Genomic DNA, 106,113 nt, shown 5'->3' with positions numbered 1-106,113 from the left:
CCCCCAACCCCCAAATCCCCTCCTCCCCCCCGAGCCCGGCTGCCTCAGCCCGCAGCCCTTGGCTCCAGTCCGGGCTATTTTCTGCTTGATTGGGTTTTTCTCTGTGTTCCTAATTTTCCCGACCCCCTCTGGATTGCTTTTCTGCCTTTTGTTATAATCCTAAATTCCCATTATTTGCCATTTAATTACTGTGCAGCTTCCTGCCCGTTTTGGCAGAGCCCGGCTGGGCTGATCCCGATCTTATCTCTTATCTCCCTTTTGGAGGGATTCAAGCACCGGGATGGGGGATGAGGAGTCCAAGGGAGCCTCGTGCCGGGGCAGGGGCATGAGCGGTGACAGGGACCTGCTCGGAATGTCCTCAGCCCCCCCACGGCAGCCTGAGCCCCTCGGGGGGACATTTTTGGCAGAGGGGAGGGGAGGAGAAGGAGAAGGAGAAGGAGAAGGAGAAGGAGAAGGAGAAGGAGAAGGAGAAGGAGAAGGAGAAGGAGAAGGAGGAAAAGAGAGAGGGAAGAGAATTTGGGAAGTTTTCTTGAGCCAAATCAAACACATGCAAGGCTGGTCCCAAGTGTGTTGTGCAGCAGGGCAGGGCTCAGGTTGGGCTCAGCTCTGGGCTGTGCCTGGCTCCAGCCTGTCCCTTGTCCCCTTTCAATCCCCCAGAACATCCCCTCAGCCCAAATCCTGAACCTCTTCAAAGCCAGGGTCCCGGAGTTAGGGCTGCAGGTCGGGTGGGGACAGCCCCAGGGCAGGAGCACTCCTGGAGGAGGAGCAGGAGGATCCATGGCAGAGGGAGCTGAGTGGCAGGGCGGGATCTGGCCAGGAAAGCAGAGCCTGGGCACAGGGAAATGCCAGTGTCCAGGTGGGGTGGGGACAAAGGCAGCTGTGGCTGTGCTGTCACCAGGTGACCTTCCCTATGTGGGAATGATGCCCCAGCTGGAGGTGCCACCTCTGCTGACCTTGGAGTGTTTGGTGGGGACACATGAAACATAAAACATCCACTGGGAAAACCCAGGAGGGACCAGAGGAGACCCAGGAGGGATCAGAGGATTCTCCAGCCCCAATGGGGACAGATCCTGCTGTCCCCTGGAAGACCCACCCAGTGCCAAGGGTACCCTGAGGGTGCCCAGCAGAGGATTTGCTGCCTTTGGAAGCTCTGGAGCCCCTCTCTCACAGCAGCTCTGGGATTTCTTCTGGAAACCCTCAAACCCCCTCTCCACCCCCAGCCTAGGGCTGGGATCTCAGCCCTGTCCCTGCTCAGGCCCAGGGTGAGCCCCAGGAGCTTTGGACCAGGAGTTTTTTTGTCGGGACCAAGGCCCTGGAATGGGGTCAGTCCCTGGGGACCAGGAGGGACAGGGACCAGGAGGTACAGGGACCCTCTGCCACCCCGGGGCCGTGTGGGTGCTGCTGCAGCTCCTGGGATGGGATCGGTGGGATCCAGCCCCTCTGTGCGGGCATCAGCCAGCTTTGGGAACACAACAGAGCAGAGGCAGGCGGGGCACGGGGCGCGTCAGACCGGGAGCACCGGGAGGGGAGGAACCGAGCCCTGAGCTGCCCTGGGGGTGACAGCACATCCCTCCTGCCACTTCCCTTCCCGGGACACCAAGCGGAGCCAGGGAGATTCCCAAAGTGAGGAAACCCCGGCAGGATCAGCAGCCTCGCCCAAGCCTCGGGGGAGATGAGGAAACGCTGCAGCTGAGGCAACACATCCCCCCGAGCTGCTGCATCCCAGGGCTCCCAAAACCAGTCCCTGACCAGTTTGTCACTGCACACGGGACAAACCCTGGCTGTGGGATGGCAGAGTGGAGCTGCTGTCCCCTGGGCTGTCCACCATCACTCTGCCACATTCAGGACACACCTCTGGGGACGCTCTCTGTGTCTGGAGATGTGAATGGGTTTAAGCTCCTCGTTTTGAATGATAACTACAAAAAAACCCCTTTCCCTTCCCAGGAGGTCTCACGCTGCCAGTGCTTTGATCTTCATCGTCCCCAGGCTGTCACCAGCCATCGACAGCTCCTCCGAATTCCCCTTCCCAGACTTGCCTCCTTCCATAGAAGAAAAGCCCAGGAAGAGGCACCTGGCACGGCGCGGGGAGCCCAGCTGGCACATCCCTGGTGGGATGGGCACAATCGGTGACCCCAGCCCTCCCTAAATGAGGGTTTGTCACCTGCAGGAAGAGTCCTGTCAGTGACTTCCTTTGCTTTGGAAATGGCTGAGTCACCCCGAACTGGCGGCGGGATCAATGGCAAGGGCCGGGGCAGCCTCTGGGGACATTCCCGGGGCCTCGGCGGGGACACAATCGCAGCCCTGTGCCCGAGGCAAATCCTCCTGTCCTCACCTGACCTGTCCTGTCCTGTCCCCTCCGCCTGTCACCACTGCCACTGCCACTGCCACATGAATGTGTAATATATGTTATAAAACGCCAAAATCGCACCCCCAAAGCCAGGGCCGGGCAGAACTGGGGTCAGTTTGCAGCAGGGTGGGGTGTCACACCTCCAGAGCCCATCCAGATCTTCCTGGGCAATGGGGAAGATCGGGAGGGGCTCGGGGTGTCCCAGGAAGGAGAGGCAGGATGGGGCAGGGGACAGGGCTGGCATGGGGACAGCAGCACTGCCAGTCTCCCTGGGGCAGCAGAGTCACCCTGAGACAGGCAGAGTCACAGTGGGCCAGCAGGGTCACCATGGGGCCAGCAGAAACACCCTGGGCCAACAGAGTTACTCTGAGGCAGGTAGAGTCACCCTGGGGTCAGCAGAGCCACCTTGGGGTCAGCAGAGTCACCCTGGGGCAGGGCTGGAGGCAGCGCCCCTGTCCCTGGCAAGGGATGTGACCCTCGCACCCCGCACCTCATTCCCGCAGCCTTTCTCCAGCCGTTCTCCAGAGGTTCTCCAGCGGTTTTCCAGCCCGGCGGCCCCCGAGGAGCCGGGAAGGGCTCGGTGTCCCCCTGGGCACCCCCGGGACCGGCTGGGGGTCCCGAGGAGCCGGAGGTGCTGGGGGCAGTGCCAGCCCGGGGTCCCTCCCGAGCCGCTCCATCCAAGCCCAGCGGAGGGAGGAGCCTCCGGCCGCGATCCCCGAGCGGTGACATCCAGGCTGGCGGAGAGACGGAGCCCAGCGGCGACACGGACAGCCACAGCGGGGGACACGGGCAGGGACACCCGGGCGGGACCGGGACCCGCTGCAGGGAAGGGTCCTGAGGGACACGGGGCAGGGCTGGGAAGGGCAGAGGGGAGAGGGCAGGGAGGTGCGGGCACCCCCGGAGCCCCGGGTCGTGAAGGAGGAGCTGGGCTGTCCCCAGATTCTCGGGGACAGCACCGGGACCCCACTGGCTGCAGCCATGAAGGGTCCCCGGCAGCCGCCCCGGCCCCGCTCGCTGCTGCTCCTGCTGCTGCTCCCCACGCTTCAGGTGAGTGACCCTGGGGACAGGGTGGGGGGCACCGGCCGTCCCCCCATGCCAGCCACCCCAGGGGCTGGGAGCAGTGAAGGGTCCTCCTGCCCAGGGTGGGGCTGCCCATCCCACCCATCCCATCCCATCCCATCCCATCCCACCCCATCCCATCCTATCCCACCCCACCCCATCCCATCCCATCCCATCCCATCCCATCCCATCCCATCCCATCCCATCCCATCCCATCCATCCATCCCATCCCCAGCTCTCATGCTCCAGACCTGGGGGATGCCCTGCGAGCCCCCCTTGGGGACTTTCCCACATCTCCTGGGGACAGTGTGGTGACAATGGTGCTGCTGGGACCCTGCAGGACCGGGCAGTGCTCAGGGACCCCCAGGGCAGAGATCCCAGGGATGATCCCTTGGGAGTGGATCCTCCACCCCACATCACCCAGAGTCCTACACCCCTGGAGGAGCCTGAGCTCCCTGTGGAGCACCCCCAGGCACAAGGGTTGGGTGTCTGGGGGTGCAGGGGACAGGAACAGCCGTGGGCGATCCCCAGGACAGGGCCATGGGCATGGCTGGCACCAAATCCCTGCGGGAATGGGGGGACTGGGGTGGTTGTGCTGCCAGAGTGAGAAAAACACCCCTGGGCTGGTCAGGCTGCTCTGGGGAAAGGGGAGGGGAGGGAAAGGGAAAGGGAAAGGGAAAGGGAAAGGGAAAGGGAAAGGGAAAGGGAAAGGGAAAGGGAAAGGGAAAGGGAAAGGGAAAGGGAAAGGGAAAGGGAAAGGGAAAGGGAAAGGGAAAGGGAAAGGGAAAGGGAAAGGGAAAGGGAAAGGGAAAGGGAAAGGGAAAGGGAAAGGGAAAGGGAAAGGGAAAGGGAAAGGGAAAGGGAAAGGGAAAGGGAAAGGGAAAGGGAAAGGGAAAGGGAAAGGGAAAGGGAAAGGGAAAGGGAAAGGGAAAGGGAAAGGGAAAGGGAAAGGGAAAGGGAAGCTGGGCTGTGGGAGCACTGGAGGCTGGCAGGGTTTTGGAGACTGATGGCATCAGGGACCTTCCAGCAGGGAAACTGAGGCACAGCAGGAATTCCCTGACCTGCAGGGACCTCGGAAGGGAGCCCTGCACATTCCCTGTGCCTGCTCCAGCATCCTGGCCCTGCTGCCATAAATAACAAACCAAACCCAGCAGCTCTGCAGCTAAAGAGGGGTGAGAGAAACCGCCCTGCCCCATCCATGTCCCCCACCACTGGCAGGATGGAGGAGGAGAATTCCTGGGCCTTCCCAGTGCTGTGCCCAGAGCCATCCCCAAAACGCCTTTTCCAGCCAGACTGGAAATTCCCTTGAAATCTTGTGTTCAGCAGGAAAAGGAAACAAAATCTCCTGGGGGAGGTGAAGGGACGCTGAGGAGCAGCTCAGCCAGGGTAGGGCAGGGCAGGGCAGGGCTCAGCCAAGGGATGCTCACACGTCCCACACTTCCCTCTCTTGGGAAACTCAGGGATCCGCCCTCATCCCTCTGTTTCTGCAGCTCTGACATCTCTGGCCCCTCACCTCAAACCATCAGCAACCCAAACCCAGGTCTGGGCCCCAGACCCTGTCCCAGACAGCCCTGAACCTGCTGGGACGCTGGGGAATGGGCAGGGATGTGTGGGAATGGGCACAGAAACTTGGGAATGGGCAGGGATGTGTGGGAATGGGCACAGACACCTGGGAGTGGGCAGGGATGTGTGGGAATGGGCACAGACACCTGGGAGTGGGCAGGGATGTGTGGGAATGGGCACAGACACCTGGGAATGGGCATGGACACTTGGGAATGGGCATGGACACTTGGGAATGGGCACGGACACCTGGGAATGGGCATGGACACTTGGGAATGGGCATGGACGCTTGGGAATGGGCATGGACGCTTGGGAATGGGCACAGACACCTGGGAATGGGCATGGACACTTGGGAATGGGCAGGGATACCCGGAAATTGACAGGCAGAGTTCCTGGCATCCCCAGTTCAGCCTCAGTGTCCCAGTTCTCCAGCTGGGAGCCAAGGAGGCAAATCCCAAAGCAGGGATTCCCAGACAATCCAATCCCTGCAGCCACCACATCTCTCACATCTTTGCGATCTGGACATTCTCCCTGGTGCTCCATCAGCTCTGCTGGCAAAGCCAGAGCTGGGAATGTGGGGTTTGCTGTGCCCACATCCCACTGGGATAATGGGAAATGCCCATGGCAGGGGGACTGGGATGGGTCTGTGGTCCCTTCCAACCCAACTCCATGACTCCATTTCCACAAATCCACAATTCCATGATTCTCCTGCCTGCCCTTTCCTCTCTCCAAGGTGCAGGGGACTCATCCCGACTGCTCCATCGTCCTCCACTTCCAGGAGCTGGAGGTGGAATGTCTGCAGAGGATCCAGAGCGAGAGGCAGAGCCCGGGGCAGGCGGGGCAGGGTGAGCCTGGGATCAGCTCCCTGGGAGCAGGGAGGAATTCCTGAGGGGTCCCTGGAGGGTGATCATGGGAGGGGATTGCAGATCTGGGATTTCCAGGGAGATGGAGAGCAGCACCAAGGCAAAGGTCAAGGACAATCCCTGGAGAGACCCCAAAATGCTGTTGGGGTGTGATAGAAGGGATTGTGGCACACAAACAACAGCCACAACCCAGTCCTGGTGGATTTAGAGAATCCTAGAGTGGCTGGGATCAGGAGGGACCTCAAAGCCACCCCTGCCATGGCAGGGACACCTCCCACTGTCCCAGGCTGCTCCAAGCCCCAGTGTCCAGCCTGGCCTTGGGCACTGCCAGGGATCCAGGGGCAGCCCCAGCTGCTCTGGGCACCCTGTGCCAGGGCCTGCCCACCCTGCCAGGGAACAATTCCTGATTCCCAATCTCCCATCCAGCCCTGCCCTCTGGCAGTGGGAGCCATTCCCTGTGTCCTGTCCCTCCATCCCTTGTCCCCAGTCCCTCTCCAGCTCTCCTGGAGCCCCTCCAGGCCCTGCAAGGGGCTCTGAGCTCTCCCTGGAGCCTTCTCACCCCCACAGGGAGGGATTTGTGGAATATGGCAGTGCTGGATTGGTCCATGCCCCTGGCAGAGTCCCCTGGATCCCCCTGCACCAATGCCAGGGCTGTGGCCACCAGCACCAGAGTCACTCCATGGTGTCACCATCTCACATCTGCTCCCCTTCCTAACTCAGTAAATTGGACTGCCTGACATTTTTTGGGTAACTCAGTTTTCCTACATCTGAGGTTTTAAATGAATTAACTGGTTGAAAAACCAATTTTCAAGCGCTGCTTTTGGACATAATTTTTAAAATTCCATCTCAGTTTCCATCCAAAAGTGGAATGGCCCAAATCCCAGGCAAAAATTGTGACCTGGAGAATAAGGAATGCATAATTCCAGGGGTTCCACTTCATAGCAGTGGAAAAATTAAGCAATAAATGCATATGAAGGTGCATAATTGCTTAAGTAACTCTGCAGAGATGTCATTTATCCTTCAGCTTAGGAGGGAAAAGCCAAATTGATTGGAAAAGGTCCATTTTGCAACCCAAATTGTGCCAGCCAAGGGGAAGGAATCTCACTGCAGGAAAACATCTGAGAAGTGGGAATGTATAATTAAAATCTGGATTTAATCCTGGGACTGCCCCCATCCCCCTGAGCTGCATTCATCCCTTTCCCTGCTTGCACCAGCGTGGGGAGCCTGACTCCAGGACAGGCTCAGATCCCACGGACGGGGTGGGAGGGCCCTGGGATCTCCTTATTCCTAATTCCCAATATCCCATCCATCCCTGCCCTCTGACAGTGGGAGCCATTCCGTGGATCCTCTCCCTCCATCCCTGGAGCTTCTCCTCTCCAGGTGAGCACCCCCAGCTCTCCCAGCCTTTCCTCTTCCATTCCTTGCACCATTTCCGTGGCATCCTCTGGACTATGGTGGCTACAGATCCCAGAGGAGGCCCTGGAAAGGCTCCAAAGGCTCTGGGAGCAGCCTGGGACAGTGGGAGGTGTCCCTGCCATGGCAGGGGTGGCACTGGGTGGGTTTAAGGTCCCTTCCCATCATTCCAGGATTCCCTGCTCCCAAGACCCCAAGAAATGAGACTGCTCTCAGGGATGATCCCAGTTCTGTGCTTGCTTCCTGATCCTCCAGAGCAAAAACCAAGCCCCACTTTGGCACTGTAGATGCAAATCCCTCCCTGCCAGGACTGACACCCCCGGGCTGAAATCAGAGGAAATTCATCAGACCTGTCCAGTTCCACATTCCCTGGCTGGGAATGGACATGGCTCCATGAACAATGTGGATCTGCAGGGTTAATGATGGAGCTGTGCTGGGACAGGAGCTGGCCTGGAGTGGGATGGCCTTGTCCCATCCTGGGCTGCTGCATCACGAACTCCCCCAGCCCCGAGTCTGCCTGGCCATGCTCATTCCCAAAAAATTTGAGAGATTTAAACAGGAATTCAGTGCTGGGTAGGGAAGCAAAAGCCGTTTAAGCTGATGCCTCGCAGCAAGCCTTGCATGACTTCCTTCTGTCCTTGGGGGCACATCCCGAGCTGAGCCTCCAGGTGCAAAAACCCAGCCTAAATCCGGGTTATTTCAGGAGCCACGGGCAAACCCCAGCCCACCGCACACGCAGGGTGTTCCCACTGGAGGTCGGTGAGACGCAGCCCCAGGAGCTCCCAGTCCCGCCGAAAGGGGATCCCGAGGGGCCCCGGAGCGGAGCCAGGATGCTCCCGTCCCTGCGGGCACGGAACGGGGGACAGCAGCCAGGATGCTCCCGGTCCCTGCGGGCACGGAACCGCGGACAGCAGCCAGGATGCTCCCGGTCCCTGCGGGCACGGAACCCGGGACAGTGGCGGCGCGGGCCGGGGCTGCGGTGCCACCCGCGCGTCCCCTCCAGGTGTCACCGCAGGTGTCACCTGGTGTCCTGTCCCTCCCCAGGCTGCCCGACCGAGTGGGACGGGGTCAGCTGCTGGCCCGCCCTGCCCCTTGGCCAGTCCCGAGGTGTCGCCTGTCCCGAGATCCCGAGCGTCTTCAAGAAGTCCAAAGGTCTGAATCCAGCGGGGATCGCTCATCCCACGGCCCCACCTGTCCTGCCAGGGCCTCCTGAGCCACCCCAGCCCTTCCCTCGGACCCCACAGCTCCTGCCTCTCCCAGAATGTCCTCGGTGGAAACTGCGGTCCCAGCAGGGACAGGAAAAGCAGAGATTCAGGGAGTGCCACAACAGGACCCAAATCCTTTCATCCCTGTGTGGGTGGAGCCCTTGGGGACCTCATCCTCCCTCCTGGTGACACCAGGACAGTCCCCTCTCTGCCCTCCTTCCCCACACACCATCCCAGTGCTTCCAAGCTGGCTCTATCCCTGCTGGAGGGTGGGAAGGAGCGCTCCCACCAGAGCATTGCAGCATTTCCTCAGACAGGAGTAATTTGGGAAATGTTTGCTTTGGGGCAGGAACAGCTGAGGAGAGGCTCGGTGGAGCCCTCAGATGATGAATGAGCACTTTTACAGCCTTAATTCCCAATGCCCTTCCCCTGGAGGGATCTGTGCTTGTTTTCATACCCTATCCGATGTTTTCCTGGCAGCTCCAGGCACAGAGGGGGTGATGGGGTCCAGAGGGAGTGAGATGGGATCCAGAAGGAATGGGGTAGCAATGGGGTTTGGGAGGGAGGGATGGGGTCTGGGAGGGAAGGGCAGTGATAAGGTCCAGATGGAGCAGTGGGATCAGGAGGGGGTGGACAGCCCACGGGTACCACGCTGTTGTCCCTGTCTGTTCCAGGCTGGGCATTTTGGGGGTGCCATCAGAGGTGACACCCGTGGCTCCCCTGAGGTTCCTCCTTGTCCTGCAGGGCTGATCCAGAGGAACTGCACCGAGTGGGGCTGGAGCCCCCCCAGTCCCCCCTACCACAGCGCCTGCCAGCTGGAGACCCTGGGCAGCAGCAATGACACCGAGGCCAAGGCACGTGGGACCCCTGGGGCTGTGGGGAACTGCCCCCATGTCCTCATGGCCGCATGGCTCCATGGCCCCATTTCCTCGTGTCCCCATGTCCCCACACTGCCCTGTGTCCCCCTGTCCCCATGTCCCCATGTCCCCATATTCCTGTGTCCCCGTGTCCCCAAGTCCCCACACTGCCCACTGGCCAAAGAACCATGGAGATACTCCTGGGTTATCCCATCTCCCCTGGCTGTGCCTGCTTGCCCCACACCAGCACTTCCCAGTCCCTGTCCCCTCCCTCCACTGGTGCTGTCCCTTGCAGAGAGGCCATTTTGTCACCATGAAGGTGCTCTACACCTGTGGCTACTCCACGTCGCTGGCAGCGCTGCTCCTGGCCATCGGCATCTTCTGCTGCTTCAGGTAGGGTTGGGAGCTGCTCCAGCTCCACGGGCTGGAGGGACACGGGATAAATCCCAGCAGGAACGGCTGCCCCCAGCCTGGCCCCTCCTGGAGCAGCCAGAACCCATCCCAGCCAACAGGAAAACTGGGAAGGCAGGAGAGGAATGGCAGTGTTGTCCTTGCCTGGTGGCCCTCTCGAGTTCTGGTTTTGCAGAGGTCCCTGTGCTGCAGGTTTGGGCACTCCAGAAGTTTCTGGATGTTCCCTTGTCCTTGAGCAGCCCCAAGCACAGCACAACCCTGCTCTTCTGATTTTAGTGCAGGAAAGCTTCTCCAGGGCTTTGTGACCATCACCAGCAGTGATCCCTGGGAAGGGGACACCAAAGCACCTTCTCTGCCCCTGTTTGGGCCCAGCCCATCTCTCCCTCCTGCAGGAAGCTGCACTGCACCAGGAATTCCATCCACATCCACTTCTTCACCTCCTTCATCCTGCGGGGCACAGCCGTGTTCATCAAGGACCGTGTCCTCTTCTCGGACGAGTCCATTGACCACTGCACAATGTCCACGGTAAATCCCAAACCCCAGCCCTGGAGGGGGCAAGGAGAGCAACAGGGGCTCCTTGGGAGGGGGCTGGTGGGACCCACGGGGGATTTATCACTGCAGAGAGGAGACAGAGGCTCTGGGATGGAGGAAATTCTGTCCTGGGTGGCCCTGGGCAAGTTCAGCATTTCTGCATTTCCCTCCATGCAGGGAACAAGTTCTGTCCTCAAAACTGCCACTGGCCTCAGGCTGAGTGTCCCCAGTGGTGTCCCTGAGGGGGCTAAAGCTCAGCACAGCCCACCAGCACCAGGTACTGCTCTGAGGTTTTCAATCAAAACAGGGACCCCTGAGTGAAGACACAGCACTGAGAACACCACAGACACAACCACGGGGTTTTTAAAGATCCTACAAAACCAGCCTGTGGTCACCTGCCCGTGGGGCACAGGCAGAGCAGAACCTGGTGCAGGTGATGTGAGGGGCAGAGTCCCTGGGGCTGCACTGAAAGGCCATCACTGAAAGGCCATCACAGGTGTCCTCAAGAGGGTGGACATGGGGGTGACAGTCCCCTGTGCCCCCAGGGCAGGGTGTGCTGCACTCTGAGCCGCCCCTCCTCCCCTGGCAGGTGACCTGCAAGGCAGCCATCGCCTTCTTCCAGTACTCAGTGCTGGCCAACTTCTACTGGCTCCTGGTGGAGGGGCTGTACCTGCAGACGCTGCTGCTGCTCACCTTCACCTGCGACAGGAGCTACACCTGGGGCTACGTCCTCATCGGCTGGGGTGAGCCTGGGGACAGCCCGGACATCCCCAAGCAGGAACCACCTGGGAACGGCCTGATCTGACACCCACCTGGCCAGAGCTGCCCAGGGCTGCTCCCAGCATGTCCCCACCCCAACAGCTCCTGCATGGCCTTGGTGGGCACCCACCTGCTCCTGCCAGAGCCCAGAGCTGCTGGGGAAGAGTGGCCTGATCAGGACAGCTCCTCCCTTCTTCCCACACCCACCTGGGGCTGGGAACGCCCATCCCACGTGCCTGGGGGTGATGGAGGAGCGAGGGGGCAGGAGGGTGGCAGGAGGTGACACAGACACAGCACCACCAGTGGGCATCTTCTCCTGGAGAAGGTGGGAACGTTGTCACCTTCCTGCCACATCAGAACTGAGCTAGACACATGTTTCTGGGGACAAGGGACAGAGGGGTGCCACAGAGGCTTCCCAGAGCACTGATGGGACCATCCCTACCTGTGTCCTGTCCTTGCAGGTGTCCCCATGGTCACAGTCGGGGTGTGGGTGCTCACCAGGCTCCAGTATGACAACCACGGGTAAGAGCAGCTGTCCCTTGGCCTTGTCCAGGCCACCTCAGCCACGTGTCCCAGCCCAAGTGCTGGGAAATGGATCTTTGGCATGGGATGGATGCTCAGGAGGGGAGGACTGTGCCTGCCCCTAAATTTAACTCCCCGTAACTCCCTTTAACTTTATTTAAATGTTATTTCTGTTTTCTGGTGGGTCTTGTGGCAAGAGGGGTGCAAAGGGGTCAGGGTCTGGCCAAAGAAATGGCAGGGGGACAGCTGGGCCACACAGGTCCCAGTGGGTGCCAGAGCCACCTCTGCTGTCCTGTAGGTGCTGGGATGACTTCTCCAGTGTGTACTGGTGGGTGATCAAGGCTCCCATCCTCCTGGCCATATTTGTGAGTGTGTTCCCTGAGAGTCCCACCCCAGAGCCAGGGTCCCACACCGCCAGGGGACCCGGCCAGGGGTTGTGCAGAGCCTGAGACGTGGCCTCCCGGGACAGGTGAACTTCCTCATCTTCCTCAACGTCACCAGGATGTTGGCACAGAAGATCCGGTGCCCGGACCTCAGCAGAGCCCACAAGCAGCAGTACATGTAAGGGGACAGGGCTGTGCCCACCCCGGGCTCTGGGGTCCCAGGGCAGAGGGACCCTCCTTGGAGGAGCACAGAGGACAGTCCTGGAGCCTCCACGACCTGCCTTTCACACAGAACCTTCTTGGGGTTAAGACCAAGGTTTTGGGGAGGTCTCACGGGGCAGCAGGAGCACCCAGCCCCTGTCACTCTCCACAGGAGGCTGACCAAGTCCACGCTGCTGCTCATCCCCCTCTTCGGGGTGCACTACGTGGTGTTCGCGCTCTTCCCCGAGCACGTGGGCGTGGATGCCCGGCTCTACTTCGAGCTGGTGCTCGGCTCCTACCAGGTGAGATGGGGGGGAAAGGCCCCGTGGCCCCACCCAAATCACACCAGCAGCCCCTGAACGTGGGGGCCTCTTTTGGGAGAGGCCTGGGGGCAGGGCACAAGGGTTGGACCCGGAGAACCTGGCACTGATTTCCTCTGGGGTGGGTCAGAGGTGTGGGAGGTGGTAAAGGCAGGGAGAAGATGAGCACAGAGGGATCCAGCCCCTTCCTCTGGGTCAAAATTGCTCTGCCTGTCCTCTCCAGGGCTTCCTGGTGGCTCTGCTCTACTGTTTCCTCAATGGGGAGGTGAGTAGGTGTCCCCATCCCAACCCCGGGCACCACAGTGGGCATGGGGACACCCCAAGGGTGCCCCAGAGCCAGGGGTGGACAGGGACAGTTCCTCCTCCCCTTGCCCCCCAGTCCCCTCTGCTGGGTGCTGTCTGGTGTCCCTGGGTGCCAGCACTGCCTGTGGTGTTGGTGCAGGTCCAGGCTGAGATCAGGAGGAACTGGGGCACGTGGCAAAGGTCCATGGAGAGCAACGTCTTCAACCTGGCCACCCAGGACTTCACAGCGTGAGCAGGACAGCGCTCCTGGGGTGGAGCAGCTCCATGGCTGCGGCCCCAGAAAGACCCAACCCCCTTGATTTCGGGGGTTCTGGGTCTGTCACCCTCAGAGGGTGTTGGGAACAACCATGGGAGAGGCTCTGCCTGCTCGGTGCTGGTGATCTTGCACCCTGTGGTCGCACCTCACCCCCGGGGCTCTCACTGCTTCAGGGCAGAGTTTCAGGCAAAGGGAAGGGAAGTTCTCCACTTTCCTACCTGAAACTGGGCAGGAAACATAAAAATCCCTCTCCAAAGGACATCTGGTGGGTTTTTGTTTGCACTGAAGGAAAAGGAGCAGCACTGAAGGGATTCACTGATTGATGTTTTCTCCCTTCCTTCGTTTATAAAATCATTTCCCATCTGGGAAGATTCCTAAACACAGCCAAGAGCCCCCCTGGGGATGAAGGAAGGATACAGAGAGAGGCAAAATCCCACACCTCTACAAGAGACCCCCAATGGCCTCAGGACCCAGTTCCTCCCCAGTTCCCAAAACGCTTCCCTTTCTCCCATGTGGGCTGATTGAGCTGGAGATGTTCCCTTGCCAGGAGAGCTCTCCCAGTCCTTTGCTCTGAGGAATGGGACTCATCTGGCTTCCTTGGGGGTTCTTTTTCCAGGGATAGGAAGGGTTTTGACAATAAAATCTCATTCCAAGTCCAGCCTCACTTTTCAGAGGGTCGGTTTGCTCCACAAACCCAGAGAATTTGGGACTGGGGTCGCTGCAGGATGAAAACTCTGCCCATGATGGAATGCCTGGAAGTATCTCCAAGGCAATCTCTCTTTTTCCCTTGCCTGGTGAAGCTCACAGAGAGGATGTGGAGGAGGAAGGTGAGGAAAAGCTCAAGATGGGGGCACCATGATCTGTCCCAGAGGTCCTGGGGTGCCCTGTCCCCTCTGGGTGCCCCCATCACCCCCAGCCTGCTCCACCACCATGAACATCCTTCATCCTCCCAGACTGAGCTCCTGCCCTGGCAAATGGTGCCTCCAGGAGTGAGAGAGGCCCCAAATGCCCTTCTGCCAAACTTCCTGGCCTCTCCCTGGCTCCTGAGACCGGAGCCACCTGATCCCAGCACTGCTTCTCTCCCTGCCGGGGTTGTCATTTCTCTGTGGTGCCACATGTACTTCCCTAAATAAACCCCACTTGCTGGCCCCTGTCCAGGCTGCAGGATCTCCAGAGATCCCATCTGGGAGGGCACCGAGAGGGAAACAGTCTCAGAGCTGATCTGAGGAGAGATGGGAGATGTTCCATAAAAAACCCTCCAGAGCCAGCACATCCTGAATCATCAGGAACTCTCCAGAGGAGCTCAGGAGCTGTCAATAAAGCCCTGTGTGCAGCCAGGAAGGGAGCAGAGGTGAATGGAATCCCTCTCCATCATCAGTGAGGATGGGATGATTGGCAGGGATGAGACAGCAGCAGGACTGGGGATGCTCAGTGGGAAAACCTGTTTCCATAATACTTTGAAAAACTCTGGATTTGCACTTATTTCCAGCTGCAGATGGGGTTTGGGGGTGATAAATGACCCCAAATGACCCTCTGGGGATTGCTGGGCTTTGAACCCCATGAGACTTTGAAGCCCTTGCAGGACAGGAGCCCAGTGTGGCTCCAGGAGGGGACTGGGAATCACCCTCAGCCTGCAGGAAAGGTTTTCCAAAGCTCCCAGCATGGACCACCCCCTGCAGCTGCAAAAGATCATGGAAAAGGATCTTAAAGTGTTGAAAGATACCTTAAATCTCATGGGCAGGGACACCTCCCCCTGTCCCATGAAGCTCCCAGCCCCATCCAGCCTGGCCTTGGGCACTGCCAGGGATCCAGGGGCAGCCACAGCTGCTCTGGGCACCATGTGCCAGCGCCTCACCACCCTCACAGGGAGGAATTTCTTCTGAAGATCCTCACAATCTCGGAGATTTTTTCCACCCTAAAGGATGCTGAGGCTGTGTTCGGGAGGGCTGAGCCCGGGCAGGGCAGGGTCAGGTTTCCCGCATCCCCTCCCCAGCACAGCCGGAGTGCCGCAGCCTGGCGCCCTCCTGACCCAGCGTGTCCCCGGGATGCCGCGTGTCCCCGGGGTGCCGCGTGTCCCCGCAGGCCCGAGCGGTGCCTGGGCACGGGGGAGTTTTGCCCGGAGCCGGAGGGTGGCACTGCGGCCCCTCCGCAGCGGCGGCACGGCGGGGCTGGCAGCGCTGGAGCGCGGTGTCCCCACGGGGCACAGCGGGGCACCCGGGGTGACAGCGGCCACTGAGCCCGGCTCCGAGAGCCCCAGCGAGTGAGGCACGGGTCACACTGCTCTGGGCACTCGGGAAGAGCCGGGATAGCCGGGCAGCCCGGCCAGCCGCGGGTTAACCCGCGATGGGACGGGAACCGGGCCGGGCTGGGGCGCGGTGCCTGGAGCTGCCCTGCCCGCGTTCCCGATCCTCCGGAGCTGCCGGGACCCCCCGCCTGGGCACAGAGGGTGCCCTGGGCTCCCATCCGCTCCTTCATCCCGATCCGGGATGGTCCCGGCGCTGCAGCTCGGGGAATTCGCCCTCCCCGTGTCCCGGCACGCCGCGAGTCCCTCCTTCCCTGCCTGCACAGGGACCGGCAGAGCCCCGGGGACACGGTTGGGACACGGTGGGGACACGGTGGGGACAAGGTTGGGACACGGTGGGGACAAGGTTAGGACACGGCGGGGACAGCGCTGGCAGTGAGCAGAGCTGGAGAGGGACTGGGGACAAGGGATGGAGGGACAGGACACAGGGAATGGCTCCCACTGCCAGAGGACAGGGATGGATGGGAGATTGGGAATTAGGAATTGTTCCCTGGCAGGGTGGGCAGGCCCTGGCACGGGGTGCCCAGAGCAGCTGTGGCTGCCCCTGGATCCCTGGCAGTGCCCAAGGCCAGGCTGGACAGGGCCTGGAGCAGCCTGGGACAGGGGGAGGTGTCCCTGCCATGGCAGGGGTGGCACTGGATGGGCTTTAAGGTCCCTCTAAACCATTCCCTGGTTCTGAGATCCTGTGGTGGGTCCAGCACCACAAGCCAGGGCACCTCAAATACCCGAGGCTGGACCAAGCATGGCACTAATTCCACCCTGGAACCCAAGGACACGTTTTTCCCACCCTGATCAGTGTGGTCAGTACCTCTGGGTGCCCCAAGCTCCCATTCCCATTGGGATTTCCTTGGTTCTGCAGACAGAGCTGTGCCCCTGTGTCCTGCTGGGGACCCTCGGTGTCCCCATGTCCTGTAGGACAGGAGACACATCCCAGGGTTTCCAACCTCACTCCAGGCCTGCTCTTGGGCTGGGAAAAGCAAAAATGGACCTGTGTAGCTCAAGAAGTCTCCCTGTTGTGACAAGGCTGGCCTTGGAGCAGCTGCTGGGAGCCACCAAACATCCCCTGAATTCCCTGCTGTGACCAACAGAGCAGTGGAAAGTCCCCACAGGCACAGCAGGAGGGTGCCCCTGTCCCTGCTGTCCTCAGCAGCCAAACCCCAGGATGCACAGAGAATGCTCTATGCCCCTGGATCCTGGCTGTTTTTCTGCTGCTCAGCCCCCATTGGGCCCCTGTTGGATTCAGCCTTTTTCTGACTCAAAGATGGGGTAACTGAGAGGTGTTTTAAAAACTTTTATTCCATTTTCAGTCTCATGTGAAGGCTGAGACAATACAGATCAGAAGCTAACAGTGCACAGGCTGCCAGTGCCAGCCAGGCCTGTAGCCAGCCCTGGGAGCTGCTCTGGGCTCTTCCCTCCCTCCTTGCCTCAGTTTTATCCCCTCTGAGCCTGCTCAGGGCTCCAAGCCAGCCAGCAGAGCCCTGGTTTTCAATTGAGAGGTCCAAGAGATGCCTCCCAAAGCACACCTTTGGCCTCCCCTGCACAGAACTCATCCTGCACCAGCTCATTCTTCCCTGGAGAGCTGAAATGGCTCCTGCTCTGCCTTATTCCCATAGCCCACACTGGACAGGAAAATCGTGGAGTCAGAAGCAGAATCAGTCCAAGGATCTTCAGTTCCCAGCTCCCTGGTCAGAGCTGCAGGCCTGGCCATGGATGTGCTGGCTGTGGAGGATGCTGGAGGGCACAGGGGAGAGGGGCTGGGCAGGGAAGGGGATTCCCATGCCATTTCAGGCTGAGAAAGTCAGGGGATGCAGCTCCACTGAAGCCAGCCCAACACTGGGAAGATTCTCCAGGGTGTTTTGGGAATGGAAAAGCAGAAATTATTTACAGGAACAGTAGTTTTGGTGGGATGATGAACCCCTCTGACCATGCTGAGTGCTGGAGTGGCTGCTCCACCCCCAACACAGCCCTGAGCACACCAGAAGGGGTGACCCTGCAAGCTGGGTGCCCCTACACCCTCTCCTCCTGGCCCTGGAGGCACCTCGAGCACCCCCCGAACCCCAGAAGTGCCTGGGCTTGGCAGGAGAACCCAAAGGCCCCATCAGGAAGCACAAAAGGGGGACAACCCCATGGCAAACCCCTTTGTCTGTGTCACCCTGGTTGTCGCTCACGGGGTCCTCGTGGGCAGGACGCGTGGGGGACATCCCCATCGGATGCTCCTGGGATGTTCTGGTGCAAGAGGGTGCGAGGGGGGGACAAAACAGTGACAGACACCCCTCGTTTGCCGGCAAGGGGAGGAGCGGGGTCGCTCCTGGGTGCCGAACAATGGGAATGCCGCCCCCGAGGAGCCACAGGCTCGGGGCAGCGCTGGCAGCGGCGTTGGCACCCGGTGCCCCCCCCGCCCTCGCAGATGTCCCGCTGCTCTTCCCAGCGCCTGTCACTGCCGGGGAGGCGCTGGCCAGGGTCGCTCCCACCTCCCCTCCACGTCCCCGCGTCCCTTGGGGTGCCGGAGCCGGCCCAGAGCCGCCGGCACACCTGGGGCGCTGCGCCGTGCCCGGGCAGGGCTGCCCGCGGCCGGGGGCGATGGCACCGCGGGGGCTCCGGCCCCGCCAGCGCCGTGATTGGCGCGGCACGGAACGAATGCCACAGCTGAGCCGGGCCAGGCTACCTGAAGGAGCCCGCATGTCCTCAGGTTTCACTCATGACCATCTGACAGCAGCAGCAGCTGCGCTGCCAACTCGCCGAGCCAAAGCGTCCAGGAGTCGAAGGAGAGGGAAATTCTGGCCCTAAAAGGTCTCTCCTTGGGATTTCGCACTCTCCACCCAACAGTAAGTACTGGGGTCAGCCCTGGGCGGCTGCCAGGCCCCCGGGCAGGGCGGCAGGGTCGGGGATGTGCCCAGGTTTGTCGCTGTCGCTGTGCCTGCAGCGGTACCGGCAGTGTCCCGGGATTTGCGGTCCGAGCACCGGAGGTGGACGGGACCAGGATGGACCGTGGTGGCTCTGGGGGCTGTTTAGGGCTGGAGGCACCTGCTGCACCCCCCGGCATGGAAAACTGTCCAGGACAGGGGACAAAGTCCCCACAAAGGTGCAGGCAGGGCACGGGACAGGGTGGCAGCAGCCAGCGGGCCCTCAGTGGCCACAGGGCTGCGGCGGGCTGAGGGGACAGTCAGGGACGTGGCGGGCAATGGGCTCCCGAGCCACGTTCCCGTGTCACTAAAGGAGCCACGGGCAGGGCTCACAAGTCTCAGGCTCCTTTCTCCTGGCTTCTCCTCCTGGAGGTCTAAATATAAACCCCGGTCTGGGCAAGCCAAGGTTGCAGGAAAGGTCTGCGGGTGCTCCCAGTGTCTCCTTTCGGGAAGGGCCCTGTCCCTGCAGAGCCCCCCTGCTCCGTGGGGCGGCAGGGAGAGACCCCCGGGGCAGAGGTGGGACCCCTGTGCCAGGCGGGAACGTCAGGGATGGGGCAGCAGGGAAGGGGTGGCTGTTCCCACACTGGGGCTGTGGGCACACAGGCACAGCCCAGGGTGGGGTTCAGAGCTGGATCCCCCATGGCAATCAGGCAGTGCCAGGCTGGGGTTCAGCTCGAGGATTTTGGGTGCTGTGTCCCCCCTGTGCCAGCTCCCATCACTCGCTGCATGGGCAGGGCCCGCTGTGCTCCCCAAGAGCCCTTTTGGGGTTTATCCAGGGGCAGTCAGCCCCCATTCCCCCTTTCCCCCTATTCCCCCTATTCCCCCCGTTCCCCCCATTCCCCCATTTCCCCCATTCCCCCTATTCTCCCATTTCCCCCATTTCCCCATTCCCATTCCCCTATTCCCCCGTTCCCCCATCTCTGCAGAGGGGCGTTTGCCGAGCAGCACGAGCATTTCCTGCCCTGCCCTCAGGGCACTGACGGAGCTGTCAGGGATCAGCCCGCGGCAGGCGAGGGATGGAACTGCGGCTGCCAGCAAGGGATAACAATTCCACAAAACCCTGGGGACAGCAGGACATCCCAGTCAGTCCCATTATCCCGGGGACACCCTGGATGGGTTTATGCAGTGCTGGAGCTGCCTCCTCTGGTTCTTTCCAGGATTTATAATGGTTTGAAGGGGAAAGAGCATATTTACAGGAACTGGTTAACGAGCACAAAGTCCTGCCTCAACTGTGCTGTGCTAATATTTAAATAGCATTTTCTATTTTCTGATGTGTGCAGAAGGGTCCGGTTCAGGATTTTGCTTGGCTCTGTGGAGTCCCTTGGGCAGCTCCAGCTCCACTCAGGGAAATTTGCTGGATTTGGGATAGGAGAGGGAGCGGCAGAGCCATGAGGAGATGCCCAGCACCGTTTCTGTTTGCAGCAGGTCGGACTGACGAGGTTCTGTTTGCAGCAGGTTGGATTAATGAGGTGGTTTCTGTGCAGGGCAGAAAGGGGAGAAGGTGGTGGATGCTTTGGGAAGTTGGTAGGGAAAAGATCCCAGTTTAGCTCGGGAGAGAGCAGGGAGGGTGCTCAGTCTCTGTCCCTGTCCTGCTGCCTCCCTCCTGGGATCCATAAATCCCTGGAATATCTCATCTTTGGGTCCCCCTTCTCCATTTCCAGGTGGACCTGAATGAGATCTCTGGGGCTGTGGGGCTCGGCATCTGTGGCAGCTCCAGATGCCCCGTGCTGGTCCTGCTTGGCAGGGGTCTGCTCCAGGGAATTGGGATCCAGGGGCTGCAGTGGGAAAGGGGCATCTTCCAGCCGTGGGAAAATGCGGGCTCCCAATATTGCAAATCCCACGGGAGCAGCACGGCGGGGACCTGCTCCTGGTGCTGTGCTGGAAATCCCTGCGGGAGCTGCTGTGCCTGCTGGTATTCCCTAGGGCTAGGGGCATCCCTGCCCCCCGCGCCCCCGAGCCTGAGGGGCAGCAGGTCACTGCAGCCCCAGGCCACTCCCCCTTCCCCCTCGCTGTCCCCTCGCTGTCCCCTCTCTGTCCCTTTGCTGTCCCCTCGCTGCCTTCCCAGCACGGCTCAGATCTTTTCCAAGCCTGACACGGGAGCTGCTGGCAGGGAGGAGCCGCAGCTCCGGATGACACCCGAGTGCAGGGTGGGCAGTGGGCAAGCGCAGAGTCCCCACTTTAACCCTTCCCTGGCTGCTCAAGCCTCCAGCACTGCCAACTCCCCCCAAAATAACCCCGAGCCGCCACCCAGGCCGGTGTCCCCTTTCCAGCAATGCCCTGTCCCCCAGCAGGGACAGCAGGAGTGGGGATGGGGTGGCATCCCCGGCTCCAGGCAGGAACGGGTCAGTGCGTGGCTGCAGGATGGTGCAACCTCCTATTTCCATCTGCGGCCGGGGAGAGCATCCCAGGATTTCACAGCTCCCGGGCTGTGTGTGCCACCCCCACGCTGAGCACAGCAGGTACAGCCTCAGGGCACCGAGCCCCGGGAGCTGCAGGGCAGCAGCGATCCGGGAATTGCCGGGAATTCGTTCCCAAGTGGGTTTGGTGCTGCTGCAGGAGCGGAGGCGCCTTTGCAGGGCTGGATTTTTGGGGCTGATGTCCCTGGAGGAGCCGTGCCCCTGGGAGGTTCAGCACGGAGGATTGGGAGGTTCAGCACGGAAGATTTGGCTTTCCAAAGGAAGGCGGAGCCGGGTGGGTTCGGCTGGGTTTTTGCAAGGAGCTGGAGGAGGGAGCAGCACTGGTTTTGGCAGGTGCAGAGCACCCAGAGCAGTGCAGAGCTCACGGAAGGTGCTGCTGGAATTGGACGCAATTCCAAAGGAACTGTGCATCCATCCCGTTCCAGGGAAATCCCGAGCCCAGCACAGCTGCGGGGTGTCCCTGTGCCAGGGCAGCACCAGGCTGGAGCAGCTTGGCTGCTGCCAGGAAAAGGCTGGAGAGCGTTGGGAGGGCTCCTCTCTGCTTGAGACAGGCAAAAAGCAGGGGAGCTGCATCATTCCCATAGCAGGGAGTTCATCCTCTGTGGGCTGAAAATCATGAAATCATGGAATGGGTTGGGTTGGAAAGACCTTAAAGCTCATCCCATTCCATGGGCAGGGACCCCTGGGTGCTCCAGCCCCAGTGTCCAGCCTGGCCTTGGGCACTGCCAGGGATCCAGGGGCAGCCACAGCTGCTCTGGAAATTCCATCCCAGCCCCTGCCCACTCCGCCAGGGAACAATTCCCAATTCCCAAGATCCCATCCATCCCTGCCCTCTGGCAGTGGGAGCCATTCCCTGTGTCCTGTCCCTCCATCCCTTGTCCCCAGTCCCTGTCCAGCCCCCTGTGCTGCTGCCCTGGGTGACCTGTGGGTGACAAGCAGTGGCCTGGCTGGGGGACAGTGGTGGCACACGAGGAGCAGGAGCCACTGCAGCATCTCAGTGCCCTGCTCTGGCTGAGAAGAGGCACCCAGCAGTGCTTGTCTGGCTCTGGAATCGTTTCCCAAGGACCTTCCCTTTGGCCGGGCTCGGGCGCATTCCAGGCAGCCCTTGGTGACGGATGCACTTGGACACAGCCCCCATCCCTGCTGGCACGCTTGGCCTGGGCCACGCTGCGGGCAGAGCAACAAACCCCACCCCAAGCAGGGCAAAGAGCCGCGGTGGTGACAGGAACCAGCCCTGGGGATGTGTCACTCACGGGAGCCACCGGTGCCAGAGGTGTCACAGCCACACGGCCCCGCTGAGCGCTTAGAAACGTCTGCAATTCAAAACATAATGCTGGAAAATGAAAAATTACTTTTTTTTCTCACTCTAAGTCTTCTGAGCTCACCACTCCTTTAAAATAGAATGTGGAAAGGCTTGCGGACACTTAATTTTCTTCAAGGCATTGTTTTCTTGTGAAAATCTCCCACCCTCTGCCTTTAAAGCAGCCTTAAAGCCCAGCAAGTTTCCAGAACCACCGTGCTGCTGGAATTCCAGCAGCCCACAGCAGCATCCAAGAGCCTTTTGTGTGTGAAAGGAAATTCTGGAGATTTCCTGTATCTTTCCACATGGTCTTTGTAATGGAGTTACAGCACAGAATTAAAGGACCACAGTTTCTCCAGGGATGGAAGCATCAAACTCTTAAAGGGCACAGAAAGGAATGTAAATTTGTTTACAAAATGGTTGATTTTGTCTGGCACAACTGAGGGTGCTTATCCGAGTCCCTGAGAGAAACTCCCATAATCCTGAATATTCCACAGCCCTGCTGAGCTCCTGGGAAATCTGCAGGAGCTGAGGTGAATCTCCCCCACCTGCAGGGTTGCAGTTCTCACCTGTGCTACTTGTGGATTAAAAAAAAAAAAAAAAAAAAAAAATCACATCAGATTTTTTCAATCTTCCCATATTTTTCTTAAAACTTGTGGGAAATACAGCAGGAACTAAACAAAGAGCCCACAGGACGTTTTCAGGCTGTGGCACCGCTGGGACCAGGCCAGGAGGGTTTTCTGCAGCCACCAGACTTTCCAACACAGCTCCTGTCACCCTGCAGGCTCCTGCTGCCCTGGCTGGGTTTGGAGCAGATTTGTGTTTTCTTGCCAGCTTAATCCGTGGAATTTGGGGTTTTTTAAAACCTGAAAATTCCACAGCCCTGCTGAGCCCCTGGGAAATCTGCAGGAGCTTAGGTGAATCTCTGGTTTCCCCAGGTCTGGGTGCTACCACAGCTCCCGAGGGAGGCTCAGCCTGTGCCCTCCCTGCCCCGGGCACACGAGTCCCTTGTCACACACTAATCCCCGCTGCAGAGCCCCAGGCTGGCTGCTCCTGCTGAGTGAGGCTCATTTACACCTGCTGGGGCCATTCCGGCTGTGTGATCTCCTGGACTCTGTCCCTGTTGGTCCTCGTGAGATTTTTCCAGAGTGTCCCAAGAGGATGAACCTTGCAGGACAGCTTTGCAGGTGAACTCCTCTTAGAGCAGCTCCTTGAGCTGTGTTTGAATGGTCAGGGCATCCCAGAGCTGTTCCCGATGTCCACAGGGCTGGGATCTCCTCTAAAATATCTACTCTTATTTGCAAATATATTCTTTAAAACTTGTTTCTAGTTCTATTTCTCTTTAAACAATATCTGTCCTATTCCATGGCATTTGTAAGTCAACATTTTTTATCTCAAACTTTACATACAGATACATCTATGTGAACTTTCTATCCAACTTTGAGAATTCTCTACAAAATCATTTCCAACACTCCCAGGAGCAGCATCCTCCTGGCACACCCCAGCTGTGCCTGTCCTCACCCCCCCAGCCCCGTGTGCCTGGGGGAAGCTGCATCTCCCTGGCCTGGCTCCCTGGGAAACGCCAGGGCTGCAGGGGCCCCCCAGTGTGGCGTTCACATTCTCTGAAAAGGATTTTTCTCCTGGGAAGCTGAGAAGCCTCTGAGAAAAGGAAAACCGTTCTTATCTCATTTGCTTCTCCTGTGCTGTGCTCATGTGGAACGTGTTTGGAGATTGTTTACCCACAGGTGATTGTTTCATTGGTTTTGGTGTGAGTTATTTTGACTCTTTGGCCAGTCAGGGGCCAAGCTGTGTCAGGACTCTGGAAAGAGTCACGAGTTTTCATTATTACCTTTTTAGCATTCAGTAAGTATCTTTTCTGTGTTCTTTAGTATAGAATAGTATTCTTTAATATAATATAGTATCATAAAGTAATAAATTAGCCTCCTGAGAATACGGAGTCATGGAGATGCATCATTCCTGCCTTCATGGGGCATTTCCCAGCTAATACAATACCCCAGAGCACAGGAGGCTCCAGGTTTGGAGGTGATCCCCCCAAGAAATAAATGCCTTAGGGAGGAACTGGAGCCTGGGTCAGGCAGGTCGGGTGGATCCCAAGCCCCTGTGTCCCCCAGAGCCAAGAATGCCCTCCCCCTCTCTTCCCCAGCCCATGGAGGTTATTTTCTGGGCAGAATGAAGTGCCTGGATGGGGTGGCCATGCAGGACCTGCCCCCACTGTCCTGTTGCACAGATCCTCTTACACAGCATCCCCGGGAGCTCCCAAACCAGTCCTGGTACTTCGGTGCCCGATTCTTTTGTGTGCCCTCAGCAGCAAAAATATCAGAGGGAGCTGAATTCCTCTCCAAGTGCAGCCTGGGCACTCATGAGGTGGGAGCTGCTCCCAGTTCCCTGCTGGCAATTCCTGGTGCAGGAGCTGGGGGTTGAGATGCTCATTCAGAACATGTCACGGGCAGGGTCCCAAAGCTGCAGCTCGCCTGTTGCATGCCACAGCAGCAGGTCCCCAGCCAGGTGATAATTAGCATTGACTCCATGATTCACAGAAGGCTGATCAATCTCTTTATCATTACATCGTTATTAAGAAACCCATTGTTTGATAGGTAGTTATCATACACCTGGACCTAATTAGTGCTCCAATCCAAACACCATCACCACTGGCTAATTAAGAAACCATCCTGTGGTAAACAAATCTCCATAACACATTACACATGTTCACAATAATAGGTGCAGCAAGCTAAGATAAGAATTATTTATAATTCTTTTCTCTGATCTTCTCACAGCCTTTCCCTGGGAAAGTTCTCTGTTGCTGTCGGTGGCCAGAGAGCTGCTGCCCCAGTGTCACAGCAAAAAGGAGCCATTCACCTCAGCTGGGCGGCCAAAATTTAAGTAAATAAGTCAGTGCTCTGTAGAGACATTTTAAGTGATTCATTTCCCAGCAGGAAAGATGAGGGGCAGGGATTTTTCTTAATCAGGGACTCTTGGAGAGGACTCAGGTGCTGGAGAGCTGGGCCCAGCCCTGAGGGACCTGGTGGGTGATTTGTGCCAGACGTGTCACTGGGTCTGGACTGCCTTTACCTGTGGGAGCACAGAGTTTGGTCTGGGTTATTCACAGGAGCTGCTAAAAACGTGCCAGGATGTGCCAGGGTGTGCCAGGGGCTGCTCCTCCTGTTCCCATGGCCAGGGGCTGGTCCCAGGGTGGCACCCCTCACCCAGGCTGGTGGGACCCCACTGTGTGGCCCACCCTGTGCCCTCCTGTGGGCTGGGCTCACTGGGGACAGAGGGGTGCTGGGCTGAGCCCCCACAGAGCCTGGGCTTGGCTTTGTTCTGAAGCTGGGAGGCAACCAGAGATGCTGGTGGCTTCTCAACTGTGGTGTGTGGGACCTGGGCATGGGGTTAGCCCTGCTCCTCCTCCCTGGGGCCATCCCATCCTCTCTGGGTGGCCCCAAAGGGCTCAGAGCCTGCAAAAGATCCTGAAAAGCTACAAAGAATTCCCATGCCAGGGGCAACTCCCCCTTTGAGCCTCCCAGTGTAATCTCAGGCTGTGCTGCCCTGCCCCAGCATCTCCCAGCCCGCTCCTGGTGCTGCCCGGCGCTGCTGCATCGGCCGGGGAGCGGCTCGGCGGCCCCAGGGGCAGGAGAGGGAACAGGGGCAGGAGAGAGGGCACCGGGACAGGGGCAGGAGAGGGACACGGGCAGGGAGAGGGGACAGGGGCAGGGGCAGAGCTGGGGCTGCTCGCGGCAGCTCCCCGGGACAGGAATGAGCAGAGTCATGGGGCTGCAGAAACCTGAGCCCGGCGCTGATCGCTGGTGGCAGCTGGAGGCAGAGCCACCTCCGGCAGCGGGGACAGCGCTGGGGACCGCGGCAGCACCCGGGGAACACGGCCCGGGCAGCACCCCCTGCTCTGAGCGGGGACAGCAGCTCCGGCACAGCCCGGGCACAGGCTGCCCCTGACAGCCCTGCGAATCCCGATTCCCAGGGAAACTGAGGCTGCCCAGAGTGACGAGCTCCTCTGAGCCTTCAGAGCTGCCAGAGATGAGGTGGGAAGGTCAAGCTGCATCAAGGGAAATACAGGTTGGATATTAGGAAGAAGTTTTTTACAGAAAGGGTGATGAAGTTCTGGAATGGCTGCCCGGGGAGGTGCTGGAGTCACGATCCCTGGGTGTGTTTAACCAAGCCTGGATGTGGCACTGGGTGCCAGGGTTGAGCTGTTGAGGCTGGGTTGGACTCGATGATCTTGAAGGTGTCTTCCAGCCTGGTGACTCTGTGATTTCTGTGAAGGTCCCCCATGGGTCCTGCTGGAGCCTGGGTGCTGCTCCCCCTGATGACCCCGATGGATCCATTCCCAGCTGGAGGTGTTCTGTGATCCCCTGCACCAGCACATTCCCCCTGGGATTTAGGGTGATAAAACCAGCCACAGGCCCGTGCTTCTTGGCTTTTTTGAGCTCCCTGTTATCGAGGGGAAGGTTCCAGAGCTGCTCAAGTGGAGCAGGAACTGGGTGTAAATCCAGAGTAATTTCATGAGAAGCAGCACTGGTGGCACTTCTGTCACCTGCCCAGGCACTGTCCCCTCTCAGAGACACTTGGGACCCAAAATTCTCTTTTTGTTTGCTTTGATGAGGTGCCACCTCTGGGTTCCATCCCCCCAGCCATGGGGGCCCCATGGGGGACCAGTTGGGGCCACAAGCTGGGCTGGGGCTGGACTCTACTTTGCAGTGGTGTGACTCAGTTTGTGCCATTAAATAACCCCAATCAGCAAGGGCAGAGTTTTCCCTAAATCAGATGGAGTCAGAGAATCCTTCAGGTTGGAAAAGCTCTCAGAGATCACCAAGCCCAGCTGTTCCCCCAGCACTGCCAAGGCCACCACTGACCCCTGTCCCCAAGTGCCACATCCACAGGGCTTTTAAACCTCTCCAGGGATGGGGACTCCACTCCTGCCCTGGGCAGCCTGTTCCAAAGTCTGGCCAACTTCTCCATGAAGAAATTTTCCCAACACTCAATTTAAACCTGCCCTGGCACAGTTGTTCCCTCTCCTCCTGTCCCTGTTCCCTGGGAGCACAGCCTGACCCCCCGGCTGTCTCCTCCTGTCAGAAGTTGTGTAGAGCCAGAAGGTCCCTCCTGAGACTCCTTTTCTCCAGGCTGAGCCCCTTCCCAGCTCCATTTCCAGTCTCTTTTCCCATCAGGGCTGTAAACGTCCAGTTCTCCCTAATCCCAAAGGGCTGAGGGTTTCCAGCTCTCAGCACAGCAGGGCTCTGGGATTATTGAACCTGAAGGACTTTGGGGGCAGGTTCTTGGCAGCTTCACAGGAAGTTTGGGGTTGCAGTGGGATGCTTGGTTTGGGAGGGTGAGACACAGAGGCGCCGCTGTCCCAGTGTCCATGAGAAGCAGGGTCGAGTTTTACAGAATGTTGGGCTCATATCCCACACAATCTGGAGTTATGGGACATTGTCAAGGCACAAGAACCTCTGTGTTGTTGGGGGAGCCTCTACCAGTGTCTCTACCTCCCCCAGGGCATGTCAGCCTCTTCCCCCAAGCGCAGCCACCCCTCTCCTCCACACTTCCCTCTCTCCAACTCTTTTTATGCAGCAGAACATCTTTACCTCTCCTAACCCACCACCCTATTCCTTCTGTCATCCTGATCCCCATAACATCCAAAAGTGCCGTTACTGCTTTGCTTTCTGGCTCAAGAGAAGCCTTTGACCCTTCCTGGGAGCAGAGCCACCCAGCAGGGCAGGTTCCTCGTGCTTCCCATGGCTGGGAGCTGTGCCAGGGCCACAGCCCTGCAGGACCCAGCTCCTCTGGCTGAGGACCCTCCTGTCTGAGGCACCACAGGCCCCTTGCAGGAGCTGCAGGAGCAAAGCTGTTGATGCTCTGCCAAGGGGAGGCAGCTGGAGCAGGGTTGCTGCTTCCAAAGATGTTTGGATGTGTTGAAGCACCATGTTTGGGGTGTGAAATTCTGTCTGGCACTGCCAGGTGGTGACAGGGACACCAGGTGTCCCAGCCTCATGGTGCCTCCTGACTGGAGGTGGAAACACAGAATCAGAGAATTAATGAGGCTGGAAAAGACCTTTGAGATCTTCAAGTCCAATCCATGACGTGTCATCCAGACCATGGCACTCAGTGCCACATCCAGGCTTTCCTTAAGCACCTCCAGGGACAGTGGGACAGTGACTCCACCACCTCCCCGAGCAGCCCTTTCCAATGCCCTGTCTTTCTGGGAAAAAATTTCTCCTGATGTCCAGCATAAACTTCCCCTGGTGCAGCTTAAGGTTGTGTCTCCTTGACCTGTCACTGCTCCTGGGAGCAGAGCCCAACCCACTCCTGGCAGCACCCTCCTGTCAGGGACTTGTAGAGAACCAGAAGGTCCCCCCTAAGCTTTCTCCAGACTGAGGCTTCCCAGCTCCCAGTGGGAATGGGGGTCTGGAAGGAGCAGGAACACCCAGGGTGCTCCATGATCCACACATTATATCCTTCCCTGTGAGCTCAACATTTCTGCCATAAATGCACATAAAACCCCACTGAGATTTTCCACCAAACACCCCTGAGATGTCCCCAGGTGGTGTTCCTGAAACCCCACTGAGATCCTGCCACCAACTGTCCCCAGGATGTCCCCAGGTGGTGTTCCTAAAACCCCAGAGATCCTGCCACCAAACATCCCTGAGATGTCCCTAGGTGGTGTTCCTAAAACCCTGTTGAGATCCTCCACCAAACGCCCCTGGAGATGTCCCCAGTTGGTGTTCCTAAAACCCTGCTGAGATCCTCCACCAGCTGCCCCCGAGCTGTCCCAGGTGTTGCAGCCCCTTGTCCCCGCAGGCTGGGCGCAGCTGGCCCGGGAGCAGAATGAGAGGATGGCCGGCCTGCCGCACATCCCGGGCCCCGAGAACCTGCGCCCCTTCACCCCGGCCTCGCTGGCCGCCATCGAGCAGCGCATGGCCGAGGCCGAGGCGCTCCGGATAAAGCGGCAGCAGGTGGAGATGCCTGAGGAAGAGGAGGTCAAGCCCAGCAGTGACCTGGAAGCCGGCAAGAACTTGCCCCTCATCTATGGTGACCCACCCCTGGAGCTGATCGGGACCCCCCTGGAGGACCTGGACCCTTTCTACAAGGACAAGAAGGTGAGGGCCAGAGCTTTGCCCGTGGTAGGCTTGGCCTTAGGTGTAAGTCCCAAGCAAAGTCCCAAGCAGGGACCTCCTGTGCTTACCTGATCCCATCCTGGTGATCCACTATCGGTTTCTCCAGGTCTGGATTGAAGGCACTTGAGACAGTAATTCATGTTCAGACTTGGGTGACTATTATTTCTTATCAGTAAAACAGTCTCACTACTGTGAGTTCGGCAGCTTTTCATTAGCAAGGCACAAAATGGCTAACAATCTCTTGTTACAAGAGATTGTTAAGACTAAACTATCCAATTAAGAACTGACACCTAGATTATTTTCCCTTTTAACCCAATAACTGATCCCAAAGAGCCCACAATGTGGCCTTTTCTGCCCAATTACAAAATGTCACCCAAACCCATGAAGAAGAAGGAAGAAGAAGCATGAAGAAAAAACCCAGGAGGACACCCTGTACCCTTCATCTTGCTTCCATCCACAACATACTAAAAATCCCAAAACCTAAATTTCTCACCAAGTGATACACCTACACTACTCTCTATAATCTATTTCACACTTCTGTGGATTCTAGTCTATCTTGAAGTCTAGGAAACTTTCTCCATGGATGAGGGTCAAAGTCAGTGCTCCCCTGGGGGTCAGGGCACCCCAGAGCAGAGAAATATTTCCAGTGCCCTGGGTTTCCACAACCCACCACCCCAGACTGCTGTGGTTGCTCCTCTTCCTAAGCAGAGAGCATCTCCAAGCCTTTGGAGCTCCAAACATGCAGAGACATCTCCCCTCCAAGGGCAGCCCTTGGTCCATGGTGTTTTGGGGGGTGTAGAAGGACTAACCCCCCCTCTCCTCTTTTCTCCACAGACGTTCATAGTTCTCAACAAGGGCAAGTCCATCTTCCGCTTCTCAGCCACCCCTGCCCTCTACATGCTGGGGCCCTTCAACCCCATCCGCAGAGGAGCCATCAAAGTCCTCATCCATTCATATCCTTGGTCTCTGGGATGCTGCTCCATGGCCAGTTCAAACCCCGCTGTTCAGAGTCCAAACAGCCCCAGGAGAAGGACAAGTGAAGGGGTTGATGATGGGGTGGTGTGGAAACCTCCTGGGCCCCCAGCCCAGGCAGGACCTGCTGCCCAGAGCTTTACTCCAATGAGCAGTTCTTGATGGGCACCTTGGAGGCACTTCTGGTTGGAGAAGGGAGGAATCAGTTTGGATGGAGAAGGGAAGAAGCCCAAGTGGTGAAGCTTCCTAGGGAGAGGATGAAGGGCTTTGAGGTCTGGGGAGACTTGGACAGGAAGGGAAATGTTCATGGGTCAGGGGATCTGGTCCCACTGGGAAGGGGGTGAGCAGGGGAGCTCCAAGGAGGCTTTGGGAGAGGGAAGCAGAGGAACCAGGACAGAGAGGAAAAGGCAGGAAAGGAGCCCAAGAGCATGAGGGACATTGCCGTGTGGGTGGGAGTGATCCCAGAAGAGCTCTGGAGCAAGTGGGGGTTCTTGGCCATGAGGGAGGAGAAAAAGAGGGAGGTTTTGCAGTAGAGAGGGCTAAGCCTAAGAGTTAGAGCTTTCTAGAAAAAATGAAGGGTTTTGAGGTCTGGAGAGACAATGAAAGGAAGGGAAAGCTGTATCCAAAGGTGATGGAGAGGGAGGAGCACAGGGGACAGAAAGGGAGGCAGAGCCAGCACCACAGAGCTGGAAAGGGGAGCAGAAAGGAAGGAAAGGGGCTGGGACCATGCACAGAAGCAAAGAAGAAAAGAGGGAAGTGTGAGCACAGGACTGAGGCAGGAGAGCAGCAGGAGGAGCAGGGTAGGGTGAGGTACCAAGGTGGCAGCCAGGACAAGAGGAACGGGGACACTTGGCTTCCTGACTGTGGGGAGGGGGGATCCAGGCATCATCCAGAGCATTTTTCCTTGACCAGGTTTTAAATTATTCAGCATGTTCATCATGATCACCATTTTAACCAACTGCGTGTTTATGACGCTGAGCAACCCCCCGGCGTGGTCTAAGAATGTGGAGTGAGTCCTGAGACCTCCCCTGGCCACAGGGACAGCCCAGCTTGGCAATGTCCCTCAGGAGGGACAAGGCCAAGGCTCAGAGCGGGGCGTGGGGATCCAGGCACCCTTCAGCACAGGGCAGATGTCACTGGGAGGTGCTGGTGGCACTCAGAGGGGAAGTCTACACTCTCCATAGGGCATTGAAGAGTGAGAATGTTTCAGAACTGCCCAAAATCTGGTGGGGTCCCCATGTCTGGAGGGCCCTAAGGAGAAGGTTGGGCTGGGCTGGGTCAGCACTGTCAGTCTGGAGAGGCTGAGCTGATCCACCTGTCCAAGGACCATGGACAACCCAGGGGAGAGGAGAAATCCAGCATTTTCTGCTGTGGTTCCGCACCGTCAGGTCTCAGCAGGGTTTTACAGAGAGCGTGGGGGTGGTGGGGCATCAGCAGGGACAGAGGTGATGCAGAATGGTCACCAGAGGGATTGGTACCTTGAGATGTCCCAGCCCACCTTATGAGGTGAGGTGAAAACCTCTCCCAGTGCTGAAGCACCCCAAAAACCCATCAGCCCCCAGAATCAGCTCCTCAAGATATTCCCCCTGGGAGGAATGGGCAAACCTTGGACCTAGGCAAGTGTGTCCTGGGTGACCAGTCCCATTTCAGATACACCTTCACTGGGATCTACACCTTTGAGTCTCTCATCAAGATCCTCTCAAGAGGTTTCTGCATCGACGACTTCACATTCCTGCGTGACCCGTGGAACTGGCTGGACTTCATGGTCATCTCCATGGCGTGAGTCCGGTGGGATGGGGAGGAACGAGGAGTGTTCTGGGCAGAGCCCCTGCAGCTCTTCCCTCTCCTGTCCCACAGCTACATTACCGAGTTCGTGGACCTGGGGAACATCTCTGCTCTCAGGACTTTCCGTGTTCTCCGTGCCTTGAAAACCATCACGGTGATACCAGGTGGGACTTAGAGGAGGGGCCTCCCCTCCGTGCCTTCCCCTGAGCTCAGGTATTCCCACTATTCCCAGAAATTCCTGGTTCTTTGGGCAGCTCCAAGAGAAAACAGAGGAAATGAGGTATTCCATAAATTTTCCATGTAAATTTGGCTTTTGGGTCAGATCCTGCTGATTTTACATCTTGAAATCAGCTACACTCACCAGGTTGTTTGGCAGCCCCTGAAGAGGCAGATGTGATGTTTTTAAGGTTCCTTGGAGATGGATTGAGGGAGTTTGTGCTCCCAGTGGATTTATGGGTTTGATAAACCAAAGCTTTCCATTTTTGAAGCTATGGTCTCAGTTTTGTGCTCATTGTTGGCTGTCTGGTGCTGAGGCTGAGATATTTAACAGGTATTGGTTTAACATCACCCAAAACATCCAGACTTGTGTGAGGAGCACCTTATCAAATCCCTCTGATTGCTGATTTCCAAATATGATACCATTTAAACACTGTGCTTTCAACCCCTGGTGCAAGCACACAGAAAGCATGAGATTGAACTGAAAATGAAAATTCCTTGTGGTGAATAAATCCTTGTGGTGTCCCTGTAGGCTCCAGATCATGAGGGTTCACATTTGAATGTTTTTTTTCCTTCGTCAAACAGGCTAAAAATTGCATTGAGCAAAATGCAAACTACTGCTTCTTTCTGGAATTACATCCCCAAGGGTTCTGCAGAAATAGCAGTGGCAAAAATAAGCTGGTTTGGAACATCTGACCTTGGCCAGGCCCTTGGAGAACAGGATTTTACCTAAATAGTTTGGGGAACGATGACCTGGCAGGAGGACAGGGCTAAAGGTCATTTCCTTGGAAAATTTCTCCATGTGAGAAAGCTCTGGGCTCAGAGAAGCTCTAAAGATGAACATTGGGATGTCCCAGCATTGCCCATCATTCATGTAGACCTTGGCTGACAGAAACTCCACCCTCCATGGAAAAATCCCACTGAGGATCTGTGGATGAGCCTCCCTGGGGAGGGATTGGTGATGTCATGGGGAGAGATGAGTTAATCCAGGTGCAGGTGTCACTTTGTCACCTTCACTTGGGCACACCAGGGATTTCCCAGCTTGAAGGGATCAGGATGAGGCCACAGCCACAGAGGCTTTTCTGGAGCTGGGAGAGGTGCACAGCATCAAACAGCCGGGCCAGCTTCTCCATGTCCCACCCTGAAGTGCTTCACTCCAGTGGTTTGGTACAAAAAAAATACCAGATTTAGGGAAAAAAGAAAATGCAAAGGAATTTATGGCTGCCAGGCTGGGGTGGGCTTTTGTTTGGCTATCCCAAGGCTGGGATGGGGAAGTCACCAGCACCAGCCCAAGGGTGACAGCTGTGGGGGGCCCAGCCATGAGTGGGGACAGAGCTGGGGGCTCACTGGGGGCTCACTGGGGGTGACACACGTCCCCACCATAGCCAGCCCCTTTTGGGGACACCACAAATTAACCAAGAGCAGTCAGCTCAGTGGTGGCACCTCCCCCCAGGGCTGAAGACGATCGTGGGGGCTCTGATCCAGTCGGTGAAGAAGCTCTCGGACGTGATGATACTCACGGTTTTCTGCCTGAGCGTCTTTGCCCTCATCGGCCTCCAGCTCTTCATGGGCAACCTCCGGCAGAAGTGTGTGCGCTGGCCTCCCCCCAACAGCACCTTCCTGCAGGATCTGGGGCTGGACAACGACACCTCGGCCAACTCCACCTTCTACGACTTCATGGATGACTTCACCGGGAACTTCACGGGGAACTTCACCGGGAACTTCACCGGGAACGACACCTTCGACTTCGAGGCCTACATCAGCGATGAAGGTGAAGCTCCTGCAGCTCCTTCTCCTCTGACCTCTCACCCCAGTTCAATCCTCAGTTTCCTGCTCCTCCTGGCCACTCCAAGCTTTGCTCACAGGGACCTTCCTGCCAAGGCTGGTGGTGGCACAGGCTGTGCGTCCTCACTGAAGGCACAAATGGGATCAAATCCCCCTGGACAGGGACAATGAGGTCCACTTGGGCAAGATGAGCTCTTCCAGGATGGTTTCACAACAGGAAGGTTTGGATGGACCAGCGTCTCCATCTCCCACTTGCTGGTCAGAGCCAATGTGCCATCAGGGTGGTCACAGCAGGGGGACCAAACCCTTGAGGAGCAGGTGAAACTTTGGGTAGAAAACCAGAGGAAAAGATGCAGGAATGACATTTTGAAGCCACTTTTCACTATGTAGATCCTTCTCCAAGTAGCACAGTGCCCAATGAACCCTTTATGCAACACCACAAAAGCCAAAGGGAGAGAGGGAGGGAGAGGTGGGACCAGCACAGCTCCTCAGGAAGATCTACCTTTCTCCTTTCCTATCCCGTCTTTGAAAATTTTGCCTGAAGTGTGGTGGGTTTTTTGTTTGTTCTTCAGTTTTGAGTTTTTAAACTCCACAAGAATGTAAAAATCCAGCAAACCTGCCTGGTAGAGCTGCAGGGTGCCTCACAGGGATGCCCTACATGTCATTCAGGACATTCAGCAGAGCTCAGAAGACCAGGATGGGTCACAGCTGAGCTTCTTGTCCCAACAATCAGCTCCAGCATTCATTACAGGAAGGTTTTGGTAGGGGACAAGTTCCATCCATAGGATCTGATGAGCTCCAAGCAAAGAGGAGCTGCCCAAGGCCACAAGTGCAGCAGGGCAGCTGCTGGGGCCAGCCCAAAAACCTGGAATTGCACAAACAGGGTATTTCCCCCCTGAGCCCACACAGGATAAAGAGAAGCCCCATGGCAAGAAGGCAGGCAGGGCCAAGGAGGATCCAGGGAGCCCCAGAATCCTGGGAGGGCTGTGCTGGGTGATGTCCAGGACTGGCTCCAGCTGCCCTCTGCCACATCCACTGTGGGTGTCTGCAGCTGCTCCTCTGTGTCCCTGGGCAGGTCACTGTGGTGGCACTGCTTGGCAGCTCCTGTGGCTCTGCAGCCCTAAGGAAGAGCTCTAAGGACCCCTGGGGTCCCCACCAGCAATGGGAGCAGCAGGAGAAGCTGCAGCCATGGAGCAGGAGCATTTGCCCAGGTTTTCCTGGAACTCCTGCCATGCCCCATGCTTGGTGTTTCCTGCCAATGCCCTGATTTCCTGGGAAAACAGCCCAGCCCTGAGCCTTTGACCTCGTGTTAACCCATTCTCCAGGTGGCCTGGCCCTGGCCAGATCCAGAGGGATTTCCAGGCTTGGGAGGGACCTGGTTGGATTGATGAAACAATCCCAGGAGCTCCCTGAGACAGAGCCAAGACAAACAACAAAGCCAACAGAGAGTAGATAACCACGTGCCCCGACACTGGAAGTCAACAAATTTCATTGGGATTCAAGGAATTTCCCTGACAGCAAGTTGCACCCAAGAGTTTGAAAATCAGTGTTTGTGCTTATTTAGTTATTTATTCATTGATTTTTATTCCTTGCCCTTTCCCCACCTGCAAAGCCAATTACTACTTCCTGGAGGGAGCCCTGGATGCCCTGCTCTGCGGGAACAGCAGCGACGCTGGGTGAGTGACACCCCCTCCCTCTGCAGCCCTGGGAGGGCACAGGGAGCTGGCACAGCTCGAGGGACCCCTGGTGCTTGGGATGGGGCTGGGAATGGGGCTCTGCAGGGGAACAGTCCAGGAACCCCAGTGGATCAGCTTGGAGGCCACCCTGAGGGTATCAGCTGGATCATCCCAATGGTACCAGCTCGAGGGGACCAGTCTGGGCATCACAACTGTATCAGCTTCAGCTGGAATCAGCTCAGGCATCCCAAATTTATCAGCTTGAGGGGTCTCAGTCTGAGCCTCCTGCCTGTGTCAGCTTTGGGGGTCATCAGCTATCAGACAGGGCAGGTGCTGCCAGTCCAGGCATCCCACCTGTCCCATCCTGGAGGGGAGGGTCCTCCTGCTGCACCCCCTCCCTTAGGGATGGGTTTGGCTGCGGGGCCATGCCAGGGTCTCATCCCTGCTGTCCCCCTGGCAGGAAGTGCCCCGAGGGCTACGAGTGCATGAAGGCCGGCAGGAACCCGAACTATGGCTACACCAGCTACGACACCTTCAGCTGGGCCTTCCTGGCCCTCTTCCGCCTCATGACCCAGGACTTCTGGGAGAACCTCTTCCAGCTGGTAGGCACTGCCCCTCCACCCCTGAGCAAGGGTTCCTCCCGTCTCTGGGCTGCCCCTGAGGTGAAAAGTCACTGCCTGGAACCTTGTGGGTCCTTCTCCTGTGGTCTGTGGATCCAGCCAGCATCAGTGGAGGTGGGGATGGTCCATTTACTACTTCCCTAACATGGGAGAGCAGTGTATTTCCCAGGGTGCTGCCATGGGAAATCAGGGATTTATAAGATTGTCCAGAGCACCTCTGGCTCCAGCTGAGGGACAGGATAAGGAGGAGAAGCCAGGTCACTTGTCCCCCCCTTGAGTTTTCCTCTAGGGAGACACCACAAAGCCCCAGCTGACCCTGGCTCCAGAGGCTGGCCAGGTAAAAGGGATCCTACACCTGAGGCCAGATAAAAGGGATCCTACACCCTGTCCTCTAGGAAGGCTTGCCCAGATGATTAGAGTCAGAAAAGGACCATGCTGTCCTGAAGGTGAGCCCTGAGAAGGTGGGGGCTGAGCAAAGCGAGTCAGTAATGGAATATTGGTCCCACCTCCATCACTCCCAGCCCTCAGGAACCTCAGGAAACAGGGCTTCTCTCTGCCTCCCACCAGTCCCAGCCCAGTGCCAGGGCCTGCAGGAAGGTCCATTGTGCAATGACCAACCCTTGGAAAAGACAGGAGCAAAATATTTCCCTCCTACCACAATCAGGAGGGGCAGTACCTTCTCTTGGGAGTGTCACCAAAGTGACATCGTGACATCCCTGCCACCTCTTCCCACAGACACTGCGGGCAGCAGGGAAAACCTACATGATCTTCTTCGTGGTGGTCATCTTCCTGGGCTCCTTCTACCTCATCAACCTCATCCTGGCCGTGGTGGCCATGGCCTATGCTGAGCAGAACGACGCCACCATGCTGGAGGAGCAGCAGAAGGAGGAGGAATTCCAACAGCTCATGGAGCAGCTGAAGAAGCAGCAAGAGGAGCAGGAAAGGCTGGTGAGTTGGAAGAGTGGAGGCCAAAATGAGAGGTTTTGGGGACAGGGAGAGGAAATGGAGGCCAGCAGCAAGCATGGTGTAAAATCTAAATAAAAACTCCATTTGGTCCATAGGAAGTAGAGGAAAAAATGGAGCAACTATTTTGGGCATCACATCTGAATGAAAAAACTGAGATACTATCATGGGTGGGGACAAAAAAGGCTGAAAATATCAAATTTTCACATCCAAATCCCAACCCAGGGTGCACTCGGAAGCAGCAGAGAGGAGCAGCACAGGGATGTCTGAGAGGAGGAGGAGGTGAGGGACATAAAAGGCCTCAGAAGTTCCAGAGGATCTCCTGCAGCACATCAGGAAGGCTGGCAGGAGCCCAGCTCGGTGTCACCAGGGCACAAAGGAGCACTCAGGGAAGATGGGGCAGCACAGCTCAGTCTGGCAGCAAACCCTGGGCTTTGGGGACACAACCAAGGGCTCGAGACATCCTGAGCCTCACCAGGGAGGTCCTGGTGTCCTTATGGGATCCAAGGAAACTGGAATGGTGGAAGTGTCCATGCTTATTGCAGGAGGGTTGGAAACTAATGGTCTTTCTGGTCCTTTCCCACCCAAACCACCTGGGATCCAATGAACACCAGGTGGGAAGGGACCTCCAGCCCTGCTTGGCCAAAGCACAACCTGGACAAGAGATGTCCCATTGTGGTGCCAGGATGGCACCCCTTCACCCCTTCACCCCTTTGCTGTCCTTGGGAATGTTTTTCAGTACAATATTCCTATAAAAAAATGGCCAAAAGCCTCTGGTGCTGCTGCCCAGCCATTTTCCAGCTCTAACCGTCCTTTTGGTCCATGTCAGCAACACCCACAGGAGACATCCCTGAAAATCTCTGTGTCTGGGCAGGACACCACCTCCCTCATGTGTAGAGAGGCACAAACCAATGGTTGACTCTCTCCAGAGCCTCTTATCTCTCTTATCTGTCCAGAGCTACAGCATCCCCTGGCCTGTCCCTCTCTGGCTGCTGCTGTTTGCAGGAAGGGTCTGAGCCAGCCCTGCCTGAGGGTTGGGGATTCTGGGCTGGTGCTGAGCCCCTTCCCTGAGCAAATCCACCAAGGAAGTGCCCAAAGGCTTTGTCAAGGGATGTCTTCCATTAGAGTCACACAGAGAAAGGAAAAAGACAGAGGCAATTAAGCTGAGAGTGAGGGCAAAGCACCTCCAAGAAGTGGCGGCTTGGATCTATTTCATATCCCATGATTAAAGGTGGAAAATGTCCTGGATTTCAGCAATGTGCTGTGAGAACATAGAATTTTCCACTCCACTGTGTCATCCTCAGTGCTGCAAGAGGATGTAATAAACTTCAAATTTTAATATCACTGTTGAAAAGAAAAAAAAATAGACAAAAAAGACCTTTTTTTTTTTTTTTTTTTGGCATGCAATGGAAATGTGTTAATACAACATTTAGTGCAAGTGCCAAAATCCTGGAGGTCACATTTCACATTTCAGCAAGAGCCTTGAGGACTTTGCTTCTTTGCCATTTTGGATGAGAGCTCACTGCAAAGGGCAAAGTTTTCTGCTTGAAGAACCAAGGTTTGCTCAATTTTGTCCTTAGGAATTATTGTCCCTGACCAAATCTGAACAGACCTAACTCAGCTGTGGAGAGCTGAGTGCAGGGTGTGCAAGGGAAAGGGAAAACTGTAATTAGTGTAATTTTGTGTAAAACTGTAATTCTTTTTTATTTGTGATAACAGAAGTGGTTAGAGGTGGTATTTTAGTGGGAGGCCAGTAGTTTTGGTGGTTATAAAATGGTGTTTGCTGTATTGTGTATGTTTGGTATTGGGGGTTCTTATTTTGTTGTATGGTAACTTTTTGTAGGGAAAAGGAAAGGGAAAGGGAAAGAAGGAGAAGGAGGAAAAGGAAAAGGAAAAGGAAAAGGCTTGGAAATCCAGGACAGCTTGGGTTGGACATGGAAGCTCATCCAGTCCCCCCTGCCATGGGACACATCCCACTAGCCCAGGTTGCTCCAAGCCTCCTCCATCCACCATTCCAGGGAGGGAAGGAATTTTCCCAGCCCCTGGAGCCCTCAGCCACTGTGGATGTCCCCATGGCTGTGGGCACAGGGGTGACAGGGCCGGGGTTGTGCAGTTGCAGGAGCGCTCGTCCAGCAGCAATTCCCTGCCCAGCAGCGTGGCCGGGAAGGGGCACGACTCCGACGTGAACAGCGACCAGGACAAGGCCAAGGACTGCAACGGGCAGGTGGTGCCCAAGATCACCCTGCAGAGATCCGACACCGTGGTTGATGTAGGTGCCAGCTCTGCCCCTGCCATCCCTGAGGGTGCCCACCTCCCTGAGGGGCCAGGCTTGTGCCCACCTCGCTGTGGCTTGGGTCCTACAAGCCTTTTTGGGGTGCCCACCTTGCACTCAGAAGTCTCTTCAGACCATTCCCTGTTTTCTGCCTGCTCTGTCCTTCGGAGCATGGAATAACTCTGCGTTATCCCTCCCTCCTCTCCTCGCAGTTCAACCCCCATGAGCCGGAGAAGCCAGACCTCAACCACCTCACTGTGGGCAACCAGGATGGGCCAGGGCTGGAGAAGAGGGTGGGAAGTGCCATCAGTGTCATCTCCAACGCTGTGGAAGGTATGGCCCGCTGGGTGAGGGTCCTGGTCAGGGCTGGAGGGCCTGGGTTGGTGACAGTGGCTGTCCCAAATTCCTAGCCCCACACAAGGGATGGCTCCAGCCCTGGGGTCTCCATATGGGGTCAGTGATGCTCAAGCCAGACTTTTCATCCCTGCTCACTGGGATGATGCCTGGAGGCAATAATCCAATATCTCACACAAATTAATGGGAATGCAGCTGGTTAGAGGAGTTTCCAAAGCTAACTGGGAACTGCTGAGCAGCTTCCCAGGAGCTGCAGTGTCAGCTTCAGCAAAAAGCACCATGAACTCCACAGCTCATGTCCCCTGTCCCCCCAAGAACAGGCATGAAACCCCCTGGTCAGCCCAGAGCAGTGCCCTTGGGTGTCCTGGCAATCTCAGCGTGGCAGGGACACCTCAAATCCTGCCCAGGGGCCGTGAGCAGGATTGGATCCACAGTTCCCTAGCTGATCTGCCTTTCCATCCCTCTCCAGTTTGGAGGGCCAAGTCTGCATCATCTCTGTGCTGGGGCTCCTCCTTTAAGCCCCTGTATTTTTGGGGTGCACAATACAAAAAAAGACCTAAAAGATCTAAATCTTTTTCAAAATGTCCAAAGGAGGGCTAAGAAGATGATGAAGGATGTGGAGGAGCCACATGAGGAGTGGCTGAGGTCTTGGTTTGAACTTGGTTTGTTCAGCTGCAGAAGAGGAGCCTGAGGTCAGACCTCAAGGGGCAGCTCCAATCTCTGCTCCCTGTGACCAAGGACAGGACAAGAGAACGAGCTGTGCCAGGAGAATTTGGGATGGATACTGGGAAAAGTTCTTCTGCTGGGCACTGCCCAGGCTCCCCAGGGAATGGTCCCGGCCCCAAGGCTGCCAGAGCTCCAGGAAGGTTTGGACAGCACTGCCAGGGATGCCCAGGGTGGGATTGTTGGGGGGTGGATCAATGATCCCTGTGGGTGTCTTCCAGCTCAGGCTATTCCATGATATTAAAATCATAGATCATCCACAGCTGGCCCAGGACCTCAGGAGAAGTTCTCCTGAGGGTCAGCACTTGCCCACCCAGGTGAGGACAAGATAATCCCACACTTTTCCTTTCCCACCCTCAGAGCTGGAAGAAGCTCACCAGAAATGCCCACCCTGGTGGTACAAATTCGCCCACACATTCCTGGTCTGGAACTGCTGCCGCCCGTGGGTGAAGCTGAAGGAGTTTGTCAAGCTGGTGGTGATGGACCCCTTCGTGGACCTCGGCATCACCATCTGCATCGTGCTCAACACTCTCTTCATGGCCATGGAGCACTACCCCATGACGGAGGAGTTCGAGAACGTGCTGAGCGTGGGGAACCTGGTAGGGAGCTCCATCGCCCCCTTTCAAACCCCTCCCGGGGGTGCAGATCCCCCTGCTGCTGTGTGACACATCCCAGCTGCTGACAGAACACGGCAGGGCTCTGCCCACAGCCTCCCTGCGCAGGGCTGGGCTCCGGGGTGGCCCAGACCAAGGGCACTGATGGGATTGGGATCCACCATTCCCTGTTCCCCTCCTGTGCAGCCCTGCCCGGCTCGGTGCATCCTGAGCCACCCCCTGCATCACAGCCCTGGGTGACACCACAGTGTCCCCACAGAAATGTTGGGTACCACGGGGCAGAGCAGAGGGCGTTCCAGACTGTGGGAACAAACAGGTCCCGGCTGAGCAGGAAGCACCAATGCAGCATTAAAATTACCAGTAATCAGGGGTTTGTCCTGTGCAAATCTCGGCTGACCTGATTTTATAGGTGCATTTAGTGGCTGCTCCTGCTTGGAGCTTGTGGCAAAATCTCTGAGCGGGATGGATCAGCTGGGGGGAGCCGCCTGGCAGCGGTGGAAATGCACTGAGGAAAGGGAGCTCTCCCATCTCCTGGGCTGCCCCCGTGCCCTGCCCCGGCACCTGCGGGGCTCTGAAGCGCAGCCCTGGAGTGACAGACGCCGCTGCCCGGCGGGCGGGACCGGCTCTGGTTTCATTCAGGAAATACAAGGGGATTAATGGGCCGGGGCTCAAGGCACGGCCGGGCTCTGGCGGCTCCAGAGCTTCCTCCGAGCCGGGAGCGGATCCCCGGGGGATGATCTGCCGGGGAAGGGCCAGGTGGGGATGGCAGCAGGCGGGGGAGATCCCCCTGAGCCGGGGCTGCCCCACATCCCCTGCCCGTGCCCGGGTGGGAGCTGCCTGCCCCACCACAGGGTGCGCAGGGCAGGGCAGGGAGCAGCTGGGAGGAGCAGGACCGGGGATGTGTGGGGGCTGGCATGCTGGGGACAGTGGGGACAATCTCCTGCGATTCTGGAGCAGGAAAGGGGATGTGTGTGGCCATGCAAAGGGCATGTGGGGACAATCCCCTGGGATACTGGAGCAGGACAAAGGATGTTTGTGGGCTGCCATGCAAAGGACACGTGGGGACAATCCCCTGGGATGCAGTTGCAGGAGCAGGACAGAACATTTGTGTGTTGGCATGCGAGGGACATGTGGGGACACCCCCCAGGATGCAGGATCCTCCCTGCTGCTCCTCCCCGCTCCGTGAAGGACAGACCTGTCCCAACACCATCCCCAGTCAGGGCAGATCTGTCACCAGGCTCTCTGCATGTGCTGTGCTGTGGAATTGCAGCAGGGATGGCGACTGTCACCTGGCTGAGCCCTCTCTGCAGTGACACAGTGCTGCAGGTGCTGCTGTGGTCCCAGGAAAGGAGCAATGTGTAAAACCCAGCTCAGCTCTCCCAGGGCTCAGGGAGGGACAGGGATATCCTGGCAGCAGCCCAGTTCCCAGTGCTGGGCACCTGTGATTTCCCAGTCATTCCAAAGGTGTCTCCTTGCCAAGGAAATTTTATTTTTAATTTTCAGCTGCCAACACTCACCTTTGTGTCCCTCCAGAGGAATCAGTCACCAGTATTCCCAGCCTGGCTTTACCACCCCACTGGGCAGCACCTGGGAAGTTTGTTCCCAACTGGGACTGGCAGGGGTGAAATGCTTTGGGAATACCCCAAAAAAGAGGGATGCTGCCCACCCCACCCCACAGCTCAGCACTGGTGTATGAACAAGTGGTCAAGGGTGCTGCTTCCCACAGGTCTTCACAGGGATCTTCACGGCAGAGATGGTCCTGAAGCTCATTGCTCTGGATCCCTACGAGTATTTCCAGCAGGGCTGGAACATCTTTGACAGCTTCATCGTCACTCTGAGTCTGGTGGAGCTGGGCCTGGCCAACGTGCAGGGGCTCTCCGTGCTCCGCTCCTTCCGCCTGGTACGTGCCAGGGGACACCTGGGCGGTGACAGGGACAGGGATGGCTTGTCCAGCCTCCTTCATGGTGGGAGCTCAGCTTGGGAGGGCCCAACTTGGCCCCTGTTAAAGATTAGACTAAGTTAAATACTCAGAGAAGTTGGAGTGAGAGCAGTTGTGGGTTTAACCCCTCCTGCCTTGGTCAAACAGCCCCAGGAGGGTGCAATGGCAGTGGCACAGCCTTGCTGTGGCAATGACACCCCCAGCCACTCCCCTTCTCTCCTTGCCCCCCACAGCTGAGGGTTTTCAAGCTGGCCAAGTCCTGGCCCACTCTCAACATGCTCATCAAGATCATCGGCAACTCCGTGGGTGCCCTGGGCAACCTCACGCTGGTTCTGGCCATCATCGTCTTCATCTTCGCCGTGGTGGGGATGCAGCTCTTCGGCAAGAGCTACATCGAGTGCGTGTGCAAGATCTCTGTGGACTGCACCCTGCCCCGCTGGCACATGAATGACTTCTTCCACTCCTTCCTCATCGTCTTCCGCATCCTCTGCGGGGAGTGGATCGAGACCATGTGGGACTGCATGGAGGTGGCGGGCCAGACCATGTGCCTCATCGTCTTCATGATGGTCATGGTCATCGGCAACCTCGTGGTGAGGCTGGGGGCTGGGGGACACGGGGGTGCTGGGGTGGGGACGCCTCTGTCCAGCTCAGCTTTTCCACAGGGCTGTGCCCGTGGCAGGGTCTGGTTGGAGCTGCAGGGAGCACAGGGATTCTCCTCCCTCCCCAGGCCCTTTGGGTGGGCTGTGTCAGCTCTGTGTGAAACAGAGGGAGGAATGGTTCCTGAGGGAGCCCCAGCTGAAACCAGACCAGGAACTGGGGGGAAACCGAGGCACAGAAAACACAATTGGGCTTTAGGCAGAGGCCGGAGCCACTCTGGGATAAAACAGAGCTCAGCTTCAAGCTGCCCTGTGTCCTCCACTTGGCTTTTCCAGCTTTCCTGCCCCATTTCTCACTCTCCTGATTAGGGATGGAGGCAGAGCTCCATCCATCCATCTATCATCCATCCATCCATCCATCCATCCATCCATCATCCATCCCTCCCTCCGTCATCCACCCACCCATCCATCCCACCTTTTGCTCCAGGTGCTTTTGGGAGCAGCCCTCCCCACAAGATTCCTGCAGATCCCCAACCTTCCCAGCCCTCACCGTGCTCCAGGTGGCATCTGGTGATGGCCAACCTCCTTCCCTGAGTCTGTGGGACCCCCTACTCCCCTCACCCTCACCCTACACCCCACCCTCCCCACTCCCCCCAGCTGCCTGTGCTGCCTGAGCTGCAGGTTTGTGAGTTCCAGGCGAGCGTGAAATCCTTTCTAAACTTGGTAACCCCATCGCTGGCAGCTCTGGAGCTTGTTTTGCAGCCTGCGTGGGCCCTGCTCTCCCTTCTTGAGGAGCAGGGCAGGGGAGGGAAGCGCCGACTCGCTCCTATTACTTGCCGGGGTTGTGTAATCCCTTTGGAATTTGCTTTGAAAAACTATCTGCCCCCGGGAGCTGCTGACCCCTGTCCCCAGGGAGGCTCTGAAAGGAGCCCGGGGAGAAACCCTGAGCAGCCCCTGGCTCGGGTCAGCTTGGAGTGTCCCACTTTGAGGGCAGAAAGTTGGGATTTGGGTGCCTCTTGGCTTCCCTGGCTCATGCCAGGGATCTGGGGCTTTGAAGGGAGAGCCCCTGGCTGCAGACCCTGCCCAGGGCGGTGCTGGGCAGATGAGGGGAGCAGCCCGAGCCCCCCGCGCTGCCCATCTCCCAGCAGCCAGCAGAGGCTTGTGATGCCAGCTTCCCAGGGGATGGTAAGGCTGGGCCAGGCTGAAAATCATCCACAAGGGTCCCTGTAAGGAGCAGGTGCCTGTCCAGAGCCTTCTGCAGGGAGTGCAGGAGTTTGGACGGGAAATCCCAGATGGGGCTCCCTGCAGAGCCCTCCCAAAAGGGGCTCTGGGAGGTTTCCTCTTCTGGAGCTCATTTTTGGAGCAGCACAGTCCACCCACCTCTCCAGGGCAGAAGAAACAGGGGCAGCACAATTTCAGCTGGTGGGGTCAGTGACAGCCCTCCCCAAGGTGCAGGTGTCCCCATCCCAGAGGTGCCATTGTCCTCTCCCAGAGGTGCAGGTGTCCCCATCCCAGAGGTGCCATTGTCCTCTCCCAGAGGTGCAGGTGTCCCCATCCCAGAGGTGCAGGTGTCCCCATCCCAGAGGTGCCATTGTCCCCTCCCAAAGGTGCACCCCAGCCCTCGGGGCAGCTCTGCAGCTCCTGCACGGGCTCCATTTACAGCCCAGCAGAGAAACACGGAGCATAAACACGGCCAGAGCCCTCTGTGCCCTCCTCCTCTCTGCCAGGCTCTCCTGGCAGTGCCTCAGGTATTTCCGAGCCCTGGAGCCCTTCCCAGAGGCTCCCAAGGCTCCCCGTGCAGGGAGGTGTGTGTTTCTCACGCAGGAAGAAGGTGACCCGTCCTTTGCTCTTAATGACACTTTGAGCATTTCCTTTGGGGTTATTCAGGGAAAAGGGAGGAAGTCAGTCGGGTGACAAGGTAACGGAGTCCTGTCCAACAAAGCCAGCGGCGCCCATTAACTGTAACTGGTGCCTAACGGGGGCATTCGCCTGCTGGGCCCGCAGGGATTTATTTAAAGACGTGGTTTAAGGCACATGGCATGAGCCATGTGAAAACAGCAGTGTCCTTGGATAGCAGCTAATTCCCGTCTCAGATGCGCTGCTGGCACCGCGCAGCTCGGCACAAACACCGACAGCTGTGGGCTGGCTCGGTCCCTGCTGTGCCCCGCGGGGGAGCCCATCCCACCCCTCTGCTCCCGAGCTGCTCCCGGCTCCTGGCAGGCAGCAGCCCCAGCTGTGCCAGGAGAGGCTGTGGTGGGCTCCGGTCACGTTTTGGGATGGTGAAGTAGAAGGGGAAGCACACGAGCCCATGCCTGGAGTTACACAGAGCATTTACTGGCTCGTGCTGGGGTGAAACATGGCTTTGATGGAGCAGAGCAGTGTCCAGGACACAGGGATGAGGTCACAGCCAAGTCCAGGCTCCTCCATGGCCCCAGGGTGTGGGAGACCCTCAGGAGCTTGCTGGGAGTCTGGGCTACCAAAGCCAGGGAAGAGGAGAGGGAGAGCTGAGAGGACAAGCGGGAGGTTTCATTCTGGGGAGAAGGCACATAATCAGAGCACCATGGAGTCCCAGACTGGTTTGGGTTGGAAGGGACATTCAAGAGCACTCAGCCCCACCCTGTGACATGGGCAGGGTCACCTTCCACTATCCCAGGTTGCTCCAGGCCCCATTCAGCCTGGCTTTGGACACTGCCAGAGATCCAGGGGCAGCAACAAGAGCTGAGCTGCCTCCCTGGGGGTGGTGGGGAGAAGCACCAGAGCCTTGGGGAGTCCCCCATGGGATTTCTGGAGCTCCAAAAGACCAAAGGAAGGGACACACAGATCCACAGGAGAGCTTGAGAGGAGCTGAAACTGTGGCTGGCATCACTTGCAGAGGGATCTGCAGGACTGTGGGAGCCCAGGGTGAGATGGAAGGCATCAGAGCCGAGGGGGTTTGAGAAGGAGCATGTCCATGCCCTCCAGGAACTGGGACTGGCACCTCTGCAGGCCTCAGAGCTGGTGAGGGCAGGGCAGAGCCCATGGAGGGGTTCCTCCACAGCCACCGGTGATCCCTGCAGCTCCAGAGGGAAATCCTGGGGCTCAGGACCCGCTGGACCTCAGGGCTGGCATTTGCTTTGTCCCCCCAGGTGCTGAACCTGTTCCTGGCTCTGCTGCTGAGCTCCTTCAGCGCCGACAGCCTGGCGGCGTCGGACGACGACGGGGAGCTGAACAACCTGCAGATCGCCATCGGCCGCATCACGCGCGGCATCGCCCTCGCCAAGGCCACGCTGCTGGCGCTGCTGCGCCGCCTCTGGAAGGGCAAGAAGGTGGCACCGGAGGAAGAGCAGGACCCCAGCAAGAGAGACAACTCCGTGCTCAACCACGTGGACACGGCCCTGGAGCCCAAGTCAGGGTACCTGGATGGCATCACGGGCAAGGAGCACATCTTCATGGATGAGCTGGACCACATGAACTTCATCAACAACCCCAACCTGACGGTGCAGGTCCCCATCGCCTCTGAGGAGTCCGACCTCTACGAGGAGACCAGCACCCAGTCTGACACCGAGGACACCACCAAGGTCAGCAAGGAGGTGGAAGGGAAGGGTTTCACCCCAAAACTGGGACTGGCCTGTTCTTGCTGTGCTGCCCAAAGAGTGATGTTGGTTTGGGTCACTTTCATCTTTCCCACAGGGCATGGCACAGGCCAAACTTGACATTTTCCAAGCTGGCATTTCCCAGTGTAATCTGGAGTGGGAGGGGAGAGTCCCAGCAGGGCTTTGTCTGGTTTGGGTCAGACTGGGGGTTATTGCTGATGCCAGAGGGCAGCACAGGGGCAGTGCAAGGGTCAGAGTGCCCGTTTGGGGTTAAAGACATCCCAGAGGAACCCGATGCCAGGAAATCTGCTGATGGCACTATCATTGGATCCACTGCTAATGCCTCTGGAAGCATCATCCTGGCGGGGCCCAGACCAGATGGAGGAGCTTAGCAGGGGTGAACATGAAGCAAGGGGTGGGGGATCCAAAGCTGAGACAGCTGAGCCTGCTCTCCAGGGGACTGCTGGGGTCCACTGGGAGGGTGGCAGGGCAACAAGAAACTTGGGAAGACCCAAGTGGACACAAAAGGGTGATAGTGTGGTGAGAAATTACTGCTCAGCCCAAGGTCCTGGGGACACAGGGGGCAGCTGGAGGTGCTGATGGGGACAGGAGCAGGTGCATCAGCCTGGGAAGGGGCTTTGTCTGGACAATAGAACAGCTCTGAGCAGGGATTTGTCATGACTGGTTGGCAAACGTGTTCCAGGAGCTGAGGGAACTTTGGAAAGCTCCATGCCAAGCAGCCCTGCCAGGTCCAGGAGGCACCTGGATGGGACTGCACAGGGAGCCCAGGAAAGGCTGGAAAATGAAGCAGAGCTCCCAAAACTGCAGAGCCTCTCACCTCCCTCCCCCCTGCAGGCTCCTCACAGCTCAGCACGGTGACAGGGACCCAGCTTGGCACAACGTAAGGCAAGGAGAGGGGACAATCATGATTATTTAATGTTATCTGGGGCAACAGGGAGATTTTAGCATTTGGGGTGCAGAGGGGGACAGGAGGAAAGGTGGGGCTGGCCCCTGTCACTGCCAAACCCTGGGCTTTAGGAGAGCAGGCTTTAGGTGTTCAGCAGAGAGCACCCCCTGCAAACACTGCATGGGATAACTGAGCTCAGAAAAGGCAAAGGGCACCTCTCAACCAGTAAATACCAGTTCAGCTGTTGGGTTTGGTGCCTAAATCCAGTCAAAACTGACTCAGGTGGGAGCCAAGGGGGTGCATCAAAAACAGGGGCCCTGCCCAGGCAGGGAGAATGATGGGCTGCAATTCATCATGAAATCACAATTTGGGTTGGTGAGAGTCTCAAAGACCATGTAATTCCACCCCTGCCATGGCAGGGACACCTCCCACTGTCCCAGGCTGCTCCAAGCCCCAATGTCCAGCCTGGCCTTGGGCACTGCCAGGGATCCAGGGGCAGCCACAGCTGCTCTGGGCACCCTGTGCCAGGTCCTGCCCACCCTGCCAGGGAACAATTCCTAATTCCCAATCTCCCATCCAGCCCTGCCCTCTGGCAGTGCCCTGTCCCTCCATGCCTTGTCCCCAGTCCCTCTCCAGCTCTCCTGGAGCCCCTTTAGTGCCTGGAAAGGGCTCTGAGCTCCGCCAGACCCTCCCCTTCTCCAGCTGAGCACCCCCAGCTCTCGCAGCCCGTGTTCACAATGTGAAATGACAATTATTTAATCTAGCACTCAGGCGCTGGGGGCGGGAGCCCTGCGCTGCCCCGGGGCTGGTGCCGGTGCGCTCACAGCCGGGATCAGCTCCAGAGGGAGCCAGAGCTCCGCGCAGCGCCCGCTCCGCCACGGCCCCGACCGCCCGGTGAGTCCTCCCCACCCCCAGAGCAGCTCCTTTCCGAGGAAAAGCTCTTTTTCGGGGAAATGGCAGGGACAGGATCATCGCAGCTACAATTCTGAGTCTCGTGGTTGGTTTCTCTTCGCAATTCAGAGCAGGGAGGAGCTGCCAGCCTGGACGGGGCTTGGAGCCCCGGGACAGTGGAAGGTGTCCCTGCCATGGCACGGGGTGGAATTACATGGTCTTTGAGACTCTCACCAACCCAAATAATTTGTGATTTCATTATAAATTTCAGCCCATCATTCCCCCTGCCTGGGCAGAGCCCCTGTTTTTAATGCACCCCCTTGGCTCCCCCCTGAGTGGCTCTGCAGAATCCGTGCAGGGCTCAGGGCTGTTCCAGGGGCTTCTCCCATGGGGATCCCACCCTGCTGGGCAGGCAGATGTGTCCTGAGATGCTCCTGGCTCTGCTGCAGCACAGGGGTGTTGTCAGTGGGGCTGAGGGAGCTGGGAAGGGGCTCACCTGGAGAAAAGGAGGCTCGGGGGCCCTTGTGGCTCTGCACAACTCCTGACAGGAGGGGACAGCCGGGGGGTCGGGCTGTGCTCCAGGGAACAGGGACGGGAGGAGAGGGAACGGCCTCAGGCTGGGCCAGGGCAGGTTGGATTGGAAATTAGGGAAAATCCGTGCATGGAAAGGGCTGTCCAGCCCTGGCACATCTGCCCAGGGCAGGGGAGGAGTCCCCATCCCTGGAGGGGTTTAAAAGCCGTGTGTCACGATCTGTCCTCGAGGACAAGATTCATGATGGTCTGTTTTATTGATCTTAGGGTGCAAAAAATCAACACGACAAGGGGGTTTTGCAGTGATAATCAAAAACAAATGTACCTTTATTGAATGACCACAGGAAAATGTGTTAGGGAGAAAGGGAATGAAGAAAAGAGAAAGAATAAGGAAAAAGAGGGGAGGAAAAGAAAGGAGGTTTATAGCTACCAGACGTGAGATGATGAAGTCTTTCGAAGTCCAGTTGACAAAGCCTGTGTATTCACATCAGGGGAGATCTCAGAGATGCTGGTCAGCTCTAACCTCTATTATAGTATTTTTTGATTGGGTTAAGGGGATATGTTTCAAATCAAATGTAATAAAGAATAGTCTATTGAAAAAGGGTACAAAAATTCCAGCAGCAGTAGGCAAAAACCATTGTCTTCTTGGTCCAGTGGTCAGCAAACATCAGCTGGCCTCCACACACACACCTTCCCCCCCACCTGCGATAAGGGTTTCAGCCTCAGTCCTTGGGGAAGAAAGGAGGAGCTTTTCCATACAGTCTCATGTCTCAGTCCTTGAGAGAGAGGCTTTTCCCCTCTCAGTCTATCTGTCACGGTGGTTGATGTTGGTAAATGGAGGGTCTAATTCGTGGGGACCACCAAAAGGTGATTCCAGAGAGAAAGTCCAGCCAAGCTGGGAGGTGGGGAAAATTCCAGGACCAGTGCTGCAAAGCAATGCAGGCAAAGGAGGGCAGAGTGTCCCTTCTCATGTGCAGTGTTCCATGGGGTGAGCAAACACACCTGTGGCTTGGTGGAACAGTCTGACCCAGATTTCAGAACAGGATCTTTCTTTTCCCCGGTGGTCCCAATTTTTGTCTTTTCACAACAATCGGGAGGCAAAGAATGAGGGAAATTTCGGACAGACACACCCTGTGGATGTGGCACTTGGGGACATGGTCAGTGGTGGCCTTGGCAGTGCTGGACTCATGCACTCAGAAGGCTTTTCCAACCTGAACAATTCTGTGATTCTCAGGGCTGTGGATTTTGGGGTCATGGGGTGAGTCAGGGTGGGCAGCCCCAGGCAGGCTGGAGATGCTGTGCCAGGTGTGGGATGGGAATTGCCCTCCAAACCTGCTGGTTCCAGGTGTGGGAGGGCTCAGGAGCCCCCAGGGATGGGTTTTATCCCTGTCCCCACCCAGCAGAACCTGCCCTGAGCCCCACCCACAGATCTCCTGGGCTCCCTGAGCCACCCAAGGCCCTTTTGGACCTTCCCCCACCTCTCCAGGGCAGCTGCACTGGTTTGTCCCCACCCTGACCCTTTCTAAGGCTGTTCTGGAGGCAGATGGCTCCTGTGTGTCCTTCTCTGGGGTCACAGCTTGCCTGGCTCCGTGCTGAGCCTCCCTAATCCCCCTGGCCCTCCTGTCCCTCCCCCCAGACTGAGGGTGGTCCCAGTGGTCCTTGAGAGCCACCAGCTGAGAGCTGGTGCCAGCCCTGCTGCTGTGTCCTCTCCTGCCTGTCCCCAAAGGTCCCCAGAGCCACGTCTTCTCACAGAGATGTGGCTGTGGCCCCTGAAGCTGTGGGCAGTGACGGTGCCTCAGTTTACCCCAGGGCCTTTTCCCTGGTTTTTGGAGGATGGAGCAGCTCCTTTATGGATTACCAAAAGCAGGAGCAGCCTGAGGGGAGAATTATCTCCTTCCATGTAAGCCAACACCTTCCTGTGCTGGAAATACCCATCCTGGACCCTCTGGTTCCTGCTGCTCCCAGGCAGGATAGGCAGGACTGGGGATCTGCTCCTTAAGTGTTGCACGAGGGCTTCTCAGAAAGCCAAAAAAAAAACCAGAGGAAAAGAGTCCCAGGGACTTGCCAAGGTTGTCTCTTGTTATCAGCCCCTCTGGCCTTGCTGAGTGGTGTCTGGGAAGGCAGCCAAGCTGCGCTCTGGAGCAGGGTGGAGCTGGAGAGAGGCATTTGGGATGCAGGTTTGGAACTGGGGTGAACCTCGGGCTGAGGGCCCTGCAGCATGAGCTGAGCAGAGGGAGGAGAGAGGAGAAGCTGCTTGGGTTTCTGCACCAAGGGGGGTTGGCAGAGCAAGTCTTGGATGGGGACACACAGAGGGGGAAGAGGAGGAGGTGAGAAAATCAGCCTGAGGTGGTGGCACAGGTGGATGGGAGATGGAGCTGCTGTGCTGGGAGGAAGGCTGGGATCAGGGCACCTTCTGTTCCTCTGGACCTGGATGAGAAGCAAAGCTCAGGTCCCAGCAATCCTCCAAGGTTTGCATCCCTGGATGATTCAACAGCTTCTGGGCTGTGTGTCCACGGGAGGGGGACTCGGAGCATCCCCCAGACAAGGGGGTCCCACCACCCAGGAGTCCTGCCCGGGCTCTCTGGGGCACGAGGAGCATGGCTGGAGGCAGCCCAAGGCCAGGAGCCTGGCCTGAGTCGCTGTCCCTCTGCAGAACCCCCTGTGCAGCGACAACGCCTCGTCCGTGTGCAGCACGGTGGATTACAAACCCCCCGCGCCCGAGGAGGAGGAGGTGGCAGAGGAGGCTGAGGAGGGCAACGAGCCCGAGGAGTGTTTCACTGAAGGTGAAGGGCAGAGCAGGGCTGGGGACCCTAGGGACAGGGGAGATGGGTGTGGAGAGGGGAAAATGGGGCTGGAAGGGCCACTGCCAACCAGTTCTTGCAGCACAGACCCCCAGGCTCCCTGAGCTCGGCCCCAAATCCTCCTGTACCACCCCAGAGATGATCCCCATGGAGCTCCCCTCGTGCACCCACCTAAACCCAGCAGGATCCTGGTCCAGCTTCCACCAGGGAGGGTTTAAAATGCCAACAAAACCGGGAATAGTGGGAACACCCTGGCCAGGAGTGACCCTCCCCATGTCCCCAGGCTGTGTGAAGAGGTTCCCCTGCCTCTACGTGGACATCACCAGTGAGAAGGGGAAGATTTGGTGGAACCTCAGGAAAACCTGCTTCCGCATCGTGGAGCACGACTGGTTTGAGACCTTCATCGTCTTCATGATCCTCCTCAGCAGTGGGGCACTGGTAGGTGCCACCTTTCCCCTGTCCCAAGGGCCCTGCAGCAGCTTCCCAGCCTGGGGGAGCCCAGGGAGGGGACAGAGCCCTGGCTCTGGGCATCTCCTGTGCTGAATAATCCAGCTGTGGGCAGATGTTTGAGTTCAAACTCCATTTGGCTCAGCTCTAACATCCTCCAGGAGCCCTGGTCACCCTCCCCAGCATTCCTGGACCAGCACCCACAGGCTGTGGTCCATGGCTCGAGGGGATGCCACTGCCTACAGCCCCCACTGCTGCTCTTAATGCCAACTATGAACCATCTGAGCCATTTATTGAGCTTCCTGTGGTTCCTCATTTCACCAGCACCAGCTCTCAGGAGGTGCTTGACAAACAGTTCATGGTTTTTATTTTGCTGTTCAGCATCTCCATCAGTGCCTGGTGCCCCCTCTCAGAACCTGGGTGTTCTGTTAAATCAATTTAATTCATTATCAGTGTTGGCCTGGCCTGGTGCTCTTCTCTGAGTGTTTGGGCTGGATTTAACCCAAGAAATACAAATTTCTCTGCAGGTTTGCAGGTGAAGAGAGAGGGAAGGAGAACAGAGGGACTGAGAGGCTTTTCAGACACACTTTACATGTCTGCAGCTCGCTCTGAGGTGGTTTGGGGATGTCTGAGGTTGTAGCTGGTGCAGGAATTGAAAGCTGTGCTCCCCCAGCTGTGCAGCACCTGGTCACCACACCCCTAACTCCGAGTGCTTACTCAACACGTGGGTGTGGCACTCCCCCAAACTCCTCAGGGCATTTTCAGTCCTCCCAGAGCATCCCAGGGTGTGGGTTGGTGTCCTGGGCTTTGAGCTGAGACACCTGGGAGTTGGATGCAGCTGCACCTTGGCTTCAGTGAAGCTCTGCTTTGGGTCCAACCCCACAAAGCCAACAGGGACTGGCAAGCAGGAGCTGGACCCCACGTGGATCAGGTGCTCATGGACCAGCCATGGTCCATGGCTTCCTGAGCCCTGGAAAGCAGGGCTGGGAGGAAGGCTGGGATCAGGGGACCTTCTGTTCCTCTGAACCTGGATGAGAAGCAAAGCTCAGGTCCCAGCAATCCTCCAAGGTTTGCATCCCTGGATGATTCAACAGCTTCTGGGCTGTGTGTCCACAGGAGGGGGAGGCATCTCCCCCCCTGGAAGGCAGGGAGATGCCAGCAAGGGTGTGCTCTGGGGTGCCACAGGTCCTGTGGAAGGATGGGACTGTCACAGAGTTCCGTGGGGTCCCATGGAAGATGTGACTGTCACAGAGCTCCGTGGGGTCCCGTGGAAGATGTGACTGTCACAGAGCTCCGTGGGGTCCCGTGGAAGATGTGACTGTCACAGAGCTCCGTGGGGTCCCATGGTCCCATGTGACTGTCACAGAGCTCCATGGGGTCCCGTGGAAGATGTGGCTGTCACAGAGCTCCGTGCCCCTTGCAGGCTTTCGAGGACATCTACATCGAGCAGCGCAAGGTGATCCGCACCATCCTGGAATACGCAGACAAGGTCTTCTCCTACATCTTTGTTATCGAGATGCTGCTCAAGTGGGTGGCCTATGGCTTCAAGGTGTACTTCACCAATGCCTGGTGCTGGCTGGATTTCCTCATTGTGGATGTACGTGCTGAGCAGGGCCAAGTCAGGGGGCTTGGGGCATTAGGGGCTGCTGTAAATGAACCCAGATTGTATTTTAGAGGATAAAGGGGTGGCTGTGGAATGAGGGCTTATAGCAATACTCAGAATAATGGTCTCCCACAGGAAGGAACACTTCATTCCTGGTTGCAGGAACCTTTCAAACCCTTCTGTTTTACACCCAAGCAAAGAACAGCCCCTGCAGTTCCACCAGGCCCAGCAGAGCTGTGAAGGGACACAGGGTCTCCCAAATGGTCCATGACAGAGCAATCTGTCCTGTGTGTGCCCCACATCAATTCCACCCTCACACTCAAGAGGTGTCATCCTGCCCCTGGATCCCTGGCAGTGCCCAAGGCCAGGTTGGATGGGGCTTGGAGCAGCCTGGGACAGTGGGAGGTGTCCCTGTCATGGCAGGGGTGGGCACTGGATGGGCTTTAAGGTCCCTTCCAACCCAAACCATCCTGCGATTCTGTGACCCTTGAGGTGTCTGGTCACCAGGGACCCCAAGGACTCAGTGTCCGTGTCCCAGGGCTAGAGGATGATCACCAGCCTGAGGGACTGGGGAGAGAGCAAAGGGCAGGAGCTGCAGCTATGTTTCCACCTGAGGTGCTGCTGACCACTTGGGCTGCTCCTTCCAGGTGTCCCTGGTCAGCCTGACAGCAAACTGGCTGGGATACTCTGAGCTGGGAGCCATCAAATCCCTGCGGACACTGAGGGCTCTGCGACCCCTGCGTGCTCTGTCCCGCTTTGAGGGCATGAGGGTAAGTGTGTCCCCGTGTGCTGCTGGCCCTGACAGGGACATGAGAGCCCTCAGCAGTCCTCTGCATCACACACATCCCAGCTGGTTTTCAGGGGCTCCAGACTGGTGGGATCAATGCTAAGGTCCTGTCTGACCTCACTCAGTGCTGCTGGGGGGGGGGGGGGGGCAAGGTTGGCATGGGGACATGAAGGTCCCATGCAGGTCCCCCAAGGTCTTTTCTCTCCTTGCAGGTGGTGGTGAACGCCCTGGTGGGGGCCATCCCCTCCATCATGAACGTCCTGCTCGTCTGCCTCATCTTCTGGCTGATCTTCAGCATCATGGGGGTGAACCTGTTCGCAGGCAAGTACTACAGGTGTGTCAACACCACCACCGGGGAGCTCTTCGACATCGACGTGGTCAACAACAAGAGCGACTGCATGGCCCTGCTCCACACCAACGAGGTCAGATGGGTCAACGTCAAGGTCAACTTCGACAACGTGGGCTTGGGATACCTGTCCCTGCTGCAGGTGGTACGTCACAACATCGGGTGTCACCATCCAGGACTCGTGGAGCAGGGCGGTGGGATGAGCATCAGGGCTGATGGGGGATGGGGTTTTTTAGCTGTTTCTTATCTCCAAAGTTGGTTTTTAACACCAAAAAAAACACTTAGGAAAAGAGGGAAACTCCTAGCCAAGAGGAAAAGGGACGGGGTAGAAGATGGGAGGTGAAGGTTTCACCAAGGAGCAGATGGGTGCATAGATGGGTGCAGCAGCACCAAGGCTGGGACTGCAGAGCAGCCCCTGCCCAGCACGGGGTGTAGGAGTCAGGAGGGAAGGCTCTGTGGTACCCCTGCACCCCTTTGGAAAGTTCAGTCTGCTCCAGCCGTGGGTTGTGGGGCTGTGTGTGGGACGGGTGACAACTGGAAAAAGGACACACGTGTCCCCTGGGGGCAGGGGGCGAAGGCACCCGGGTTCCACTGAACTCCCCACAGCTGGGCCAGGCAGCAAAGGGGAACTGCTCACCACAGCTTTGACAAAAATGTAGATGTGGGCTCCATTATTGGGCAGGCTGGGGCTACTCCCATCAGATCCAGGGGAACTGGTGGCTGCAGAATCGGAAAACAACCCCCACTGATCACCCTGCTTCTAAATTCAGCTTCCTCTTCAGCCTTGTTGTTCCATCAGATTCAGGAAACAAAATGTGCAGACCTTTTGTTTAACAAATCAGCAGCAAAAGGCTGTAAGAGATGCAGTGGAGACCCTGTAAAAGACTTAGTGTGGTCCCCCCACCTCGCTAGGATGGGAATTCAGCAGAAGCAGAGGCAGGATCTGGAAGTCAGGTCTATGGAGGTGGCACAGTTTGGGACTGGAAAGGAGGCAGCTGGCTCTGGCACAGCTCTGCCTTTGGGAAAATGACTTCAAAGAGAGCAGCAGGGAGAAAAGTGTCAATTCCTTCTTTTCCCTGCCTTGTTTGCAGCGGTGTTTTGGAAGGTCAGTGGCAGCCTCAGGCCCAGAATGGTCCATGCATATTCACCTGGGAATTTTCATATTTCTGGGACATTCTTCTTGTGGATTCAACCCCTGTTCCTCTCCTGCCATTCCCACAGAGAAGCCAGAGTGCTCAGAGCCAAACCCCTGACACGCACCCATCACCTTCCCTTTCTTCCCAGCCGCAAACAATACCCAGAAAATACATTCTTCACTGTCACAGAATCACAGAATCCTTTGTGGTGGAAAAGACTCCAAGCCTGACCATTCCTGTTCCCGCAGGCAACCTTCAAAGGCTGGATGGACATCATGTACGCAGCCGTGGACTCACGTGAGGTGAGGGGACATGCAGGGACATGGGGCTGACTCCAGGGTGGATTCCCCTTGGCAGCCTGGGAACAGGAGCCCAGAGCTGAGGCTGGGATGGATCCTTGGCTACAGCATCACCCCTGGCTGTGCCTTTTGGTGCTGCATCCCACCCATGACTTCAGCCAGGACATGGGCTACAGGGTGGAGAAACCCCCAGAATGTATCAGATCATGGAATCCCAGCGTGGTTTGTGTTGGAAGTGACCCTAAAGCCCATCCAGTGCCTCCCCCTGCCGTGGGCAGTGACACCTTCCACTATCCCAGGGTGCTCCAAGCTCTGTCCAACCCAGCCTGGGGCATCTGGGCAGCCACAACATCCCCCTGCTGAGATGGATAGCCTCAAAGAGGGCAGCCATGTGTCCCTGTGTCACCCATGTCATTGTCACCTGCAGCCTGGCCCCACACTGGGCTCCCAACCTGCCCCACAGCTGGGGCTGAATCTACTCCACCCAGCTTCAGTTCCAGGGGCCAAAATCCCTGTTCTGCCCCCACTGCTCCAGCCTGGAGGGCTCGTTCTTCTGCCTGCTGTGACATGATGTCCTCTGGGACCCCTCTAGCTGGGAAAGCTCATCCCATCCTGGAGAAAGTACCTGGCTTGCCTTGAGCAATCAGTGGGTTATGAGAACAGAGCAGCCAGTGTTCAAGCATGAGGTTCAATGAGTTATTAAAAAACCCTAAGTGTTTGAAGAGTGACATGCAAAGGCTGTTCCTACTGTGATCCACCCACAAAAGTGTCCCCCACAGCAGAAGGGGACAGTTCTCCAGTTCTCAGGGGTTTGTTCTCCAGTTACACTGGGGGTCACCCCACGCGCCTACAGGCCTGAAGGGGTGATTTTCATTGCCTTTTTTTAGCACCCTTTCATCACCCTCTGAAAATCCCTCAGCCTCTGCCCCACCTGGGGCAAAGCTGGTTTGGGAGAAAACCCAAACCCTCCCTGTTCTGTCAAGAGCTTTCCTCAAAATGGGAGAAGCCAATGGGGTCACCTTGGGGTGTGTCTGGTCAAACACAAAGCAGGATTAAGGGATGCTCCTTGGGATAGTGAGCATTGTCCAGGGTTGTCTGGCCTGTCACCCAGCTGTGCTGATGTGACAAATTAATCCACTTTTCCTTTCCCCTCTCAGATATATTTCAGCCCTTGGAATACTGATTATTGGGAAGAAACTCATTTCTTATTAATATCACTGCAAAGGACATCCTTTCCCATTCCCCAGTCCATGCTGTAGGATCAGGGGGCAGCATGTCCTTGTCCCTCAGTCAGTGTCACATGGATGTCCCTTCCTGTGGCTGCTCCCACTGGGAACACACAGCCAAAAGTTTTGGAGCAGCCACACCCTGGCTCTGTCCAAACACCACAAGCCCTTGTCTGGGGGCTTGGGGACACCTGTTTGGGACAGGGTTAGCCTCACATTTCCCATCTCTCCTGGCCAGATTGAAGAGCAGCCACAGTACGAGATCAACCTCTACATGTACATCTACTTCGTCATCTTCATCATCTTCGGTGCCTTCTTCACCCTGAACCTCTTCATCGGCGTCATCATCGACAACTTCAACCAGCAGAAGAAAAAGATGAGTATCTCCTGGCTCTTGAGGTGCTGCTCTAGGCTAGAGGGGGCCAGCACAGCAGTGGGTGATGGGACCAGGGCCACCATGCCCGGGACAAGAATGGATCCCAGGATTCCTGTCCATTAGTGGCTTCCTGCACTGGGCAAACAGCACGTGGACCTTTGTGTCCCAGTCACAGCAGTCACAGAGGATGTAATTTATGGGTGCAAAGGGAGGAAGCAAAGGGAGGCTGTGTTTTCTCTTGCCTAGGCCATACTTTTATTTTCTTTTCCCACCCTGGGATCATTTTCCCATGCACGAGGCTGAGACACAACTTCTGCTTCCAAGCCAGTAGCTCAGGACTGCCAGCCCAGAGCAGGGGAGGAGGGTGGGCAGGGCCAAGCACACTGATGGTGCTGAGGAGGGTCTGCAGGACACAGAGAGGACACCTTGCTCCCAGCAGGATCTCTGAGGGGCTGGAGACACTTGGTGGGGAGGGACAAGGTCAGACACACTTAATCAGAAGAGAATTCCTGAGACTAAAAGCAATGACTCCCTTTATACTTTGGAGGCAAAGACATCTTCATGACAGAAGAGCAGAAGAAATACTACAATGCCATGAAGAAGCTGGGCTCCAAGAAACCCCAGAAGCCCATCCCCAGGCCAGCGGTACGTTGGGCTCATCCTCCTGGAGTGGAGCAAGCAGGGAACACTTCAAGCCACCAGCTGTCCCAGAGGGAACGAGAAGGGTCCAGGGAAGACCACTTGCCCCATTGTTACTCTTCTGACAGGACCTGGCCAAGATCTGGGACTTCAGAAGAGGGTGACATCAGGCCACCTCCTTTGGGTCTGCCCTTTAGCCCTTGGTCTGCTGGCAAGGGCAGTGATGGGGTTTGTTTTGCAGGAATTTGGAAATCTTTCCTTGTTCAGCTCCCAGCCCTCTCTGAAAGGGAGTTGGGCTCAGGGAAAGCTCAGCTTTCAACCCCCCAGAAGGGACCCTGCTCCAGCCAAAACATTCTCAGTTGCAATTTAGGTTTTGTGGCCCTGCACAAGGTCCTTCCCATGTGTTAATTTGTGCCCTGTTAGCTGTGGGTGTAATTAGCAAGTGGCTGTGCCCTGTGCCCACTCCTCCTGGCTGTGGCATTCCCAGGTGTGCTCCATCCTGAGAGGCACTGGGAATCCTCCCCCCCATAACTTTTGGGGCTGTGAGAGCTGTGTTGGCCACAGCCCTGAGGTTTTCCACACTTGTAAATATGGTTCCTTCTTCTCTTTCTGTTGTGTTTTTTGTTTTGCTGCATCTGTTCTGTGTTCCCACCTCTTCTCTGGTGCTCCATCATGGCCTTTGTGTCCCTCACTGCAGAACAAATTCCAAGGGAAGGTGTTTGACTTTGTTACCAAGCAAGTGTTTGACATCACCATTATGATCCTGATTTGCCTGAACATGGTGACCATGATGGTGGAAACAGATGACCAGAGCGAGCTCAAAACCTCTGTCCTCTACAAGATAAATCTGGTCTTCATCGTCATCTTCACTGGAGAGTGTGTGCTCAAGATGTTTGCCCTGCGCCACTACTTCTTCACTGTGGGCTGGAACATCTTTGACTTCGTGGTGGTTATCCTCTCCATCCTAGGTGAGTCCTGCTGCTCCCACCAGTCCCTCAGGGATCCCACAGGACAATGAAGAGTGGAAGTGGTCTCACCAATCCACACCCACCGGGTCGTACTGGACCCCGCCTGCACCCATCCTTTGAGCAGGGGGAAGCCAGCAGGACCCTGGGACATGACAGATGGGAGGCCACTCCAGGCTGCGTGAGGGGCTGGGGATCTCTGCTCCTCCTGTATTGTTGTAATGGGCCCCCAGCCAGGTAATAATTAGTATAGACTTCATTATTCACAGAAGGTTCATTAATCTTTATTAAAAAACTTATTGTTCTTATAGATAGTTACAATACAATTGGACTTAATTGGTCCTCTAATTCAAACACCATCACCATTGGCTAGTTAAGAAACCACCCTTTGGTAAACAAATCTTATGGAGACACTCCACATGATCACAATACCAGGTGCAGCAAGTTAAGATAAGAATAGTTTCTTATTCTTTTCTCTGATCTTCTCACAGCCTTTTCCCACAGCGATGCCTGGGAAAGTTGTGTTTCTCTCTGTGGCCAGAGAGCTGCTGCCACACTCCTTGGTGTTATTACCCTTGGTGTTCTCTTTCTCTGAAACAGAGCAGACAGAGTTTAACCCTTGGGTCTGTGCTCAGAGGTTACTTTTTAATGTTTTCCCTGTCACTGGAGCAGCCATTGGGGTGGCCTCACCTCACTGTGTCTGCCCAGGTGGAGCCGAACAGCTCCCCTTCACCTCCCACTGGTGGCACAGCAAACTCATCTGCCCTTCATCCCTCCACAGGTATCGTCCTCTCAGACATCATCGAGAAGTACTTTGTGTCCCCCACGCTCTTCAGGGTCATCCGGCTGGCGAGGATCGGCCGCGTGCTGCGGCTGATCCGAGGAGCCAAAGGCATCCGGACGCTCCTCTTTGCCCTGATGATGTCCCTGCCCGCCCTGTTCAACATCGGCCTCCTGCTCTTCCTCGTCATGTTCATCTACTCCATCTTCGGCATGTCCAACTTCGCCTACGTCAAGAAGGAGTCGGGGATCGATGACATCTTCAACTTCGAAACCTTCGGGAACAGCATGATCTGCCTCTTTCAGATCACCACGTCAGCGGGGTGGGATGGGCTCCTCAACCCCATCCTCAACAGCGGCCCCCCGGACTGCGACCCTGAGCTGGAGAACCCCGGGAGTTCAGTGAAAGGAGACTGTGGGAACCCTGCCATCGGCATCTTCTTCTTCTGCAGCTACATCATCATCTCCTTCCTCATCGTGGTGAACATGTACATCGCCATCATCCTGGAGAACTTCAGCGTGGCCACAGAGGAGAGCAGCGAGCCCCTCTGTGAAGATGATTTTGAAATGTTTTATGAAACTTGGGAGAAGTTCGACCCAGATGCCACCCAGTTCATCGCCTACAGCACCTTGTCTGACTTTGTGGACACCTTGCAGGAGCCACTCAGAGTTCCCAAACCCAACAAGATCAAACTCATCACCATGGATCTACCAATGGTTGCTGGGGACAAAATCCACTGCCTAGACATCCTCTTTGCTCTGACTAAGGAAGTGCTGGGAGACTCGGGAGAGATGGATGCCCTGAAGGCCACCATGGAGGAGAAGTTCATGGCTGCCAACCCCTCGAAGGTTTCCTATGAACCCATCACTACCACCCTGAAGAGGAAGCACGAGGAGGTGTGTGCCACCAAGATCCAGAGGGCTTTTCGGAGGTACCTCCTGAGGCGCTCGGTGAAGCAGGCGTCCTACATGTACAGGCACAGCCAGGACGCGCTGGGCGAGGACGCGCCCGAGAAGGAAGGGCTGATCGCCACCAAAATGCAGGAGATCTATGGGAACACTGGGACAGATGTGGACACAGCCCCTGCCCTGGGCCTCGAGCCCATTCCCAGCTCAGAGACGCCCCAGGATGCTCCTGAGGAAGCACGGGCTTGGGGTAAGGAACACGTGGTGAAAGAGTCGCTGGTGTAACACGAGGAGATTCCACCACTGGCCCAGCCTGAAGAGACTTCATTTGTATCTCCTGTTCAAAGCTCTTCCATGCACAGATCTCTAGATCTTAGATATTGAGCTAATTTCAGACATTTCAAGCAACCACCTTGAATTTCAAAGCAGGATCTCCTCCTGATCCTGGGTTTTACAGCCCACTGCACTTGCAAAGAGTTAAATTCTTTTTCTTATGAGAACTCAAATGTGAAATCTGTTGTCGGTGAAAGAGAAACAAGTTAGTTTTGAAATAATCTCATCATGGTAACGATGGTTTTCAGGCGTGAACAGAAGAGTATGGTTGTCCTTTCACTTAAAGTAATTATTTATTAATGTTATTTCACAATTAAGAGATTTTCCTGTATTTTATTCTTCCAGAGTGCAGCCAAGCAACCAGTTAAGATGAGCCAAGTGAAATAATATTAAGAATAATTACGGAAAACAGAAGGTTTTGTGAACAAAAATCTCCGAAGTCTTAAAGTAGCACCTTTCTTTTGAACCTCTGAATAAGCTTGATGATCATTTTTTGTTACATACAAGAGAAAGTGCAATTATGTCTTAAGAATTGGTTTGCAAAGCCAAAGCAAAGCATCTGCAGATTTGTTCTCAGGGTTAAATATCAGGTTTTCAAGGTCTCTGAATATGCATTGAAAGCAGAAATCATTCAGGTCTTTGTAGGACGAATGCAAACACTATTTATAGTCAGGTTTTACTCCCTTTTCCCATTTCCATCCAGGTTTTGTGGCAGGAAAGCAATGGGCAAAGGTAGGATTTGGAAAACATCCTCCAAGAATCCCTGGTCCCCGGGACAAAACTCTCCAGGGTTTTTTTTTCTAGCCCTGTTGCAAGAGGAACCATCCCACTGGAGTGCTCTTGGTTGGCATTCCAAATGTCCTCTTCGTTAGTGTTAATTAATGAGATGCACCCCCAGGGATCAGAGCAGATGTTTGAACGATCCTTTCCATGCACTGCATTAGGGGTGCCCTAAATCCCACCCAAGCCTCAGGTGGCTGCATGGAATAAACAATCCCATTGGGGTGTGAATCCCAAAATCCTCAGGCAGAGCATCCTTCCCTAGGCTGGGGCTGCAGAGAGGCCCTGGTGGCACATTCTGGGTGGGCCAGGCAGGTCCTCACCAGGAAACATCCAGGCAGAGGAGCGTTTTCCCAGGGGAAAACAGGATTTGCTGTTCTTCACACAGGTGAGCAAAAGGAAAGTAAATCAAGGAAAATGGCCTGGGCAAAGCTGTAGCTGCCCCTGGATCCCTGGAAGTGCCCAAGGCCAGGTTGGACAGGGCTTTGAGCACCCTGGCATAGTGGAAGGTGTCCCTGCCCATGGCAGGGGGTGGCACTGGATGAGCTTTGAGGTCCTTCCAACCCAAACCAACCTGTGATTTTGTAAAAAATGGAGTCCACCTCTAATCACCTTCTGCCTTCAAAAGGGAAAAAAACCCTCTTGAGATCAAAACAAACATGAACCAAAACCTCTTCCAGTTCAGACAAGGCTGTTCTTGAAGCCAAAGGCTCTGTCTTTTTGTACTCTGATGATTCTGTTCTCTTCCCGGGCTGCTTCGGGCGCTGCCATCACAGATGCCCCACGGCCAGGCTGGCCAGGAGCGGTGCTGAGCTTGGCTTGGACCCACGAGCTGCCAGCCAGGTGGCAGAAGCAGGGGACACTCGGCTTGTCCCCTGTGCCCTCATTTCCATGCCGATGCTCCCCGCAGCACGAGCCTGAGCTGCTGTGGCCAGCGTTTCCGTGGGAAGCATCCCTGGCATGGCAGTCCCCGCCCGGACCGTGGTTCACAATTGATGCTGCTTCTACGTTTGTGTCGTCGGGGATGGGGAAATGCCCCAGAGCAGGGTTTGTGTGAGCTAAAGCCATTTTTCTTTGTACCTTTCTTACAATAAACAACTGTAAATGATCTGGTATTACGGTACCAAGTGTGTTGGGATGTCTTGGGGGAGGAATGTTTTCCCTGTGCTGGGAGGGGTGAACACCCCTTCCCTTGGCTCCCTGTGCTCGGCCTTGCACCTGCCAACTTCAGCAGGACCTGGGGGTCCCATCCTGGACAGGAGCCCCCAGGGCTGTCCCCAGGGACCTCCAGCCCAGCTCCCAGAGCCTCTGCTCTGCTCCTGATGCCATACCCCGGAGCCCTCGGTGCTTGTCGGGAGCCACAGGAGAGGCTGCCGTGGGCTCGACCAAGGACAGAGGAGGGTTTGGAGGAGGTTGAAGCCCCCAAGTTGCCCCACACAGGCTCCAACCCCACCCCAGCATCCAGGTGGGAGCAGGTGAGCATCACCGGGAGAGGACAGGGGTGGGTGAAGGAGGTTCTGCGTCAGTGCGGAGGAGCCGCCCGGGCCCCACTGACGTCCCCGCGGCCACGGCTCGGCTTCGCCGCTGCTGCCGCTGGAACAGCTCGTCCCGGGGCTGGCGTAAGCCGGGCAGAGCCGTCTGTGCCAGCAGGCGGGGGCTGCAGGGCCGGGCAGGTGTGCAGAGCCAGCCAGGTGTGCTGGGCACGGTGAAACCCAAACCCGCTGAACGGGGAGGGCTGGGGAAGGTGGGGAAGGTGCAGCTGCTGGCAGGGGCTCTGCTCTGGGAGCCGGGGAGCCAGAGTGGCCCAGGGGAAGAGGCATGGGGACATGGGACCCTCCCCGTGGGGCCACCAGGTTCCCCTACACCCCCTGTCAGGGTTGCTGTAAGCACAGGGGTCTGCCCTGAGCCCCTCAGCGCCTTTCAAGGGTGCCAAGGAGCCCTCGGGCAGCACAGGGGCTGATTTGGCCACTGTCACTGCAAACACTTTTTCAGTTTATGTCCCACTCCTGGTTTTACCTCCCAGGGCTTCCCCAGGCACCTCCAGCACCCCAGCTTCCATCTGCAGCCCCAGAACCCCAGAAAAACCCCTCCAGTGCCTGCCAAGCATGTAGGCATGCCTTTTTCTTTGCACAACTGGGATATCAGGGCCAGGCTCTGCTCTTCCATCCAGACCCAGGGGTGATGGCAGCAGGGACTTGGCAGCACTGCCCCATGTACAGAACCAGGAGAAGGCACCTCTCCCATCATCACTCCCTCATGGAGCCACTTTTTCTCTGGAAAACTTTATTTCTCTTGCTGCCTGTCCCTTTGCATGTAAAGTCAGGCTGGGGGCTGGTACCCAGCACCCATCAGATGCTCAGAACCAGCAAAAACCCCACCCAGCCTGCAGAAGATGAAGGTTTGGGGAGGCCCCGGGCAGTGGCACCAGGCTCTGGGGACCAAAAGGACTGGTAGAAGTACCCAAAGGTGTTTTTCACTGGAGTTACAGTTCAGTGCTCACCCACAGCTGCTAACGAGCAACAGCCGTGGGGGCAGAGCCTGGGGGAAACTGCTCCTGCAGCAGAGCTCACCTTGGGGGCCTCGCTGTGCTTCCCTGGGGCCTGGCTGTCTCAAAGGTCCCATGGAGAAGGATCCTGGAAGTGGAGAAGGGTGGGCATGGCTGGTACCCAAGTGACTCCTTGTTTTGGCCATTTCCCCATCTCATCTTTGACACATCTTCTTCCTGGAAGCGCTCAAAAAACTTGGAAGTGGCACTTGAGGACATGGGTTAGTGGTGGTCATGGTGGTACTGCTGAGCTGATGATTCTAAAGGTCTTTTCAAACCACAATGATTTTGTGATTTAATCTGCTTCTACGATTTTAGGTTTCTGGACTCCCTGGGATGCAGGGATGGGAGCTGAGGGACCGATTCCACTGCATCCCACAACAAGCAACCCCACAAACATCCCCTATTCTGACCCCATTCCTGCTGCAGCTCCTGGCTTCAGGCCACCATCAATCCCTGACCATCCCCTTGAGGGCCAAACACCCTGGGGGGATCTGTGGAGCTGGGGGTCACCCCCATCCTGTGCCCCCAGAGATGTGGCCAGGCAGCACCAATGCCACTCCCTGGGCACATCTCATGCTCAGCCAGGTTTGGCACCTCCTGCTTGCCCGATGGGCTCATCCCCAGCTCTGCTGCAGGTCCAGTCCTGGCCACCTCCAGGGAATATTGGCACCACAGGGAGCCAGCAGGGGACACCAGGGTGGACAGTGCCCAGGGATACAGAGATGGACAATGCCCAGGGATACAGAGATGGACAATGCCCAGGGACAGGAGGGTGGATGAAGCTCGGGGACAGGAGGATGGACAATGCCCAGGGACACAGACAGGGAAAATGCCCAGGGACACGGAGAGGGACAATGCCCAGGGACAGGAGGGTGGATGAAGCCCAGGGGCTCACAGGCACGGCCTCCCCAGCGTCTGCGCCGCATTCAAAACCAGCCCCGAGGGAAAGTCCCCAGCGGGGAGGATTTACATGAGCAGGAAAGGGGCCGCGCACAGAGCGGCAGCTTTGCCATTTTTAGGTACTGGGGCCAGGGTGGTGGGAGCAGCCGCTGTTTCTGCAGAAGCACGGGTTGGATGTTTTCCTGCCCTGGGCACTGAAGTATGGCTGGTCTGGGCACGAGGCTCTGGCTGCTCCAGGTGACCCTCTGGCTGCTGCCTCTGCTCACAGGTAGGCACCAAACGGGGTTTGCACTTCAGAGCAAGGAGCCAGGACAACGGCCTGAGCTCTGTCCCCTGCTCCAGGGCTTCCCCCTGCTCTGCCTCAGTGCAATAATTTTAAGCTTTGTGCTGGTCTCTGTCAGTCCTGCTGTGTGCTGGGAGCCTCCCAGGGAGCCCAGGAGGGCACACAGGGCTCGGATCCCAGTGCCTGCCTTGGGTTTGGGTTTTGCTTCCCTTCCCTTGGGGTGTGCAGACGGGACACATTCTGGGGCAGGCAGGTGGCTTTGCTGAGCGGGTGCAGAGCCAGCCTGGCTGGGGCTGCAGGTGGCAGGAAAGAAGGGTCGTTGAGGTTTATTAACCATTTATTGCTCTCAGAGGCCTGGGGATGGGGCTGGCACATTGCCAAGGCTATGGCCCTCTGCTCTGTGGGGTTCAGTGCCGAGGAGCAGAGGAGAAATGGGAGGAAAAAGGCTTTTGGGGTGATTTGTGGAGTCTGTGTGAACATCCCTGCGCTGTTCCCCTTGGAGAAGCAGCAGCAAACCCAGGACACGGCTCCTGCCCCCATCCAGCTCATCTTGCCTGACGTAGGGACAGCTACAAGAACCTGCAGCAGATCCCATCCTCAGAGGGAAACGTGTGCCCACGGGACAGAGGGCATTTGAAAGGTCCTCTGGTGGCCACACAAACCCAGCATGGATTCAAGGCTGCAGGGTTTGAACTTGGCTCTCATGATGATTTCGGGGGAGGACAGGGGAAGTTCAGCCCTCCTGTGGCTGCAGTGGAACTCCTGACTCAGAGGAGTGTGAGGGACCAGCCTGGTCTTCCTTTAGAAACACCAACAGAACCTGGGGAGAAAAGCCTTGGCTGGTGGCACTGACAGGGACACAGCCAGTGCCCAGCCAGGACAAAGGGCATCTCTCATCCTGGAACAAAATGGAATGGGGCAGGAAGGGAGGATTTGCCTGCAGAGGTGTTGGTGCTGAACGTGGACAAGGCAGCAGGGACCTGGAAGGGGCTCTGGGGCAATGAGAGGAGCCCCTGCCCAAGTCAGGAGGTTCCTGCAGGCTGGGAGTCTGCAGGCGGGTGGCACAGAGCTCAGGCTGGGGAACTGAACCTTTCTTCTTCTTTTTCTGTTCCTTCTTCTCCTTCTGGGGATGGGGAGGTTTGCAGCTGCCCTGCAGGGAGGTGCTGCAGCCCCACCTCTGTGCCAGCTCCTCCACAGGGTTTGGTGAATCTCCATCGAGAGGAGGGAACTGGGCACTCAAGCGGGGCAGTAAACAGGGCTGGGGCTTCCTGCCCAGCTGCAGCAAGAGGAACTGGCCCAGAGGCACTGGAGCTGTGGGCAGGGCACCCGTGGGTGCTGGGGAGGGTCCCCACCTCCCCCTGCTTCCTGCACTGCAGGTCCCACAGCACCAGCCCTTGTCCTGGGGGGCTGTGTGGCCACAGGATCTGGGAACACCCCTGGCCACCACAGGGTTCGAGTCCAGGAAATCCCAGCAGGGAAGGGTTTCTGCTTGATTCAGGGAGTGGGAATGCAGAGCTGGGAGTACCTGGGACCTTCCCGAAAGGCACCAGCCTCGGGGACATTATAGAGAGCAGATTTCACTGGGGTATCCACCAGAAAACAACCTGGAAAATTTTCAGGAGACAGAATGGAAATTGAAGGGTTTGTACCCAAATCTGCACTGCCCCTGGTCCTCTGAGCAGGGCTCTGTTGTTGCTCCATCCCCTGTGGAGTGGGCAGGAAAGGCCAGGGCACGTCCATCCCACTGGGGACGTCCCGGTGGGCTCCTGGCCGCGATCTCAGGCCCTTCTCCTCTCTTGCAGGTGGGATCCCAGCAGAGAAGAACAGCACCGAGAACAGCACAGGTACCCCCAGACCTGCTGGGCTCTTCCCCTGCCTGTGTCCCCAGGGTCCTCCTGTCCCACAGAGCTGCTGTCCTTCCCTCCATGGGCTTTTCCCCTGCAAAGGCCATCCCCAGGCTGTGGCATCCCCCATGGCTCATCCCCAATCTTGCTCCTTCTTCTCCCTCTGCAAAGCCAGACCTTCTTTGTCTTTCCTGAGCACCCACAGGTTTTTCCTCTGCATTTGCTGCATGGCCAAGTCTGGGACCAGCACTGGGCTTGTGTCACAGCACTTGTGCCATTGTCCTTGGCCATTCCCACCCATGGGGCCCTTAGGGTGACCTCTGCAACCCAAATGGGCTCCTAAAGTCACCACTCTGGGACTAAACATGGCCAAAAAAATACAAAATAAAGCAAAAGGCCAAAAAATGTGGAAGTAAAAGAGAAACCAGCTGGGATTCCACAGGCTGTAATTTTGGAGCTGGGATTAACTAAACGTGCACAGAGAGGGGTGGGAGGAGGACAGAAGTGCTGGAGCAAAGACATTCCCACAGAAAACTGGAGTTTCCATCATCATGCCTTGTGCAGGCTGACCTAGAACAGAGACTAGACAGAGCTGAAGAATACAGGTTTATTCATTAGGAGGCCTCAATAGATCCACCTTGGGCAGCACAGGAGCCCAGCCAGGGCTGCACCCCAGGTGAATCCAAAATGGTCACAAAATGCCCCACAGGTTACAGGGTCTCACACTTCTATAAGCTATGCTCCATTTGCATACTGGAGTTAATTGTCCAATTACAGCTTTAGGTTATGTAGTCCCATCCTTCTTGTTTTCTGTCTTCAGCCCACGTTGTTTCTGCTCTTGGGCCTGAGATTTGGATCATTTGTCCTTGGTCCCCAGCTGGAGCAGGAATTGTTTTGTCTCCCTGCTCTGTGCAGAGCTCACCATCCCCTCATGTGAAGCCCAGACCCACACACTAAAGCAGCACAGAACCTGAAAAACAGAAAAGCTAAACCTGAGGCATCAATTAAATGCAGACTTCCACCAAAAGCCTCAGATCTCATAGAATCACAGAATATCCTGACTGGAAGGCACCCCCAAGGATCATCCAGTCCCACTCCTGGCCTGCCCAGGCACCCCAGCAATCCCACCCTGTGCATTCCTGGCAGCGCTGTCCAAACACTCTTGGAGCCTCAGGGCTGGGACCTTTCCCTGGGGAGCCTGGGGCAGTAAACAGGGCTGGGGCTTCCTGCCCAGCTGCAGCAAGAGGAACTGGCCCAGAGGCACTGGAGCTGTGGGCAGGGCACCCGTGGGTGCTGGGGAGGGTCCCCACCTCCCCCTGCTTCCTGCACTGCAGGTCCCACAGCACCAGCCCTTGTCCTGGGGGGCTGTGTGGCCACAGGATCTGGGAACACCCCTGGCCACCACAGGGTTCGAGTCCAGGAAATCCCAGCAGGGAAGGGTTTCTGCTTGATTCAGGGAGTGGGAATGCAGAGCTGGGAGTACCTGGGACCTTCCCGAAAGGCACCAGCCTCGGGGACATTATAGAGAGCAGATTTCACTGGGGTATCCACCAGAAAACAACCTGGAAAATTTTCAGGAGACAGAATGGAAATTGAAGGGTTTGTACCCAAATCTGCACTGCCCCTGGTCCTCTGAGCAGGGCTCTGTTGTTGCTCCATCCCCTGTGGAGTGGGCAGGAAAGGCCAGGGCACGTCCATCCCACTGGGGACGTCCCGGTGGGCTCCTGGCCGCGATCTCAGGCCCTTCTCCTCTCTTGCAGGTGGGATCCCAGCAGAGAAGAACAGCACCGAGAACAGCACAGGTACCCCCAGACCTGCTGGGCTCTTCCCCTGCCTGTGTCCCCAGGGTCCTCCTGTCCCACAGAGCTGCTGTCCTTCCCTCCATGGGCTTTTCCCCTGCAAAGGCCATCCCCAGGCTGTGGCATCCCCCATGGCTCATCCCCAATCTTGCTCCTTCTTCTCCCTCTGCAAAGCCAGACCTTCTTTGTCTTTCCTGAGCACCCACAGGTTTTTCCTCTGCATTTGCTGCATGGCCAAGTCTGGGACCAGCACTGGGCTTGTGTCACAGCACTTGTGCCATTGTCCTTGGCCATTCCCACCCATGGGGCCCTTAGGGTGACCTCTGCAACCCAAATGGGCTCCTAAAGTCACCACTCTGGGACTAAACATGGCCAAAAAAATACAAAATAAAGCAAAAGGCCAAAAAATGTGGAAGTAAAAGAGAAACCAGCTGGGATTCCACAGGCTGTAATTTTGGAGCTGGGATTAACTAAACGTGCACAGAGAGGGGTGGGAGGAGGACAGAAGTGCTGGAGCAAAGACATTCCCACAGAAAACTGGAGTTTCCATCATCATGCCTTGTGCAGGCTGACCTAGAACAGAGACTAGACAGAGCTGAAGAATACAGGTTTATTCATTAGGAGGCCTCAATAGATCCACCTTGGGCAGCACAGGAGCCCAGCCAGGGCTGCACCCCAGGTGAATCCAAAATGGTCACAAAATGCCCTACAGGTTACAGGGTCAGGGTCTCACACTTCTATAAGCTATGCTCCATTTGCATACTGGAGTTAATTGTCCAATTACAGCTTTAGGTTATGTAGTCCCATCCTTCTTGTTTTCTGTCTTCAGCCCACGTTGTTTCTGCTCTTGGGCCTGAGATTTGGATCATTTGTCCTTGGTCCCCAGCTGGAGCAGGAATTGTTTTGTCTCCCTGCTCTGTGCAGAGCTCACCATCCCCTCATGTGAAGCCCAGACCCACACACTAAAGCAGCACAGAACCTGAAAAACAGAAAAGCTAAACCTGAGGCATCAATTAAATGCAGACTTCCACCAAAAGCCTCAGATCTCATAGAATCACAGAATATCCTGACTGGAAGGCACCCCCAAGGATCATCCAGTCCCACTCCTGGCCTGCCCAGGCACCCCAGCAATCCCACCCTGTGCATTCCTGGCAGCGCTGTCCAAACACTCTTGGAGCCTCAGGGCTGGGACCTTTCCCTGGGGAGCCTGGAATGAGGATAATTCACCAAAACCAAGCTGGATGCTCAAAAGCAGCATGAAAACGGGAAGCTCTTTGTTTGGGAGGTGCTGGGGGGCTCTCACGGCAGTGGCTGCAGTGACAGCTTTGTCCCCTGCAGATGGCATGTGTCCCCCGGTGCACCAGAACGTGCGGTACGTGGCCGTCAAGAAGAACATGCCCATCTACTTCATCTGCTACTCCCAGGAGCCCCAGGTCATGCAGTGGTACAAGACAGCAGAGGACAGGGAGGACCTCTCCGTGCTAGATCAGAACACGGCCAGCTACCACATCGAGAGGACAAACAGCTCCATCAACCTCACCCTCCTCAGGACCAGCTCTGAGGACAGCGGGATCTACGTGTGTGACAGGAAGGGCCTGGTGCAGAAGGAGAAGCTGCACTCGTGTGGAACAGAGCTCCGGGTCATGGGTGAGTGGCAGCTCCCCATCCTCCTGCACCCCAGGAGATGCATTTTCTCCTCCTCTCCCATTTCCCCCTCCATGTGAACCCCCCATGGTGCTCCCACACCTTCTCCTCTCCCTGTGCTGGTGGGGCCCTCTCCGACCCAGCTGTGGGTGCTCTATGGCACACAGAGGTTCCATTCCTCACTGCCAGCTCCAAGGAGCAGGACAACCTCCCTGGTCTGCCCTGGCACAGCCATCCTGCAAAAAACAGGGACATGTTCCTCTAGTAAATCAGATTTTCTCTGCTCCTGGTGACTGCTGGGTGCTGCCCAAGGTGTCCCATCCCCGAGCTGGGTCCCTGGGGACACCTGCAGTGCTCTGGTCTCTCCCAATGAAAAGGACAGGTCACCCTGGTCCCCACATCCCCCCTTGGTGACACACTCTGGCCATGGTGAGCGCATCCCTCCCCTGCAGCCTGGCTCAGAGGTGACCTGGGCTCTCCCTGTGCTGCTGCTCCCAGGTACCAGCAGCATCAAGCAGTTCCAGAACAGGAACACGCTGAAGGATGCCATCATCATCATCCAGTCCATCCTGCTCGTCGTCTTCATCAGCATTCCCATCCTCCTCTTCCTAGACAAGGCAAGTGACAGTGCCTCCAGCAGAGGGGATGTCCCCAGCTGGACTCACAGCAGTCCTGCAGTGCATCCGGGGAGGCCAGTCCTGGCCATGGGATGGGTTTGGGGTTGTGGGTGGTATGTGGATATATGAAATGGGAACATACCCATCTCAAATGCTGCGTGGGGACTCCATGGATGTGCCTGTGGAAGTGGTGGGACCTGGCCTGGGGGCCAAGGCCGGGGACAGGGGATCCTGACGGGTGCTGACCCCAACCTGTGACTCTCCATAGGGTGAAGACAAGAAGAGCCCAGAGGAGGACCACACCTATGAGGTAATTAATGATAGCAGGACCTCCCTGACACCACCTGAGCCTTCACACAGGGGGTTGTGCTGGGTGTCTGCTGGGGGTCACCCTGTAGCCCCTTCCTTGGGAGGAGGATCAGGGCCCCTTCCTCCCCAACTACACATCAGCTGTGCTGAGCTGCCCCAGGAAGCACCCAGTGCACGTCCAACATCCAACATCCACCATCTCCATCCTCTGTCCCTGTCAGAAGCTGCCCCAGGCTCGGGGGGAGCAGGCTGGGAGGGTCCCCAGCGGGTGTCCCAAGGGATGTGCTGTGGCTGGAGCCTCCTGCCATGTCCCACCCTCTCACTCTTGCACCAAGAATGACACAGGAACAGGCGAGAGGCAGTATTGTAGAAAGAGTAAAATAAGGCTTTATTCAAGAGACCCTTGTGGTTTATATAGAGTGATAAGATACATTCTATTTGATTGGCTAACTAACAAAAACACCTTTCTCACACACCATCCTTGAGAAGAACAGAAAGACAAAGTAGAAAAACACCACCTGCAGATTGTTTATACTAACAATTTATCACATCCTTACAAGTCCCTAAAAGCTCTCACAAGCCACTGTGAGAAACGCTTGCCGTTTCTCTCTCTCTGTCCCGTGGCATCCACACGCACCCTCCTTGTCATTGCTGCAGGGGCTGGAGGTGGAGCAGATGGCCACCTACGAGGACATCACTCCTTTCCGGGACGTGAAGGCCAAGTGGACAGTGGGGGAGCACCCAGGTGAAGAGTGAGGGGTCCTGTGCCCCCTGCCAGGCCCTGCCAGCACCCTGCCAACCCCCGTGGGGACAGATCCCCTGGAGCACGGCTCTGCCTGGATCCCGGGCTGCCAACACCTGCACAGCCCAGCTGGGAGCCTGCTGCCCTGGGGTGCTCACGAGTCCAGGCTGTGTCCCCGAGGCTGCCCTGTCCCACTGTCTCCACCCTGCTGACCAACCCCTAAAGCCTCTGTAGAAATTAGGAGCCACCTGTGATCCCCCAGCAGCGAACTGGTCACACAGCCCGGGCAGCCCCACACCAGCACTGAGCTCCATCCTGGTCAGAGCCAAGGAAAGACTGGGAATGAGGGCTCTGCTCCAGCCCCACCACCCCAGGAAGGACAGCACCAGGCACTGCAAGGACACTGCCAACAACACCACGTGGCTGTTGTGAAAAGCGGATTTTGGGCCACTCTTCAGCTTCAAAGCCATGGCTGAGTCCACAGGCCCAGCTGGAAGAGGTCTGAGGTGCAGGATCCCCCAAATGCACCTCCTTTTCTCCAAAGACTATGGAAGAGCAAAGGCTTGCTGCTTGCTGCTCCCCAGGCAAGAGCTGGCACCTGCCACAAGGTCATCCCCATGGTGAGGGACATGTGTGACCTCAGAACATCTGGGAAAACTGTAAATTGTGGGACACAAACCTCCAACTGCTTTTGAAGTCCTAATAAAGGTAATGGGTAAATCCTTATCCTGCTCCATCCTGCCATGCCCATTCCAGGGGCGTCCCATAACCCTGGTGCTGATTTCCTAGGAATAATGAGCAGCTTTTTGGGTCCAGCTTAGCTGAAAACCAAACTTCACCTCTTCAAACTTCACCCAGAGGGCAGGCAGGGATGGAAAACCAAGAGCAGATGTGAGGCTACCCATGGGGACCTCAACAGTGCCAGAACATCAGCTTGGGATGGGACAAAGAATCAGCAGGATCCAGAGCAGGAGAATAGGACCAGCAGCTCCACTCTCAGCTAGATCTGGGCTTGAAGGAGAAGCTAAAAAACATCTCAAGATTTGGTTTGTAATTAAATTATCTTGGCATGGCAGCAACAGCTGAGGGTGGTGGGCTCAGGGCCAGCTGGGCACCCAAACCAGGGCTGTGGGGGCACAGTGGGCATGGGGGCTTGGCTGGATGAGGGTGACAAGGACATTGTGGCTCAAACTGTCCCCTCTCAGGGAGCCCCAGGCCTCTCTGTCCTGGTGTTTCATGACATTTTGGGCTCCAAGCAGCTCCTGCAACTGCTCTGCACCCCAAAAACAGCCAGATAAGGGTAAAATTCTAAGGAAAAAAGGCTTTTCAGAAGTAAGAGGATGGTTCTTTACCACTAAAGCAACTCCGTGGAAAACTGGAATTCAGTTTAAACAGCTCAAAAACCAGCATTTTGGAATTGATTTTTACTAGTTAAATAAAACTATCCCAAATTAGTTCTGCCACATATATATAAAAGTTATTTAAGCATATTTTACTTATAAAATTGGTTAATTAAAAAAAGGAGCATTCACAGGGAGAGAAAAGAACTGGTTGTTCCTGGTTTCCACGTTTGCCAAGATTTTAGGACTAGCAGAGCTCATCGCTCCATTCCTTGTTTTCAGTTTCCAAATGGAAGATAGAAGTTTTTTCTGGCCTTCCCAGCTCCAGATTCCTCAGATCTCTGTAAACAACTCACTCAAGTCACTGAACAGAATAACAGAAAAAAATAAAGAAAATATGCTGTTTGCACCTGGTGAGGAACCACTTGTGTCAAAAGCAGTTTTTGTGACCCCGGTCCTGCTCTGCTGCTCCTTCAGCCATGGGATTTGGCCTCCTTTAAAATGCCAAAAGTAAATAAATATTTCTGTAGTGTTGTTGGTTTATTTGAAATGCTTGGAGTAGTTTCTAAGGAGCCTGGAGATGGGGGTTCATTTCATTCTATATTGAGAGTGGTCTGTGTTTAAAACACATTTAATGTAAATAAATATATCAGTCTATACAGCCCAGGCTCTGTATTTTGTCCTGATTTCTGTCATTGAATCATGGAATCACACAGGTTGGAAAAGCCCTCTAGGATCATTGTGTCCCCCAGCACTGCCAAGGCCACATCTACACAGCTTTTAAATCCTTCTAGGGATGGGGACTCCACCACTGCCCTGGGCAGCTGTGCCAGGGTTGGACACTCCTTTCAGTAAAGGAATTTTCCCTAATATCCAATCTAAACCTCCCCTGGCACAGCTTGAGGCTGTTTCCTCTTGTCCTTGGGAGAAGAGACCGACCCCCACCTGGCTACAACCTCCTCCAGATAATAGTAGGGAGGGGAAATCCCTGTTTTCCATCGGGATGCTCAGGCAGACAGGTGGGGTTGCCTGGGGAGCTGAACCAGGGGTTTCAGCCTCATCTTTTCACAGGAGTTCAGTGCAACCCAGCAGTTCCAGCTCTGGTAAATAATCCCCATAAATCTAACACGGAATTTCTCATTGGACCAGTGAGTTGAGAGAGATAATCCCCCACACCCCAAACCTTCTGCAGAGCTGGGCTGTGGCTCAGCAGCAGCTCCTCGGTCAGGATTCCTGGGGCTGGGGATCACCAGGACCCGGGAGCACACTCAGGAAAAGCTGTTTCACTTGTTTAAAAGCTCAGGGAAAGGTGGGTGGACACAGAGCCATCCTGAAGAGAATGGAGGGGTTTTTTTCTTTTCCAAAGAATGTGGAAATCATGGAATGTGACGCTGCTTTAGATGGGATGCTGTGGGTTGGGAATGCAGGAATTACAGAGCCAGAAAACGGCCCGGCTGAGGTTTGGGAGCCGATTATGCAACCGCGGCTCTGCCCGGCCCGGCGCTCGTCATGCGCCGCTTCTGCCTCATTTACTGCGACACAGCGCCGGGGACAAAGCCAGCCTGGGGGAGCCCTCCGTGTGCTCCTTCAGCCATGGGATTTGGCCTCCTTTAAAATGCCAAAAGTAAATAAATATTTCTGTAGTGTTGTTGGTTTATTTGAAATGCTTGGAGTAGTTTCTAAGGAGCCTGGAGATGGGGGTTCATTTCATTCTATATTGAGAGTGGTCTGTGTTTAAAACACATTTAATGTAAATAAATATATCAGTCTATACAGCCCAGGCTCTGTATTTTGTCCTGATTTCTGTCATTGAATCATGGAATCACACAGGTTGGAAAAGCCCTCTAGGATCATTGTGTCCCCCAGCACTGCCAAGGCCACATCTACACAGCTTTTAAATCCTTCTAGGGATGGGGACTCCACCACTGCCCTGGGCAGCTGTGCCAGGGTTGGACACTCCTTTCAGTAAAGGAATTTTCCCTAATATCCAATCTAAACCTCCCCTGGCACAGCTTGAGGCTGTTTCCTCTTGTCCTTGGGAGAAGAGACCGACCCCCACCTGGCTACAACCTCCTCCAGATAATAGTAGGGAGGGGAAATCCCTGTTTTCCATCGGGATGCTCAGGCAGACAGGTGGGGTTGCCTGGGGAGCTGAACCAGGGGTTTCAGCCTCATCTTTTCACAGGAGTTCAGTGCAACCCAGCAGTTCCAGCTCTGGTAAATAATCCCCATAAATCTAACACGGAATTTCTCATTGGACCAGTGAGTTGAGAGAGATAATCCCCCACACCCCAAACCTTCTGCAGAGCTGGGCTGTGGCTCAGCAGCAGCTCCTCGGTCAGGATTCCTGGGGCTGGGGATCACCAGGACCCGGGAGCACACTCAGGAAAAGCTGTTTCACTTGTTTAAAAGCTCAGGGAAAGGTGGGTGGACACAGAGCCATCCTGAAGAGAATGGAGGGGTTTTTTTCTTTTCCAAAGAATGTGGAAATCATGGAATGTGACGCTGCTTTAGATGGGATGCTGTGGGTTGGGAATGCAGGAATTACAGAGCTAGAAAACGGCCCGGCTGAGGTTTGGGAGCCGATTATGCAACCGCGGCTCTGCCCGGCCCGGCGCTCGTCATGCGCCGCTTCTGCCTCATTTACTGCGACACAGCGCCGGGGACAAAGCCAGCCTGGGGGAGCCCTCCGTGCCGGGACAAAGCCAGCCTGGGGGAGCCCTCCGTGCCGGGACAAAGCCAGCCTGGGGGAGCCCTCCGTGCCGGGACAAAGCCAGCCTGGGGGAGCCTGGCCCGGCTCAGCGCGGCCCCTCCGTGCCGGACCATGGGGGTTAGCACGGCTCTGACCCAGAGCTGCGCAGGACGCGGGAGCTGCAGTGACACTGCGGCGTCATCCAGGGCTGGGCTGGGCCGGGCAGCTGCGGCTCGGCTCAGCCCTGACGGATTTAAACACGACCTGGAGTAGAAAACATAAAAACACGCCCAGATGTTGCCGCTGTGGGGTGACGGGACACCTGATAGCGGCAGGACCCGCTGTTCCCTCTGCTGCCGGGACTGACATTTCCCTGTGACACCACCGCGTTTCCAGCAGCAACACCCGGGGGCTTCTCGGAACAGCCCTGCTCTCCCTCATGTTTATCGAGCAGCTCTCCTCTTCCTACTCCCGCAGCTCCAGCGGCTCCGGGGGTGATGCTGCTGCTTGGAAACCACAGCCACACACAGCAAACAGGGACCTGGGTGAGCCAAATCACCTCCAGACACAGGACACCCCTGAACAGCAGACAAAGGCCAAACCGGTCTGGTTTGGGGCAATATGGGCTTTATGTGGGGTAAAAGTCCTTTAAATACCCCCTGGAGCTGCCCATCCCAGGTTCTGTCTTGTTTTTCTCAAAAGCAGGAATGGGTGGGCTGTGTCCTCTCTTCTTCAAGGCCAGGCTGGATAGGGCTTAGATCAGCCTGGAACAGTGGAAGGTGCTCCTGCCCATGGCAGGGATGGCACTGGATGGGCTTTAAGGTCCCTTTCAATCCAAACTACTCCATGATTCTCTGATTCCCTTCCCCATCTCCTCTTCTGATCCCTCCTATCTCTTTTCCCCCCCCCCCCCATACCTCTCCTTAATGCCACAGTATTTCATGTTTGCATCTGAGGCAGGAGCAGGAAGATGCTCGTGACCAGGTTTTCCCACAGCCTTGTCCAGCTGAGGATCAGAGAAAGCTCCCAGAGCTCTGGATTTGCAGTGGGCAGGTTGGAATCCAAACCAGTACCAAGGCAGGACAGCTCCCTGTCACACCTGTGACAAACCAGCTCAGCAAAAGTGTTTGCTGAACTTTTGACATTTTGGGAGAAATTGGAAGATTTCCTTGGCAGAAATTCCTTGGCAGAAATAGGATTCATCTGACAACATACAGCCAGCTCTATCCCCACAAACAATAGAGAGGAAAACATCACAAAATTATGAATCCTTTAGGCTGGAAAAGGTTTCTAAGATCAGTCCAACCATTCCTCCAGCACCAGTAAGGCCACCACTAACCCATGTCCCCAAGTGCCACATCCACACAGCCTTAAAACCCTCCAGGGATGGGGACTCCACCACTGCCATGGGCAGCTGTGCCAGGGCTAGACACCCCTTTCAGGAAGAACTTTTCCTTAATATCCAACCTAAACCTCTCCTGGTGCCACTTGCTTTAAGCCAGAAATGTCCCAGGGTGGTCAGCCCCGTGGGCCAAGACTGCAGAGCCAGGCAGGAGCATCAGGAGAACACAACCCCCACCATGATCTGATTTGGGTCTTGCTGTGATGAGGAAACTTTTAATTGCAATAAACAGGAGAATATGGTGAAATCATGGAGCACTGGTCTCATTCTGAGGCAAACAAAGCTCCCCAAGCTGCACATCTGTGAAAATGCCTGGGATGAGGTAGCACCACTGTGAACACTTATGCATTTATGCAGGGGGAAGGTGCAGAGCTGTTGTTGTAATCATGGACACACAGATCCATTTTAAACAGACCCCCTGGTATATAAAGAGGGGCTCCACAGTTTCCTTCACCAGGTGAAAGAAGGAAACATTCCCAACCAAGCCACACCTGAGCAACTCACCAGCAGAAATGGCTCCAGGTACATTTTATTTCGGTTTTAAAGGATTTCCAGTGCTGGGTGTGTAGGGTGACAGGAGATAATGATGATGGGGTGGTTCTGTGGTGGGCTACACACACTCTTACCATTCCTAAATTAAAATATGCCAATTTCTAAATCCATGAAAAAGAAAACCTTTCCCTGAAGTATGACTCTAATCCACTAATTAATCTTTCACCTAAAGTGGGCAAGGAGAGTGTTGTGAGCTTAAAGAACAAGATCAATCCAGTTGTAATAGTTACCATTACCATAAATGTTGGCAGGGATAATAAAACTCATATTCCAAACTTCAGACAGGGATGAGGATGATGTCTAATAATGTCCAAGTCCTGTTAGCTCCAGGGCATTCCTCCTCCTAAGGGTCTTTGTTTCAGATGAGATTTGTGGTCTGTGTGAGCACAGGTGGACATTTGTGTTGGATGTCATGGGCTGAAAACCTTTAGGCTTGACCAAAATTACCAAATCCTAAAGGTGTGACCCAGGAACCAAAAGCAGCTGGTCACAGCACAGGTGATGCCACCAGTGAGAGCAGGGACAAGGCCTAGGGGAAAACATGAGTATGTCAGGGAAAACCACAGGGACACCCCTGAGTTTTCATGGAGCAACCACAATTCCAGCCAGGAAGATGCTGCTGGTCTCACTGGGAGCAGCCCCAGCCCCAAGGGCAGGTCCAGTGAAAGGGTCTCCCTCAATTTTGGGGAGGGCTGAGCCCATCCTGTGTCCAACAGGGCACCACAGAAGGTGAGCATGGATCCAGCACGGGCAGAACAGGCTGGGAATGAATTCCCAGGTGCCACCTCCTCCTCAGCACAGTCCCCAAGGACTCCCAACACCTTCCTCTCCACTTTGCAGGGTCCTGGCTCTCTCCTCTGGCCATTGCTGTGATCACCCTGGGACTGCAGTGGCCACAGGCAGCTGCCACCTTCCCGGCCGTGCCCCTGTCCAGCCTGTTTGCCAACGCTGTGCTGAGGGCTCAGCACCTTCACCTCCTGGCTGCCGAGACCTACAAGGAGTTTGTGAGTGCTGTGGCCTGAGAGCACCTCATGGCGTTTCCTTGATGGCTCCAGGACTGTAAAACTTCCCAGAGAATTCCCAGGTGCTGGTGTCTTTGCCAGCTCTCAGGGAGGAGAAGGAACCGTAACAGGATAGGGCAGGTTGTGTCCCACCAGCCTGGACACTGTCACCTCTCTGATGCCTCCTTGGGGCCATTTCCACCTGTGTCCAGGCCCCTGCACAGGGGTAGCTGGGAGGTGACACAGATATTTCACAAGATTTCTCTGTGTTGGTCACCTTTGTCCCTGGGAGGGTCTGAGTGCTTAAACCCAGCAAGTGTCTGCTACTACCCAAGAGCTGGCATGGGCTGTCCCTTTGGCACAGGCTGTCCCTTTGGCATGGGCTGTCCCTTTGGCACAGGCTGTCCCTTTGGCATGGGCTGTCCCTTTGGCACAGGCTGTCCCTTTGGCACGGGCTGTCCCTTGGCACAGGCTGTCCCTTTGGCATGGGCTGTCTTTGGGGATCATCTCCTCCTTGGGAGGACCTGTCCCAGGTGTGTTCTGTTCCTCCTCCTCCTGCAGGCTGCCTGGGGCAGTGTCTGCCACCCTTGTGACACCCTGTTCCCTCTGGTGACACTGAGCCACCTGCTGCCCTGGGCATAACTGGCCCTTACTGAAGAGCAACCCCTTGCCCTAGGGAGAGGGAGACCTTCAGGGCAGCTGTTGTGCCAACACACAAACTCCTGTTTCCCAGCTCTCCACCCTGTCCAGAGGCACCTCCTGTCTCCCATTTATTCCTTGCAAAGAGGAACCGTGCAGGACAGCTTGGGAATTCTCAGTGGTCTTCTCCAGCCCATGGGCAGCAGACCTGAGTGTATCTGGGATGTCTCCACAGGAACGCAGCTACATCCCAGAGGACCAAAGGCACACCAACAAAAACTCCCAGGTAGCCTACTGCTACTCAGAAACCATCCCTGCTCCCACGGGGAAGGAGGATGCCCAGCAGAAATCGGTGAGTTCTCACCTGGGGCAGGCACAGACCTGTCTGTACAGTCTCCACTGCAAGATCAGAGGGTTTCCACCTGTGAGACCTTTGGTGTTTTCACCCTCCTCTCTCTTCTTTGCTGTTTAAACCCTGCAGACTCTTCTGGGTTACACTATAAATCATATTCCCAGCTCCAGCATGAGAACACTGCTGTCTGCACAGGACCTGGGGCTGTGTGGTGCCCTCAGCCTGCAAACTGGAGCTGCAGGAGCAGTGTCCCTCTCTGGGTCACTCCAGGCTGTTCCAGAGGGAGCAGGACACTCCACCAAACACCACACCTACTCAGCTTTGACCCTTTCCTGCCTCAATTTCAGGACATGGAGCTTCTCCGGTTTTCCCTGGTTCTCATCCAGTCCTGGCTGACCCCAGTGCAGTACCTGAGCAAGGTGTTCACAAACAACTTAGTTTTTGGCACCTCAGACAGGGTGTATGAAAAGCTAAAGGACCTGGAAGAAGGGATCCAAGCTCTGATGAGGGTAAGTCCCAGCATGACTGTGGAATAACAGAGATCTTCCAGGCACGGGGCACTTTCAGGGATCCACAGACCTTGAGAAATCTCCCTGAATTCCACAGGGAATCCTTTGCTTCCTTTTAGATAACAAGATCATGACCCACAGTGCACAGGTCCCACCACTGAGGAGGGTAGGAACATAGGACAGGTGTTACCACAACCCCTCAGGGAGCAGATTCCACCAGGAATCACAACATGCCAATCCAAAATCTTTCCAAACCCAGCACCAAGGAATTCCCAACATCGGACAAACAGCAGCACATTGTTTCTTGTATCTCCAGGCAAAGTACTTTGAAACAGGCAAATTTTGCAAGGTTTGAAGCCTCACAACATTTTACAAGCATGTTTTTGTGCAGGGAAGGATTTGCTCTGATGTTTCCCTCTTCCATTAACACAACACTCCAAGCTGAGAGCTGAAGGATGTTCTCTCCAAGGAAGATCTTGTCCAAGAATCCCAGAATGGTTTGGGTGGGAAGAGACCTTAAAGCCCATCCAGTGCCACCCCTGCCATGGCAGGGACACCTCCCACTGTCCCAGGCTGCTCCCAGCCCCAGTGTCCAGCCTGGCCTTGGGCACTGCCAGGGATCCAGGAGCAGCCACAGCTGCTCTGGGCACCCTGTGCCAGGGACTCTTCGCCCTCACAGGGATGAATTCCTTCCTGAGACTTTACCTGAATGTCCCCTCCTTTAGTTTAAAACCATTTCTCCATGTCACTCTCCCTCTCTTTTAAAGCCCCTTTAAAGTCTTCTTAATTTTGGGTTTGTTGTTTTAAATTAAATCACCCGTTATCTGCCAGGACACCCTTCAGTTATGCTTATTCTATAAGTTTATCTGCCAGAATCACCCTGAAGCTGTAGCTGTGAGAAATGAGTCTGGGCCATTATTTACATCTTCTAGCAGTTAAATAACTCTGCAAGTCAGGCCCTGTGAGCACACACAGAGCTTCTGTGCTGGAGTAAGAAGGCAAAGGAGTCAGGACCAGTGCAGATTTTGCTCTGCATTCTATATGTGTTTGGGCATTGGGGAGCCACACACAGAAATTACACAAATATTCATTTTTGGACATTCATTCATGTCCAATTTATGACACTTTTTATTTCACCAAAACCATTTTGGTGCTGAGCAGAGCAGGGGGGGTGGCTGAGTACAGATCTCCAGATGGAGATGTGGGGCTGGATCAGAGCTTTGGGAAGGTGGGGAAAGACAGAATTATTTGTGCAGTTCCCCATCCCTTTGGCTGGAGGGGCTGCAGTATTTCTCTGTGATTTTCCCTTTATTTTAAGGCCCCCAGGACACTCCTGCCTCCCCGCAGCCCCGTGTGTGTCCCTGGCACGATCAATGTGGCATCACCCCGCGGCACCACCTCCACCTGCGCGTCCTGCCACACACCTAAAACCACATCTGAAATCCCATTTAAGAGCGGGGGGGAATCCCCCTGACCTGTCCCAGAGCTCGGCAGGAGGCTTGTCCCTGGCAGACGCCCCTGCCCGGCCCCGCCTCTCCCGGAATGTCCCCGTTGTCCCGCAGGAGCTGGAGGAGCGGAGCCCGAGGGGTCCGCAGGTGCTCAAACCCACCTACGAGAAATTCGAGCTCCACCTGCGCGGCGAGGACGCGCTGGTCAAGAACTACGGGCTGCTGTCGTGCTTCAAAAAGGACCTGCACAAGGTGGAGACCTACTTGAAGGTGATGAGGTGCCGGCGCTACGGAGAGGGGAGCTGCGCCCTCTGAGCCTGCCCCGCTCCTCGGAGAAGAAACTGGAGAATAAAACCCGCTACTGCCGACACGAGTCTGGCTTTTGGGGGGCACGGGATGTTCGGGGGGCTGGAAGGGACGAGATGCCAGGGGGGAGGTGCGATTTGGGGCTGGGCGGGGAGGGTTTCGGGCTGGAAGGTGTATTTGGGGTTGGAGGATGAGGATTTGGGGCTGAGGAGGGGGGATTTAGGTCTGAGAATTTGTTTGAATTTGGAGCTGGGGGGAATTTGGGGTGGAGTTGGGACTGGGGAAAAGAATTTGGGGCTGGGAGGTTGGATTTGGGGATAGACTTGGGGGTACAGGGTGGATATGGGGTGGGGCACAACTGGGACTGAGGGGGGTGGATTTGTGGCTTTGGGGGAGATTTAGGGGTAGATTTGGGACTGGGTGGTGGATTTGGAGCTGGACAATAAGGATTTGGGGCTGTGAGGGTGCATTGGGGAGTGGATCTGGAGCTGAACAGCAATTTGGGGCTGGGGGTGGATTTGGGGCCGGAAGGATGAATTAGGGCTTGGACTTAGGGTTGGGGCAGAGTTGGGACTGAGGGGAGTGAATTTGTGGCTTGGAAGGAATTTGCAGGTAGATTTGGGACTGAGAGGCAGATTTGGGGCTGGGAAGGTGGATTTGGGGTCTGAGGAGGGTGGGGCTGGGGGGTGAATTTGGAAGGTGCTGAGTCCAAGGTGGTCTTGGTTGGTGGTGCTCACGAGGTGGGTGCTGGTGCCAGCCTTGGCACAAGCCCTGAGCAGAGGATTTTCCTGTCCTGTATTTGGGAACACCACAGCTTCCCTGGGGAGGCTCAGTTTTGTGCCCAGAGCCCACTCACCTCAGCAGGTGCAGGCACTTCTCAACACAAACCTCATGGCAAAGGAAAAGCTGACAGCAAGGGAAGCCCTGGCCCTGCAGGGTCATGTTTTGTTATGGAAGCAGCTGAAATGAGGGCACACAGAGGTGTCCCCAAATCCCCTCAGTTGTTTTAACTCATTCCCAATGCTCAGCTCCATCACTGCTTGTCCTTGTGGTGCCATTTCCTGAGACCCTGATGTGCTTCCATTTGTCCCACAAAAAGGAAGGTTTGAATTTTCTTGCCTGCTTGGAAGGAGCCAAGTCCAGGGTGGCCTTGGCTTCTCTGGAGCTGGTCCTGCCGTGAGCCAGCCCTGGGCACTGCCCAGGCTCCCCAGGGAATGATCCCTGTCCCCAGGCTGCCAGAGGTCCCAGGGATGCCCAGGGTGGGATTGTTGGGGTGTGCAGGGCCAGAGGAGGGACTGGACAATCCTTGGGGGTCCCTCCCAGCTCAGGCTATTCTGTGGTTCTGACTCCTCCTGCAGTTTGCCTGGAGCAGTGTCTGCCCACCCTTGTGACACCCTGTTCCCTGTGGTGACATTGAGTCACCTGCTGTCCCTGGGCACAGATCCTAACTGAAGAGCAGCAGCAAAACCCCAGCATTTTAGGGTGTGACACAACCAATACCCATCAGATTTTTTTGTTTGTCAGTTGAGAAGATGGGATTTCTGCTAGTTTGCTGTCTCTCCACACTCCCCCTTGCAGGCCCTGCTCTCCACCCCCCTCCAAAGCCACAGAGAGCTGACCTGGCCAGTACTGCCCCAAGGAAGGGGAGCAGCAGAGTCAAACAGAAAGCTCTCCTCCTGCAGAACCATCCCTCAGCTCTCTGCCTGCCCACTTCCCTTGGGACAGGGTGGGAGGGAATTCAGAAGCTGCCCTCCACAAGGCACCATCCAGCCCGATGGAAAGGGGAACAGATGGGAGTTTGGAAGGACTTGCTCGGGGTGAGAGTGACTGGGTGTCCTTCTGGCTCATTGCTTTGTGATGTCAGTCAGTCCTCCCAAAGCAGAAACATTTCCAAGTGGTAAATTCTGGGGAAGCTGCCCCTTATATATGACAAAAATATGTGCATAGGGATGAAACTAAAACATGTTGTAGAGAAGAATTTACACTTGATTTCTCTCCCAGGCCAATGAATTGTCTTTGGAACAGTTTGACCTCAAAGAAGATGTTTTGTTTGATCTCAGTTTTAATGGTGCCACTGAATTAAAGCAGCTCTGTCTTCATAGTTTCCAAAAGTTTTGCAGTGTTTTATTGGGGATGAACGCTTAATGTTATGAGACATCATGTGCGTCACATCCAATATCTGCTTCTCCTCCAAATACGTAACAGCAACAGAAATGGGCAATAAACCTAAATGCTACTAAAATCAAGCCCCAAAATAAATGCTGGTTTTGGAAATGAGGTGTTTTCCTGTCAGCTTATTGAGGTCAGCTATATCTGGAACTAGCAGAGCTGCAGGATTATTTAGAGTATCAGATGTGTGCAGCACTTCCAGAACAACAAAAGGAATGAATCCTCCCTGCAGGAACCCCTGTAAAGCCCAGAGCTGCTCTGAGAGAACTGGAGGTGGAAGGTGTCTTACCACCAGGAGTAGCTGTGGGACTCATTTGCACAGGCACAGGAAAAGTATTTCTCTAAGAAGAAAAAAAATAAGTCTTGTAATAAATGTGTTGAGCCAAAGAGCCTTGTGAACCACAGGTGTCGAACCCCAAGTAGTTGGGGCATTAACATTATGTAAAACAAAGGTTCTTTCTACTTTCAAACATGTTTTCTATGAAATAAAATAAGATTTTGTAACCTGGTAATGAATGAACATCTGAGGCAGCTCAAGCAATGGGAAGGGGCACCAAGCTCACCAAATCATGAACAGAAGGGGGTGTCTTATTTCATAACAAACTCCTGCCCAGGTATTTTGACCTTGCTTTGCAAAAAGAAAAGCTCGGGGATGAGCCACAGGAATGATGTGAGATCTCTCTTGAAATGAGAGAAATGTAGCCTGTTTAACAATACAGAGAGCAAAAGGGTGATTTGCCACAGGAGAAATCACCTGGCCGTGGCTGAGCTTGAACCACAAAGGTAAAGCAAAATCCAGTGTCTGGACACAGGACTTGGAGAACTCCAAGTGGGAAGATGTGGTGATTCATAAGGGAGTGACCAGGGAACCCAGCCTCTGTGAAGGTAAATCCCTGCTGGGGCAATTTCTATATTCTATTTGCTTATAAATGCATCAAAATATGAAATTTTCACCATCCCCAGCAGTGTGACCAGAGGGTGAGGGGGGAATTCTGCCCTGCTCAGGTGAGACTGAGACCCCACCTGCAGAGCTGCCTCCAGCCCTGGGGTCCCCAACACAGGAAGGACGTGGAGCTGCTGGAGTGAGTGCAGAGGAGGCCATGGAGCTGCTCTGAGGGCTGGAGCCCCTCTGGAGCCAGCCTGGGACAATTGGGGGTACTCACCTAGAGGAGGCTCCAGGGAGAGCTCCGAGCCCCTTCCAGGGCCTAAAGGGGCTCCAGGAGATTTGGAGAGGGATTTGGGACAAGGGCTGAAGGGACAGGATGAGGGGGAGTGGCTTCCCCAGAGTTAGATGGGATATTGAGAAGGAATTCCTCACTGTGAGGGTGGGGAGGCCCTGGCAGAGGACTGAGCAGCTGGGGCAGGGCAGGCTCCAGCCATGGCAGCAGAATCACAGGGTCAGTGAGATCAGAAAAGCCCTCCCAGATCATCAAGTCCAAGCTGTACCCATCCCCACCTGTCCCCCCGCCCAGAGCACAGAGTGCCACAACCACTCTTGTCTCAAGCACCTCCTCAGACAGGACTCCACCACTTGAGCAGTCTATTCCAATGTTTAATGCTTCTGTGAAGAAATTCTTCCTAAAGCCCAGCCTAAACCTCTCTGGCACAACTCAAGGCCATTTCTCTCCTCCTGTCCCTGCTCTCTCAGAGCCCAACTGCCTTCCAGGCTGCCCCTCATGTCAGGGAGAGCCAGAAGGTCCCCCCTGAGCCTCCTTTTGTTCAAGCTAAACAACTCAGCAAGAGAGAAGAGAAACTGCTTTTACAAATACATCAGCAAAAAGGGGAATAACAAGGAAAATTGTATTCAAGGGGGTTTTCATCGTCAGTGGGGTTTGATCCACCAGCTCCATCCCAGGGGTTTAATCCTTGCCAGGTCAAAAGTGAGTCCAGCTTCTGGCACCAGACACAGAGCACACACACATACACACAAAAACATGTGCACAGCCCTGAACATACACAGATATTTCTCCCCACTCACAGGACACTCTGGCTGCACAAAACCAGAATTTATTAGGAAATAACCTCCAAGGAAAGAACTGTGAAGGAAGTAACATTCAATGAGAGTCAAAGAAATATCAATAAGGAAATAGCCTCCAAGGCAAGAACTGGGATCCAAGGAAATAGGTAAGGGAATAACAGTCAGGGATTAGAATCAAAGGAAAGTTTCAGCAATTCCTATGTAGGTACAAGAGCTGGAGAAGAAGTGCGGACATCTCTCCTCTTCCCCTCACTCAAGTTCTTCACATTTTATTTCTTCCTGGGAGACATCTATGTTCTCTTTCTGCATTTGTTTCTGCAATTCTTCTTCCTCTTTGTCAAGCATATCCATGATGTATTGAACCAACAGCAATTCATCTTCGCTGAGCTCAGGCAAACCCTGGAAATTGCCATGGAAGGGAAGGATTTGGAGAGGTGAGGAAGAGCAGGTGGTGCAGGCAGAGGAGCAGAATGGGCATCTCCTCCCTGCCCTTACCTGCTCTGCACACTCTGCTTCCCTGTACTTCTTCCTCCATCTCTGTTGCAGTTTTACAGACAACCTGAAAAATGTCAGGAAAATCCACAAATGGCAGAGGTTTACATCCAAAAAGGAGACAGAGGAGTCCTTCCACTTTATTCAAATGAAGAGAGAGAGTCCACCGGGGCGCACGTCTGCGAGGTTTTCTCTCTGGGGGTATCAGAGGACTCAGACACCCTTTTATCCCAAACTCCCGGCCACACGATGCCCTCTTCCTGTCCCCACTGGCTGAGGTATTGGGAAGGTGCAGACTTCCCGAAGTGCCTACCACATATGCCACACGGAACCTACTGTTATATCCCAATTCAGCCTTGTGCACACCCTTGTCTACCTTATGACCCAAGCTGTCTAGGCTCTGCAAGAAACCTGCGGCTTGAAGATCACAGTAGAGATATTAGGACCCATTTCAAAGACGTTAGCACCCATACCTTCAACAAATCAAATTATTTGGAAAGACACTAGCATACATCTTTGTGAAAAATGCCAATCATTTGGTTTTTTTAAATTTTAAAATTTTAATAGTAGTAAAATAATTAGAATAAGAAAGTTTGAACAATTGAGATTAGGACGAGACAATAAAAACAAAGAGATACAGACGTCCGGGTACCTTTTTCTGGGCATCACGAGCCCGAAAAAGGACCCCGGTTAACAGAGGATTAACCCTTAAAAACAATCGCCTCTTGCATATTCATACATCTCATACATGATGCATAAATTCCATTCAAACACAGGATTCTGTCTGGTCACTGTCAACTTCTTCCTCTTAATCCTAATGCCGTCTTCCTGTCAGAGTGAGGTGGGAAGAAGTTAGTTTTCTGCTGATAAGGGAGCAATAAATTCCCTTTCTCTGAAAGATTTAGGTGTCCTGTGATGTCTATCTGGTGCAAGTCCTTTCTTAACCAAATATCTTACATAGCATAGTTTCTATTTTAACATTATGTTATAACCTAAAACAGTATTTAATAGTTAATTTAATACTTAAGAAAATAAATACAGCATAACTTTCTAACATAACACATACAATATTCATTTTAATACTTGCAAAAAGCCAATCATAAAATATACACTTTTCACATCTTTCATCGCAATACGAGGAAAATAAGGAGGGAGGTTTGGCCAGGGAGGCTTGCAGGAGGTGCTCTCCCTGCTCAGGTTCATTTCAGCTGAGACAAGGAAGATGGTTGCCCCAAAAAGAACATCCCTGGCGGGCCCAGAGCTCTCGATTGGGAGTTCTTCTCTCGGGGCTCCAGAAAATGCGACGTGTTTGAAACACACAACCCCGACTGGCGCCGGGAGAGCGCGGGGAGCTTCCCGAAAGCCGGGCACAGTCGGGATGGCCGCCGGGAGAGCCTGAGGGAGCCGCAGCGCCAACGGCGGGAAGCGCCGGCAGCCTGAGGGGCGGCAGCTCCGCCTCAGCGCGCCGGCACCGGCAGCGACCGCCGTGCAAAGGGAGCCGCGGGCAGCTTTGGCAAGGCCGCCACGGCCCCGCAAGCAGCGCCCACACAGGCGCCCCGGCCCGGCCGGGAAGCGCGGCCGCTCCGCCGCACAGGCAGCTCCGGCTCCGGGCAGCGCCTCCGGCAGCGGCCGCCCCGGCCTGAGGGGAAACGCGCGGGCCAACAGCTCGGGCCGGGGCGGCTGCGGCAGCGCTTGGGGCAGGGCGCCTGGGACTCAGGGAAAACACAGAATGTACACCTTTGGAAGAAGGGCAGCACCACAGGAGGATGGCGAGGATGTTGTTGGGGCGTGCAGGGAGAAAGGCAGAAAAGCAAAGGCCCGGCTGGAACTGAATTTGGCCAATTCCATAAGGGAGAACAGAAACTGCTGTTGCAAAGACATCGGCAACACCAGGAGGAACGAGAACAAACTTTGGTTTTATTGAATGCAGGGGAAAACATTGCTACAAGGGATGAGGAAAAACCTGAGATACTGATGCCTTCTCTGGGTGTCCCGAGCTTGTGCTTGCCTGCAGCACCCTCCGGCCTTCCCTCAGCAGTGACAGCAAGAAAATAACAGTCAAGGAAAAAGCATCCAAGGAAATAACAACAGCCAACGAAGCAGCATCCAAGGAGAGCCTCTGCTAAATGGGAGGTGAAGAATTGCTGGCATCCCATTAACCTCTTGCAACTCTTCAACCTGCTTCTTCACACTGTGCCTCTTCCCAGGAATCTCTGGGATTCATAGGCATCCCTGATGCGTTGAATACATTGCAATTCAGAATTGCTGAACAGGGAACAGCAGCACTGGGAAGCACCATGAACAGCCTGGGAACAGAGGCAACACTCGGGGGGGCTCTCTGCCCAAAACCAAGACGAAGAAAAACAGCAAAACCACAAACGTGATCACGTACACCACAACCTCCAGTTTTTGCTGTGAGGAAAGGAAGGAAGAACATGTGGCTAAGAGCATTGATCCTTCCATTCTCCTTTGCCCAGAAGGACACATGCAGCAGTGCCCAGCAGCTCTCCTACCTTCCCTGTGAGTCCCTTGTCCTTCCCCAAGGCCATGTGAATTATCATGCTCTCTTGCAGACGACACTGCTCCATTGGATCATAGGCTCCCTGGTTCTCTTGCCTCTCTCTGAGCAGCTTTAGAAGCAGCCTGGTCTTTGTGACCATCTTGGCACACGCCTGCTTGAGCTGGGGCAGGCTGCAGTCCCTCTTCAGGGCTCGCTCCACATGGGCCATGAATGCCTGCAGGCCTTTGTGTGCCTCCAACTGCAGCAGCGGCTAGCTTAGAGGAAAGTCCTGGCAAGCTGCGGCCACCAGCAGCACTGGGGCAATGTCCCGGTCCACACAGGTGGCGAGCACGCCTAAGGCTTTTCAGCCTTGCAGGACGAACCTCAGCGACATAGAAGAGAAGCTGCTACATGAGTGGAAAGAGAGCCTCAAACTCCAGCAGTGGTGCAACATAGGATTTATTAACTACAAGGAATCCACCTGCTGAAGACCCCTGACTGGTCTGAGAAGGGTTTTTAAAGGGAGGAGGTTACAAGGGAGTGGCTTCGTCCTCAACCAATTAGAAATCAACTCGGGCTATGGTGAGGGTGATAGGCATTGTGTAGTAACCAATAGGGACAAACATGGGCAGGGGCCCTGGCCCCTGAGCCAATCACTCGACGCCCAAGATGGAAAGTTCTAGAGAGAAGGGTTGTGGCGCCAAGTGACTGAGAGGGCAAAAGGGCGGGATTAAACAAAGGACACATGCGTTGTCAGGGGAAACCGGGCAGGAGAAAACTGAACTGACAAGGCGAGTGAGGAGAGAGAGAACCAGGGCCGAACTTTTACAAATACAGGGGAACATGGAACGAACCAATACAATAACTAAAACCTATAGAACACAATGCAACATCTCCCCTTTTTTGTTTTAAAAAAGAAAAAGGGGAAAAATTTGCAATCTTTAAACAGAGGAAGTTTGATTCTGATTGTGTTCGAACCAGGAGTGGCTTGTAGGAGTTGGTGCCCAGCTCATCTCTTCGTAAGTTTGGTCACCTTTGGGTTGCTCCCTTTCTTCCTCTTGAGTGCATTTCCTGATACAATTGAACTTCTTCAGTGGCCATCACCTGGTTGACACTTACAGGGGATATTAATCTATTTAACAGTCTCTGAATTAGTTTCCAAATTATGGAGGAAGCAACCTAAACTACTAACAAGACAAACAGAACTAAAAGCACAGTCTTCAAAATTGACCTGACCCAACCCTGAGAGCCCTTATGCAAAAAAGATGTCCCCCAGCCAATCTGATGTCTCTTTCTTTATATCATGTATCATAGCTTGCATTCTGTTCACTGTTGCCCTTGCATCCTCGGCTTTGGACAACAAGTTGAGGCAGCAGAGCCTCTCAAATTCCTCACACTGATGGTCATAGAGGAGGAGCAGAAAGTCGATGGCTGCTCGGTTTTGCAACATTGTCTGCCTTGTTATCTCCTCGTCTGATTGGAGGTCGCTAAGCGTGGCCGATGTTAAATTTGCTTGCTTAACTACCCAACACTCTAGATGCTCCAATTCACCTAGAGATTTCGCTATGGCTGCCCAGGACAAAAAAACTGTCCATGTGACACTTGCGGGAAAAGACCATGATTCCACTTTGGGGTCACACAATGAATCTAAATCTTTTAGATCTCTTGTAGATCGTGCCCAATTACATGTGACATTTTTACACTTCCAATCCAAAATTTGGGTATTGTTAGGTGTAAGCAGGATCAGCCAGCTGAAAGAGCAAGGGCCTCCTATAAGGCAAGAGGGGATGCCTGCCCAGGCTCGGTCTCCACAAATAACATAAACACCACGGGGAAGGGATCTCCGTTTAAAATCATTAGTGGAAAAGGTTGGAATGTGGACAACGGAATTGCACCAGTTCTCAGATATATAATCTTTATCATGTTGGGCAACAGTGAGGAAAGGCTTATCCATGGGGTCAGGGGTAACCATAAATTGGAGACAAATTGATGCAGAAGCTGAGCCGAGTAACTTAAATTCAATAGGTTCATTATTGGATATATTTAACTTGGGGATAAGATCTCTCCAGATCAGACTGGGATTGATTCCGGGGGGGTCGAAGACCTTCCGAGGGGTGAGGAGTTTTAGGGAGGTGCTGAGGGGAGGAGAGAACTCATCTGGTTTTGAAGGGATCTCCACAAGGCAGGTTGACATGGGGTCTGCTGCAGAGGTGGTAGTCAGACACAGATGGTCCTGGCCAAGGGCCTTCGCAAGCACCTTCCATACATTTTGCTTTGGCTGGGGAACAATCCAGGAGTCCGTCAGCTGGAATGAGGACCACATGATGGCCACAGCGGTGACAAAGGTGGCCAGGATGGGAACCATTGGGTCCGGGTTCACTGTAAAACAAAAGCGGAGAAAATCATGTGGGTAAACTGAAGGTTTGGGTTCTGCCCTGGGAGGATGTCTAGACCCCCTACAAATGGCTTGTGCTTCCTCCTCCAACAAGCCTCCTGAACTTGTGCCACGATTCTGATGTTAATTGCCTTTTTAGAGACAAACGGCTTGATCCATTTGGAGGGAACGCATTTCAAACCCAAGGGAGTGGACACACAAGCATATCCCCTCCCCCAGGTGACTAAGTCAAAGAGCCCCTCTGTCTTCCAGGTCTCCGGGCCCTTTATAAGGGCCGGAGGCCTGGCCTTCAGGTGCAGTTTGTCACTGTGCCCGAAATGCCTTATGACTGGAGGGTTCAAATTATAGTAGAAACAGTTCAGAAAATTGATGGTATAAAGGGCTTTAGCGAGTCGGATCTGAGGGGACTCCACCTTCATTGTCGAGTGCTGATGATGTAATACTCTTTTCAGACTCTGGTGGGCCCTCTCCACCACAGCTTGGCCTGTTGGGGAATAGGGGATGCCAGTTTTGTGTTCTATTCCCCATTGCTGCAGGAAACCTCAGAATTCCTGGATTTGTATGCTGGACCGTTGTCAGTTTTAACAATTTTGGGGATGCTCAGCACAGAGAAAGCCTGGATGAGGTGTTTTCTGGTGTCTATGGCTTTCTCCCCTATATGAGCGGAGGCATAAACTGCACCGGAAAAAGTATCAATAGATACGTGGATGTACTTGAGTCTGCCAAATTCGGGGAAATGGGTGACATCTATTTGCCACACCTTGCAACTAGCAAGACCTCGGGGGTTCGCACCTAGGCCTAAAGACGGTAGCTGATGAGCCTGGCATTGGGGACATGTAACCACAATCGCCCTGGCCTGTTCCCAGGTGAGTTTGAACTGACGAACCAGGCCAGGTGCGTTTTGATGGAAAAGCTGGTGACTTATTTTGGCCTGCTGGAACTCATCAGGGAGCGGGGCCACCTGGACAAGAGCAGTGAGAGCATCAGCTCTCCAGTTTCCCTCCTCAATGAACCCTGGCAGGTCAGTGTGAGATCTGACATGCATTACAAAAAAAGGTTGCTCTTGGTGGGAGACTAAGTTGGCAAGCTTTGAGAGCAAATTAAAGAGCGGCATATTGGAAACCTCTTGCAAAATTGCGTTTTCCGCTCTGGAAACTACACCGGCGACAGAGGACGAATGGGTGACTAAATTAAATGGTTCATTGAACTTCTCGAAAGCCCTGATGACAGCATCCAACTCAGATACCTGAGGCGATCCCTCAACCTCAGTGAAATCTGCCTCCCACCGCTGAGTTTGAGGATCCCGCCAAGTCATCACTGACTTGTGAGATGCGCCGGATGCATCAGTGAAAACAGTCAGAACCTTCAGGGGAGTTCTGCTCTGTACACTTTTAAAGGAAAGGGAAAATTGAACATCCTGATTAAAAATTTTGTGGGCCAGTCTGTGAATTGAAATTTGGCCGGTGTAATTATCCAACGCAAATTGCAAAGCCTCGTTTTCTTGGAGCAGATGTTCCAACATTGCCTTTGTCAATTGGCCTGAATTCAATTTTAAGGAAACATGAATACAGTCAAAATCTTGACCTGCCAGCTCCCTGATCCACGATCTTGCCTTGCGGATCAGTTCTGCCACCAGCCCATGGCTGTGTCATTCTTTTGGACCCATCTTTTGGTGATGGCTGAGGAACATCCACTCTATGATTAAGAGAGGGTCTCTCAAGCTTTGGTCCTTATCCTTGACTGTCGTGTCCCACTGAAAAATCACCCCATGGAGGAGTGGCAGTTTGCCCAGGATGATAAATGAGAAGGGCAGGCCCGGTTGATGTTCTGTCCAGTGCAGCTCATGCCTCCTGGGTGAGAGATTTAGGAGAACTAAGCTCCTCTCCCCCCTTCAATAAATTGAAAAGGGAGGCTAGGTCAGTGGTGGGAATGCCTCGCCAGGGCCTCACCCAGTTCAAGGACCCACACAGTTGGTGGACATCTGCTAAAGTCCAAATGTTGTTTTTGATGAAAATTTTTTGGGGTACAATCGTACGCTTGCCAATTTCCAGGTCCAGGTATTTCCAGGCTGGCATCCTTTGATTCTTATCTTCCTGACGTTCAAAACCTGCAGCAATCAGTAACCCGATTGTCAGGTCCAGTGTGTGTGTAAGCGTATCATCGTTCGGAACACAAACAAGAATGTCATCCATGTAACAATAAATGATGGACTTGGTCACGATTGCACACACAGAAGACATCAAGGAAGGGATGTACCATTGGCAGACAACAGGGCTATTTTTCATCCCTTGTGGGAGAACATGCCAATGGTATCTCTCCTTGAGGGCTTCTCTCGATTGATGGTGGGAACCGAGAAGGCAAAACGTGCGGTGTCATCCAGGTGAAGGAGAATTTGGAAGAAACAATCCTTGATGTCAATTGCCGCTTTGATTCCCCAGCTAGCTGATGTTGAGAGTGAGGGGCGGCAGTTTTCCCCCTGGAGCTCCTTGAATCCCAGTTGTCAGTTGTTTCGGCGCAGAATAAAACACAGGCAGCGCACACGGGTCCCAGGGAAACTTTATTTGATGGTGTTTCTTCCCCTCTTTCTTCCTGGGCCCCAGCTAGGGGGCCAACAAAGACTTATATCTCAGGGGAAAGGCAGGGGCAGACCCAACTTCCAACAAATCAGGAGAGTTGGGAGTAAAAACCCAGGCGGGGGATAACAGGAGCGAACCAATAAACTTCCAAGGAAGAAAAACAGTCTTAGGAAATGGGTAAAATTTGGAGAAATAGAAACTAGAAACTAGCCGACGACATTTCTGGGAAAAGGGTGGAGACAAAAGAAATACCAGCACCAAGGAAAACTACTAAATCACAAATCAAACCATAGACCCACTGATAAAACAAAAAGCACGATACAACAGTCAATGACTGCCAGTTTCCAATTTTGGGATAGCATCATTGGGGACAGCATCCCCAGCTGGAGAGGGCCCATGTCTTCAATGACATTATTGATTTGGAGAAGGTTGTAAAGGAGCTGCCACTTGTCATTGTTGGGTTTTCTAATAACAAACACTGGGGAGTTCCATGGTGAGGTGGTCTCCACCAGGTTCCCCTTGCAAAACTGCTCCTCCACAAGCTCCTGGAGCACCTTTAATTTTTGTTTTGAAAGCGGCCACTGCTCTACTCATACTGGCGAATCAGTCTTCCAAATCAGTTTCCGAGTAAGGCACTCTTCAGTGACAGCTGCTCAAAAAACCTGGGGTGCCAATGGAAGGTCAGTTCTGGCTCCCCAATGGGCAAGAAGGTCCGTCCCCCGCAGGGGCTCTGTATAATCCAACACAAATGGGCAAATAGCAGCCAAACCCCCCCCCCCAATTAGGGGGCCCGTCTGGCCCCCTAATTTGCACAACACTCTTCGACTGTCTAGCCAATTGGTTGTCCCCAACACCTTGGACACGTCTGGCTACATCCTACAGCTCCCAATGTGACAGCCATTGCCCAGAGGGAATGATCGTCACATCTGCCCCAGTATCTAAAAGGCCCTGTAAGAGTTTTGCATCCCCACCTTTCTGCAGGCTACAGGTGACGCACAGTTTATCCCTACCAAGAACCTGGGCCCAGGCTACTATAGGTGGGATATTATGCTGTTGTGGGTATGACAGCTCTGTATCTCCCGTCAGCTCGGGCACGGGAAAAGCCTGAGCTACAGCTTGTCCTTCAGGCGGAAAGGTGGGTGCACGGCCACAGTACAATGTGAGTGTGAACTGTCCCAGATCTGATGTCAAAAGACCCGGAACTATGTTAATGTCAAGAGGTGTGAATTTTGTGTCTCCAACAATCATATACTTACACATGATCCAACCCCAGGTACCTGGCTGTTCCAGGCACACAAAGATGAGATGGTAGTCTGAAGACCAGAGATAGAGAGGTTTGGTCAGCTGCAACCTGAAGGGTGTAAGTTTAGTGGTTGTGGTCAGTATGGGTCTCGGGACACTACATTCCAAACAAGAATTCTGAAAATGGGTCAAGTCCAGTAGTTCTGAAGTATTTGGGGTTGTGGACACAGGCAGGCTGTATTGTGGTTGTCCTCCTCCTGTCCTCTCCCCACAAGGTATTAAATTGCCCACCCTATTTTTGTCATGGCACAGGGAGGAAACGCGCTGGCTGTCCAGTTTCTTTTGAGGGGTGTCCCCTGAGGCTTCTGCTTCCTTTTGAACTCGATGAATTGTTATCTCGGGACACTCAGGCATCCAGTGCCCTGTCCTTCCACACAAATGACATGGTGTGATTCCCCTAGCTGGTCTGGGAGTGCGCAGTGGTTGAATTGATGAGTCAGGAGTGGTGGCAGCAGCTGTGGGGTCTTCAACATTGACGAGGACAACTCTCTGAGGCCGCAGTCTGGAATGGGGGTCGAGACCCTCTGTTGAGATGGGAACCTTGCAGGCACAAACTTCAAGCATCTGATGAAGGGAGGGGGGAGGCTCCAGAGGGAGACTGAGGATGGCAACCTTACAGGTGGAGTTTGTGTTTGCTGCTGCCACCTCAGTTAAGATGAACAACCTGGCCTCCTCTTGATACACCTGCAACTCAGTGGCCCTGCGGAGACGCTCAACAAACATGGTGAAAGGTTCATTAGGAAGTTGGTTGACTTTTGAATAAGTAAGAGAAAGGGTGGAGAGGGATCGCAACCCAAAGAAGGCCCTCTCTGCCGCCTCCATGCTTTCGCTCAAAACCTCCCTAGGGATTTGTTGCCATCTTACTGCAAAGGTTTCGTACCTTCTTGGTGATTTCTCATGGGCAGCTCCTCACAGCACTGACTCCTTCTCAGCACAGCCAACAAACTCCATCTAACTTCTCAACCAGCCAACCTACTCTTTTACAATATCAATCCTAATTGGATCTAGCTGTGGCCTATTAAGGGCAGGCCTGTTCCTAATGCTTGATAATTAGAACAGCTGTAACTCCTTAGGAATGAGATTATCTTCATCACTATCTCTATTTTCCTACATTCCACCCATACACAGGGATTGACCCACGCTTGGGCATGTCCGTCTGCCCAATCTCCCATCCCACACAAATGATCACTTGAAATAGTCTGCCCCTGCAGATCCACAGCGGCAGCGGGATTTTCCCATAGGGTGGGCAGGACATCCACCATCTCCCTCTTCCGTGCTGCCTCCCACATGAGGTACTCGGTGGGGTTCAGAAAGCATGTGAAGAGGCGTTTCAAGTCTGCAGGGGTGACCTCAGTCTCTGAGAGTGTGGCCCTCAGGATTCCCCAGAAGTACTCACTCTACCAAAACAAATCCTTTTGGGCCTTACATAGCTCTTTGATACTACGGTGTGGGAAGGGGGTCCACTGGATCCGGACACCTGCCTCCCTCTCTGGATGGAATGTGACCAGAGCCACTGATAAAACAGAAAGCAACTCCAGGTTCCGGCTAACACCGTCCCCCCCACCCCCAGACGCCGAAGCGTGGGAACCAGAAAGGTGACCATGGGAACCGGAACTGGAAGGGGACTGACCAACGAACGGGGTGGGGAAACAAAATGGTTCCGTCCTCGCCTCTGGAGCACGATAAGAAAACAGAGCCAGCAGAGGAAGTGGTGGCATGGGAGGAGTGCTGGGAGGAGGGGTAAAGGAAGAGGAGGGATGATGGGAGGAGTCAGGGGACAGGAAAAGGTTTTTTGGGGACTGAAAAGGGTTGTGGGAAGCAGAAAAGGTTTCGGCGGGAAAAGCCATGTGGCTTCCGCCATTTTGAGCTCCTTGGAAGCCATCTTGGGAGGAATCAGGGATCGGGAGATTGAACCGAATAGAGGGTTTTTGAACTGGGGACTTCTTAACTGGGGGCATGGGGGAAGGGGACGAGCTCCGAGGAGTTTGGCCAGAACTCCTCAGACAGGAGAAATGGGATTTCTGAGAAGAACCAGGGAGATGACAGGATCCCTACACAGTGCTGTCTCAAGCTGCTCCCCTCCGAATCCCAGGTTTAGGGCAACCGAGAGAGAGAAGTGGGGTAGGGTTGGGAGAACCCTGAGAGCTGGGATTCAAACTTGTTGTGGGTGGCTGCCTCCTCAGTCCTGCTTTGGATCTCGAAGTTGCCTTAATTTGAGCAGTCCAAGACAAGATTTTAGAAATGGAGGAGTCACCCGTCCTGCCCAATTCATCCAATGTTTTGTAAACTGAATCCCAAAAATGATAATCATTGATTTAGTCAGGGGACACCTTGGGGTACTGAACAAGCAGCCATTTAACTAACTTTCTTAACTCTTTTTTATTAACATCAGAAACACCCACCCCAATAAAGATTCCCGCAACTTGGATAAACAGTCGCTTCTGGACTGTAGAGACATAAGCACCCATACTTAAGCTGTTAACCGCACAGCCCAGTCTGTCCACCGCCACAGATCAACGTTACAAGAGAAAGAAAATGGGATTCCATGCCAAGGCACTGTCGCAGGACGATGCCTGCAATCGCTGTGCAGATACAAAAAGGGTGCACACAGGCACTAGAAAATTGAAAAATCAGGGCAAGAGAAGTAAAAAGGATAGCACTTATGAACAGGTTGGGATCAACTGAAAGTTGAGGTGATGGTCCAGTTGGCAGGAACAACTCAGCAGGTGTACAAAGCTGCTGGTCCCAGTACCCAGGAGCGCCACCCCTTAAAACGAGGTCTGCTCCCACCGGGGTAGCTTGACGGCCAGTGAAGCTTGGCAAAGATCCCGTGGGTAGCGCCCAAAGGACAAGCAAGTTTAGTCCGCAGGGTCCGGAGATGGTCACGGCCGCCTCATGTTGGACGCCAATCTGCAGCGGTGGCAGGCTTAGAGAAAAGTCCTGGCAAGCTGCGACCAGCAGCACCGGCAGCACTGGGGCACTCTGCTGGCCCACGCAGGTGGGGAGGGCGCCTATGGCTTTTCAGCCTTGCAGGACGAAGCTCAGCAACATAAAAGAGAGGCTGCTACACGATTGGAAAGAGAGACTCAAACTCCAGCAGAGGTGCAAAATGGAGCTTATTAACTCCACTGAATCCAGCTGCTGAAGACCCCTAACTGGGGTCCGACAAGGGTTTTTAAAGAGAGGAGGTTACAAGGGAGTGGCTTGGTCCTCAGCCAATTAAAAATCAACACGGGTGTGGTGAGGATGATAGGCATTGTGCAGTAACCAATAGAGACAAACATGGGGAGGGGCCCTGTCCCTGAGCCAATCACTCAACGCCCAAGATGGAAAGTTCTAGAGAGAAGGGTTATGGTGGCGAGTGAGTGACAGGGCACCAGGGAGGGATTAAACAAAGGATACATGCGTTGTCAGGGGAAACCGGGGAGGAGAAAACTCAACTGACAGGACAAGTGAAGAGAGAGAGAACCAGGGCGGAACCTTTACAAATATAGGGGCACATGGAACAAACTAATAGAATAACTAAAACCTATAGAACACAATACAACATCCAGCAACTGCTGATGATGATCAACACTGGTTTCCAGTTTTTTCGGAACTGGCGCAAGGTCTGGACTTTGGGGTCACACAGGTTTATTGAGGAGCATGGAGGCTTCCTCCTCTGTGGTGTCAGGCATGATCAGCCCTATGGAGGAATGCTTCTCTTCAGCCGTGGCTCCTCCTCTGCTGCTCACAGCGGGGTGGCTCTGAACCAACGGGTCAGAGAGAAAATCCAGGTTCCAGTTTAGACCCTGGACAGATCTGGACCTTCGCTCCACTTTCACAGGGCTCAGCACCTGGTAGAAAAGCTGATTATGTCCAACCCAATACTGGCGGTCCTTCTTCTTGTGCCGTTTGTGTGTCCTGGTGTAGTACTTCTTGGGAGCTGGATCTTCCTCCTCATCTCTCTGTTGTCCTGAGAGGGAGGGATCGTCAGCATGTTTTAATCCACCAGCTACAGCTGAGGGCTTTAATCCTTGCCTAATGCTTGCCGATTCAAATGTGACTCCTGCTGCTTGTGATCCCAGCTTGAGGGTGTATTTTTCTCCGCATGCTTCAGCCTGGCAGACTGGGGCTGGTGTGGGACAAAGCTTTTAGCAGTCTTTATGATTTCAGCCATGTGCAGCTTCTTCTTGAGCTTGGCCTTCAGGTCACCAGCGCTTGTTTTGCCTTCGTGCCCCAAGAGATGCTGAGGGGGATATGAATTTGTTCTGGAGCTATCCAGGCTGCTGACATCACCCTCAGCGCTCAGGGTCAGGGCAACCACAAGCGTTACAGTGCCATGATCTGCCAGTGAAGGCTCCTTGGGCTTGAGGATCAACATGGGGCTGGTGTTCAGCTCTCTGCGTTCTTCCATGTCCACTATTTCTCCCCGTGTCTGTAGCAGAGTGGATTTCTCCTGGACATTTGATCTAAGCCTGCTCTGTGTCACTGTGGAGCCATTCCCATTTGTACTGGGTTTTTGTGGCCAAGTTTTGGCATGGCTTTGGGCCTAGGGATGCTGTTGAAATTTCTTTTGCTTCTCATTATCCTGCTCTGGTTTTGTTGGTAATAAATGGAATTAATATCCCCATGTTCCCTCCGTTGTGTCCGTGAGGGTGACCAGGGAGGAATTTCTCCCTCTCTTTCTGTGAACTCATGAGCCTTCTGCTGCCTTTTCTCTCCTCTCCACTTGCGCGGAGCGGTGACAGCGCCTTTGGTGGGCAGCCGGCATCCAGCCAGGGCCAAAGGCCGCCTGGCGCCGGGAGAGCGCGGGGAGCTTCCCGAAAGCCGGGCACAGTCGGGATGGCCGCCGGGAGAGCCTGAGGGAGCCGCAGCGCCAACGGCGGGAAGCGCCGGCAGCCTGAGGGGCGGCAGCTCCGCCTCAGCGCGCCGGCACCGGCAGCGACCGCCGTGCAAAGGGAGCCGCGGGCAGCTTTGGCAAGGCCGCCACGGCCCCGCAAGCAGCGCCCACACAGGCGCCCCGGCCCGGCCGGGAAGCGCGGCCGCTCCGCCGCACAGGCAGCTCCGGCTCCGGGCAGCGCCTCCGGCAGCGGCCGCCCCGGCCTGAGGGGAAACGCGCGGGCCAACAGCTCGGGCCGGGGCGGCTGCGGCAGCGCTTGGGGCAGGGCGGCCTCCACTCCTGGCCACGGAGTCACGGAGCCTCAGAGTCTCTGACGATGGAAAACACCTCCGGGTTCAGCGAGTCCATCCTGTGCCCGGTCCCCACCTTGGCAGCCAGGCCACAGCACTCAGTGCCGCCTCCAGCCGTTCCTTGGACCCCTGCAGGCATGGGCAGTCCACCACCTCCTTGGGTAGCTACTTCCAAGGCCTGACCACCCTTTCCAAGGAGAAATTCCTCCCTGACCTCTGTGTTTCTCGTCTTACACACCCTGGCACTATTTTAAGCCTATTCTGAGCCATATTCGACAAAGGTGCCTTTCATGCATGCGCATTAAACCTCCTCGAGAAGGTGATTCTGCTCCATGACAGCAGCCCTTCAGCATCAGGTTCAACAATGCAACCATCAGCCTGGGAGCCAGGCAGGAGTGAGGGAGGGCCAAGGGAAGGCGGAGGAGGTGAAAACCTCAAGGGTGCAGAGGGGACAATGCTGCTTGTGCAGCTCCAAGCCAGCGCCACGGGGACACCAGTGCCGAGGCCTCTGCAGGAGGACACCGGCCATTCCCCTTCCCACCCCCCACCCAGAGCTCTTGTGCTCACAGGAGACATTTGGAACACAAAAGTGTTGACCCTGGAAAGCTACAGGGGCCTTGGGATGTTTTAGAAGCGCTACTGCAAAGCCTCTTCCTGAGGCTGAGGTTTTGGAATGAGAAAACTCTACAGCGAGTGCTGGAGCCAGGCACTGCCACTGCCACTGGGGCTGGCAGAAATAACACCTGGGCTGAGGTAGGACCAGGTGCATGCTCTGGTGCATGCTCTGCTCAGCATGCACCAGTGGCAGAGCTGAAGGGGGAAGTGCAAAGCTAAGGAGTGGCAGGGAGGGGCAGAGGGAGAGGGACTGCTGGAGCCACTCTGAAGCAGCCACTGGACAAATGTCCCAGACAGACACATCCCAAGAAGCCGAGGATGCCCAAGGGTGTGGCCAGCACGCAGAAGGAGGGGATCCAAAACAAGGGGAATGGAAACAAGGCCCTGCTGGGGGCAGCAGGGCACTCCCCTCCTGGCCCATCTCACCTTCCCAGCTCCCTCTACACAACGCAGGGGAGGCTCTGAGCCTCCGGGGCCGGGACAAGCACGGTGTGGACAAGCTCCATCCAGGCTGGAGGGGCTGCCCAGGGGGAGTCAGTCCAGCCACGCTGTTTGAGAGGCTCCCTGGGGACGCTGTCCTGAGGCACAGAGGAGTCCAGAGAGGCTGGACATTCTGCAGGGAGAAATCCTTGAAGGCACAGGCAGGAACAGGCCGTGCCCATGTGCCCAAAGACGAGCTGGTGAGGAAGCTGAGCGGCTGAGCAGGAACCTTTGCCTGGGACTCAGGGAAAACACAGAATGTACACCTTTGGAAGAAGGGCAGCACCACAGGAGGATGGCGAGGATGTTGTTGGGGCGTGCAGGGAGAAAGGCAGAAAAGCAAAGGCCCGGCTGGAACTGAATTTGGCCAATTCCATAAGGGAGAACAGAAACTGCTGTTGCAAAGACATCGGCAACACCAGGAGGAACGAGAACAAACTTTGGTTTTATTGAATGCAGGGGAAAACATTGCTACAAGGGATGAGGAAAACCTGAGATACTGATGCCTTCTCTGGGTGTCCCGAGCTTGTGCTTGCCTGCAGCACCCTCCGGCCTTCCCTCAGCAGTGACAGCAAGAAAATAACAGTCAAGGAAAAAGCATCCAAGGAAATAACAACAGCCAACGAAGCAGCATCCAAGGAGAGCCTCTGCTAAATGGGAGGTGAAGAATTGCTGGCATCCCATTAACCTCTTGCAACTCTTCTACCTTACTTCTTCACACTGTGCCTCTTCCCGGGATGCTTGTCTCTGGGATTCATAGGCATCCCTGATGCGTTGAATACATTGCAATTCAGAATTGCTGAACAGGGAACAGCAGCACTGGGAAGCACCATGAACAGCCTGGGAACAGAGGCAACACTCGGGGGGGCTCTCTGCCGAAAAGACGAGATGTCAGACACGGAGGTCGTTATCCTTCCTCCCTCTCTGTGGCAGTTTTACACAGAACCTGAAAAAACCAGAAAGGGAAAATGGGCATACAAAGAGAAGGCAGCTGGTGATGGAGGCTGTGGGCAACAGGGCTGCCTGTGCTCTGTCCTGTCTGGGAAGCAGCCGCTGGAGCAGTCGGGAAGGGGCATTTCCAACGCTGCAAAGCAATGGAGTGAGTGAGGTGAACGGGGACAAAAAGGCTTCTGGCCGTCCCATCGCCAGAGGTCCCTGCTCCCGGTCCGTAAGCAGGGAGGTTTGGCCAGGGAGGGCTGCAGCAGGTGCCAGCACCTCTCCCTGCTCTGGGGTGTGTCAGCAGAGCCCAAGGAAGATGGGGAGCCCCAGCAGGGATGGCAATGGCTGGCAATCCAGGGAATGAGCCCTGCATGCAAAAGGCAGCTGGAGAGGATGGGAGTGAGTTCTTCTGAGTTCTTCACCAGCCACTGTGGGGAGGGAGCGGGAAAAAACAGGGCAGAGCAATCAGCAGAGGAGACTGCTTGTGCTCACAGAAATTTGGGAGCACCCCGGGGCCCAAGACATCCATGCCAGCGCCGGCGTGGGAAGGGCTGGTTGGGCTGGGAGCCCCTGGCCTTGCCCAGCGCTCAGGAGCCGCTTTCCCAGGGCTCCCCCAAACGCGACGTGTTGGAAACACGGCCCGAGGAGTCCTGGGCAGCGGCACCTGCGCGGCTGCGGGGCTCCAGGAGGAGCTGCTCTGCACAGGAAAGACTCTTGGTGGCATGGGCAGGAGTTACCTTCTCAGCCACAGTTTCCTGGTGTGGTCAGGTTGCGAGTCAAGTTCACGTCGGGAGCACTTCTGGGGAAGGAAAATGGGAGATTTGCAACATCAGTTTTCCTGTAATATTCTGCCAATCAGGAGAGGGTGAAAGCTCTCATTGCTGTGTGGCTGAAGGCAGGAGAGCAAAGCAAAGCTGGGGAGAGCTGGGACAGAAGGCAGGACAAGCTCCCCCCAGGCAGGCTGGACCCTGCTGAGCTGAGTGCTGCGGATGCTGCCACTAGCTTCAGGCTTGGAAAAACATCTCCTGTGGTACCCAGCACATGCAGGGGCATCTGCAGTGGCACATGGGGCTCGTCACCTGGGCACTGCAGCTACAAGACAGACAGCTGTGTGTCAAACAAGATATTCACTTACGTGGGAGACACACTTCAGTATCAGCAAAACCAAGACGAAGAAAAACAGCAAAACCACAAACGTGATCACGTACACCACAACCTCCAGTTTTTGCTGTGAGGAAAGGAAGGAAGAACATGTGGCTAAGAGCATTGATCCTTCCATTCTCCTTTGCCCAGAAGGACACATGCAGCAGTGCCCAGCAGCTCTCCTACCTTCCCTGTGAGTCCCTTGTCCTTCCCCAAGGCCATGTGAATTATCATGCTCTCTTGCAGACGACACTGCTCCATTGGATCATAGGCTCCCTGGTTCTCTTGCCTCTCTCTGAGCAGCTTTAGAAGCAGCCTGGTCTTTGTGACCATCTTGGCACACGCCTGCTTGAGCTGGGGCAGGCTGCAGTCCCTCTTCAGGGCTCGCTCCACATGGGCCATGAATGCCTGCAGGCCTTTGTGTGCCTCCAGCAACTGCTGATGATGATCAACATTGGTTTTCACTTCTATCAGAACTGGCGCAAGACCTGGCCTTTGGGGTCTCACAGGTTTATTGAGGAGCATGGAGGC

The 106,113-nt window shown here is 55.4% G+C and overlaps 5 protein-coding genes across 5 annotated transcripts; 4 read left to right on the top strand and 1 right to left on the bottom strand.

Annotated features, from left to right (window-relative positions):
* The first annotated feature begins 3,325 nt into the window (after positions 1–3,325).
* Positions 3,326–12,966, top strand: LOC121350512 (vasoactive intestinal polypeptide receptor 1-like). Its single transcript, XM_041461891.1, has 13 exons — positions 3,326–3,394; positions 5,700–5,811; positions 8,287–8,394; positions 9,192–9,301; positions 9,600–9,697; positions 10,108–10,240; positions 10,836–10,989; positions 11,467–11,527; positions 11,826–11,892; positions 11,997–12,088; positions 12,284–12,413; positions 12,655–12,696; positions 12,874–12,966. The coding sequence occupies exons 1-13, from the start codon at positions 3,326–3,328 to the stop codon at positions 12,964–12,966; spliced, it is 1,269 nt and encodes a 422-aa protein (XP_041317825.1).
* A 5,045-nt stretch (positions 12,967–18,011) lies between these two features.
* SCN4A (sodium voltage-gated channel alpha subunit 4) lies at positions 18,012–64,002 on the top strand. Its single transcript, XM_041461879.1, has 26 exons — positions 18,012–18,117; positions 28,738–29,036; positions 29,889–30,007; positions 30,946–31,035; positions 31,677–31,805; positions 31,884–31,975; positions 33,481–33,798; positions 35,425–35,488; positions 35,949–36,090; positions 36,844–37,056; positions 39,185–39,340; positions 39,556–39,676; positions 40,781–41,019; positions 42,761–42,934; positions 43,207–43,563; positions 46,695–47,126; positions 52,124–52,253; positions 52,555–52,709; positions 54,142–54,315; positions 54,969–55,091; positions 55,321–55,599; positions 56,839–56,892; positions 58,354–58,491; positions 59,032–59,136; positions 59,828–60,098; positions 60,877–64,002. The coding sequence occupies exons 2-26, from the start codon at positions 28,773–28,775 to the stop codon at positions 62,064–62,066; spliced, it is 5,529 nt and encodes a 1,842-aa protein (XP_041317813.1). The 5' UTR covers positions 18,012–18,117; positions 28,738–28,772; the 3' UTR covers positions 62,067–64,002.
* Positions 64,003–66,481: 2,479 nt separating this feature from the next.
* CD79B (CD79b molecule) lies at positions 66,482–75,512 on the top strand. Its single transcript, XM_041461887.1, has 6 exons — positions 66,482–66,610; positions 68,428–68,469; positions 71,607–71,915; positions 72,411–72,529; positions 72,798–72,839; positions 73,496–75,512. The coding sequence occupies exons 1-6, from the start codon at positions 66,544–66,546 to the stop codon at positions 73,592–73,594; spliced, it is 678 nt and encodes a 225-aa protein (XP_041317821.1). The 5' UTR covers positions 66,482–66,543; the 3' UTR covers positions 73,595–75,512.
* A 3,989-nt stretch (positions 75,513–79,501) lies between these two features.
* LOC121350506 (somatotropin) lies at positions 79,502–83,881 on the top strand. The gene is made up of 5 exons (XM_041461884.1): positions 79,502–79,536; positions 80,407–80,570; positions 81,442–81,558; positions 81,906–82,067; positions 83,630–83,881. The coding sequence occupies exons 1-5, from the start codon at positions 79,527–79,529 to the stop codon at positions 83,828–83,830; spliced, it is 654 nt and encodes a 217-aa protein (XP_041317818.1). The 5' UTR covers positions 79,502–79,526; the 3' UTR covers positions 83,831–83,881.
* A 20,510-nt stretch (positions 83,882–104,391) lies between these two features.
* Positions 104,392–106,035, bottom strand: LOC121350504 (leucine-rich repeat-containing protein 37B-like). Its single transcript, XM_041461881.1, has 4 exons — positions 105,769–106,035; positions 105,575–105,667; positions 105,177–105,238; positions 104,392–104,446 (listed from the first exon to the last, which is right to left on the bottom strand). Exons 1-4 carry the CDS (start codon positions 105,982–105,984, stop codon positions 104,392–104,394), a joined length of 426 nt encoding a protein of 141 aa, XP_041317815.1. The 5' UTR covers positions 105,985–106,035.
* Positions 106,036–106,113: the final 78 nt, after the last annotated feature.

The sequence above is a fragment of the Pyrgilauda ruficollis genome, unplaced genomic scaffold, assembly GCF_017590135.1.
Source record: "Pyrgilauda ruficollis isolate IOZ18807 unplaced genomic scaffold, ASM1759013v1 scaffold157, whole genome shotgun sequence".
Taxonomy (NCBI): Eukaryota; Metazoa; Chordata; class Aves; order Passeriformes; family Passeridae; genus Pyrgilauda; species Pyrgilauda ruficollis.
This window is presented reverse-complemented; position numbering and strand designations above follow the sequence as displayed.

What these genes read in the sequence shown, in the direction of transcription:
- LOC121350512 (XM_041461891.1), top strand. Translation starts at nt 3,326, where the DNA reads ATGAAGGGTCCCCGGCAGCCGCCCCGGCCCCGCTCGCTGCTGCTCCTG. An exon ending in GGCATCTTCTGCTGCTTCAG is followed by an intron (nt 9,698 to 10,107) that starts GTAGGGTTGGGA and finishes TCCCTCCTGCAG; the next exon opens with GAAGCTGCACTGCACCAGGA. An exon ending in TGGTGCTCGGCTCCTACCAG is followed by an intron (nt 12,414 to 12,654) that starts GTGAGATGGGGG and finishes TGTCCTCTCCAG; the next exon opens with GGCTTCCTGGTGGCTCTGCT.
- SCN4A (XM_041461879.1), top strand. Translation starts at nt 28,773, where the DNA reads ATGGCCGGCCTGCCGCACATCCCGGGCCCCGAGAACCTGCGCCCCTTC. An exon ending in GCGTGGTCTAAGAATGTGGA is followed by an intron (nt 31,036 to 31,676) that starts GTGAGTCCTGAG and finishes GTCCCATTTCAG; the next exon opens with ATACACCTTCACTGGGATCT. An exon ending in TCCTCAGCAGTGGGGCACTG is followed by an intron (nt 52,710 to 54,141) that starts GTAGGTGCCACC and finishes TGCCCCTTGCAG; the next exon opens with GCTTTCGAGGACATCTACAT.
- CD79B (XM_041461887.1), top strand. Translation starts at nt 66,544, where the DNA reads ATGGCTGGTCTGGGCACGAGGCTCTGGCTGCTCCAGGTGACCCTCTGG. An exon ending in CAGCACCGAGAACAGCACAG is followed by an intron (nt 68,470 to 71,606) that starts GTACCCCCAGAC and finishes TGTCCCCTGCAG; the next exon opens with ATGGCATGTGTCCCCCGGTG. An exon ending in TCCTCCTCTTCCTAGACAAG is followed by an intron (nt 72,530 to 72,797) that starts GCAAGTGACAGT and finishes GACTCTCCATAG; the next exon opens with GGTGAAGACAAGAAGAGCCC.
- LOC121350506 (XM_041461884.1), top strand. An exon ending in CCGAGACCTACAAGGAGTTT is followed by an intron (nt 80,571 to 81,441) that starts GTGAGTGCTGTG and finishes ATGTCTCCACAG; the next exon opens with GAACGCAGCTACATCCCAGA. An exon ending in GGATCCAAGCTCTGATGAGG is followed by an intron (nt 82,068 to 83,629) that starts GTAAGTCCCAGC and finishes GTTGTCCCGCAG; the next exon opens with GAGCTGGAGGAGCGGAGCCC.
- LOC121350504 (XM_041461881.1), bottom strand. Translation starts at nt 105,984, where the DNA reads ATGGCCCATGTGGAGCGAGCCCTGAAGAGGGACTGCAGCCTGCCCCAG. An exon ending in ACAAGGGACTCACAGGGAAG is followed by an intron (nt 105,668 to 105,768) that starts GTAGGAGAGCTG and finishes CTTTCCTCACAG; the next exon opens with CAAAAACTGGAGGTTGTGGT. An exon ending in AGGAAACTGTGGCTGAGAAG is followed by an intron (nt 104,447 to 105,176) that starts GTAACTCCTGCC and finishes TGGTTTTTTCAG; the next exon opens with GTTCTGTGTAAAACTGCCAC.